Source organism: Engystomops pustulosus, chromosome 4 (genome assembly GCF_040894005.1).
Source record: "Engystomops pustulosus chromosome 4, aEngPut4.maternal, whole genome shotgun sequence".
Classification (NCBI taxonomy): Eukaryota; Metazoa; Chordata; class Amphibia; order Anura; family Leptodactylidae; genus Engystomops; species Engystomops pustulosus.
Window position 1 is genome coordinate 36970900 of NC_092414.1, and position 144179 is coordinate 37115078.

The 144179-nt window shown below is 41.1% G+C and overlaps 1 protein-coding gene across 2 annotated transcripts; it reads left to right on the top strand.

Moving 5' to 3' along the window:
• Positions 1–252: 252 nt before the first annotated feature.
• On the top strand, positions 253–72717 carry DIAPH1 (diaphanous related formin 1). Of its 2 annotated transcripts, XM_072145724.1 has the most exons (17): positions 253–637; positions 36714–36740; positions 39857–40006; positions 42847–42948; positions 43195–43325; positions 44178–44255; positions 45180–45243; positions 45864–46003; positions 46280–46385; positions 47609–47719; positions 48058–48176; positions 49862–49978; positions 55024–55139; positions 58761–58825; positions 64541–64720; positions 67611–68183; positions 72580–72717. In XM_072145724.1, exons 1-17 carry the CDS (start codon positions 521–523, stop codon positions 72700–72702), a joined length of 2319 nt encoding a protein of 772 aa, XP_072001825.1. In that variant the 5' UTR covers positions 253–520; the 3' UTR covers positions 72703–72717. The 2 variants fall into 2 exon arrangements, with proteins under 2 accessions (XP_072001825.1, XP_072001826.1); XM_072145725.1 differs by lacking the exon at positions 36714–36740.
• Positions 72718–144179: the final 71462 nt, after the last annotated feature.

The window sequence follows — 144179 nt, forward strand, 5'->3', positions numbered from 1 at the left end:
CAGCAGATGGCGCTGTCGGTGTTTATATAGATTACTATCACACCCACATAGACCTCGCCTCCAGGTAGTACATTCCAACACCCACCTGGACGAGGAAAACATAGCTGAATTTCTGTAACTTTCATAGATTGATTAATTTAATTCTGTGTATTAAACAGAAGCTTCCCCTTTTATGAAATAAAACTGTACAAATAAGCGGAATTTCTTTGACGCTCCCCCCCTGTCACGACTTGGTTTGTGCTGAACCCGGAAGTGCTGAGGGAAGAACTTATTTGAAAGTGGACTTTCTGCCCGTTCTTCCGCCCTCCAGTGTGAATGGGTCGCCTGTTGCGCGCGTGCTCATGAATATGCAGATGCTATGCTAATGAAGGCCGGTCAGCGTGTACTGGGAGGGCTCACAGGGCACAGCGCCGAGTGCACGACACAGCCGGGGCCCGGGGCTCACACGCGGGATTATCACCGGGCACAGCGTCTACACTGAGCTCCAGCACCTCCAGCCAGGCCTCCGGGGAGAGCGAGCATGGATCCTCCAGCCGGGGGAGGAGGGGGACCCCCTGCGCCCACCAAGAGCTCTAAGGAGAAGAAGAAGATGAAGAACCCGGAGGAAGCAGCAGGAGGAGAAAAGTCCAAGAAATTTGTAAGTTTCCTCTCCCAGAGCTGAGTGATTGCTTCTCCTTAGTGGGCGTGGCTTATGGGGGGGGCAGTACCAGGCCTGGGGGCAATAGTGTCCTGCTGTCAGATCCTGGGAAAGTTGGGTTATTGACACTATGATATGTGGTGCTGTCCTCTATATCATCCCAAGAGTCCTGAGCCATGAGCATCCTGTGCCCATCCATGCTCTGTGCCCATCACCAGACATAGTGACATTTTTTGATCTGATCTATTTCCTCCTTTTTGCCAAAAGTTTCACCTGCTGGCGTGAGAGCAGGCGCCCATCTCTGCCACTGGCATCTTGTGCAACGCTTCTAATGACTCGTTTGTGTAATGTCACCCTAGAAGGGGAGAACGTATGTCCCAGCGTCTGTATCTCTGTATGACTGTGTGCATAGTACTGGCGCATTCACTGCTGTCAGCCTGATCTAGGTGGAAGTGCCAGGACACCTTGCCCCGGGCTCTAGAGCTCTTACCCTCATATTGTCACATTCCTCCCCTGTGGAACGCTATGCAGGAGGTGTGTATGGCCGGCGGGCAGCTGGTCACAGAAATATGATTTCCTGTGTGTGTTATATGAATAGTCACGAGTAAGATTTCGCCATAGTAACCCCTTCACACTTCCCCTGTATGTAGAACTATATACCAGGTGTTCTCTGTACTTGATCTGCCCTCCACCTCTGCAGATGCGTCATCTGTTGTGTTCTTGTGTTTACATCCAGCCACTTCCATGGGCTAGTGGCTTCCCTTGAATCGTGTGTACACAGCACATGAATATAAGCTCTATGTACATAGTGTTACTGTCAGATCACATACAAGCATGCACTGCTTCATACCTACACAGTGATCTCACTGTCTGGGGCATGAATACATGGTATATATGACCATAGAGGTGTGGATTGTGGCGCTCTATATGTAGGAAGTGTGAAGGGTATATACATATACGCTATCCCCCGAATCTAGGTTTGGGTGCCATAATCTTATGACACAGCATCTGACCAGGTGTCTTCTCCTAATCTTTGGAATATTACCTGTACTTCATTAGTCTTGAGAGAAGGCTCTCAGATATTCTCGGATAGTTTCCCTTGTAGAACTACGATGCATATATTAAAAACTATAATATCATATCTATAGAATATGTCCTTAATATCACATGGGGACTGTAAATCGCTGTCAGTGATGGCACTGGGCTAATGGGGTATGACCGCCGCACAGCTCCCTTAACAGCCAGGTGACTGGTAAAAGGCATCAGGCCCTAGAAACTTGTGTAATGTGTGGTATTTATTTAGTAGTATGAGCTTGTCAGACTAGTTCTCCTCTACATAAAACCACAGACGGGCTGAAGGTTTTGATGTTGCGTAACCCATAATTTATTTCAAGGTGTACATGTGACCTCATGCATCTCACCCAAAACTTAAAGGGCTATTACTATTTTAGGATTGCATGGCTGAGAAGAGTATATATGGCTTTGCAGTTTCCTTGAAGGAACACTGTCCCCAGATTTTATTCCATTAGACTACTAGCCCCCTCAGGTAGTGGATGAAAAGTCATTTCTAGGATTTCCTCTTTTATTTGAAACCTTATAATAATAATTCTGCACATGCTGCACAAAGCATGTCATATTGGTCCCTGTCCCCACGGGGCTCACAATCTAAACAACCTAACAAATGTATCCACTGTTATGTTTACTGTAAATGTTTAGGGATGGTAGACAAAAGAACAACAAAAGAGCTACACTCCTGATCTAATAGGTTTGTCAATGTATAACCTACCTACAGAAGAAGTGATAAGTATCTGTGCCTCTTCTCCATTATACACCTATAGGTCTCTGCTGTCCTTGTCAGTCCTAAAGAGACAAGCTCTAAAGAGTGGACCTGCATCATGCGTATATGATGGTCACTCCACGGGGACAGGGGGCCCTCTGGTTATGTATGGATGAGTGATAAAGAGTTTCCGACCTCATCAAGTGGATGCAGTTAATTTTAATATTTTCCTCTGTAAGCAAGTAAGGGTATGTTCACATAAAAGCCGCATCAATCCTATATGTGTATGTGCAAATAGCACAGATGCTGCTTTTATGTGAACATACCCTTACTTGTTTAGTATGGCGACTGTTGGGAAATACAAGGGGGAATATTGAAGGATAAAGTGGCCGGGCGACGTCACCTTCCACAAATAATCCCTAAGATGGCAGGAAGAGATGCCCTGCGATGACTGGTCTGTGCACAGGGAACTGGTTCTTCTAGTTTCCCACACTCGCTATATTTAGACTATATATAGACTGTGCTATTGGGAAGTGCTGACTAGTATGTCTTGGGGGACTGTGTGTCTGTGGTATTACTATAACATTGCTATCTTATATAATATTATTAAAAATCAGTCCATTATTAGGTATTGTATTAGCATCTTTGCCTTCCGCCATTGTTATCTATCGGGGTGGCAAATGCATAGAAATTGTAGGGACAGATCCCAAAACTTTTATGGAATGGCCTATGTGGAATTAATAATAATAATTCCTTTATTTATATAGCGCACACAGATTTCACACCGCTACAAAGAGTTTACCAAATCAGTCCCTGTCCCTAATGGGTTTCACAATCTAATCAACTTACCAGTATGTTTTGGAGTGTAGGAGGAAACCAGAGGACCCGGAAGTAACCCACACAAACATGGAGAGAACATACAAACTCTTTGCGGATGTTGACCTGGATGGGACTTGAACCCAGGATCCCATTGCTGCAAGGCCGTAGTGCTAACCAATGAGCCGCTGTGCTGAATAAATGTCTAGGGTTGGAAAACCTCAATTACATTGCCAGTGCTCTGGTCATAAGACTTATTATAGAAATATAGAGAACAAAGTAATAAATCTGGTGTGAAATTTCCATGCTGTTCACCTACCTGTTTTTGAGGTTTGTCTATAGCTGTATGCTGAGATGTAAGAGTCCATGCTTCATGTATTTTTTAGGACGTTCCCTCTGTGGTTTGCTTTGTCGTGTCCATATATATGTATCATAGAGCCATAAGTGTGGCCAATGCTGGAGATCATTTCCCTTCCTTTTCCACGATAGCGAGGACCACATAGAGTAGAGCTGCTGGATGAGCGCTTTCTGTCCCTTGTATGTATTTCTAGATTTATGGCTTCTTTAATGTAAAACTCCAACCAGATTCATAGATTGATTCATTCTCTGTCCTGTCATTTAGTAAAACTTGTGTAGATTTATAATTTGACCTCCGAGGCGGCATACAGTGCCCTCATATAGCGCCAGGGCTTTGTGGCTTTTCACTGGAGGCTTCTGTCAGAAGAGACGGCTACAAGAAGCGGTTTAGTCCATTGTGAATAGTGTGACTAGACCTTTGGATCACACCACAGAAGGCTTCCTACACTTGTATCCGCTAAAATATCAGCAGCGCCACCGTCTCTTGTACTGTTCTGCTACATTGTATAAGTGATGCAGAATGTATCAGCCTGGAGTGGATGGTGTCTAGACAGAGGGAAGCCTGGTGTCCGCCAGAAAGTTTGGTCTTACTAAATAGTTCTGTTCATTTGAGGGGTTCTGGACCTAACCTAGAATCACTTACTTGAGCTCAGCATGTTTATTAAATGCTGTGATTCTAGGTTCGGTCCGGGATATTCCATAAGCACACTTTTGATGGACGTTTGACAAACTTGCTCTGTATTTAAGTATTCCAGGTCTTTATTTTTTTAGATAGGTCGTCAGTTTCAGAAACGCTTGGTGGACCTAAAAGGTACCCCCTACTATAAGTGCTGCTTCTGGTTCCAAGGACTTTGATTTCATGTACATTTCTCAAATGGCCTGTCTGGTCTCATTGAAATAAATGGATTTTAACTGCAAGCAGGGTATAATATAAGAATAATAATATAATATAAGATATAATATAAGAATCCAATGTGCAGCAAGCGACGACAGTCCACTCTAGAAGCGCATCTTCCCGAAGTCAAAACGTTACAGTGTAACAGCCTAACAGCCTGTGAATCTGCATCTTGGGGGGTGCTCTTGGAAGTGACACAGGAAACGTTCATTATCCTAATTTTAAAATTAGATTTTTAGAAGGAAGGAGGCCAGGGATAACAAACATAAGAAGATTACCGCCGTCACGGGGCGCCCCTTGGTTCATCATGCTTGATTTTGATGCCAGATTTCCTTTAAATGAAAGAAGCTACAATCCAAATTTCTCAATAATTTTTCTATTGTATTGGTGAACTCAGGATGCCAATACGATTAAAAACTGTGATACAGCAGGGATCAATAAGTTACTGCTTAAATTGTAATGTTGGCACTTTGCAACATACAAGTGCGTTAGGGCATAGGGTAAAGACAAACTAGCCTTCTGTATGTCTTATCCAAACTGCACATGAATGAGTGCAATCTCAGGCCGGGAGCATTGGACCCCATGTCTGTTTTGCAGGCCCTGTAAGGTCCACTTGTGTGCCAATGACCACAGAACACTGAAATAGGAACTCCTCCAAAATTTGTAATTTCCTATATGATGCTGAGGAAGCCGCGGTTGTGTATGTAAACCCAAAGAGCCATAGGGCCCACAAATTTGTATGTATGTAGGAGGAAGTGATGAAGCAATGTCTTAGGCTCATGGGTCCAATGGCTGTGACTTTTTCACAATACAGAAACCCCTGGGCTTCAGGGACCATGAGGAGGTTTCTTATAAATGTCTGACTGAATGAATGACTGTAGAGGCGGGCGCTCATTGAAACAGCTGGGCACCTTTGCTTGGCATCTCCTACTGAACTAATAATAATAGGAGTGAGGTCCGTCGGCTCAAGAGCTCACAGTCTATAAGGAAGGTTATAATTAGAGATGAGCGAGTATACTCGCCCAAGCTTGATGCTCGTTCGAGTATTAGAGTACTCGGAACGGCTCATTGCTCGGACGAGTATTTCCCCTGCTTGAGATCGAGCATTTAATTCAGAAAAGACAGTGAGGAACAGTATAGAATACAATTAAAACAGTGAACACAGGATCATTTAAGTGAAGAACACAGTGAAGAACACATTGCAGATGTTCCGAACATCTGCTCACTTAGCCGAAGACACGAGTGCCGACGCTCGTGGGCATGGAGGAGTGGAGCGGGCATCACTGAGCAGGGGCTGGAGCGGGTATGGAGGAGCGGAGCGGGCATCAGGGAGCAGGCATGGAGGAGCGGAGCGGGCATCAGGGAGCGGGCATGGAGGAGCGGAGCGGGCATCAGGGAGCGGGCATGGAGGAGCGGAGCGGGCATCAGGGAGCGGGCATGGAGGAGCGGAGCGGGCATCAGGGAGCGGGCATGGAGGAGCGGAGCGGGCATCAGGGAGCGGGCATGGAGGAGAGGAGCGGGCATGGAGGAGCGGGCATGGAGGAGCGGGCATCAGGGAGCGGGCATCAGGGAGCGGGCATGGAGGAGCGGAGCGGGCATGGAGGAGCGAGCATCAGGGAGCGGGCATGGAGGAGCAGAGCGGGGGCTGGAGCAGGCATGGAGGAGCATAGCGGGGGCTGGAGCAGGCATGGAGGATCGGAGCGGGGGCTGAAGTGGAGGGTGGAGGCTGGAGCAGAGCGGGCTGGAGCAGGACCAACAGCACAGAAAGAACACAGTGAAGAACACATTGCAGATGTTCCGTACATCTGCTAACTTATCGGAAGACATGCGCGCCGAACGGTGTCCTTCACAATAGTATGTGAAGAACAATATGTGTGAAGAACACATTGCAGATGTATGGAAACATCTGCAATGTGTTCTTCACACATATTGTTCTTCACATGCTTTTGTGAAGAACACCGTTCGGCGCGTGTATCTTCCGATAAGTTAGCAGATGTACGGAACATCTGCAATGTGTTCTTCACTGTGTTCTTTCAATTTGTTCTTTCAGTGAAAAATGCTCGAGTCTCCCATTGACTTCAATGGGGTTTGTTATTCGATACGAGCACTCGAGCATCGGGAAAAGATCGACCCGTGTAACGAGCACTCGAGCATTTTAGTGCTCGCTCATCTCTAGTTAAGCTTTTTTCACATAGTGTATGGGCATAGGGTTGGTTTTGGCTGAAGGCATCAGGTCCTTAGTTGTCATGTGTATGGGCAGAGGAGAGTCAGTTTATTGAGAGTAAATGTGGAAGACAATGGTAGAAATGAGGCCACTGCTTTATTCATCCTTTGAGGCATTGCTGACGGTGAATCTAATGTTTTGGATATGGGTGCAGGTACCCGAGGTGGGACCCTTATGACTAGATATAACATGTATGTGTAATATGGGAGTACCCCAATAAGTTGTGTTGGGTTTCCCTTCACCTTTCTGTGGTACATGGAATGGCGTCTTCCTGTGTACTGATTCTTCCATCTCCCCCTCAGGATTCTCTTATCTGATATCTAGTCACATAGTTGTGTTGTCGTGTGATGTATACATCTCTATTTCAGTGTCGCTTTCACCCAATAATTATTTGTGATGGGTGACGTATAGTTGCCGTGGTAACCTCACCGCACGTACCTGCATTAAGTAACTTGTCCCCTGTTCAATCCCACCGTCTGCTTTAACCTTGGTGCAAAAACATAAAGGCCGTAGTTCTGTACACGTTATATATACCTGGAGATGAGACGGAGATTGCTGGATACACAAGAAGGGCTTTAGCTTTGATGTGAAAATCGCCCCATGTTACTTAATGGGCTGGGATCCACATCCGTCCATATTGACCATTAGTGGCATGCAGCGCCCCATGTCCTGGGAAGCAGTGACCGTATAGGTCATATACTTCCAAGTCCTAAATGTAACAGCAAACTACTACTGAATCCTTTACTGTGCACAAATGCTGGGTAGTACCACAGTCACCCTCACCCTCCTATCTTATACAGCCTGTAGTGCCCCTTTAAGTGTGTTGGAGCTTCTATTGTTGACCGGTACCTGTTATTGAGTGTTACCAGGATCTATTGTATGGGACAGGTTGCCTTGTAATAAATCAGAACAAGACCTGTTGTGAAGCATCACTGAATAAAATGTTAGATCATTTAACCGGTTAAGGACCGGGCCCTTTCCTGTTTTTTCATGTGCATTTTTCACTCCCCACCTTCAAAAATCTAACTTTTTTATTTTTACACGTAAAGAGCTGTGTGACGGCTTGTTTTCTATGTAACAAATTGCACTTCATAGTGATGGTATTAAATATTCCATGCCATGTACTCGGAAGCGGGGAAAAAATTCCAAATGCAATGAAAATGGTGAAAAAACGCATTTGTGCCATTTTCTTGTGGGCTTGGATATTACGTCTTTCACTGAGCGCCCCAAATGACATGTCTACTTTATTCTTTGGGTCGGTACGATTAAGGGGATACCAAATTTGTATAGGTTTTATAATGTTTTCATACATTTACAAAAATTAAAACCTCCTGTACAAAAATAATTTTTTTGATTTTGCCAACTTCTGGCGCTAATAACTTTTTTATACTTTGGTGTACGGAGCTGTGGGTGGTGTCATTTTTTGCTAAATTTGGTAATATTTCCAATGATATCATTTTTAGGACTGTACGACCTTTTAATCACTTTTTATATATTTTTTTTATATTTTTCAAAATGGCAAAAAAGTGCCATTTTCGACTTTGGGGCGCTATTTTCCGTTAAGGGGTTAAACGCATTGAAAAACAGTTATCATATTTTGATCGGGCATTTTCGGACGCGTCGATACCTGATGTGTTTATGATTTTTACTGTTTATTTATATTTATGTCAGTTCTAGGGAAAGGGGGGGGGGATTTGAAATTTTAGTTTTTTCATTTTTATTTATACTATTTTTCCGACTCCCTAAGGTACTTTAACCCTAGGTTGTCTGATCGATCCTATCATATACTGCCATACTACAGTATGGCAGTATATGGGGATTTTCCTCCTCATTCATTACAATGTGCTATCAGCACATTGTAATGAAGGGGTTAAAACGAAATAGTCTCGGGTCTTCGAAAGACCCGAGGCTACCATGGAGACGGATCGGCACCCCCCCAATGACGTCACGGGGAGCGGCGATCCCAGGTAAGATGGCTAGCACCGATCGCGGGTGTTACCGGTAAGCCTTTGCTGCAATATGCAGCAAAGACTTACCGGCTATGGAGAGGGCTCAGCCCTTGAGCCCTCTCCATGCAGCGCGACCCGACCGCCGACGTGAACCGGTTAATCATGCCTGATGAAGGGATGCTAGTCATGGGCCTCAACTAAGATACAACCAGTAATGAGGCTTATATAGACAAGGGTTGTTTAATTGGAACTGGTCCAAAGTGAGTGGAGTTGGGGACAATTTCGTAAATGTGATCCATTGTAATGAGGGCATCACAATGGATTGCATTTCCAAAATTGTATCTCAGGCAAACTATGGCTTGTCTCAGCATCATACTGATTTAGCTGCTATGAGTTCCAGGTCTATAACTCGTCTACAGTCCTGTACCTGCAGCATCACGGGAGTACAGAACAGCAGAGTCCATTGTTCTGAAAATCACAGCTTCAAAGTGATCTGCAATGCTGTTGAGATGAGCCATAAATGGGTCTGGAAATTTACCCAGCACCTGGACCATATGTTTTTATCTGTATATGGAAACTGATAATTGGGTTCATACGTCTAAACAGAACCTTTTCTGAAATGGCTGCATGGATATATATCTTAAAGCCCCTTTTAGTTGAATACACCTTCAGAAATCTACTCCTAGGCTTCAGAGGAGACTTCCTACACTATACACTTGTTATCTATTCCCAGGATGGCTGGTCTGCTCCCAGTGATTCATATAAATGCAGGTTCTACACAATGTATTGTCAGTGTATTGCATATGTTTCGCAAATTGTAAAATATTGCCCTCTCCACACTGGACAAAAATCTGGTGCCAAGCTTTCAGTTACCTGATGTATGTGTTGTATGGCACCACACCTATCTGCCCACTTGTTCCCAGTGAGGATTAGTCATTGTCGTTTTACGTTCTTATTTATTTGTTCTCCAGCTAGGATCCAGTTGGTTTCCTTGTTCTCAGAGGGCACCCAAGCTTCTAATACCGCAACGCCACCCTTTTAATTAAACCCTTGCCGTGTCTGTTCATCATCCGTGTCGCCAATTCCCCAAATACGTGACTTAGTCCTCTGGGCCATAAAGGGTTACGTCGGCATTAATTGTATGGTTTCCTCTGATGCCGCGTGCCAGACTATTATCACAATTAAAAGATGTAAACGCACATTTAACTTGGAGCAGAAACACAAATTAAAGAGAACAAAAGACATTTATGTGTTTGTCTGTATTAAGTGCCTGCTAAATAATTTACAGCCGATGCACCCGGCGCTGCCAATAAACTACAAAAGAGCATTTCTAGACAGACCAGTAATTTCCTTCATGCCCAGCGTCATACTAAAAGTTAGAAATAAGACTTCTCTTGACCTCTGTCAATGTGCATATTGTTATTGTTTGGGATTTTGTATTTTAGGTCATCGCAACAACCATCAAGAAGCAGCTGCTGTCTGCTGTGATTTCTTCAAAGGTTGAAATCCATAAGATGAATCTGTAATGTAAATTTTCCACAACAAAAAGACAAACCTTTTAATCCAGAGACAGTGCACCACGGCTTGGGACCATACAAAGTGTTGCTGGTGGGATGGGGTTCATCATTACGCCGGATTCTTGAAACCCTTTTAGTCGTTATTTGTTCATGAGATTTCTTACAGTGGCTTAGACTGCTTAATAAATCCAGCAGATGAGGTGTTAATATCTTTTTTTCGGCAACTAATTCCTTTATGTCCTACTCCAGCAGTGGATTTGTGGGAAAAAATTTTGCGGCAGAAAGCCGATTTATGATCTGCTACAGTGAAATGACATGTCACTTATTGTTGGCCGATGATTGTGCAGACATCACATCTTTGCAATACCTCCATTTTTACAAAGACAGGGGATGGAGCTAGACCTTTTCATGGCCAAGGTTCAATCCTGCACCAAGAATCTGCTGCAATAATTAAAGTGAACTTATCACTGGGTTCATTTTTAGCTGGTGTCGGGGTTCAATAGCCTGTGCTATGTTAATTTTGAAAATGGTTTTGTTGGCATTCTGAATCATTTCAGTACTTTAGAAAACTTCATTTCACATAACTTGGTTCCCTGGCAGCAGCCAGAGGAGAGTTCTCGGGGGAGATGTGGCCTGCTTCCTCATCCATTCCTCCTCTCCTCCACACCATCCCGCTCCCTCCACTGCCTGCTCAATGCACATGACAAAAAGTGGGAAGGATTGGGGATGAGTGTGGAGGAGAGAAGACTGAGACGCAGGCTGCAGCCTCCCCATGCTGCTGGCATTGATTCTATAATGTGGAATAGTTTTATAAAGTATTGAAATGATTTAGAATGCTGACCAAGGCATTTTTAAAATTGGCATAACAAAGGCTATTGGAACCTGTCTCCAGATAAAAATGGCATTCCTGGTGACAGGTTTGCTTTAAGATTGAACTTGTGATAAACCCAATATCAAGTTGTTTGCTTCAGTCTGGACTGTGCTGCTTCCAACACTGACAGCCCCCCATTCCAGCAGATGGGTGGATGTAGCCTTTGTCAGAAACCCACCAGCCTGATAGTAATGATCTCTACTCATGGGTACTTCATTGATAATTAGCTCATCAGGTATTTTCACACTGAGATGAATTCAGTAGCACATTTGCACCAAGTCTGCAGAGAATACAGTGTAGATGTTGGCGTAGATTTTACCAAAGACAAACTTTTGTAAAATGTGTGAGGGCGTCCCCTTATCGTGTGCCTCATTTCTTTATCTCCCCCATTCATGTGACATCCCCTGGCAGGACGGATATGTGGCATGACCTGTTCTTTCTCCTGGAGTGGAATGCCTTTCCTAGGTGCCAAAGGTCACAGTGTTAGGACTGACTGCAGTGTTTATCTGAGGCTGGAATTCTCTAAGCCATAAATCATTTGATGGGATCTCCAGACTGTGGTGATGTGTGGGTAACAGGGCATCAGTGCTGACCCTGCGATCCCTCAACTGATGGGAACATTTTACTTACTATTTATCTCTGGTCTTTACATTTGTATAGAAATGTTTTGTAACATAATGGGGGAGACTCATTAAGCCTGGTGTTTATAACGCTAGTTTTTAAAATTCTACCCACCGGTGGTCCGGTACCCAAGTACACTTTGGCCTATTTGTAAATATCGGCGCAAACTTTAGACCAAAACTGGCAGAGTTTGTTGCTTTAGTCTCTGCTGGCTTTTCCACTGATCAGAAACAAGTGATGTTATTGGACTTGGTGGTGGATGTGACGCTGGAGCGGGTTATAGGACATTTCATACTTTGGTTTATTCCCTCCTTTTTTTTTTTTGCATTTGGCATTGTGAGTAAAAACCAGTTGTGGTTGACGGCCACAAATCTTTGTTATACCTCACCTATGTGTAGTCTCCACTCCTGGTTTTGTCTCAAAACAATTGATCCAAAAAAAGCTGATGAACTAATAGATAAGAACTGGTCCTGTCTTCATCACTTATTGTAAGCCAATATTAGGTGTTATTGAATATACAGGAAAACTGCAAATTTTTATCTTGCTATGTATTTACAGAGCTCCATTAATTCCATTTGTGCTGTACAATCCATAAGGGATTCACAATTACAAATACAAAAACCACATAGATCTGTGGGAGGCAGACCCTGCCTGTGAGGGCTCAAAAAAGCCATAATTTGTGTAGTATCCTGTTTTTTTTCCCTCCTTGGTAACTGATCGAGAAAACTGATGACGCTCTCCCTCTGTCCTGGACACTAGTGAGATTTCCAAAATTCCTGCACAACCCCTTTAACCAAAATCTTGGACACTTTTAGGTCTATGGTGGTGCTTGATGTTTCTGAGTACTGGTGGGGGGAGGGGGGGGTGTCTGGATGCTGGATATTTGCGTGCAGTACTAGATATTTGAGATATGGTATGATGTTGTAGAGCACAGATTGTTCTCCATAAAATCTGCAGCATTTATGTTGTCATGTTCAAAGATATAAATGAGAGATTCCTGTAATGTGGAAACCATGTGCAGAGTGAAACTCTACTCTGAAAACGTGTCTGAAGTGCTGATATTCTCCATTCTCTTCTAAAGCAATAGGTGGTGATGTTCCTCTGTTGTTCCTGAATTTGTAAAAAAAAATTATAACATGTTATAACCATTATCCTTGTCCTATTTATAGGAAATATACCCATATGGTTTATGGCCACAGCTAATTTGCCATGTAATGCCTATAATTTATCTGGCAGGTCACCTGCAGGAGCATCGGTTGTGTACACCTGTAACTATTCCGGGATGCCAGCCGTCTTTGTGCCAGCCTTGTAAATAGTCTTTTGTTCGGTTGATGGATGGCCCTGTGTGTTATATCTGCACAACGTTGCTAATCTTCCCATCTACAGCTAGCATAAAGGCAGGTCTTCCTAGGATAGATTGCTTTGTTTTGGCATAGTTGTCTTTGTTTGCATTCTTGTTTATCATCATACCCTGCAGTCAGTGCTATACAGGTTATGTGTGATGGTACAACCATCTTAATTTTGATGTAGTCATTATCAATGTGTTCGATGGTTATCCAGTGCAGGTGCCAGGGAAAAAACAACCGGAGTTGATCCTGGCAATACAAAACATGAGGCTTATAGTGTGTTGTCCTCTCATGGCGCTGTACGCTGGAGCACAGTCATGGAAGTCATTTCTGCTGAGTATGGCTATTCTTTTTGTTGGATTTGGGGACAGGATAAAGTTTGCTTTGTTTTAAAAAGACTTTGTAATTGTAAGTGTTCTCTGTCTCTAGTGTCTGCAGTATGCTTGTCTCATCTAATCTGATATGATGGCTTTAATTCACTGTGTTCAGTTTATTCATTCATAGATGTTAAACCACTGGGGTTATTATTTGGTTGGGGGAAATAGTCTCAATTCCAGGCTGTGTGCCAGAAACTAGGACTATTTCAAAACTTGTATGCCAGAAAAGTAGCATAAAAGCTTGGATAAATCCTCCATCATAATCTCTTCCAGAAGGAAATAGCTCTAATCTGCAGACAGCTGTGTAGAAGTATTTGTTCCTCATCAGTGCAGAATCAGGATCTGGTTTGATGTTCCCCACAAGGAGACATAATGCACTTTCTCTATTTATTGCCGGAGATGATCTATTAGTGTTAATTCCAACTGACTGGTTGTAAAAGCACAGTTCATCTTTACCATAGGGTGTCCATGAATTGGCCCTGCATGGGTGTGCTAGGGTGTTCTAGAGCACTGGTTCTCAACCTTTCTAATGCTGTGACCCCGCAATACAGTTCCTCATGTTGCGGTGAACCCAAACCATGTACAAGACTATTGTATTTGTGCCAAAAAATGCAATAAAATCGTGGCTCCGATGGCTTTAGGCGACCCCTGTGTTTCGGTCGTTCGACCCCCGCCGGGGTCGCGACCCACAGGTTGAGAACCACTGTTCTAGAGGAAGAGTTGCTTTCTGAAGCTAAACTTTGGTCATCGGTGAAGTTTCTTAATGAGGGGCTTTGTAAAGCAGAAGTCCCATTGATAAAGCCTACACCAATACATTTTCATCATTTAGCTCTAACCTCAAGGGATGTATATAACGAAGGATCCGTTAGTTCTCCTCATAGTGGGTGAAATGCAGCGTCGTCTTTCTTAAGATTTGGTGATAGTCCCATAGGACAGACCTTGGCAAGCATAAGGTGACATACCGTATATAAGAGATCAGTCACCACTGTATAAAGGTGGGTTTATTGACTACAACAATGACAATCCATCTACATACACACACCACAAATTACTACTGGAGGCCACTAAAATTTTTGCTGAACAACATTAAGACAATTTTGTAAAACATTAGGATATATACTGAATAAAGCTGAGACCCAAATTGTACTCTTTCAATGCCATAATACATTTTGTGTTTGGAGGCCAAGGGGCTCTGGATATTGCCCCAAAATCACTGTACCAAAAGTGAAATTTGGAGGTGTGAACATCATGGTGTGGTGATGTTTTTCAGCATGTGGCAATGGCAAATGTCATATACAGGCAGTCTCCGGGTTACATACAAGATAGGGTCTGTAGGTTTGTTGGTTGAGTTTGTATGTAAGTCGGAACTGTATATTTTATCATTGTAATCCCAGCCAGAACCTTTTTGGTCTCTGTGACAATTGGATTTTTAAAAATGTTGGGTTGTCATAAGAATGAATATTAACACTAAAGCTTCATTACAGACACATTTTATAACAACTGTTATAGCTGTTCATTGTAGCCTAGGACTAAAGTACAATAAATTAACAATATCCAGAGGTCCGTTTGTAACTATGGGTCGTATGTAAGTCGAGTGTTCTTAAGTAGGGGACTGCCTGTAATTGAAGTAAAGATGGATGGACAGCAAGGTACAAAGAAATTCCTGATACAAATCTGCCGCAGGGCGCTGTAATTAAAACCAGGGCAGGCATTTTAACAAGGAATAGAAAATATATGGAAGGAACTAAAGCTCAGAATTCATAGGAGCCCACAGAAGCCTCAAGACTGAAGAACATTTTTGATGAAGAATCGGCACAAAATCCCACCTGAGCAATGTATGCGACTAGTTTCTCCATACTCAGAACTTACCCGGAAGGTTGCTGACATGTTCTTTCATCTGCTGTAGGTTGGCTGTCAGTCCCTATACCATGTATCTTATTGCATAAGTGTTTTATTTTTTTCATTATAAAGTGAACATGTTTCAACATATCCTGTAAAACTTGCACTTTAAACGTCTCTTACAATGGAGTATTATCGTTCAGAGAAGGACATCTGAAGTGTTTCATGCCCATTGTAGATATTCATCAACAGAAAGCTTTTTTTTCTGTAATTTATTGGATGAGATTTGTATGAAATAGTGTAATAATTACTGCTTTCCACAACCAGACTGGTTCCTGAAATTTGATGGATTATGCCTCATGAGGGTAGATGCTGAGATACAACCAGAATTGTAGGCCATGTGGCAGATATTACAGATATTGTTGCTCCTCACTGATTGTGTTTACCTGAAATGGCGGGCCAGTCTCGGTGGGGCTACCCCATAAAGGGATAAAGGAGGGGGGGGGGGAAGTAGCCTATGTGGGGTTCCCTTATAATGGCAGGCCCACTAATAGTACCCATTACAGCATATGTTGTGTCCAAATATCATTGAACTGAAGACCACTTTTCTCCTCAGCTCCGTAAACCTGTAGCCTCAAGCATTTTTGTCCATATAAAGATTACAGCCAGTGTTCCGGATTGATCCTGGAGATCTGTTTATCATGCCTTTTGTGTGTGGGGTTAGTAGCAGCAGGATTGTGAAAAATGCACACAGGTCTTGTTGTGGTCCAGGCTGTAAGAGTATTGCTTCTGAGAACATGTACGTATATAGGCAAGGCAGCCTGAGGCTGGGTGTACACTCGGCGTATACGTAAGAAACGTTCCCGACGTATACGCTGAGTGTATACAAAAAAAACGAAGTGTGAACCCAGTGTCAGTGGGCAAAGTCTCTGTAAGGAGAACTCTCCCCACCTGATGTATAGCCTGAGGGATCCTGTTCAGCAGTGCGCTGAGGCCTAACAGCTCGGTACTAAGGAGCCTTATATGACAGAAGGTATACAGCCTCCGTGCTCAGCCATGTATGACGCTTATCTTCCTGTAGAGATGATGGTGTCTGTAGTAATAGTTCCCTCAGAACAGAGGATAGGATTCGCCTAATACCTAAAATAACCTAGGCTGTATTTCAGGTTTCTTTTCCTTACAGAGCGGGTTTGTGTTCACCTTGAAAGTCCAGTCTGGTAATGAAGTTATCCACTGTTTAAGGGTAAACAAAATTGTCACTTTTTAAAATTTTTTTGCTTCAGACAATTCACTTCAGATTTATTTTGTGAATCCATATAGGGAAGACAGATTCCAAAGGTTCAGGTACAGATTCCCAATGCAGACTTGAAACTACAGATGAATGAAAACCATAATTCAAAAGTTGTCTTAAAGGCACTTTACCTAATGTTTTTTGTAATATGTGTGGGGGGTAGGATATAATGCAATATACCAATATACATCTATTACATGTCTTGCACCACTTTCTTGATGTAAAGTGAAGCCTCCTGTTTACCTCATCAGCCAGACATTACTGTCCATAACATGGCTGCAGGTGGAGGATCATGTGATCTATCTGACGATTATTCATAGACAGCTAGAGATCACATGACCCTCCATCTACAGCCATTTTATAGACTGGTATGTCTGGCTGTGAGGTAAATGATAGGAGGTTTCACTTTACCAATATACATGCATGAAAAGCTCAGCACTGCTTTCTTGATGTGTAAATTACCTAATATTCTCTCCCCCACACTTATGTACACACATAACAAAAACATGAGGTAAAGTGGCCAATCCCTTTAACCTATAGAACAGGGGTCTCAAACTCTGACAGCGGACATACATCGTACGGGGGCCGTGAGCCCGTAAGTCCGTGTGAATGTAGACTAATAAGATTCATTAGAAACCTTCCGCTTGCTGTCACATGGCCAAAAAGGCAGAAAAGAGAAGCTTTGGGAAGCAGAATATTTGTTCACAAATATTAACCCCTTAATGACCGCAGTATCGGCTTTCTACGGCGGTCATTAAGGGTACTTCTTCTGATGCGACGCCTTTCTACAGCGGCGCGTCAGAAAAAGATTTCGGGGCACCAGGTCTCGCTGGTGCCGGTGTCGGGCTGTGATATCACAGCCCAGACCCGGCACTAACACCCGGGATCGGACCCCCCCAGTCTGCTTACCAGTCTGCTTACTCAGCCCTGGGTTCCGACGAGTGACCCGGGGCTGTCGGCTCCTCTCTGTGCCGGGTTCCGCCTCCTGGCAGGACCCGGCTGTAAGTAACTGAGCATGCGCGGCATGCTCAGTTACTTACACTATACACTGCAATACAAGTGTATTGCAGTGTAAAGGCTTGAATAAGCGATCGGATGATCGCTTATTCAAGCCAAGAAGTAGAAAATGTAAAAAAAGTTAAAAAAAATTAAATCTTTTTATAATAAAATTAAATAAATAAAATATGTCCCATAATTTCCCCAGTAACACATAAAATGCAAATAAAGTAAATAAAACACAAAAAAAGTACATATTTGGTATCACCGCATCCGTATTAATCTGTACAATAAATCTAAATCAATATTGAACCTGCTCGGTGAACTATGTAAAAAAAAAAACTCGAAAAACTTCCCATAATATACCATTTTCCATCAAACACCATCACAAAAAATGTTCTAAAAAGTGATCAAAAAAAGTTACGTTCCCTAATTTGATACGACTGAAAAGAACAACTGTTTTCGCAAAAAATAAGCCCTCAACCAGTTCTGACAGCAGAAAAATACAGAAGTTATGGCCCTGAAAAGTTGTCAATAGTAAAAACAATGCGATTTTCTCCAATATTGGTTTTGCTCAGGAAAATTGAGCAAAAATAAGAAAAACTATATAAATGAGGTATCACCGCAATCGTAGTGAACCAGAGAATAAAGATAAAATATTATTTTTACGTTACGGTGAGCGGGGGAAAAAAAATGCTAACAATCCAAAATAAAAATTGATGATTTTGTTTGTGCCCCCCTTGAAATAGTTAATTTGTTTTGGGAGTCTAAAGCTTATTCATGAGATTTTATTATCTATACATTGTATCTCATCCCGTACATAATAAGCCCTCATATGTTCGCATTACCAAAAAAAAAAAAATTTATAGGTCGTACAATGTGACAATACAAATCTGCTGTGAATGGCGCCTCCATTCATTCTATGCCCAGCCATGCGCCCGTACAGCAGTTTACCACCACATATGTGGTATCAGTGATGGCAGTTTTGGCCTAAATGAATGTATTTTCCAAAAAAATTCTATAGTTTCTAAATCGCAGGTCCATATTTTTTGACCCATGTGAAACACTTAAAGGGTTAATAGACTTAATAGAAGTTGTTTTACATATGTTGAGGGTTGAACTTTCTATAGTGGGGTAATTTTTGGGGTTTTACTATTATTTAGGCCTCTCAAAGTCACTTGAAAGCCGAGTTGTCCCTCAAAATGTGAGTTTTCGCAATTTTCATGAAAATAAGAAAAATCGCACCTAAAGTTTTGCGCCTCATAACATCCTAGAAAAATGACCGGAAGCATAAAATATCATCCCAACATAAAGCAGATATTCTGTAAATGTTAATTATCAAACTTTTTGGGTAGTTTTACTTCCTTTCTGGAAACCAGAACATTTCAAACTTGGAAAATGAAGAATTTTTACAAACTTTTGCCAAATTTTCACTTTTTTTCAGAACGAAACGCAAAACTTATCACTTAAATTTTATAACTAACATGAAGTACAATGTGTCACGAGAAAACATTCTCAAAATCACCCGGATATGTTAAAGCGTTCCGAAGTTATAACCAATTATGGTGAGACAGGGCAGATTTGAAAAATCTGGGGTTAAAGACTTGTTGGATTAGTGTGTAGGACCAATGGATCGGTAAACAAATAATATGATGCTCAGGGACGAGATGAAGTTTGGTTTCATGACATTGTTCACAAAATCCATATTCATGGCAATTCAAGTGCAGCGAGGCGGAGATTTCCCTTAAGACTTGCGTTTGTGATTGGGAATGAACACCATGTTTTCCATTGTTATACTCTATCCTTTGTAGTATACACTATATTATACAACAGCTGTAAATAGAAATGTCTGTATACACTGTAAATAGTGCTATATACCTAAGAACACCAGTGTATAAACATAGGGGTCGCTATAGTGTATACAGCTACTGTTGCAGGACTGACTGTATACACAGGCAATTCTATTGTATATACACCTACTGTACACTACAAAAGGGTATGATATAGTGTATGTATGTACTGCTGTTCCAGACAGCTCCACATTCCCCTCATTCGTCACCTCATCAGTGAATACATTGGTCATCCAGTAGCACATCATCAGGAGCCAAAGTCTGGTACTTGCATACTTGGCCACACTGTGTGCCCTCTTCAGTATTTAGTAGTAAAATGCTAGCATAGGAGGAAACTAAAGGTGTCACCAAAAATTACCCATTTATTTATTTTTATGTTAAAAATAATTTATAGGAAAAGTGATAAATTTGTTAAAATGTATTCCTGGGACTATATTTAAAGTGTATCTACCATTTGGAAACAACTTTATTTTTTTAGTATTTCCCAAGGTAGATTACTGATATGTGGCTTATGCCGGCACTTGTTTTTAATATAATTTATTAGAATGCTGCCTAGATATGCAATTTAGCTGGAGAAGCTGCTCGCGCCATGGAGCTAGGGCTACTCCACGTTCCAAGTAGCCTCTGCAGTGTCACCCACCAGCGCGTCCATGCTGCCTGTGAAAGTGCTACGTTCACAGGGGGCATGGAAATGCAGGGGGGCACAACTACAGAGGCTACTTGGGGCTTTGAGTAGCCTTAGCCCCCAGAGCTCACAAAGACTGTCCCATGCCATCATTTTCATATGTATATTATAAAGTTTATAACCTGAGTGAGCATTCTGATAAGTTATAAAAGATGTGCTGGGGTGAAGCAGACATCGGAAATCTACCATTCCCCTAGAACTACTAAAAAAAAGGATGGTACATTTCCTTTAAAAAAAAAAGTGGTATCACACAGTTTTCACATTGACCAGGGGGCTGAATAATGGACTGACACTGGGTAATTCTTTAGGGGATTTCTATACAGCAGTCATCTGCTTTACCTCACAGACAGGACTACAATACAAGATGCCACCTCTATAGAAAACACCATCTTTCATCCACTAGAGATAATAGATGGTGTAGACAAGATGTGACATCATCTGTCTTCTCAGAACATGTCTAGAAAACTTTTTTATAATCCTCAATAAGTCGGCTTTGAACTATTGGCGTCTATGGGCATGAGGCTGTGGTAAAGTATATTACTAAATGCTGTTACTGGAGCTCGGGCAAGATGGCCGCCCCCCATAATCATGAATGGAAAAAAAAATATGCAGTCTGGTTTTAATCAAAATGTCAAAATAAAAATTATGACAAAATGATAATTTTGGAAAACTTTATTAAGGCGGTACCTTGTAACATACGTCATGATGACATCCATATTGCTCATAGTCATGACCTTTGCGCAGTACAGAGGGACGCTTGTGTTCTGCAGAGGATGTATAGCAAGAATTTACAAAAAGCAAATTGCTCCAATTAAGATGTTTAATCTAAAAATAGAACAAAAACCACTTTCCTTTAACTTCTGCCGTCTCAGGGAGCCGCTTAACTAAAAACAGTCAGAAAAAAGTGATGTCCCGAAAAGGATGAGCGACCCGTCAAGTGCTCGTACTGCTCGCTTTCCACAGCTTCAGTTTCTCCTTATAATGAAAGGAGAAGGTTGAAATTGTTACTTGTGGGTTTTCTTGAGGTAAAATCCTAAAGGAAACTTGTTCCTGTCTCAGCAAATTATTGTAATCAAACAGCTGCTGGTTTTGAGTAAGTGGAATTGGCAGTAATATTACCACCCACAGAGAATATGGCCGCTCTCTTCTACTCTGTTATTAGCCTACTTTTCTTCAACTATTAAGGGCTATATGGATTTTTTTTTTCCTTGCAAGGATCTTCACAATGGGGTGTTTATAATAAATGCTTCCAAAGAAATAAAGTCCCGGGGTATTAGTCACTTTTCAGAGTTTAATCTCAGTTTAGAGCTTTTTCATTGACTATGTTTGGCCGTCTGGTCACTCGGATGTCCAATCTGGTCAATGAGAGGGGCTTTCCCACTAACACTTGTCCTCCACGGCATGGGGAATAAGTGACCGATCACTAAGGGGTCTGAGTTATTGGACATATCTTGCATGCCCACTGGATACTAGTCAGTGTTTGACTCTGCTATAATCTTATCAAAATAAATGAAGCCATACCGCCTCTTAAAGGGGTATTCTCATCTGAGCATTCACTTTCAGTTTCATTAATCTGCCATATATAAACATTTCTTCAATTAGATGTTATTAAAAAAAATGTTCCCGTGTGAAGATAATTTATCATAAATGTAGTCATATGATCCCTTAGAAACAAGACTGTGTCCTTGGTTACGGCCACGTCTGCTGGAGAAATTGCACAAAGAAACAAAAAGTTTCTGAATATTAAATGTCTAGGAGTTACTGCATATCCTACAGCCGCCCTGTGGTAATGATTGCTGAATCCAGGTGGTCAGACAGAGCTCATTAGCGCATGTCTGGCCACCGCTGCCAGAGTGTAACGTGGTCGTATCCAGGGAAGCCATCTTGTTTCTAAGGGACTACATGACCACATTTATGAGAAATTATCTTCACACAGGAACATTTTTTTTTTAATAACATCCAATTGAAGAAATGTTTACATATGGCAAATGAATTTAATTAAATGTGAATGCCCAGATGAGAATACCCCTTTAAATCCATGAAGGGGATATGTTACTTGAAAATTGCCTTTATTTTAAGCTGAGTTTTATGTTGAAGCAGAAACATTTTTTCATTCTAAATTTTAGAAAAGCGTACAGCAGATGATAATAGTATAACAGTGACACTGCTGTGCTGTGCCTATTTTATGCCTATCTTTCCCCTGTAGTGCGTAGTGTATATGAAAGTCTTTTTGGGTCTATCTACTTCAGACAGATAAGGAGACTAAGAAATAACTTTTGCAATACCTAGAAAATATTTCACTTGACACCCCCCCCCCCCCCTGAACCTTTTGTTGTGTTTTTTTAATTTATTTTTATTTTGCATTTGTTTTACTCTGGTCCTTCCACTATCCATCCATGGTTATGTTATATAGAATTGGTACCCATAAATCCCTTTCTTGGTTGTACTTGATGGACATGTGTCTTTTTTCAACCGTATAAACAATGATACTATGACTTGATACTATGCTCTATATATAATCTTTTTCTTCTGTTTAAACAACTATGCGAGGGATTGCTATCTGCAAGACAAATTTGTACTTTCTTGTGGCACAATTTTAATATTCTGTCCCATGTATTGGAAAGCTTGAAAAATATGCCAAAACAGGTGGAATTGACAAAAAATTGTGCCATATTCTGATGGCCTTTGAAAAGATCTTTCCCGGTGCAGTACTCTTTAATCAATGGGCCGGTATGAAGGAGATGCGAAATGTATACTAAAAAATTCCAAAACTTTCCATTAAAAATAGCCTTGCATCTGTCTATTCTGATACCTTAACCTTTTCATTGATACCATTTTGATAACTGTACAATGTTTTGATCTCTTTTTATTCAAATTTATTGGAGGAAAATGTGGGGATTTGGACATTTTGGCGTTCTTTCCCATTATGAAGTTCACTGCCGAAAATAATACATTTTTAAAATATTTTTGGCATACAGAGATATTCATAGTGTTTATGGTTTTATTATATGCATTCTACACAAAATGATGATTTGAATTTTTTACTTCAAATTCGTCCTCACCCTTCAAAGACTCTTCGCCTCTTAGCAGCACTAGTAAAGATGTCTTCTCTCTGGTGTAATGAATAGTAGGACATGTGGTCATATTTGGCATCTTTCGATATACCAACATATAGTGGCATGTAACTAATAAGTGAAGTGCCAGCTGTATTTCCGGTCTGTACTGTCATATGGTTAGTACAGATATCATATAGAGAGGGACGGGTGGCTGACTTTTACGCTTATCTCATTTTGTGGTATTTTCCTTCCTATTTATAACTTCTACATGTCTTTATGTGTTATAGAAAGATCATCCAGGTTTGGTTGTCACTTTAATATAAAGCATTTATTGCAGGTTTTTCCACCCTTGATGCCTTTTGATTGAGATCTTTTGAAAGTCAAGTCTCCATTACAAATCCTTAGGTAATCTGAGAATTGCATATTGATTATCACTGGTCCTTGGGTGAGGGGAAACTGCTGAGTGATGCATTAGTTGTGCTGCGTCTGACTCATTGAACCACTTGCAGAAACAGATAGGCACACAAAAAAGTTCAAAAAGTAAGCAAAGTTCCTGGCAAGGTGTGTGTGTGTGTCATTGAAGCTCCAATGCTTAAAGGGGGTTACTAAGATTTATGACCTGTCCTTGGAGAATGTGACATCACGAGTACCAGTCACATACACAGACTATTCCTGGCCGTTATACGACTTGTATTGTGTTTCCCACCAGGCTAGACTAGCTTCTATGACGTCTCCACTCAACCTTGACTTGTTTAAGCAGGCATCTAATGGTCCATTTTGACAGACAATCCAGGGTTGGATTGGAGCTCCAAAATTCTGGTAGCAATAAGTTTGTTACAGCCCCAATTGCCGTGTTGGCACTTTGAGAAAAACTAGTGTTTTTGGGGATCCTTTTGGACACTCAATCTCTAAAAGGTTCGCCATCACTGGTCTATAGCCTATAGCCATTGGGAAATTACATTGACTCATTCAAACACTGCTCACGAGGCTTTCAGATGTATGTATAGGTCTCTAGGTATTCTAGGTATGTGTAGGTCTCTAGGACATGTCAGTAAGTCTTTGGTTGCGGCTGTAAACACGGTATATTAATCTTTGTGTTTCATCTGGAAAATGTATAGGTGGCTGAAGGAAAAGTGCAGTAAATGCTATGAACGGGTATGAAATATTGTGGGAGTAAACACTGAGCTGAATACAATTTGTGGTCTTGTCCTCACTTTAATGTTATGAGTGGCCTATAATTGTGGTTTGTCTTGAGACCAGAATGAATTATTCCTAACTTTCCAGCAGATCTCCGGTGTGTCCAGTAGCCTGCTGCACTATACTTTTCCTTAAGGCTTTCATGCCTGTAAGACCTATGTGCATGGATTGCTTTACTAAGTAAGATGGATTAGGGTAAGTGGTTTGCGGTAGGGTTTGCTAGAAGTTAAGCTCATGGATGAATGATCAGTGCACCGTAAATCCCTGGAAAATATGTGCCATTGGCGACTTATATCTGGCGAGAGGTCTTGCCCTGGAGATATTGCATCTCCTCGAAAGGAATCCTCCAGTCCAGTGATAGATTTATCCTAGAGCTTTCCTTCATATTGGCGGAGGACTAACCTAGCCTTGGCTTTTTGCAATGACCAAATAATCTAGGATTGATTTGTCCTTTTTGGGGCCCCAAGCAAGGATTTGACACAATGGTGAAGCAGGAAGTCTATTTCACCATCTTCAGTGCTTCATGCGAAGATCTGGGTCAGGATACCACTTGTCCCCGGTTTCTCAAATGGGCTGTCTTTGTTATGTTTGGTCAGATCCAGTTGACTCTCCTGGTCTATGTGTGGGCCTTCCTCTTCATCTCCAAGCTGTTCCATAGGTAGCGTTATTGATAAATTGTTAAGAATACGACAGAGGTCAGGATGATCTGTTATCCTGGACAAGGACAAGCACCCATGGACGATCGGCTTTGAACAGTGCATCGCTACATCCACTGGTGACTGATAGAAAGTGAAGGAGAAAGGTTTGATACCTCCCTCGTGCACCTGCAACAATTTTTGGGACTTGTTCCGCGTATGAGGTGCTCCTGATAATCTTTTGTTTTATGTACGGCATAAGATGGTTGGGTTGTCTTTGTTCTATAAGGCAGGATTCCTGACCTGTGCATCCCCTTTAATTAGGTGAGTCTTTAAAAGAGAGTCCTTTTGAGCCTATATTATGTAAACTAAGAGCTGTCCTGATTGAATTATCCTCCCTGTGTAATAATGTAGCGGTATTATTGGCGGATGTGACACCACTGTGTGAGCTGAGATGAGACACGGGGCCTCCAGACCACAAGAAGGTCCCTTTTAGAGAAGCTGCTGCAATAGTTTCCTGCACCCATACAGGAAATGCACAGAAGGGCGCGCCAGGAAGATAAGGGTTACTGTGTGGGTTACTATGGTAACCGGTAAACAGCATTCCTGTGTGTCATAGTCGGCCACCTTGCAGAGGTGACTCATGGGTTAATGCACGCAGTCATTGCAGACTGTGGATCATGGACTCTACATTGTGTACAAACAACCTGTATGAGCCATAGACGTCAGACATGTCTACACGGATCCTGCTGCCCCTTGTGCGTTTAAGCTATCACAGGAAACACATTTTTGCTACCTTTTTTTTTTTTTTTTTTTTTAATTTTTATGATTAGTTTTTAGATTTCTACATTTTGTATGAGCATGGGATGAACAGGCAGTCTATGGGTTACCTACAGCATAGGTACTTAAGGTTTTGTTTTTAAGTTGAATTTGTATGGAAATCCGAACTGGTATATTTTAGAATTGTAGCCTAGGATCCAGAGAGCTTCACCACAGTGGGCAGAGAGGTCCTTCTGTATCTGTAACTAGGGGTCACCTGTATGCAGGCAAAAGAGCCAGACAAGTCTTCTTTGATATAGCTATGCTTTCCTGGGGCTCATTTGCATAATTTTAAGACCTGGTTCTCTTCAAAAGTTAAGCTATTACAAGTAAAAGGAATGGATCCTGTTTGTTGCTTGCTTTATAAGCACAGCATCCATGTAGTAAAATAGCCCTCCGCACCAGGAAAACTCCTCCGACTTTGCTCTGAAAGGGGATGTGGTTCTTATATGATTATGTGGCGTTCAGTGTTTTTCTGGCACTTCAAAGTGGTGGGGCCTAGACCAAAAGAACTACTTGCTTACCGCCTGCTGCGCGAAAAGTCTAGTGCTTTTGGGAGAAATGGTACGAGCGCCAAAGATATTATCAGCATAGCGGCACAAACTTGTAACTGCACATTATTGCCGGTAGCTAGTCAACAAAAGGACTGACTAGGAGAGTGCCACTTCTCATACTTCTCTTTCATTGTGTTTGAATTGTGATTGGAAATGTAATTCTAGTATATCGGAGCAGAGCTTATTCCGAACACAGATTAGTTTAGGCCTTAACACTTGTGTTCCGGGACTAGCAGCGCAAGTTTTGCATTGTTAACCTACAACATGCATTTCACACTTTCCTGAACACAAGTGTCTACTTATAAATGCATCTGCATTCGGAATAAGCTGCAATGGTGTTTTCAAGCACATTGTATGAACGTGGCCTTGGGGAATCTGTGTGGTCATGGTAGCGCCATATTACCGCAGCATTTGCCACCTTGTGGAATAATCTCAATTTCTTCTCTTGAGCGGAGCTTTGTGATGGGAAGTGGGATCTGTCGATGGACAAATGGTGTACACATGTGAAACTTGTCAATAATGTATGGCTGGTACGAGTATGTTACTTAATCCTCCATAATTACAGGCCATCCACCTGTCGCCTGTCAGATAATACAGGCATAGAGCAGGTGTGGTGGAGGTAGTGCCCGCTGAAGGGTTCTCTCCTTATCACTTATTACTTGGCCATTATTTTACTGGTAGGTGAGAATTCAGGTTTTAAAGAGAATTTGTATGCTCCCATTACCTACAACCCCGTTCAGAAATTGTCCCCCCCCCCCCCCCAGGATGATCACCAGGTCACAAAAGGATCATGTTACCCTGACCAGACAAACAAGCTATGCCTGGTAAGGTCGTGACTAGTCCGATATCTACCCCTTCAACACTGTGAGGTGGAACTCATGATGAGGTCTATGTGGCTTTATAGGGTAGTGCACTTCTGGGGTTGTTTTCTATTTGAGTCTATGGAAATTCCTTCATCCTGGTTATTGGCTCCATTCTTTATACATTTCTCCAGACTTTTAACTCTCTGAATCCCTGGCATGAAGTTTTTTTTCCCCCGATTACCGGTGCCTAGAACAGTGCGACACCGTTCTGGATCTACCCACATTCCTGTTCGCTCCAGCACCTTAGTACTGGTCAGACTGTCCAAGGTACATACATTCCTGAGGATGGAGGAATATCTCATCTCTCCAGAGCGACGCCCTGTCCTGATCTGTCTGGTGCTTTTCTTTTTGTCCAAAATCTGTCGTTTTCTGTAAATGACCCAATTAGTCAGGCAGAAAACGTAACGGGAATACAAAGAAGAAATTGTTGTTGCTCCTTTCTGTAACGTGGGCACAGCTGGGTGCTGGCTTACACTTCTCTCATCCAGCCTGAGCTCCGGCCTGAAATGCTCACACAATTTCAGTTAAAGTAAATGATCTAAAGCAAGATATCTTTCTATGGAAACTTTAAGGTTTTTGCTTTTATATCTACCTTTTGACATATTTCAGGCTTCAAACATACAGATATAAAATTGTAATTTTTTTGGTGAAGAATCAATAACAAGTGGGACACAATTGTGAAGTGAAATGAAATTGATTGAATATTTTAAACTTTAAAAAAAAAAAATAATAATAAAATAAACTGAAAAGTGGGACGTGGAATATTATTCGGCCACCTTAAGGTAATACTTTGTATCACCACCTTTTTCTGGCATTACAGCTGCATATCGCTTGTGGTATCAGGTCTCTATCAGTTTTGCACATAGAGACTAAAATTTTTGCCCATTCTTCCTTGGAAAACAGCTCGCGCTCAGTGAGGTTTTGTGAGCAGCAGTTTTCGGATTCGAGTCTGGACTGTGACCTTGACATTCTAACACCTGGATACTTTATTACGTGAACCTTCCATTGTAGATTTTGCTTTATGTTTAAGATCATTGTCTTGTTGGAAGATATATCTCTGTCCCAGTCTCTGGTCTTTTGCCGACTCTAACAGGTTTTCTTCCAAAATAGTCCTGTATTTGGCTCATCCATCTTCCCACAAACCATGATGCTGCCCCCACCATGTGTGACAATGGGGATGGGGTGTTCAGGGTGATGAGCTGAGTTGCTTTTACGCCAAACATATTGGGGGACATTTACTTAAAGTGTCGGTGTCTGCATTGGCTTTGTTACCGACCTGCTCTCGGAAAGAAGACACACATTTAATATTGTAGAGCTGTGCAGAGACGTTTCTGGCGCCGAGACCATTTTCTGTCCCCGAGACCATTTTCTGTCCCTGGGACCAAAATCTGTCCCGAGTACCAGAAATATGTCCAACAGTCCCTGCTAGACCAGTTTTCTTTTGGTCTACTTTCCGCCAGTTTACAGCGCCCAAAAATGGCTGTGACACATATTAATTCTGTCTGAGTTTCCACTCCGCCAAAGCCACGCTCCTTTTCGGAGAAGAGTCGGAGCAGGCGGAAAAAGGCATTTTTTCTGTCCCCGACAGCTAATAAATAGGTCTGAGAGCAGAACATGTGGTGAGAGCGCCACAAAACTGGCGGAAACACCATAGTAAATGTCCCCCATTGTTTGGTATTGTGGCCAAAAAGTTTGATTTTGATTTCATCTGACCAGAGCACCTTCTTCCACATGTTCAGTGGCTATCTTTAAACAAGACTTTTTATGGATAACTTTGAGAAATGGCTTTCTTCATGCCACTCTTCTATAAAGGGCAGATTTTCTAGTGATGTACTGTCACCATTTTCAGGGGAAAGAGCATGATGGGTAAGCAAATAATATGCCCCTGTAACATAGGCTGAGCCTACAACACACGGGTCAGCAGTGGCCGTGTACCCATACTTGACACTGTACAATAGTAGCAGGTGTATACTTCCTGTTAAAAAAAAAATATATTTTTGCTTTAGGGTGATGGCACAAGTGGCGTTTTGAACACGTCTTTGTCGCATTTTTTTAAAGCATTCTGTCAAAAAACGCATGCGTTTTTTGAAAACACATCCTTTTTCGACAAGTTTGACCAATTATCTTAATTCAAACTGGTCATAAACTCATGCGGTTTTTAACGGACTTCTTATAAACAGGCCAAAAATGCGTTCAAAACGCCACGTGTGCCCTCACCCTTAGTGTCTTATGTGACCTGATTAATCTGGAAAACTTCAATCTTTTAACATGAATTTGAGGCCTTCTTTGAAGCTATAGAGGTCAGATGGTGCCTATATGATGTATGTACACATTGTTGGTAAACACTTGTCCCCTGGCGTCCATGTTGAGCTCTTGGAGGGGATCACATTCACTTTGTTCCTCAGGACACTGGCTGCTTGTGTGTTTGTGCTTTCGTCTTGTCTTGGAGATGCTAATAAGTGGATGAGACGGACATTGCTTTTCTGTTTTCTTAGAAGTGGGACAAGGTTTTTATCAGCTGATTTGCTGGTTGCAGCCTGTGAAAGGCACATTGTTCTCCGGCTGGATGGTGGACCACGAGGACTGAATAAGAGCGTCACAGCCGGGAAATGTCCAGCTCAGGATCTGCTCTTCACTGTTGGCCCATGAAGTGTTGTATTCCTGTTCAGCGTGTGTTTAACTGAAAGCCAGGGCCAGTCTCCAGCTCCATCATGGCACAATGATCATTGCTCCTAGGCGACCATTGTAGCTATTATAAAGATTGTATATAACCATTTTAAGGGGTTGTCTAGGGGTAGAAATTCATGACTTTATAGGAATGTTGTGGTATGACAACTAAACTTCATGCATCTCTATATAGTTGCAATACTCACACAGACCATGATATTGAATGGCGCTGTTTTTGTAAGAAGATGTTTTTCAACCTCTGGACAACCCCGTTTAAGTAGATTTGGTTTGGAAAATTGAGTTTGTCAAGGAAGGGAGAAGTAATAAGCAGGGGGTAATAATACATATATTTAAGACCTTTGGACAACCTTTTTAATATGTTTAAAAAAAATATGACTTGATAATTTTTGGCATCATCTAAACTCTCTAAGCTCCAAAATTGATAAAATAATCACATATATATTATATTGTTGGTACCAGTTCTCCTGGTACCAACAATACAATATATTGAGATTTATTAAGACCGAGCAAACAAAGGTCGTTTATTATGCTGGGGAAAAAAATGTAGCAGAAACCATAGACTATGGGGCCATTTGTTTTTTTTGTTTTTTTTGTTTTTTTTCTTCATTGATGCTGAGAACCAGGTGAAATTCCTCCTTGTGCCTACTAATATTTTAGTGAAAAAACAACACAATACCCACATATTAATAGGTAGACATACAAAGAGAAAAATTCTAGTACAATAAGCGAGTGCCATTTCAACTCCGGTTGACCACCCCATGGATTACTACAAAAGAAACATAACCAATGAGGGGGATCAGTCCTCCCGGTCGGGAGAGGGTGTAGTGTCTACGTTACATTAACATTACAAACAAATAACGGATGCTATAGTGACGTTAAAAAACCCTTAATGGATGCGGAAAGAAACGTTTGTGAGCGTTGGACATTCCTGTGTGTGGAAGTCCTAAGACTTTTATTTTTTTCACAACGCAGTCTATTCTAACCCCAATGCCTCCCTCTGGTTTTTTCTAATGGCTTGGTTATTAGAGAAGCAGATGCAGTGTCGTAATGGCATTTCTGATTTCATCACAGTTGCGGCTGGGTATATAGCCATGTACAGTGCGTACTTTTATCTCTCCAACCTTGTATACACCTACACATCTTGCCAAAATCACAGTAAGGTTTTATAAGTGGAGACCCACCCAGCAAATCAGGCCAACAACTGTTTGCCTGTAACTATGGGTGGAGGACAGCTGGAAAGTTTACCGATTGTGTAAACCTGCAGCACGGGCTGTATAATAGTCATTTATACTGTGTAAACCTTGAGGAGACTGAGAATGGATGCATAGAACTCCTACTCCTCAAGAATTCAGATTTAGAATAAGACTTTAGAATAGTATTAATCTTTCATGCATTATTGAGGAAGACCAAGCTCACGTCCACTCTGTTACCATAAGGATATCCCATTGACCACAGGGTTGTTTTTGATCAACTTTTGTTTGTGAAAGTAACCCATCGTATATTAACCCCTTTAAGGCTGGTTGGGGAAGATTTATCAGGGTTTGAAAGCCAGTTTTCTGGGGTACAAGTCCTGAAATAATTGCAATGCCTAGCAGACTGCCAGGAATTGTGATTATTTTCCATGTTTTACCACCGCCATACCAAGTGGGCATGTAGAGGTGCAAAGGGGGGCACAGCAGCTGCAGGCCTTTCCTGTCATGTACCTGCATATTAGCTATAGCCTGAATGGTCGCTGATATAATTCTGCTGGATACATCCAGAGTTAAGAGCCCTCCTGATGTACCTGGCTGTGCCGTAGGGTTGCAGCTTTCATCATATCCCCCTTTATCTCTAATTCTACGTTCTTCTTGAGCTGCTAGGTGAATGTCTGTCTTCTTGGCTGTTATGATGTCTCACATAGTCTATACTAGATGGTTTTACTGTTTGTTCCATCTGAGAAACTTGGTCCTTGTGCTGGCAACCTTTCCTGGAAAGGCCTTGGGGAGCGAGCTCTGTATTGTGATGAGTTATGGCTCGGCTAGAGTCCACATGGCTGCTGAGTGCTATTGTATCAGTCTTGCTGATGGATCAGTACAGTGATAAATCTTCATGATCGATGATCAATTAATGATTGTGGGGGTTTGAAACCTTACACCCTTGATGCGCAGCGATCTAGTGAAGCCTCCGTTTGTGAAGCCTCCTGTGTGCAACTCTACTACATTCACATATTCACGTTCTATGTATGGACGTGTGCATGGTAGGTTATATAGAGAGAACCCATACTGCTCTAGTGTCAGTTCTTGGGTGCTTGAACCTTTAATGCTTGCTATCCTACAATGCTCAATGTCATGGTCAAGATTGCAAGATTACGTCCAGTAACTATGGGTAACCTTGATTGTGATTTAGTTCTTAAAGGATTTTAACATCTTCACAGTTTATTTGAACTGAATTTTTGTTGTTGCACATCTGAAGGTAAATCTGATGAAGCCGGTATGGTGGTAACATAAGCGAGTATCGGGTACATGATATTACGCTGCAGGATGTTGTCCTTCCAATAAATATCGTCTTCAGAGCAACTTGGCTTTTCTTTAAAGGAATTTTTTGGGAACTATTGACCTGTGGTTTCCGGGTTTCGGTGATATTACATGTTTTACATGAGTAATCGGCTCGTGCACTTCCTGTTTTACACCCTTTTCCTCATCAAGTTCATGTAGATGATGTCTCCAAGCAGCGGGGTTCCTATATCGAGTCGCCGGAAGATAATAAGCAGTGTTTGAAGTTCGTGTGTGTGTGTTTTTTTTTTTTTTTTTTTTTTTTTTTTTTTTTTTAAAGAAAGTTTGTTCCTTATTTACCCGCCGTCCTGATGATTATTTGTTTCATCGCCTGCATTGTCCATTTACTCAAACTTTCAGTATTTCCTGACCAGAAGCAAGAAACAGTGATTTGGAGTTTCTTGAAGATGAAAAGATGATGGAATCTGAATCAATTACCTGGACAATGAGGAACAAGTTATGTTTCCCTGCAGCGCCACCCCTGGAGGAAAGAAGCAATGCAAATCTAATAAAATAAGTGTGTGATGGATCCTCTTATGACAGAACAGAGAGGAGTCCCATGTGTAAACTCACTGAGAGGGAACGTTCATAGTGGAAGGCAGAGATATATTATTACAATGATTTATTTAAGATGACTACAGGTCATGTGATTGGAAGAATTTTTTTTTCTCTGTTTCCATTCTATTTTTTTTACCTAAGTGGAGATGGAGAAATCAGTGTGTGTTCTCTTAATAGAAGTGGTAATTCCTGAGCGCTCCGAGCCGTGCTCTCTCATGTGTATGGACTTAAATAGCTGACCCAGTGACCCTGCTTAACAGGCTGCATAAACACGTCTGGTTATCCAACCTCCCGTGTGCAAGATCCCACACTCAGACCCCTCTGTCTTCTATGTACTCGTTGTCATGTACTTGCATAGTGCTGATATGTAAGTGATGGGAATTATGGAGAGGAAAGTCGGGGCTGGTTTGCTTTGTCCTCAGAGATGATCTCCCTGCTCACTAGTGTTGTGTTCTCATGCAGGAAGAAAAGTAAATTCACTGAAAGTTTAATGAAGTTTCCTAGTTTTTAAGAATGGCTTGTCCATGCTACAAATAGATGTCAAAGTAGTAGGGCGTCTGCCGCCCCAAAGTGCCTGCCATGACATCACATCCATTTCTTGGGCATAGCTGCAATACCAAGCACAGCCACATTATAACAAATGGAGCTGTGCATCATAGGAAGTGAAGACACCACAACGTTTATCTTCACTAAGAGTCCAGACAACCGTGTTACTCCAGTATGTGACTTATCAGCTCTAGAGATCAGGCCAGACAAGTTCTGCCTCTTTATCCTGGCCGTACATAGTATAAAAGTTCCACTTGGGCATAGTGCACACTGTGTCAAACCAATATGGCAGATATCTCCTGGTGTGTAGATAACTTTTTAGATCTCCCTCTGATGAATAGGAGGGCTGTTAAGGGAATGTCTTTGTCACCTCCGTCTGTCGTGTAAGTATAACATGCATATAGTATATGCCACGTGCTGTACATTTCCATCTTATGGGTTACAGATGTCCGCCCAGTTTTCCATTTTCCCCATCACTGCTTATTATACAGATGTCACCCATGTGCCGTCAGGCATTATCACTGACTCATGACTTGAATGGGGTGTAACTTTTCTACATATTATTTGGAAGTTCAGTCTGCCTTGTGTCCACCTCCCCCCTCCCCTAATGTGGATTCAATCCCCATGATAAAATGGACATGTGAATGTATATATACAAAACTGTGGGCTCGTGTGCAGTCGGGCGTCTTAATTGGCCAAAATATATAATGGCAGTCCGGTCTTCTATTGGCAAATGTAAAGGTCTGTAATGATATGATTTGTAAAGCATTGCAGAATTTGATGTCCCTATATAAATAAAGATTATTATTTTTTATTTCTGTGATGGATTTGGTCGTTTCTTCCATATGAATGGTTTTGTCTGATGCGTGGTAGCTTCTATATTTGCGAACATGTTGTTTACTGGGCTCATTCACATGCCCGCGTTTTACAAAACTCCTATGTTAGAGTCGAATGCCCTAGACTTCAGGTCCTATTTTTTCAGTTTATGATCAGACAGTAAAACTTGACTCCCATTTTGTGTTCACACAAACTTGTCGTCTTCTTCTTCTTGAACCTATTCACCTTTATTTCTGGAAAACGTCACCGGGAAAGCCAGGTGAGACTTGTTGTAGTCTTTGAACACATGAAGATTGCCGCAGACCAATGTAGTACAGAAGCTGCAGGTTTAGACAAGGCCCTTCCTATAATATTACAGGATGACTGCTCTTCCCTATTCTATGTATACAGTGTAACTCTCCATAGACCCCTCCTCTGGGCGTATAGAGACTTGGGTTCATTTCATGTAGGTATAACATGATAATGGATTAGATAGCTGTAACTCAGTAGCACTTACTACACGGTCTGATAAATTTTAGGGGCACCATTGGTGTAGAATCCAAAGTCTCAAAATAAATAAAATATGTGTACATGTCTGTTTTTTATTTATGTGTAGTATATCATGATCCACTTTACAACATTTAAAGTCTCAGAACTCGGAAAACTGTAATTTTCTTTCAGAATTCCAAAATATTTAGCAGCGCAGTCATGTGCATCTACTTGTCCTGTGTTATGGGGTCACCTTGTTCATAATACTTCACATATTTCTGTTCTGTAAAGTTACTTGTTGTAGTATCTTTATGGGTGGAGTGCACCCTCTTGTGGAAGACTTGGTGTACTACAGCTAGATAGTAAATGTGTCACATACACTAATATAATAACAATAATTCTTTATTTATATAGCGCACACAGAGTTTTACCAAATCAGTCCCTGTTCTCAATGGGGGCTCGCAATCTAATCAACCTACCAATAAGTTCATATAATTCTGTGTAGGACACTAGGGGTCGGGGAGAGAGGGAGTTCTCTGAAAACAAATTAAAAAAAAAAATTGGTAACCTTTAATTACTGCCCCTCTTAATTAAGGGCTACCAAGTATGTGTACAGCATTTGGCTATCTTCAGTAGTCCTATAGAGATAAATGGAGCAGTGAGCATACACGGCCACCACTGTATCCATACTGCGACGTAGGACATAAGTTATTGATGAATAGGTGATGTGTAGAAGACTCGCCACTACCCCCGGATTAGTATTGATGACACATGTAGTGTACCACAGTCTTGTACAATCCTAGTACAGAGACGCCTGTGTCCTGGACTTGGCTGTATTAGCACGATCCTGTTAGCCATGGCTCTCCAGTTATCATCCCATGCTGCTTTGCTGTATTCGGTTACCCGTGGCTCCCTATTTACCCACCCAACTTCAATAGCTGGATCCTGTTAGCCATGCCTCCCTAGTTATCATCCAGTCTCATTCCTGACTGCAGAGATGAAAGAGCGGCTGTGCATTGGTCATGACATTATTAGTCTCATCCTTTTCATAAAGTTTTGAGCAGATTTTAATTTTAAAATTCCCTGTGTTATTGTTCCATTAAAGCTCCATTTAAAGTTTCTGCTGGATGCCCCTGGTAACAGACTTTATCTATAAAACGTCATCTGACTGCACAGAAAACTGATGTAACCTCTAGTAAGCCCCACCTGCTTTGCAGGGGTTAAAAAGCATAAACCCACATCATATTTTTATTTTTGATAATGTCCGGATGGTCCTTTTTATGTTAATTCCACCGAAAGGCTCTGGGGGGGGGGGAGGGGCGTTACTGCCCGTCCATGCTCTGGCTGCGCACCCCCTCTTCTAACCCACCCGCTGCCTCCGACCCTCCCCTCCTGATGATGGCAGGAGGGGTCGGGGAGAGGAGGGAACAGGGGGTTAGAATCTCTTTGGGTGACGTTCAACCAAAGCACGGAGGGGGTCTGGTAGGGCCCACCTCTCTCCTGGAGCCTTTCAACATAATTTACATAATGTTAAAAGTATTTTTCATAAAGAGTATAGGAGATGGATGTTCTTGGGGGTAAGAACTTTTTCAGAAGCTTTGCCCATGTATCTCTCATCTTGTCTTCCATCACACACTACTCTCTTCTAGAAGCTTTGTATGTGACTAGAGAAGAAATCATAAACCTAAACATAAAGCCAAGTATAAGTTTTCCATCATTTCATGTAATTTTCACTGTGTAATGGTGCATTTTTGTGTCCATCGCTGTGTAAAAACCTTGTCCGTTATCACATGGTAAATGTTGGTGACTTGTCCATAAATCTTTAATGTTTGGTGAAATCTTTGGGTCATTTCTTCTGTCGGACTGATTTTTGTCTTTTGTCTCCTGTTTCTCCCTCCACCCTCATGTATCAGACATTTAAACGTCTCATGGTAGATGAGGTAAGTGTTCGTGCCATGCCACCTGCTGCTTGCCAGGCTCTGTACCACTTCATGGAGATCCAATGGCTGAACCGTATTTTATATAGTTTTATAAACCAGACTCATAATTGTTAGAAAAAAAAATATCTGAAAATATATCAGATAACTAAAAGTTCCATCAATTATTATTACAATTATTACAATACTTGGAGCTATTTTACAAAATCTGACTTGCTATGAGATGTACGGTTCAGCCATCAGCTCTGTGTCGTGTGGTTGCGCTCTAACCAGATTGTGTTGCTGTGCTTGTGTGCAAAAATATTAACCCAACACATATAGAAACTAACAAAATAAAATCCTGTTTTATATATATAATTTACATGTAACTTCCTCATTGCCAGTAACTTAAAAAGTTTGTATGTCTTTCCTACCTTTCAGGTTTTAAAGGGGCTTTCCATATTTATTCTCAGAATAGGCCAAGCAGATGTCTGTTTTGCTGGATAGTGGCTCTTCCAAGGTACTGCAAGTTGTGCTCTCATTGAATGGGTGAGCCCAGCCTGTAGTACCTCAGATTGGCCTCTACACAGTGGATGGTGATATCTGCATTCTTTCTGTTCACTGAATAGTATATGAATTTGAAATGGGAACTTGCCCGTTTTAGTACAGCACAGTTGACCAGGTTTTGCATAGTGTCCTATCTGCAGCCAGCACTTTGTAGAGCAAGAGGAGATGAGTAGTATATAGTGTCATATCTGCAGACAGCATGTTACAGAGCAGGCAGAGCTGACTGGATTGCACATAATGTCCTATCTGCAGGCAGAATGTTATAGAGGAGGAGAAGCTGAGCAGATTGTACATGGTGTCCTATTTCCAGGCAGCAAGTTATAGAGCAGAGATTAGCAGATTGTTTTGTGGGGGGAAAAAATACAACCTTCATCAGATTGAAATATCTGTTCTTTCTATGCTTAGGCATCCAGTGGGTGGAGTAATTTGGTTATTTGACAGCCATCTCTCTATGTATGCTCATTCATGAGTTTTGTCAGCTAGACTCCAAATCCCAGGACCCCCATATTCCAAACCATTAGGAAACCCTTTACTTATCGTATGGATTGAAATCTGTTTCTTCTGTTACTTGAAGTCCTGGACTCACAAGTGTAGAAAATGAGATTTTTAATCCATACATTACTATGAGTCACTTCCACCCTTTCTGCTCTATAACATGCTGCCTGCACATAGGACACTAGTGTACATGGAATCTGCTTAGCTCATCCTGCTCTATAAGAGGCAGCGTGCGGAATAAATGGCATGTTAAGGTCTGAGTTTCTGTATGTTATTTTTTTCATCACGGGTATAAAAACCATCCTGTCACAACTCTTAGAATGTTAGTGTGGACACTGCCTATCTGGTTTCCTTTTTTAGAAATTAATTAGTTTACAGACGGTCCCCTACTTAAGGACACCCGACTTACAGACACACCCCTCTGACCTCTGGTGAAGCTTTCTGGATGGTTTACTATAGTCTCAGACTGCAATAATCAGCTGTAAGGTGTCTGTAATGAAGCTTTATTGATAATCCTTGGTCCCATTACAACGAAAAATGTTTACACTCCAATTGTCACTGGGGCCAAATTTTTTTTTTTTGTCTGGAGCTATAATTATAAAATATACAGTTTCGACTTGCATACAAATTCAACTTAAGAACAAACCTCTGGACCCTATCTTGTATGTAATCCGTGGACTGCCTGTATTAGATTCTCCTCTTACCAGGATGTCATGGTTCTCACTCAGCTGGAAACACTTGCAGTTTCAATATTTGCTTTTGTTTGATATTTTCTTTATTGAAAAAAATATTATTGAAATATTGAACTTAACCCTGCACTAATTCCTGTACATCTCTCTTTGCATGCTGGATACAGTGTTAATATATTAACCGATACTTACATAGAAAACTTTGTGATTGCAAATGGAATATTATAAATGCAATAGGATTACCTTGTGTTGTTGTGTTTTTTTTTTTCTCTTTAACGGTTTCTGTAGGATGCTCTTGAGCTTCTTGCAGATGTAGCATATTACCTGTGGATTATCTGGGAGGTACCGAAAATCTGCAGTGTCATACTGTAGCGGTGTAGTATATGGGACTTGTGTAAAATCCCATACATTCATTGTGTAAAAGAAATAACACAGGCCTCATGTGACACATATACTACATGGGTAATCATATTGGCCTCAATAGGTAGGTGTAGTTTTATCTTCTCTATACACATCAGGGATCCTGTGTGTGTAGTACATTAGGGATCTGAGGAACGCTTGTGCCATGCACTGTTTCTTGGGTTGTGCGCTGGCCATGATTTGTTACTTTAAAGGGGTTGTATTTCCAATATAAATTTATAAAAACAACAAAAAAAATTAATCAGATTGAAGTCCTATAATAACCTCAGATTGGTGCCGCTTCTGTTTTGAAACTGCACAGCTTCCTGCTATTCTCGGTTTCCTGTTCCTTCTTGACACACAGGAAGTGACCTCACAGCCAATCAGTGGTCACAGCAATGATTACCAATCTAGTGTTGACCTAGTAATGTTTCGTGTGTGTCCAGAAGAAACAAGATACCAGAAGGGCAAAGGGCAGCAGCATAACTTAAATCTTTAAAAAAGTTTTCTTTCAGCAACCTTAGGTTGTATTTAAATGTATTGCAATGACCCTACAGTGATTTAAACATTTAAGAAGTTCACTTTAAAATCCATTTTTAGATCACGGCTTCAAATGTCTGAAGACGGCACACCCAGCCTGGCCCTGCCAACTGGCAGAGGTACATCCTGCTTCCTTTAGTTACCATTACCCCAGAGCCTTGAGTCATTTCCACCATGTGCATCTTCTCTCATTGCATTTGGAAAATGACCGCACATCCAGTGACCAGTTATGGAAATTTCAACATGTGTATGGAAAATCGGATTCCATGCAGTGACACAATACAATCCTGGTGTGGGATCTGTTCCCTGGTCCGTTCTGAGTGTATAATTTGTTATATTAAAAATAGGGTCCAGTTTGAAAACTATGGAGAGTAGAAACCTTTCTATAATTATTTGACTTTTGAATTTATGGTAAAAGGGTTTTCTAATATGGATCTGTTTGTTACACAGCTGGAAAGATTTACAAGTATAAGGATGAAAAAAGAAAAGGACAAGCCGTACATGTCCCATAGGAACTCTGCAAACTACACTGACAATCCTCTGCAGACCCTACAGGAGCTCAATGATGAGACTGTGCTGGAGTTATTTGAGCAGATGCTGGTAAGTTACATGTATGAAGGACCAATCGGGCATCTGGGAGGAAGAAGAATTTATTGTTTAAAATTAAAAAATGGAAAAAAGCAGAACTTAAATTGATTTTCAGCTTTAGTCCTGATGACCAACGAGTTTTTTCATTGCAATGACTTCATATGTTATTAGTTTCACAAAATGCAGATTTTTATGCAAGGGTAACCAAAAACAGGCACAGAATGGGGCTCATTTACTAAGGGTCCGCGGAGCGCATCTTGGTCGGGTTTCCTGACGATTTGCGTTTTGTGCCGCATTTAACGGGATTTTGGCGCACCTGATTGAATGTTGGCACCTCGGCGCCGGCTTGCACACGACATAAATTGGGCATGGGCCGTCCGACAACCCGGCTGTTGGGGATCGCGACAGGACCATTTTTATTTTGATTTTTATTTTTTTTTAAGTCAAACTTAGAAAAGTAAGTGGCTCCCTTCCCCACCCCCGGTTATGGCATTGATAAATCTCTAGATTTATCGGAACTTACCATAGAAAACCATGCACAGCGTAGTGGTGCAATCGTCTGGTGTATTCAGGAGGGGAGGGGGGGGGGGAGCGGTCCAAGGTGCTCCCCTCTCCTCAGCGTCTCCCTTAGACCGTCACCCTCACACCATATGCCGGCGGTTACTGCCAAGCTCGACGCTGCAGTCACCACCTCTTTGGACTGCCCCCCTTCCTCATGAACACGCCGGACCGCTGTAAGCTAGGTCCAAGGAACGCACAGCTACATAGTGCATAGTGCTATAACTAGGGGAGGGCTAGGGAGCTGCTTGCTTTCATATTAGCAGCTAAAGTGCTTTAATGAACCGACAGGTCCTCTTTAAAGTGCAAAATCCATAATGATTTTTACCTTGTTGTCATATGTGATTCCCCCTTTCAAAACAAAGGGAATGATGGCTATATTGTTTTGCCGGCCCTTTTCTTTCCAGAGTTATGGCATTTTTCTTTACTGAAGCTAATTTTTGCCAGCAGCAATAAAGTGGGCAGAGACTAGCCTTTTCTTGCCTTTACTCTAAAGTTCAGTCAGTTGTTACGTTCCCTCACTTCCCATGATTCATTGAGTTTTCTCATGATGTAACTCCAAGGAGAATTAACTTATAAGTAGCCTGGCAGCTTTCATCACATGGAGGAATAATGAGCATGGAAAAAGGAGTTAAAACCAGCAGTGAAATAGTTACATGAACTTTTTAGTGCTGTGAAGATTGGTGCTCGGAGAGGCAGGGAAGAAAAGTATAGAGTCTATGATAAAGCTTGAGGTGTTAGCAGACAAAGGGAATTCTAGAGAATAAGACTGGGATGGAGGGATATCCACAAATCTGCACAGTCACATGACCTCCCTCCAGAGTCAGCATTGAGCAGCAGTCTTTTTAGTTTCTTGTGTAAATACTTTACTGTCTCCCAGAGCTAATTAGGACAAGGCTGCAAGGACAGGCTAAACTGAGGATGGAAAACAAATGGCTAGGTATATATGTAATGAAAGTAAAAGGCAAAGTTGTCTTACACCTATTGATATGTGAAAAAATATATTGAACTTGCATTTTAATAAGAATCTAGCGTTTCTGCTGTAGGAAACCTGTGTGCTCTGTACACATCAGCACCATGTGTCCATTTCAAAGCAGGAAAAATTTGTCCATGTTAATAAATATAATTGTACTTTATTACACAGAAGAGCTATCACACAGAATAATAGGTACCATGGGTAGCTTGCTTGCGGGTACATTGACATGGTTGCGCCATTTAGAAGTCATTATGAAATGTTTAAAGTGTAACCGTCATTCTTAGCAAAAAAAAAACTAAAATGCATAATTCTGCTCCAGGTGTCCCTGGGAATTATTCCTTAAAGTATTTTGCCCCTCGGTCCTCATTTAGTACCTTTTGTGGCTCATAGCAACCATGGTTTCCAGCTCTCAAAAAAACTGCTGGCCAATGACACCAGAGCTATCCATCTTATAGATAGGAAATACACAGATAGATATCTAAGTTACACTCTAGCACAGCACATGAGGGCAGAGCTTGGAGAGCGTCTCCTGCCACTTCCTGTGGAGTGTGGGTTATGGGGGAAGGAGGAGGGGGGGCTGCAGTTTTTGTCAGTGTGGATTATTTGCTTATACACAAGTGTAGGTTAAGCTAAGGAGAGATAAGAGTTTAGGTGTTTGGTTACTACATTAGTGAGGGCTTCTCCCTGCACATGACTGAGTGCTGGGGCAGGGAGATATGAGGTAATCAGCTGATTGGAGGGAAGGGGATGGGGGCGTGTCTCTCCCTCTGTAGACTCAGCTTCTTTATGAAGACGAGATGAGCTTAGCAACAGACATATGTGAGATTGCTGACATCTAGTAGAAGTCTGCAGAATACAAGAGAAAGGAACAAGATTCGGGTAACTAATCCAATTGCAAAAGTGCTTAAAATTACCTTTTTGAAATGACTGTTACACTTTAAGGCTCTGAAGTCATTGCAGGGTATGAGGAGGAGTCTACTGCCCTCTTCTCCATCTTTACTTTAAAGGGCACTATCACCAGAATGAAGTATTTCATGCAAATGAGCCGTGGTGCTCCAGGCTCCATTGGGGGTTATGGAGCCTTGAGCCCCTCAGGCTCATTTGCATACAGTATTTCATCCTGGTGGTAGATGTCCTGTAAGGCATATATGTCATATGGACATGAGGTGCTTGACTTGGAAACCTTGATGGCCATTTCACTTGTTGACTTGTTAGACCCTCCTCCCCTCCCGGAACTTGTCTTCCAGTCTTGTGGAGATACTAATGTGTAGTTGCCTGCTATCGATACTAATATTCGTCTTTCTTTGTGTGTTTTTAGAATGACATGAACCTCAATGAAGAAAAACAGCAGCCCTTGCGGGAGAAAGACATCATGATAAAGAGAGAGATGGTCTCTCAGTATCTGCACACATCAAAAGCTGTGAGTTTTCACCTTACTCCTTCCCCCACACCCTCACACCCTCACACCATTACAGCCTGGATGTGTTTGTACGCTATTCTCCACACTAATTACATTCTAAATAACAAATCCCTGTCTGCCTAAAACCACCACTAGGGGGAGCTTCGCACAAATGGATTTATACAACAAATGGGAGAGAACTCCCTTATTATTATATATTATAATCCATTGTTCCATTTGTAATATATGTGTGCTTTCTATCCACAGGGGATGAACAAGAAGGAGAGTACAAGATCGGCACAAATGTATATCCAGGATCTGAGATCCGGTTTGGGAGAATCTAACCTCCTCGCTTGTTTAGAGTCTCTAAGGGTTTCCCTCAATAACAATCCAGTCAGGTGAGTAGAGGTACAACAAAACGCACGACCATGGTTCTGCAGGGATGTGTAGTGCTCCTCGGTTAACCCCTTTCCCACGCGTGCCATAATAGAACGGTACACTTCGGGTGTGGTTACATGGAGAGGGCTCACGGGCTGAGGAAGAAAATACCCATAGACTGCCATACTGTAGTTTGGCAGTATATAATAGGATTGATCAGACAAACTAGGGTTAAAGTACCCTAGGGAGTCTGAAAAATGGTAAAAATTAAAAAAAGTTAAAAAAAATTGTAATAAAATAAAAATTCAAATCACCCCCCTTTCCCTAGAAGTCATATAAATAAACAGTAAAAATCATAAACACATTGGCTAATCTATCAATATATAATAACGGAAGATGGCGCCCAAAGTTGAAAATGGCACTTTTTTGCCATTTTGAAAAATATAAAAAATTTTATAAAAAGTGATCAAACAGTCGTAAAGTTCTAAAAAGGGTAGCATTAAAAACGTCATCAAAAGTTGCAAATAATGACGCCATACTCGGCTCCGTACAACAAAGTATGAAAAAGTAGCGCCAGAATATGGCTAAATAAAAATAAACCTTTTTGTACAGATTTTAATTTTTGTGAATGTATGAAAACATTATAATACACAGCTCTTTATGTGTTAAAATAAAAAAGTTGTAGATTATTGAAGATGGGGTGTGAAAATGGAAATGAAAAAACAAAAAAGGGCTAAGTTGTTAAGGGGTTGAGAGTTAATAATTTGGATAAATGTCACCACTGATCTGATTATTTTGCATTTTCAATAATTTTGTGAATTTTTTAAAAAAAATTTGCCATTTTTTTTCCCCCCGTTTTTTCCTTAACCTAGTTGGGTGCAGAATTTTGGTGCCGAAGGTCTTACCTGCCTCCTTGATATTCTTCGAAGACTACAAGAAGAGCAGTCTGTGTAAGTATGGTCAAAGTTGATCTTGCTTTGTGTATATTTTGCGTTGAGGTCATGCACTGGTTTTGTGTGAGATTGTCCCTGTGATTTGGTACTGCAGCACTTAAATGCCTGAAGTTGCATAATATTGAGCCCCATTAAACACCCCTAGAGAAGTGTTTGGGAGAATAGCTCTGCAATATGGCTGCGCAGACTTGAGGCAGTGTTCACACTCAGCATTTGAATTACATTTTGAAACACAATTCAAACCCTGGGGGAGGTGCTTGACCCAATCCTAGATGTTGTGGGTCATAAGCACTTCAGTGGACATGCAAGTCCCAAGCCACTCCCGCCGCCTTTGAATTGCATTTTTAAACCAAATTTAAACCCTGAATGTGAACACAACAAACGCAGAATGCATCAAATTCAAGCTTTGATAAGCCAGAGATACTTACTTATAGATCCAGGCACTATAATGGTAATGTTCTTATATTTATTATCCATGGCCTCCTTCCATGGCAAGTGAGCCACAAAGGCTACAGGAGGTGTTACCAGAACCCCTCTGTGCTGTAGCTTTACCAGCTGTTAGACTATGCAGGAGCACTCCCCCTCCTCAGTACTTCCTCTGCACAATGTAAAAGCTTATGACTCTTCAGGATGGAGGGGCTCTGGCAACATCCCCCACAGTTCTTCAGGTTTGTTGGCATCAATTAAAAAGCTGATTTTTAGAAGGAAGGAGGCCATGGATAACAAGTATAAGAAGACTACCACAGTCACAGTGCCTGGATCTATGAGTGTCCTGGGTTTAACCGTGCTTGATGGTAGATTTCCTTTAAACTGTTAATCCGGTGCACGTTTTTTTAATATTTTATTGTGTACAGTACACATCTCTTCTAATGCAATCTCTAACTTTGCAAAACACATTTCTTCCTTCTTTCTTTGGATTAGTCCCCGTGATTCCAAGAGTGAACATGAAATCATCAGATGTTTGAAGGCTTTTATGAACAACAACGTAAGTTGGTGCAGATGTATTTATTATATACAGTTGTTACCATGAGAAGGGGATTTGTAGTGTCACCACCCCACATACATACAAGCGTACACACCCCCTGTGGTGAAGCTCTCTGGATGCTTTACTATAGTTCCAGAATGCAAAACGGGACTGACGGGACTCCTAGAAGTCACAATGAGAGTCCTGATTGCTCCGCCCACACACTGTGATTAACAGCGTTCTTTGTATATTGTCAATCACTGTGTGTGAGGACATTGCTCTGAGGACGACTTTCATTATTTATTGTAATTTTTACTTATAAATCCTGCTGGAAATGATATAAACCTCTAAAATAAGGCAACATAAATCACAAACCGGCAACCGTGGGTTTACTATCATACTTTGGTTTATCCCGGTTTACCTCTTTAGTGAAATCTGGTAGAATAATCCCTTGTGTGTAATCATTTGATAATATAGCACATACTCATCTATGGACAAGTGTGTCTTTAGGTCACTATCTGAACCAGTACTGTAAAGAAAAGAAAAACTTTCCTTTTAAGTTTTGTCTTTTCACATTGTGTTTTGCAATTCTCGTTTTGCTCTCTTTTTGACATTTTGTTTTCTTTTATCTCTTATTTTAGTTTGGTATAAAGACCATGTTGGAGACGGAGGATGGAGTTTTACTATTAGCAAAAGCGGTGGATCCCAGTGTTCCTGCCATGATGATTGATGCATTGAAGTTGCTCTCTGCTCTGTGTATTCTTCCCCAGCCTGAGGACATGTACGTTAGTTTATTTGCTATTAATTGTATATATTTGCAGTCATCTCTGCTGTATTCAAAAGATTCCATTACAGAAGTCTTATTGGTAACCAAATCCGGTCTTTGCATTTACCTTGTATATGTACCCATGGACCATATATTTTGTAGGATCCCTTTGGGTTATAAAGCATTGTCTTTTTTAATTTTTTTTATTGATGCTAAACTCTTCATGTTAGGAGAAATGACGGTGAGAATAGAGCAGTGATTGCATAGTGACTTTTCTGATTTCTGTTTTAGGCATGAACGTGTCCTTGGAGCTCTCACTGACAGAGCGGAAATCTATGAAGTGGAAAGATTTAAACCTCTTCTAGAAGGGTTGAAAAATGGCTCAGTTGCACTTAAGGTACTTGGGTTACACTTTCCGAAATAGTGGACTACACGGTGGAACGACTGACCCTATTATCTTATGTCAATGGGGTCTGGCTTTGTCTGTGCAGCATAAGTCTTCCGCCTATAAGTTATTAATAACCTGTCCGTGGGGTAGGTCATGAATATCAGATAGCTGAGAGATGACGCTTAGATCCCCACAAATCATTCTCTGTGTGTCAAAAACAGTTGCAGTCCAGCTGCAGTCTCTCCGTAGCCTATACAGTGGTATATAGATGGAATGTGGTTTTATTGGAAACGGGTCTTTCTGTGATTTCATGTTATTTCTATTGGACCCATTCATAGAGCCTCAAGTTATAATGATAGTAATATAGAGCATTTACTATTATTATGTTTTTTTTTTTGTTTTTTTGTTTTTTTTTATTGCGACCACCGCCTCCACATGGCTTTATGCATAAAGACAAAAGCGGGCCAATTGGACTACATTAAAGGGGTTGATAAAGATTGCATGTTATCTCCTAGGATAGGAGATACCAAGCTGACCATTGCGGGCCTGAATGCTGAGATGCCCACCAATTAAGAGAATGGACCCCTCAACAGTGTGGAGAATGATGCTCCCAATTTTACTTATGCACATGCTCCCTGCTGCCCCTCTCAATTGCTATGCAAAGCACCCTGGTTTATCCACCACTGTTATAGATGGTGAAAGAGAGTGCTGTAGATATTGAGCACTGTTTCCAATACTATCATACTATGCTCGACCTGCTCCCCATTTATTTTTGAGAACGAGACTCCTGTTCTCCAGGTCGCTTGTTATCAGTGGTGGTGCCAGTGGATCGGACCCTCACGATCAGCTTGTTATCTCTTATCCTATAGGACATGGTTTAACCCCTTGAAAAACCACCGCGCAGTATATCTGACTCTGGTTAGACCATTATCAGTATTACTGTCTTGGTAGATAGAATTATACACCTGGCAGGCATGCTTTAACACAAAATGAGATTATAATCCCTCTATTCTCACACATATCAAAGGCAGTGGCGAGATAAAAATGTCAAGAAAATTACTTGCTTTACCCACATGGAAAGGTAAAAGATGCGGTTCTTAGGGCAGATTTACAAGGAATATTTAACATTCATGTGACCATGACTACTAATGAAGGTGGCCATGTGCACATAATGTGGGACTAGAATTGAAATAAAGAGTAAAAATATTCTTAGTTCTGATTTCATTTTCCAGGTGAGCTGTATGCTCTTGATCAATGCCTTGATCAGTCAAGGAGAAGAGCTGGATTTCCGAATTCACATACGCAGTGAATTGATGCGCTTAGGACTGAATCAACTACTAAAGGTAAGAGGTTGGAGGTTACCTTCACATTGTCTGCTTAACAGGATGACCTGTTTAAGGACAGCATATTGTAGCTAAAGTTCTGTACGCTCATATGCAACACGGTACATTTGGCTGTAAATGCAGGAGCATGAAAACACCGCACTCGCAACACACAAACTATGTATTAGTTCACTACTCCTTGTAGCCAAACAGCCCAAAGTTTTATGTGATCGTCTGGCTACTAATAATATGGACCTGTAGCTGTAATATGCTGCTCTTACATAGGTTAACCTGTTTAGTGGACAGATCTGCTTTAGTATTCTCCATTTTCATCATTTGCCGGTCACTTTTGTTTTAAGGATTTACAAACCATGGAGAATGAAGAACTGAAGGTGCAGCTGAATGTTTTCATGGATCACTGTGAATATGATGCTGAGGACTTGCGCGGGCGTCTGGATGACATCCGAGTTGAAATGGAATATCCTTTAACTAAAGTCTGGTGGGTGGAGAGAGAATTTCAGTATTGCAGCAGCTTGTTGTAAGATGAACACGCAGAATTCTCATGATCCATATACAAGTTGTTTTTATCCTTTTGTCTTCACACTCTGTCACAATCTACTCGATTTAAATTAAAGCTAACTAAATTTAAAATGTGCTGAAAAACCCAAACTCTGCTTAAATTCAAGTAAAAAAAAAGTCAATACTCTCCTTTCCGATGCCCCCCGCAGCAGGTCCATCTGCCGTCAGCCTCTACTTAATTTTTTTATGTGTTGGGCATACTGGGGCGTCCGTATATACTGGGGGCAGGGTTACATGTGTGAAAAGCGTGTAAATAATTATTTTAAGACTAAATGTTTATTTTCACAAAATTTTAAAGGGTAAGTACAAAAACACATATCACAGATTTCTATGCACATATTTCATGGATGCATTATTGATTAGCATCCAGGAATACCACAGTTCAGGGTGTTCAGAGTGTAAATTTTTCATAGTAGAGAACCAAAAAGGACATAAGAGCAAAACAGGGCTGCTATCTGGTCGTAGTAGCCTGTTTTACAAAAAAAGTTTTTATAGATCTTTGCCGATGTATGATACTATCTAGAGGGGTTCATCTCAAGTCCTTTCAGTCGCTGACTATTAGGTCATTGCTATCTGCCTTGTGGCGACCTCAATCAACTTGGCCCTCTGAGGTTTCCACTATTCTGTGGGTATAGCGTCATTGCTATCTGCTTAGACTTAGCCTTGCTTGGCCATTCTGGGTTACATGTCTGTTCACACACACTGGTCTCAAGACAAAAGGGCTGCCATCAAGTAGTAGTAGTGGCTCATGACACATACTGAGCCCATATTAGTCAAACTATGAAGGCCTAATGAGCCTTTCCTTACTACATTTGTCATAAGAATCATTTTTGAGCTGATGGATTATCAATAATTCTTATGGGTTGTACTATTTTCTGCAATATGGTAATTTCACCACTAGGTGGCGCTATCAGATTGTAGTTTTAAGCCTCTCTATTGCAATGGTTTATAGAAATTACTGGATCACACCAGCATTTCATTATGTGTAGTGCAGCATCGGGAGGAGTCTTAATATATCTGGAAACAATAGGCACAGAGTCAACATAAAGAGGTTGTGTGAAGTATAAAGATGTAATGGGAGACTTAAAGAATTATTAAAAAACCCATTAGAAAGTCAATAAATTTCCTGTAACATTACTGTGTATAAAAATGTTGAGGACTGAATAAGCATCCAACCAGCAATGTCTGGGATTAGGATGTTGTAGCCTTATTCCCTTGTTCCAAAGCAAATCAGTGTAAAAAAAAAAAAAAAAATTTGGTGAATTGTAAAATCTCCAGCTTTAGGTTCATTAAATTACAAAGGGCCTGGATCCACATGTTACCTAGAAATCCAAACATTAACTGCAGGCTTCTTATCTACAAATTATATGCAATATAAATTATATTATATTGAATGAAACATAATAGCTATGTAGTACGGTAACATGTAATGGTAAACTTGTTTCCTCCTTATTGAATAGCCGAGGATGCTGGCTGGAGGTCAAATGCCAGTGTGGTACTGCTCCGCTACAAGCATTGTGTGCACAGACCTACTAGTTAGTTTTGCCATGTTATGTGTGTATGAATCCTTGACTCTCCTCTTACTGATGTCCAAGAAGTTTTCCAGGTTCTGCACAACACCGTGAAAGACTCTTCAGCAGAACAACTCTTCCTCTCAATCATGCAGCATCTCCTTCTAATCCGAAATGACTATGACGCCAGGTATGGGGCACACATGGGTAGATGGAAAACCTATAATGAGCATTGTATGGGATATAATACTCATGGCCTTACAGTTCTACTTTGCCAAAATAAAGGCTAGGAAAACCGTTAACTGCAAAGAGTGGCTTAGGCTACTTGCATTACAACAGGACCATGACGCCGATGACTGTGTATAGATGTATATGTAAATATATATATATCACACTTTATTCCTGCCCGAGTCTGCGGCTCATCACAGAGTCATCGGCGGGTGTGGCTCTGACAGTCAGCTCATGTATCTGGCCATGTAAACAACTGATGTGTATGAGCCTATATCAATACATGAGTGTCTTAGTCATTGAAACAACATGTCCCTAAGCACATCCTTGAGTCTAAGGATCATCTTCTGCGATGGTAAAATAACCATAACTTTGTTGGTTGTAGCAGGACTGTGAAAAAGGAATTTATATTCCAGGATCGCAACTGGACTTGGTGGCAATGTCATCATACTGTTCCCACAGCCCCACCCCTTTGCTCTTAGAGAAAGCTGTGAGCTCTGCTATCCTGTTCAATACTACAACAGTCACTCTGCTTAAAGTTGTTTTCCCACCAAAGAAAATTCTCACATTTCAATCCCCTAGTGATGTTAACACAAGAAAGATCATTTTAACCCCTTACTTTACTATGTTATTGTTGTTTTAGCTTCCATAATTCCCTCGGCAAAATCCCAGGGTGTGGGTGGGGACTCTTAGCAGACACGTTCTGACCCATCTAGTTCTGTGGGGTGACAATGTGGGTACATTATCAGGGTACGGGTGTAAATACTTTCATCTGTCTTCTGACATTGCACTAACTCACATAGAGAGAGAGAGAGAGAGAGAGGACAGATCAGAGATGCATAATATACATATCAGACAGAGGCTGACAGACTTTTACATTGTTACGCTGTGAGCCATGCTACATCTCACAGACATGTGCCTGCCTCCCTTTTCCCCCAGATCACTTATCTCCTTGTAGTTTACAGACTCTCTCTCTACTGATGATGTCCTGGCAGGAAGTGATCAGTTAGTGTCTCTGAGCTCCGTGCAGGGGGTGTGGCTACAGACAAACTGGGGGAAGAGAGAAATCTCTGCTCAAGGCTATCACATGCAAATCCAAGATGGTGGCCCGACCCAAAGTCGGAAGTTACAGGGTTGTGTCTGGGGGCAACTGAAATTATGTGCACCAGGACTGATAGAGACAGGTTGGAATTATATCTGTGAAATGTTGTATTTTTGTTAATAACAGTGAATTAGAGAATTTTATTTTGTTATCCTGAGTACATGTAAGAAACTGTTCTTTGTGGGAATACCCCTTTAATGTAGAGAACTCGAAGAACTACAGTGTGAGGACACTGCCCCAAAGCATTCCAGCTACAATGCAGTCCAGCTACAATGCTGCAATCTAAGTAATATACATTTTCTTCCTTAAGAAATCCAGGATTGCTTTAACTGTTTTTTCCATTTTTTCTTAGTTTTGGACCACATTTTACTTATTTTAAAGGATAAATAAATTTTTTTTAATTTTGTGAATGGTAGTTGTGCTGTGATATCTCTGTTCTGCCAGCAGATGGCGCTGTTACTCCACCCGATGTGCCCAGTGCTCATGTTCTCATCCTTCTCTTAACATTCCTCTACCTGCTTCATGAGCTGGATATTCTCTGTGTAAATAGAATAGCAATCAAAGCCCCATTACTTTTTAGGTAATATGTTAGGAAGCTGAGGATTGTTAAACGGTTAATGGCCCAATGTTAATTGTCTTAATCCTATTATAAGGAAGCAGTCATGGATGCTGGTTGCTTGGTTATCCTTCTCCTATCATAGCTGCTTGTTTCCTCGCTGACATCCTCATAGTGCAAGAAGATTATCCCCGCAGCTTTGTAACAAAAGGTGCTGCGGTATATCTCGTCCAATCCCTCCCCATTGTGTAAGAGAGCTATGTGTACCGCTATAATACCACTTCAGCCACACCAGCTTCATCTTATTCTAATACCGCCATATAGCAAGGCGCACACTAGATGGGTACATTTCTATTAGACTGGTCTAAAGAACTGCTGTAGAGTTATACAATAGTCTGATTTCTATAGATGACAATAGTATTCAATATATAATTTGTGTTACTTAAACCCCCCATAGCCCCTTGTGAATGGGAAATGGGCTAAGTGTAGCCGGCCAATTGTTTGATACATAAAAGCTTCGTCCTTTCAGATTTTCAGAGAATGGAACAAGAAACGTGCAGGTTATGTGTGTTACAGATATAGTACAACCACTACACCAAAAATACTATACCAATACTTCATCTTCAATTGGTTATGACTCAGGTTAATGCCTAGACTGGTTTGTGTTAACCCTAAGTAACAGGAAAAGCTATATATTCACTCCCAGCTGCCATCATTGACCTGTACTTTGTTCAGTCACATCTTATAGTTTTTTTTTTTTTTTTTTTTTTAAAGGTGCCCATAATACATGTAATGAAATTTAAATGAATCCACCCAAAATAAAATTCATAAAAAAAACTGTGATTAAAAAGCATTGCCCTTAATGGGTTTTTTTTCTATGGCTGCACTGAAAACATTACTTAAATGCAACTCAGCTGAGTTGAGTCCAGTGGAGTCCTGCATATTAAATTTTACTGGCATTGCCCGCCTCATTGTTCCTGATTGACAGGTCTTATTGCTAGGACATGCTGCCGTATGGAACTAGTATTTAGGGACCATTTGCCAATATTTCACTACAGACAGACTACAACTACGGCTCTATTTATTTACTATTAGGGGTACAAAATACTGTCAAATGTTTTGTACAGTGCCTTGCTGGAACATTGAAAGAGTTACAACTGTTACATCAATGCGCACTTCAGGTCATGTGAAGGGGTCCATGAACATGAACAGGTGCCTGCCTGGTCTGGTGCACTGGAGAGGAGGAAAAGCGATCACTAATTGCCCCTCCCCTCTCCATAGAGGATAGTGGCCGTTAAGTATAGTGAGCACCTGCTGTGGGCACCATAGACAACTATGGGGGACCTATATGCGGCTGTGTGCATGGGCCCTTACCCTGTAACATTAACATCTACCTCATATATGTATCTGATCGCATGAAATCACAGCATGTCTCCATGGGAAGAATAGAAGTCAGATGCATAGATGAGATAGATGTTATTGTTACAGGTAAAAGAACCTTGGATGACATGACATGATGACATGAAGTGCTGAATGGTGAGGAGGCAAATGACATAGAAAGCAATAGATGGGAGGGCATGGCCAAGTAGGACAAGATAACAATGTTTTGGCTAAAACTACATTTAGTTAATGAGGCTTTATGAGAATCACTTTAACAAAATACTTTTAGCTGGCCAATGATACGCCGTCTACATATTTAAAGAAGTAATTCGTTTATTGGTTTAAATTTATTTTTTTTTTTTATTCTATTGTATGTTTTTTTTTTTTTTTTTTTTTTGGGTAAACCTGTAAAATGCATCTGATTTCTGATTGGAGGTCTTTATTTTAAAACAAATCTACCATCAAAATCAATCATGAAAAACCAGAAACACTTACTTTTGAGATTCAGCACACAGTGGGAGTGGAAGTGTCAGGGCCGGCTCCAGGTTTTAGTGGGCCCCTTTATGGGCCCCCCCTTCAGTAGTCACACTGCCCCCCTCCCCCGCGTGGACACCTCCTCCCACCTCCTGTATACACACTGCTACCCTCTCCCTCTGTATACACACTGCTACCCTCTCCCTCTGTATACACACTGCTACCCTCTCCCTCTGTATACACACTGCTACCCTCTCCCTCTGTATACACACTGCCCCCCATGTCTCCCCCGTCACCTCACTGATGCAGCTTTCTCTGTGTGGTCACTGCTCTCCCCGGCAGGGCATGTGACCATGACGTCATCGCAGGTCCTTCAGCCTCCGATGCAGCAGCTCCTGCCGGGGAAAGCAGTGAGTGACTGCAAATGTTCTCATAGCGATCTGTGTCCGGAAGACACAGATCGCTATGAGAGACGCCCGACACTGCCACAATTGATATGGGGGCCCGAGTGGGCCCCTCCAGTACCCCGGGGCCCCGGCACTTGCCCTGGTTAGCCGGGTGCTGGCGCCGGGCCTGGGAAGTGTTCTTGGAAGTGGGTTGATATTCATAATTTTAAAAGTTGATTTTAAAAGGAAGGAGGCCATGGAAAAAGCAGCAGCACTCCGTTGTAATCCAGTGAATCAGCTGTCCTCTTTATTAGACAAAAACAGAGTGTCAAAATGTTGCATGCATTTTTTTATTTTTAAGTGACCCTGGTTTATCATCCTTGATTTTGATGATAAATTTCCTTAAATCTTGCTCATTTACCATTTCTCTAGTGCCCACTTGCTGCCCTGTAAGCCAATGTGTACTCTTCCTCACAAGAGGGCATGGAGGAGGGGGAGGGTTACCCTATGGGTGGTAGATGAATACTGTGTAGAATACGGTTATATTTCAGGTGTGTCCCGTTACTTTGGAAAAGTGTCTAAAAAGAATGAAGCTAAAACTCCTCAACATTACCAAGTTTAATAACATTTACTGACTAAATGTCCGCTCCCTGTGTCCTCCACTTAGAATGGTCAGATGTTCTAGTCTAATGTGTACGATACAGCAGTGACCGTAATTCTGTGTATAACCTAATACATGTAGGAATTTGTTGGCTGCTATGGAGAAGCGGCATGTTAAAGGGTTATTAAAACTGATTTTTATCTAGCAAATATTCTCTTCAAACAACACGATCACCACTGATCAAACTTTCAAAATACAAAACTTCAAAGAGGTCCGGTCAGTGAACTTCCCCCGAGAAACCTTCCGCCACGCTGAGACGCCTCTGGTCACATCTTTCAAAGACCGTCACAACTCACTTTTTTCTCCTACTGCAATTTTTTTTTTTCTTTTTAATCTGTGTTGAACTAAAATTTCTCTGTGATGACAATTTCACACATTTCTGCAGATCAACACAATTTCTAATATACAAAGTTTACAGAGTTTTTTATTTTATCCTCTCCCTCTGCAGACCACAGTACTACAAGCTGATTGATGAAGTAGTGTCCCAGATAATCCTGCGCAAAAGCGGAGCTGACCCCGACTTCAAATGCAAGCGCTTAAGTGTTGACATTGAAAGCCTAATAGGTATGTGGGGGTATTGTGTGTGTAAACTGATGTACATGTGGTATAGAAGCTGATTAGAGGCCACGTTTTATATGCTGATCAATACAGATTAAAAAATATGAATATGGCAAGAGTTGTGGGTGGTCCACAAAGTACAATAACCCCATTCACTAGAGAAACTTTATAAACCGCAAAGACTGTTCATTTGCACGGACGTTTAAAGACAATTAAAAGGTAATGGGTCCTGTGTGACCAACCTACTTGGGCTTAATCTGTAGTACAATTTGTCTCTCCACAATATCTTCAATAGAGTTTACTGTCTAAGGGAATATCAAACAATCAATTGTATTCTCCTCGAATTTCCCTTGAATGCATCTTGGTAAATTTTTATACTTTTTTTTTTTTTTTTTTTTTTTTCTACCTGCAAATGTTTGTTATTTTTACAGTTTTTCTGTAATAAAAAAAGTAAAGTAACTTTACTTAAGGTAAAATCTGTCAAAATCTGGTCTTTAGCTTTTAGAATACAGACAGCATTCTATAATATGAAGTAGAAATCTTCAAGTGGATCAAGAGATAAGGAGCTATTAAAAAGAAAAGAGGATGGAACATATTATTATTCAGAGTATGAATTAAAATGAGAATTTAATAAAGCATCTTTAATAAAAATAATACATTGTCTGAATTGCTCTCAGGTATTCTATGCTCTGAAAAGAACAAAATGTAAGCACAGTGTGATCTTCATACCATCCACCTACAGTGAACAATGCTTGCTCTTCCAGGGTACACAGCCAAGTAATCAAGTGTCCTGACCCAACATTGCCTTCGGGAAGAGAGCAAATGAAAGAAAAAAAAAAAACCTACTTAAAGGGAAATCGTCACCAGATTCCCTAATAAAAAATGCATAGTTCCTATCCCAGAAAATGGTATGTAAACCTATCTGGCACCCTGCCTGTAGGAGCATGGTGTCCCAAGGGCATGTGCTATTCATGCAAGACAGTGTTTTTCTCAGCACATGTCTGCAGGCAAGTCCCTACTCCATGGGGCTGGTGAGTCCTCCTCTGCCTTTCACTGACATGAGGTGAGAGACACACTGCCTTGTATAATAGTACATGCCCTTGGGACACCCTGCTCCTTCAGACAGGGTGCCAGGTAGGCTTACAAACTTCATTTTCTGGGGATAGGTACTATGAATTTTTAGAGCTATGGGAACTTGTTATTGGGCTTATTAGTGAAAATCTGGTCAATGGTTCCCTTTAAGGGTTAAATCTATGTCCAGTGTTGCAACTGCAGTTGACGAAAAACTGTCCAACTTTAGGTCTTGGGTAACCAGATCAAGTCACACATTTTGCGGATATAATATTGGCACAGACTATACAGCTCTCTGTTATACAACACTACCAAAACCTGTACTGCAAACATTCATATCTTACCCCTCAGAATGCTGCCTTGAAATTAATTAACAAAAATCTACCATAAAAATCAAGCAAATATAAACCAGGCACACTTACTTATATTCAGGCACTGTGATTGTGCTAATTTTCTTCTATTTGTTATTATTTGTTCTATTTGTTATTCCTTTTAAAATTAACTTTTAAAATTATGTTAATTAGCCAGAAGTTCTCTGGGTGGCGTTACCAGAGCCCCTCCATGCTAAAGCATCACAGGTTGTTACACTGTGAAGGAACATTTCCCCCAGGCTGAAACTTTCTCTGCTGCTGTGAGATTAAATCAGGCAAGGGGAGGGTGATGCATTTTAATGGCCTGTGAAGCTGCAGCATGGCAGAGCTCTGGTAATGTCCCCTAAAGCCCTTTGGTTTCAGACTGTTATACTGTGCAAAATGCTCCTTCACAGTATAGCAACCTATGAAGCTACAATAAAGAGGGACTTAGGTGGTATGGGGGACGTTACCAATCTCTTTAGCTCTTCTCATAATTTTAAAGTTAATTTTTGAAGAAAGGTGACCATGGATAACAAATATAAGAAGATTACCACAGTAATGGTGCCTGGATCTATGATTAACTACCCCTGGTTTATCATGCATGATTTTGATTTCCTTTAAAGTGATATTCCCTTCTGTAATATTTTATAGCTCATCCATCTATCAGAATTCTATGGGCAGGCTTGAATTTTGTATAGAATACAGAGAGAAATATAAAGTTGCTTTTGGGTTAAAACCATTCATCTGTTCTAAGGGGCCAGGGAGCAGTGTCTTTGAAAGACAATGGAAGACAGTGTAGACTCTGGGTTGCATGGTCTGCCTCTCCCCAGAAATAAAGTGTTGTTTCATGTGATTGGGGGCCAGATTAGAGTAATGACATCATTCCCTTTCTCACAGTTGCTGCCACATGTTTGGCAACTGAGTATTACCTGCTATGACTAAAGGGGGCTGGATGTCTTGACAGTGTAAAGGCACTACTTCCTGGTAACTTGGATCGTATGAATTATTTTGATCTCAGAGCAAGTATAAATAAAGGAACAAGTTGGTTAATAACATCGCTCAGCAGTGAATACTCTTAAGTTTTTAGATGTCCTGGATAATCTTTTTAATTCTGACCTATCCATGTGCACCTACCTTTCCATTCAGTGCAGCCGGGGCGTTAAAGAAAATCTGTCACCACGTTTTTTAGCTAGTGACAGGTTCCTTTTAGAGCCCTACTCACTATCTAACCCCCTTCTTTTAGCTCTAAAAATTGTTTCCCTTAGATCCCTATAAATTCAGAGTTATAAACTTGCCTGGTATCTAGGGATCTTTCGAGCCAATCGAGGGACATGACCTAAAGTCATATGACCAGGATGACCTCATCACGGGTACTTTGGCCTTTTAACATTAGCAAACTGTACCTCATGCACATGTCTGACCACATTAAAAAAAACAGAAGCGCAACAGCCTGCATGGACTTCTATGCCTCTCCGTGCAGGCTGCTGTGAGCTCATGTGATATGCTGTGATTTCATGAGATATGTGCTTGGTGTACAGTTTGCTAATGTTAGAAGGCTAAAGGACCTCAGATAATGTCACCCTGGGGTCACATGGGGAGTAGCTGCTGGATTCAATGCAAGAAGGCCATGCCCACCTCGACTACCGTAACTAAAGTCATTCTTGGATACCAGGTAAAATTATAAAGTTAAATATATATGAAAACATTTTAGTTAAAAGAAGGGTGTCAGTTACTATGGCTCTATGGGAACCTGCCACGAACTGTATTTGTGAATAATGTGACGGGTTCCCTTTAAGGAAGGTGACTTATAGGTGACTGGAAGAGTATTGGTTTGACCAACTGTACAAAATTTCGCCACACTAAAAAGGGTGTCTTTGTGGAGATCTTTCCTATTTTCATGGTGGAGGTCCGTCACTGTTCATGATAATCAGTATCCCGTTCCCCCGATTTATTAGAGTTGAGCATAATTCCTGCTGCTTCAGTAAATTTATGCAGCGGTCAGAGATTGCACTGCGATCCGTACTGCATTCACTATAAAAAAAAAAAAAAAATTCCATATGCTTATTCTTGGCTCATATAAAAATAAATTCCGTTTATCATGTTATCTTTACAGTATAAAAATATCTCCACAGCAAATACATCAAAACTGTAATGATTATGTGTAAAGCTTCTGTAGAATCAAAATGTCTTCACTTCCTTTCAGATCACTTGATTGACAAGAAGAAGGTGGAAACAAGTGAATCCAAGGCTCGGGATTTGGTGAAAAAGGTAACGAGCAACAAATAATATGGGTTGATGTTTTGAGGCTACATTAGCCCAGGGAATTGTAATAATGGAAACCATAATGTAATATGTATGACACAAAGTTCTGATCTGCTTTGATCTCTGTTTGTAGCCAAGAGATGAATATCTGCACAGGTCCTGTGATGATCAGAGATGTTCTGTGTGAGAATGCTGAGCATTGCACTGGACCTGTAATGTGCCAGGCTTTTGTAATGGTCACAAAACCTGGAAAGTTTCATGCTTAGAGATCATGGAGAGTGCAAAACTGTTAATTTTAACTTTTTTTAAATTTATAAAATGTAGTATCTTACAGATTATAGAATGTGCCTTATATATGAGGCTACCCCAGATTTATACTGTACATAGAAAAAGAATAAATCAATTTGACACAAATGAAAAGTTCTCTGGTGTGACACACCCATCTCTGAAACGCACAGCTCTGCTGCTTAGAAAAGTATGTGCACACACAGAGCTGCGGCATAGAAATGTATGCGCACGCACAGCTCTGCTGCTTAGAAAAGTATGTGCACACACAGAGCTGCGGCATAGAAATGTCTGCGCGCGCACAGCTCTGCGGCGTAGAAATGTCTGCGCGCGCACAGCTCTGCGGCGTAGAAATGTCTGCGGGCGCACAGCTCTGCGGCGTAGAAATGTCTGCGCGCGCACAGCTCTGCGGCGTAGAAATGTCTGCGCGCGCACACATTTGATTACAAGAGGCAGACCACTTTTAGCACAAATTTCTCTTGTCTCATGTGTTAATACTTTCTGAACTTCTCTACACTTTGTCAAACTACTATGCTAATTTTAGGCACAGGCTTATGGGTTTGGAATAGCTTCTCCAGTTTGTGGGAACAAAGGCGACACTGCACCCCATTAGCCTCTGCAGTCCTTTTTACCTGCACATCCTTGTCGCTCTTTTGTCAGACTGCCAGTTCTTTTAAAGCTCTGTGCACGTGAATATCGTTTCCCCCTCCAAAAGAACCACTAGGACAGTGATGGCGAACCTTTCAGAGACAGTGCCCAAACTCCAAACCAAAGTCCATGTAATCATCGCAAAGTGCCAACACGAGTATTTAACCTTAAAATCACATTATACCACTCTATAAGGGCCATATAATACTGCTACATGATGACCAGAACAACCAGATAAATACCACCATACTGATAATAAACAGACCACTAAAGAAAGTCCAACATTAGCAATTATATCACAAAGCAGGAGAAAATACAGTGAGGAACACTACCCCCCATACAGTGAGGGACGCTACTCCCCCATACAGTGAGGGACGCTACTCCCCCATACAGTGAGGGACGCTACCCCCCCCATACAGTGAGGGACGCTACCCCCCCATACAGTGAGGGACGCTACCCCCCCATACAGTGAGGGACGCTACCCCCCCATACAGTGAGGGACGCTACCCCCCCATACAGTGAGGGACGCTACCCCCCCATACAGTGAGGGACGCTACCCCCCCATACAGTGAGGGACGCTACCCCCCCATACAGTGAGGGACGCTACCCCCCCATACAGTGAGGGACGCTACCCCCCCATACAGTGAGGGACGCTACCCCCCCCATACAGTGAGGGACGCTACCCCCCCATACAGTGAGGGACGCTACCCCCCCATACAGTGAGGGACCCTACCCCCCCATACAGTGAGGGACGCTACCCCCCCATACAGTGAGGGACCCTACCCCCCCATACAGTGAGGGACGCTACCCCCCCCCCCATAGAGTGAGGGACGCTAAACCCCACCCCCCCTATCAGTGAGGGACGCTAAAACCCCCCCCCCCCCCCATACAGTAAGGGACGCTACCCCCCATACAGGGGCAGTATGAAGGATTGTTGAATTCGGCAGGGGGTGTGTAGGGTAAAGTATGTGTTGTGTGGTGGAGGGTGGGTGCACTGAACAACAAATCTGCATGGAATCGTGCAGGTGAATTTATCTGCATGGATTTTACGGGCAGGTGTGGTGATTTATCAAATCACCACATATGACATGTCTGTGGCCAAACACATATATATACTGCCCTTGGTCTGGAGATCTGGGCACTTTGCCCTGCTGTCACGCGTGCCATAGGTTCGCCACCACTGCACTAGGATGTGCAGGCAGGAGGGAGCGCAGAGGCTGCTGGGGCGTGAAGTGGCCTTTGCTCCAGCAACCCGCAGAGGCTATGCCCCAATAGCCTCTGCCGAAAATTAGCATATTGGTTAAAGTGTACAGTAGATGAGATTAGAAAGCATTGTTGGATTAGAGAAAGATTAGTTTAGAATGTTACCGGGAACCTACCCTCAGATCTACCTTAAAGGGGTTGTCCACTTTAAGGAAATAATTGATATTGTTCAGGTAATGAAAAGTTATACAATTTTCCAATATACTTTGTGCATCAATTCCTCATTTTTCCAGATCTCTGCTTGCTTTACTGCTATTGAAAGCTTCTATATTTACTTCCAGTGGATAGAAATCTGTCCATGGTCATGTGATGTCACACAGGTGCATGAGCTGTTATTATCACAGAGGGTAATCGGAGATCTAGAGAACCACAAGGAATTGATACAGAAAGTATATCGGAAAATTGTACATTTCCTTACACAAGCTATATGACTTATTTGCTGAACATGGACGACCCCCTTAATAGTTAGATTCCTGACAGTATAAATCCTTTTAATAGCTCCCCCTAGTGGTGTGAGTGATAATACTTTTGGACAGAACAGAACAATAATCTTGTATAGGATGTTTTCACCCATCACCTTTTATTTCCTGTTAATATTTCCTTATTTTTTTTGGAAATGCTCTTATTTATTTATTTAGTCTTCGGCACTTGGCACGGATCACAAGCGCCCAGTGTTTATTAGTCTGCAGCTCAGCATTTTTGACCCTTATCAGCAGAGCGAGGCCCGCATGTTTACTTTTTCAATTTAAAAAAATAATTTAGCTGTCAGCGTGAGAAGAGATAGTGCTGTGGCCGAGCTGTCGGGTGGCCTCACCCTGGAAATTTCATTCCAAAGCACGATGGGGCTGATAGAGTGACCTCCAGGCCCCGGGCTGATAGGGGATAATTGAAGTTGTGACTGGGATGTAATTAGAGGGGCCGCTGGATGTCAGAAAACCTCTCTGCTGTTTCTCCAAGACTCAGACTGCCCTGCAAATTATTCCTTTCTGTTTGCGAGCAGCTTAGTGGACGCTGCAAATTGGTTTTCTACCAAATGTGGTTTCCTGCATTAAGTACAGTTTGGGAAGCGCACATTACAATCATTACGTGACTGGCATGGGAAGCAGTTGAAGAAGGGCACAGCCATGTGGACTTAATTTGTCTGTTCATGAATTTTCTCAGATAATAAAATGGTCTCCGGATATAATTTATATCATCACCGCTTCAGAAATTGCCTACAGAAATGAGATTTTTTTTTTCCCCAGCAATAATCTTTACCATCAGCTTCATAGCTGATAGTGTGTAGGGATGGGTTTAGGGCCCCCTGGCAGAGACAGCAGTCAGTTGCACCTGTGGGGGTCCGTAGCATCAGGATTTTAAGTGGAAACTGGTGTGTCCTGTAAGAGAATCTGCACACATATCGGAATGGCTGCGGAATTTACTCCATAATTCTGAAGCCTTTCCGCAAATATCAGGTTTATGCTCCATTTTATGTTGTGTTCTTCAAGACTGACAATTAATAGCCTATGTTTAAGATGAGTTATTTATTAAAAGTAGTCAAAGGCCTGACAACCTGGCCCTGCACATATTAGGGTGATGTCACACATGGTGTTTTTAGGCCGGTTTTGGGCCGTTTTTAGTTAGTGCGTTTTCAGATCCTAAAAAACGCATGTGTTAAAAACCACATCCGTTTTTTTTTTTTTTTTTGAAAAAGCATGCGTTTTTGTCCGGTTTTTCGAATTTGCGCAATTAAAAACTGCCCAAAATGGCCTAAAAACGCCATGTGTGACATCACCCTAAGATGGCTCTGTTCACAGTTTCAATGTTTGGTGTCTCCCTGATCATTCTGACCAAAAAAGTAAAAGGGAATGTGTCATTTGGGCCACAAAGTGCTCTGTTCGTTTCACTGCAAATGAAATATGGAGTTTGGAATATTTTCCAGCTTCCCAGTACATTGAATGGAAAAATAAATGGTGTCATTATAAATTACACTTTGTCCCATAGATAAGCCCTCTGTTACTGTAAAAATAAAAAGTTATGGCTTTTGGAAGGTGAGGAGTAAAAAACTGTTCAAGTCTGTAGGCTTGTTCTTAAAGGGGTATTATGATCTGGACATTCACATTTAATTTAATCCCTTCCTGCTATGCTCCATACTATTACGACACCACATTGGGAAGCGGGTATGGAGAGTGCTCAAGGGCAGAGCCTGTGCTCAAATGCCTCTGGTAAAGCTGCCATAGGAATTGAAATCCTGGAGGTGCATATGCGCCATGGTTTTGGATTCAATCATAGGCACATTGTCAACTGGGGAACGGAACAAAAAAATTAAACACAAAGAAAATAAAGGGCCACGTTAACAACATGCAATTGAAGGGGTTAATTTATCTGGCATATATATATATATATATATATATATATATATATATATATATATATATATATATATATATATATATTTATATATTTATTCAATTATATACATATACACATTTCTTCAGTTGCGTGTTGTTAAAAAGATTGTATTGTAAAAATAAATGTAGCCATGTTGTTTCTTAGAAACAAGATAGCTACAACATAGCCTTGGATATGACCACCCCCACAGTCTGGCAGCGATGGTCACACATGTGCTATTGAGTTCTGTGTCATCACCTGGATACAGTGTTCTCTTCCACAGGACGGCTGTTAGACCTGCAGTAACTCCCACACATTTCATATACAAAAACTTTTTGTTTATGCAATCACTCCAGTAGCGCTGGTCGTATCCAAAGACAAGAATCTTGTTCTAAGATTGTATTTAAAATGTTTTAAGTAACTTGTAATTGAGGTGTGTGTGTATATATATCTATATAGCGGATTAATTAAATTGAATGTCAATTCCCCGATGAGATGCTGAATTTGTATGCAAATCAGAACAGGTGTATTTTGTAACTGCAACAAAATAATAATTTATTCCCTGTGAAATTTGAAATTTAGTAATTTCTTTTTACCAAGGATTAATTATCGAACTTTGTTGTAGACACCAAACAGTTGATATTTACGGCCTTGAACTAAATTGTGGTAAATTACTTGAATCTGGGTCATCCAGAAGTCCATTTGTAGCTAGGAATCGTCTGTAAGTTGGGTGTTTTTAAGTCAGCAATTGTTTGTAATGCAAAAAACGGAAGGGGTGGGCATTAAAGTGTTTATGCGGGATTATTTTTTTGGTTTCACTATGGGCCTCAGGGAGTATAAAAACAACATAAAGCATATACTCACCCCACTCTGATAGTGTTGTGCTGCTGCTCACAAATGACTTGTGCTTGTATATGGAGGCTCAGTGGTGATGTTACGCAGACACGATAGCCAGGTGACTATACTGTGTTGGATGGTTTCATATCCCCTGGGGCCCATAGTAAAAGAAAAATAAAATACATTCATCGTGAATAAACTAATGTGTGTGAGAGGTTGGAATCTTCTGTTGCATAAATTTGTAATGTAATATAATTTTTTTTTTTTTTTTTATGTCGATGCTCTTTTCTAATCCTAAATGTCTGAACTTGTGTATAGCTGGATGCGGAAATCACTGCAAGGCATGAACTCCAGGCAGAAATCAAAGGCAAAGAAAGCGAATTCGAGCAGAAATTATCCGATCTCCAAAAAGAGAAGGAAACGCTGGATTCTGAGAAGCAACAGATCACCACTGATAAACAAAAACTGGAAACCGAAGTGTCTCAGCTCTCCGAATCTGTAAGTCGGATACATTTTCAATACTATTTTTTCTTCTGTTCTACCCCTTCAATGGTAAGACACTGCTTATGTCAACTACCCATTGTTGTGTTTGGTTGGAGTGGAAGGCCCTCACTTTTGTTTATGAAGCAAGGAGGCTAATTGCTCTTCTTTATGTATATAACTCCATTAAAGGGAACCTTTACCCCATGGAACTACCGTATTTTCAGGACTATAAGGGGCAAAAAAATCCTTTGATTTTCTCAGAAATCAAAGGTGCGCCTTATAGTCCAGTGCGCTTTATATATACATGAACCATACTTACAGACAACATCTGCCTTGAACTGTGCTCAGGTCTGCCACTTGCTGGTCATTCATCCTTATAATCAGGTGCGACCTTATAATCCGGTGCGCCTTATATATGAACCTAGACATTTTTGCAGGTATTTATTGATGGTGCGCCTTATAATCCTGTGCGCCTTATAGTCTGAAAAATTCAGTACTAGCCCCCATTGGTAGGGTATGAAATGTCCTTTTAAGAATTCCCCCTTTTATGTGACCTCTCGCCAAATATATACACAGGCAGTCCCCGGGTTACATACAAGATAGGGTCTGTAGGTTTGTTCTTAAGTTGAGTTTGTATGTAAGTCGGAACTGTATATTTTATCATTGTAATCCCGTCCAGAACTTTTTTGGTCTCTGTGACAATTGGATTTTAAAAATGTTGGATTGTCATAAGAATCAGGATTAACACTAAAGCTTCATTACAGACACATTTGATAACTGTTACAGCTGATCAATGTAGCCTAAGGATAAAGTACAGTAAATTACTAATATCCAGAGGTCCGTTTGTAACTAGGGGTCGTATGTAAGTCGAGTGTTCTTAAGTAGGGGACCGCCTGTGTGTGTGTGTGTGTGTGTGAATCCAGTTTAGAGGCTGCAAGGGGGACGTCAAAGAGGAGCATCTCTTCCGTCAGATCACATCAGGCGTGTCTTTATCTGCAACTAACATTTCCAACATGTCTTTGAAAGGGAATCTGTCTCCATTCTTTTACCCCACTCTATGAAATGTCTTTCCTATAATTCTTTGTTTAACGTGATATCTTACCTGTTAACCTATAAAATAATCTATCCCAAAGTCATACAAATATGACTCTTCTAACCCTATTTTTATATGAGCTCTGTCAAGTATAGTTGTTACAGGGAGAGGGTCTGTTCAGAAGCCCGTTTCTTGGTTTGTGTATCACCTAGAAAAATGCTTTTTGTGTGATATTAAAAATGGGAATCTCCTCTTTTTTTTTAAATCACATCATGGTTGGAAATGTAAGTTATAGAGAGAGTTCCAGTTCCCACCTATTTTTTTTTTAATGGTCTCAATTCCAGTTCTGTAGCTCACAGATCACATCACTTAATGTTTTGAGAGTGGATTCTTATCCTAAATATAACACACATTTTCTAAGTATTATAGAGGCAAATAAACTTGACTCATCTCAAATCAAAATAAGGTGAGAAGAGTCATATCTGCCTGACATTGGAGGAGATTTTTTTTTTTTTTTTAAATAGGTAAATGGGGGCTATTTCCATTAAGAGGAAATTCTAGAAAGGACATTTCATACCCTAGTAAAACCTGGTGACCGCTTCCCTTTAACTCTCTGAATCTCATAGAACCACAGGCTTGATGTGATCTGAAAAAAGATGTTCTCTTCAATTTGACATCATAAGAATAAAGCACTATAGGACCAAGCATCTGTAGTCATCCTTCAGCATCCAAATTTGAGCATCTCAAGCAAAATGTCATCTCACTTTCACATGATTTCGGTGGAGATTTTTATTGTTTACATGTAAAAGGGTGATATTTCACACAAGGAAATCTAGAAAAGACATTTCATACTTTGCATGATGGAGCTAGCAGTAAACTAAAGTCTGGTGGAGCAGACGGCCGCGCATGACAGTTGCCAAGTGTGGCGCTCGGTGATCTCCGTTCGCTCCATAGAGATTAGTGTAGCTGAACGGTCATGCACGGGCTCCTGTGGATAGGGCTTTACTTGCGTTCGTGGAAAAACCCCTTTTAGTGGTGCTTGCTAGCTAGAGGTAGGTTTTCCTCTTGTCAGCTACGTTATTTCTACATCGTAAAATCTGCTATACAGTGCTAAGCAGAATCAAAGTTGAGTATGAAATTTGTAGGTATTATCACAGTTTCAAAATGGCTGCTTCTGCTGTGTAGGGAAAAAAAAATTATATATTTTTTTTTACTTTATTTGGATAGCCTAACAAAATTGCCCCACGCTTGTTTGAAGTCATTGAGTACAATGTACCTTTAACATATTTGGCGCAGATATGGGCTCTGATCGCGAGTCCCACTGGCAGATTGAGGCTTAACAAAAGCGCATACATTTACTGAGTTGCGCATTGTCAAGTCTCATGGATTTTCCTTCTTTATCCGTGAAGCTTTTATTACTCTCTTTGTTCTGTCAGCGACTAAGAAAAAGGAACGTGAAAATGGAAATCCAACAAAGCTTTCACCTCGGTCTGCTTCTTAAGCCATAAAATGAATAATACAGTAGTTAGACGAGAAATATAATTACTAAAAAAATCATGGTTTCAGCCTAAGACATTGAGTGCTTTTTTTTAAAGGCACAAATCACAGCAAAATATTATTTTTACACCTGCAAGGAAAAATATATTCTGTTCCCTTCATTGAGATGTGGTAATAATCATTATTTAAGTTGCAGAGAAAATCTAAAACTTTAATGGACTACGTTTTATGAAGGACTGAAAAAAAAGTTTCTTTAGTATGAAAGTGCTGTGAGTGGGAAAATGTAAAATACTGTGTATCTGTATTTCCTATGAGTGGGCTTTAATCATGGTTTATCTGCTAATGTACCCATTTATAAGAATTGTACCTTTGCAGGTTACTAAACTGACAAAGGAACTTGAAGATACGAAAAAAGAAATGGCCACTATGTCGGTGTCTACTGTTGTCATACCAGTTCCTCCTCCACTTCCAGGATCAGGATCTGGACCCCCGCCGCCGCCTCCTCCTCCACCACCTCCTCCTCTACCAGGAGGGTTTGGACCACCACCACCTCCTGCTCCTCCCCTCCATCCTTCCATGGGAGGACCACCTCCTCCTCCCGCCCCTCCCCCACACTTTGGTGGACCCCCACCTCCACCACCACTTCCTGGGGCATTTGGCGGCGTTCCACCCCCACCTCCACCACTGCCAGGATCTGGTATTCCTGTACCACCACCACTTCCAGGAGCTCCTCCTCCACCTCCTCTTCCGGGTGGTCCTGGGATACCACCACCTCCACCTTTTCCTGGTGGTCCTGGCATTCCACCGCCACCACCTTTTGGTGGTCCTCCTCCACCACCAGGACTCGGAGGGTGGGGTGCACCTGCACCACCCGCTCTCCCATTTGGATTAGCACCGAAGAAGGATTACAAACCGGGTGTACAGCTGAAACGACCAAACTGGTCAAAGGTAGGTCCAGCTAAACATTTTTTTCTTATGGGAGGAAGTATTTTAGGGAGCATATCCGGTCATATTTTATAGGTTTAAATAAATTACAAATTATGAAAAAAAAATAAGAATTTAAAGGTTTGTGTGCTTTTAAATGCATTTTCCAGCGGGAGAAAATTTACTTGATGGAGTTGTCCACTTACAGCAAATAAATGATATTGTTTATGTAATTTAAAAGTCTACAATATCTGCTTTCTGACATTTGACAGGAAGTTTCATTGTTTACTTCCTGTGGATAAACATAGGTCTGCGGTTATGTGTAGTCACACAGGTGCACAGCTCGTTATCACACAGCTCTGATTACTCTCTGATGTCACACAGGTGCACCACTTGTTAGTATTAGAGCTGTGTGTTATATTGAGCTGTGCACCTGTGTGACATCACATGACCTTGGATCGGTGTTTATCCACAGGAAGTAAACCATGACAGCAGCCTAGAGATCTATGGAAACCATGAGGAATTAGTATAGAAAAAATATCAATTATTTGTTGAAAGGGGAAAACCCCTTTAAAGACGAGACCCTTGTATCTCTCCTGACTTGCCTGTTTTAGTAACCACATTTATTCCCCATGAAATAGCAAGCTCTTGTATACAAGTCTGTTGTTTATTCCTGACATGTGGCCCCTCCCCTCTGTCTGATCTCCTGCTGTTTTGAATACCAATATGACAATTATTGTGAATGATGCCCACTCAGTAAATCACTGGCAGAGCCATGTCACTGCTCCGGCTTGACTAAGTGGGAATCTCCAAGCATTTCTTTTGGGTCAGAAAACAGCAGGAATCGGGGACCCTGGCAGAATTTGGACTGCGGTGGTAGAGAATTTAGATAACAGATTTCCCCCCTTTATTTATGTTGGGGGGGCCTTGTTTTTCTGGTTTCAAGTGCAACAAACTTCACAGTGCAGTGTGTACACGAGGAGCTTATTATATGTACAGGCAGTCCCCGGGTTACATACAAGATAGGGTCTGGAGGTTTGTTCTTAAGTTGAATTTGTATGTAAGTCGAAACTGTATACTTTATAATTGTAGATCCAGACAAAAAAGTTTTTGGGCCCCAGTGACATTTGGAGTTTAAACATTTTTTGCTCCAATGGGACCAAGGATTATCAATAAAGCTTCATTACAGACACCTTACAGCTGATTATTGCAGTCTGGGAATATAGTAAAGCATTCAGAAAGCTTCCCCAGAAGTCAGAGGGGTCTGTCTGTAACTATGGGTTGTCTGTAAGTCGGGTGTCCTTAAGTAGGGGACCGCCTGTATTGTAATATGTGTTTTTATAGGATCTTTTACTTTCCCATATGGAACTCCTTTCATTTATCTTTTTTTAAAGGAGTATCTTCATTACCATGGAGAAAAACTCCTATCAAGTCATTGTCTGGAGCTAATGAATCGGTCTCAATATTCTTTGTATGAAGCTATAATAATATCACACTTCTGAGTATCTGTAATTTCCAAGGACAGAGATGGAACAAGTCTACGAGTCTTCAGCTTTGTTTTACATAAGATAGAACGCACGTTCACGTAGAATTTTATGAATACTACGCAGAGACAAATGTAATGCACACTCAGCATTGTGTATAGGCCAAGGCTGAGGAATGAACCGTTTATTCCTCATCTATTCACAGCATTTACATACAGATCAGCAACATATACAGTGGCTGCATATTACAATTAACAATGATTTTAGATACAGGCAGTCCCCGGGATACAAGATACAGACTGTAGGTTTGTTCTTAAGTTGAGTTTGTATGTAAGTCGTAACTGTATACTTTATCATTGTAACCCCAGCCAAATTTTTTTTTGGTCTCTGGGACAATTGGATTTTAAAAATATTGGATTGTCATAAGAACCAGGATTCACAATAAAGCTTCATTGTAGACACCTGTGATAACTGTTATAGCTGTTTATTGTGGCCTAAGACTAAAGTACAGTAAATTGCCAACATCCAGAGGTCCGTTTGTAACTAGGGGTCGTATGTAAGTCAGGTGTTCTTAAGTAGAGGACCGCCTGTATTCCCCTTTTTACTGAGGCAGTTCAGTAGCGTTCCTCGTACAAGCCTAACATGTAAGTATGTGTTTGCTAGCTACACCATATGGGGTATGCAAAATGGTGGTCAGCTAATATTTTCAGAAAAAGATTTTTTTTCTTTTATGTGTCAAAATCAATCTTGACTTTGTTTTCTGCAGTCAGATATTTAGTTTTGTGTCTCTGTTGGACTGGAGTTCATTCTACCCACTAGAGCAAATTATTCTGGGGGCTCGCCCTCAATCAACCACTAGAAAATATACTATAAATTTTGTATTTTTTTTCCTGGCACCCATTATAGTTTTGGAGCCAGGTCCCATCAGAGGATCCTCTAGTATTGTGATGGGCCAGTCCTACCTTCACCACCTTAATATTCTTTCTTTAGGGTTTTTGGAATCCTGTAAAACCCCCTGGGGAGCAGGTGGTAATAAAAGATTTCAAAGTACCTACCATGCTCAGGTTTCAGTGACGTATTGGTGTTTCTAGACTTTGCATATATTATCTGTGGCAACTGGGTCCATATTGGCCTCCTTGTAGCACTGGATGTCACAGGAGATCACTTGTGTCCTAAAAGCTAAGTCGCTGCATTGCTGTGGTCAGCAAAAACAGGAATACCACCGGACCACTGGAGAACCCCCTTAAAGGGAACCAGTCATGCAAAATAACCCCCTAATCTAAATATATTTTCCTAAACTGCCATTAGAGAGCATTGCCTCTATCCCTTCATTGTCCCTCTACATGCCTGTAAACCTAAGCAATGAGGTCCTAAAGCTGTATGCAAATGACCTGTGAGATGTCCAATGAGAGTCATTAGCATATTCAAGCCGTCCAGCTTATTCATGAGTGGGAGGCACAGCCACACCCCCAGTGCTTGACTGACAGCCTGTATAATGATGTGCTCCCTGGTTCTGGCACCCCCTGCAGCCTGTGTGTGTGTATAGGAGAGATACAACAGCTCCAGGCAGCCATGTTATAGCAGAACATGTCAGGTACTTGTGTAGCTGATGTCTGTGTCTATCACATGTGTATTAGGAGGGTTAGCATGTCAGCAGTTGCAGCACTCACACTAGCAATGCTTTACTATACATTACACACAGACTTGAGCAGGGGGAGGAGAGGGGAGGGGTAACAGGGGTGACATCACTGCCTCTGACCATGTGACTAGCCTCATTTACATAATAAAGAATATATGATTTTATGATTAATGTATGAATTGACTAGATAAAGGCTGGGATGGGATCCTTGTGAGCTGCTCCAACAGCAGGTAGTAGTGACAGGACAAGTGACACAGACCTGATGACAGGTGTCCTTTAATAACAGACAGTGTAGTTCTGCTTTTAAAACAAATTGCTATACACTATTTTATCTTCCCATTTTTTGGATGTGCATTATATAATCCTGACACTATGAGGAATGTTATTCACCTTATACTGTCTCCTATAAAACCGTATAGTGTTCTTGCTGTTTGGACCAAGCATGTGCATTCTACCTAATGGACCCAATGTGGATGCCATGTTGCCAGCTTCTAGTATGACAGCATATTGGTGTGAATAGTGTAATATATCCTTCCGTCCTACACATGGAGTAAGCGGTGACTGGGTGTCTGGACGGTGCTGTACTTTGTAGTCTACTTCTGAGGATGTAGCACATCAGATGCGCTTTGTCTTGCCTCTTCTCACCCCGCCTGCAGCTCCTGATTAATGGACTCTCTCTCTCCAGTTTAATTTCACTTAATTTCATTTTTTTTTCTTATTTATTTCATGTTTTGTGGCCTCTGCCTTTGGAGGAGGCATTTTGAAGGCAGCGCCATGGTAACGCACAATTTAATAATCACATTTCATTTGGAATATGCGAGCGGCAGATAATTACCTCGCTATAAAAAAAAGAATGTGATTCTTTTGTCATTTAAATTGCAATTCCTCTCTGTTCTTTTTTTTTTTTATTATTATGATATTTTGGGGGATACAGATAATTAATGTGCATATCTAAGAGATCATTACCCTGCAGTCGGCCTACGGGAAATCGTCTGGATCTCAACGTGAGCCAAAAATATCGTCTTATATCCGCTTGCAGTTTGCGTTGATGGTTAAAACTTGCTCCTCGCAGGTTCCCTCAGAGTAACAAGGCTACAGCTCTTTAGAACTGACACCGAGACGCATTCTCACACCCTCTAATCCATAATGTGCTCCATCCTGCTTTCATCCATAGAGTTCTTCTTCACCAGTCATTCACATTGCAAAGTTCTGAAAGAAAAACTGTTTTGTAGTCTGCACTTGTTACATCAAAGTCGCTCATCATTGCTTTTTTTTTTTTCCATTTTGCTCTTTTTAGATTACTCCCAGAGAGCTCTCAGAGAAATCTTTCTGGACCCAGGCAAAAGAAGACAGATTTGAGAAAGATGAGCTGTTTGCAAAAATAGCCCTCACCTTCTCTGCGCAGACCAAGAGTGAGTGATCCCAGACGCTTTCTTATTCTTGTAAGGCATGCATCAAGCTGACATTACTCTGATTAGAGGGTGTCTCATTGTCAATTTGACATAAATGTAGCTTGAATATGGTACCTGCTCACTGGAATTCAATTCAATGCTATATCGCAACATATTAAAGTGGTAAACAACGTTTACAAAACTTTTTTAGGCTAATCTTAAGACCCTAATAAGGTCACTCTTATCATACTTATCCTGATAAAGTTTGGCAGTAGCTCCGGGGTCACGTGACCATCCAACAGCAGGACCCGGGACTTCCTGTGATGTCCCTAGTTCCGCTTCCTTCCAAGGGGATGGAGTCATTACTATATGCACACCGCTCAGTGATACCACTCCCTTATGAATGGCGGGAGGCGATATCCTTGGCATGAACCTCAGACCACTGGTATGGGATTGGTAATCATAAATTGGGTGTTCTTGCATTAATGACCGCATGGCCCCTTTATTTGGTGGAAAGCAGCAGGACACAGGTCTCACAGGAAATGCCAAGTCCTGCTTACATTGGTTCACTTGACACATGGCTCTTGGCGGGAAAAATACAACATGGGTGACCCTATTAGGGTCTTATACCTATCCTGGTAAAGTTTTAAGTGGTCAACCCTTAACTAAATGACGGAATGGTTGAAATTCACAACACAACCACTGGTTGTACACAAATAAAACTTGGATGTCACTTAGTATCACCGTAGCATAGTTGTCTTGAAATGTTGATCATGTAACATTTTATTAAATAATCCACATAATGAAACAACAAGGGAAAATAAGAGTTAGGAGAATATAGCCTTATAATCTCACAGGTTAAGGTCACGTGGAACCATCGACAAATAATCATATAACACACCGGTTCAAGGAATTTCGGGGTTACAGTACCAATAAATCACGAAAAGTCCCACAGCAGTACAGGAAACGTCTCCATGTAATTAATCATGTGGCGCACAGACATCTGCACATAACCACCAAGTAGAATGTATGGTCTGCATTGGGAAAACTAGCCCTTCCCTATACATGTTTACACAAAATCCTGTCCATATTGTGACTTGCGGAAACTATTGACAAGGATGAATCTGTCCTCGGATATAGATTTTCATTATTAATTGTACTGCTGATAGTTAGGCAGCCTCCTATGTCTTTAGGGAAGTACAGATGCAAGATTGTCTTCACAGTAGAACATTTCCATAGTAAAAAGGCTTTTCCTCGCTCCAATAGGATGTTCCTGTAACTTGTCAGGTGTAAATAATTTTCCAACCACTAGAGGCTGCAAAACGCCCGCAGAAACCACCTATACATTCTTCCACAGCAAACAGTGTGATTATAGTGTATGGAGTCATCTATAATAATATAACATTGAATAAATACACTGTAAAAAGAAATTTTCATATGAGACATCCCATTCAATGTTGTTCAACACGCTGCAGATGATTTCATGTTTAGATAAGAAAACAGAAAATTACAGTTTGCATCACAGTAAATGGTAAATACAAGTTGAAAGAGTTTTGCATAGTACAAGTTGTGGGTATATGGTAGAGCGTCGCAAGTGTTTGATGCTGTCAGACTCTTAAGTACGGAGTGTTAAAAAAAACCATTGAACATGCCACCGTACACAGGAATTGCTGAAATCGGCAAGATCATTTTACCTATCCCTGATGTATGGTGGCTATTGCCCTTAATGTCCATATAGTGACCTGTTAGGAAACCTTTTTTTTTAGTCGGTAGTAAGAAATTTTTTAAAAACTTGGTAACATACATTCACCTTCTGACTTTTAAAACAAAATATATAAGATTTTACAATTTGGGATTGGATTTTCTCTTATTTGTTAATGGAAATATGCCATCAAAATCAAGCATGGATATAACAGGGACACTTACTCATAGATCCAGGCACTGTGACTGTAGTAATCTAATTATATTTATCCATGGCCCCTTTCCTTTCAAAATCAACTTTTACAATTATGTTAATGAACTAAAAGGACAGAGCCTCTACATGCTGAAGCTTCACAAACTGTTGCACCATCTCCCCCTCCTTAGGCCTGATGTAATCTCACTGTATTACAGATTAACAGCCTGTGTTTACACCCCTCCCACCACCTCCAGAGCCCTTCTGGCTAATTTGCATAATTTTAGAAGGAAGGAGGACATCAATAACAAATATAAGAAGAATACCACAGTCACAGTGCGTGGATCTATGAGGAAGTGTCCTTGGTTTATTCATGCTTCATTTTGTTGATAGATTTCTTTTAAAAGCATTAGAAAACCTCATAGTGAAAGAGCCTTAAAGTTTGGGTACATTCACATTGACTACAACCGGGTGAGCACATGTAAGTGCAATGGAAAGGAGGGGGGATGACACCACCCCTCTATAGTAAATGCTGTTGCATGACCGACGATGGAGCAAGCTATATCTTTTTGCTCTTTTGCACCTATGGGATGAATATATGTACACACACGGTCCGTGTGAATGGGGCCTGAGTCAGCAGCATCTCATTCCTTAGCATAATGTAAACTATTCTCACTATTCCATGTAATCTAAGTGGGGAAAAAAATGTGTTACTTTATAGTCTCCAAGGCAACAGACTACAAAGATGTGACAGAATGTAAAGCTACACAATGCAAATCTTGACAGGACTGAAGGCTGCTACAGCGTTCACAAAATTCTTATGGTCTCTGCTCACATTAAAGACGTGGTTTATAATAAAAAAAAAGCAAGTAATTTTGTGATGTTCCTAACATATCTACATACCGGCAAGCAGAGAAACCTTGCATATGTTAGTAAGGGGGACTTTAAATTAACAGTGTGCATTTATATTTCTCTTTAAAGGGAACCTATAAACTAAAAAAAAAAACACAAAACAATACCCTTTAGTGTGCTTTATAAGTATTCAAGTGATGGTTTTTGTATTCTAATGCTATACCTTATATACTAATGTTCTGTAGCCACCACCGTTGCAGTAATAAAGAGTTATATTCCTCCCCTTTGGTTCTTAAGGTGGTCATGGAGGCGGGAGAATTCAACCATGTAGTTTAAGCTCCCCCCCGGCCTCCTCACTAATAAACCTGTATCTGGCTCCTGTACAGTGCGTCTGTGAGACCGGAGAGCTCTCTTTATCTGCACAGGTGCCCCACGCATGCACCCCTTCACCGTACTTAGCGGGAATGATCCTTTGCTAGAACCGTGCACTTCCCGCTAGCTAAGAGTTGCACTATGAGTGCTGAAGAGAAGCACCGCGCACACAGTCTCAGCTGAAGTTGGAAATCATTGGGGCACAATTACTAAGGGTTTCCCGACTTTTTCGTTTTTGCGCCGCATTTAACTTTTTTTGGTGCACGCAATCAGATGTTGGCGCAATTACGCAACTTTCATGCAACACAAATCGGGGGCCGTGGCCATCGCACAAACCGATTTGATTCGGACTAAACTCACAATTTAACATTCAAAATTGTGTCGCAAGCCATGCACTTACATGCACCGGGAAGAAGATGGTGAACTCCGGCGGACCTGATCGGGGAAGCGACACTGCAGGAAATTGGACGCACGATCTTAGTGAATCGCGCCAGCTCTGAATCCTCACTGGACAACACACCTCGGGGATCGCGACAGGATGGGTAGATAAATGTGCCCCATTGTGAATGGGTGGGTAAATGGCGTGAGCAGCAGTGGGGAAGCAAAGGGAGCTTGACTACATGGATAAGTTCCTAAACTTTATCAGAAGGGGAAGAGAGGGTCTTCATTGCGAAAATAAAAAAAGGAATGGTGGCTGCAATAGAAGATATGACAGCATCATTGGAATACTTATAAATTTAGCTAAAAGGTACTGTTTGCAGTTTGTAGGGTTACTCCTGCGTGACATCTTACTGGATAAACTAAAGTCTGTAGTAGTATAGTTTAGGGAAATAGTTGTGGTCCCCCGGTCTACTGATTGATGGGGTCTCTGCTGATCTTCACTCCGATAGAATAGGAGAACACTGTCTTGTATGAGCAAATCCCAGAATTCGTCACTATTTTTGGTCACATTTCAGTGAGCACACAACATGTACACCACAATGTAACCATTCTGCAACACAGATTACAGAGCAAGTTATTTGGAGCCACGATCCGCAGAACTCCCACCGGCCTCCATTGGAGATGGGAGTGGTGAGAAGCGCTCACCGATCCCATCTCCAAAGGGCTGCAGGCTTAACTCATATGTAACGTGCCTTATTCTGTATTAAGCATTGCGTGCACAGAACTTTAAGCTTAGCCAGCACATGCATGGATCCAGTACTGCAGTCATCATTTCTATTTGGATGGAATTATTTTCTCCATCAAAAAAATCTCCAGTGGAAATTCCTGATTGTGTCCACAAACAAGCAGCAGAATTGTGGAGGAAGTTTATGAATAGAAAATGAGTTGTTTAAGAGACAAGTCACGTATTTGTGTCTGAATACATATATCCGGAACATTTACCTGCCTTTTAATAATCTTCCCCAGTGACCGCACTGAAGGACAGGGATAGGTTATGTGTCCATTTAGTATTTTCTCCTTTATACACCATAGATCCTCTCTCGCTTGCCCCAAGCCACTGATTAATGGAGTCTCTCATCTTTAATTTCTTTTCAGAAGATTTTTTTTTTATTAATTTAATGTTTTCTGCCCTCTACATTGTTGGAAGCGATTTCTTTTCTGTAATTATGGCATGCGCCAGCCGGTGCCCTCTAAATACCTCCTATGTCGTCTGCATACCAAAAACCTTGTGATTGATGGTTATTGAATGTGGCCAAAGTTACATGTCAAGGACATCTGCCCACAGAGGAAGCGTCTAGCTGATTCTGAAAATGTATGTTAAGCGATCTCACTCTCTACGTAAAAAAAAAAGGTTTTCCACAACAATTTCCTTGATAAAAGCTTGTTTTTCAACAATGCATAGGATGCAATTTGATTTTTTTTCTGTCTTGCTGCTTTATTACCATATTGTTGCTGTATGATTATAGCAATGGGATGTAGACTGCTCATGAATTCTAACATTTTATTTTATTATTTTTTCTCCCTTTCTGCCATCAACGGGATATCTTCTGTTTCCTGTGGTGATTACAGCTTCCAAAGGTAAGCACTCCCATCTCCTTGTACTTCCCAATGCAAAGAAAGTTATGTTTCAAGTTCGGCACCTTAATAACACATCTACTCATATCAGTCCATGTCAAAATAGTAGCTTAAAGCTAGATTCACATCTCGTTTTTCTTCTCTGTTGTAAGGATACGTTAGGAGGATTCGCAGCGTATCCTTACACCGCAGGGCTACAACTTATCCCACTGTATACTCATACAATGGTATTCATCCTCTAATTTGGGCCCTCCCCCCAAAAGTAGGAGGAGGACTAACATCGCACCAGGTAGTGGTTGGCTGTCCCAGATACCTGCTAAATGAAGTAACTGTCCTTATTTGGAATGTGACATCACCAGGGAAACGCCCAGAGAGTACACTCAGCAGAGGCCAGGGATGGATGCCACTTATAGCCTCTAATGACCTTGCTGAATGTATACTACTCTCACGATCAGGTAGTGGGATGATATAGTGCAGCTTGCTGCATATTCTTTCTATCCAGTGTTTCCTGCAGGATGCGACATTAATAGACGTAACAGACAAAAAGATATGTCTATGTAGTTGGGAGCTGTCCTGCTGTATATGCTGAACATGTCCAATAGATGCAGCAGTATGTATGTATGGCCCCAAGCTTGCGTCCATACATCTTTCCCATATAGATGGCAATAGCTGAATGGGACGGTCCAGTGAGAACAGTACCGTTCCGTAGCCAGAGAATTTTCTATTTTCGGCCGTATTTACGTAGGTGCGGCATCATTTTCAATAGAGCGAGGAGAGGTTCACTCCTCCACTCCAGTGTGGCTCACGTATGCTCGCCTTGCTATTGCCAGCCGAGCAAACATTCATGTAAATGCAACTTAAGTGTTAAATCCCCCAACAATGTTCATGCAACTGAATTGCACCAGATAGTTGCATATGGCTGGATTTGCCACCGCTTTTACTGATGGAAACGAAGATTGTTATTTGTAATGTTCGATTTGTGCAGCCTCGCACAAGAACGTATAATTCTGGTTTCAGTGCAATAGATAGAGAGAAACTTACTTAGTCTATAATCTGATCTCTTTCTGAACTGAACCATCCATCTTTTCTGCTAAAACAAATTATGTGGAGGATGTAGAATGAACAAACATATTTGGACAAGTGGCAGGTAGGGAGCCTGATAAGTGGAAACAGAGAAACTTTCTTCTTATGAGGTTATGGTTACATTGTACAGACTGCAAAATGAAGATCTTATTCCAAGTGCAGTCCACCTTTGGAATAAAAGTGTCCTTGGATATAAATGTTATTTTTGTTATTTTTCTATACAGCATTAGGTTGGTTTATGATTGGGTGTGTGTTGTGATGTGGTTGACTGTTTTCATGCTGTATATGATGTAGTCTGGTATTATAATTATTTCATGAAAATTTGTGATTTCTCCCCAAAGCCCAGTCAACACATCTGTTTGGGCAATATAGCTTCTATAGCATGAAAATAGCTCCATTGAGGGGCTGAAACATTGCACCTTCCATAACACCTAGCTATTTCAGGAGTGCTGCCTCATCTCTCTTATTTTCCTTGACTATAGTCTGTTCACCATGAGTCCGGTCAGCGGAGGCTTGCACCCACCCCGGGACCCCAGTCCCCCTCTTCACAGTGCTGTTCTATCTTCACAAGTTTTGCTTCTATAGCAGATGCTGTATGAACAAATATCTCATCCAGGATAAAACCATGTGAAAAAATACGGGCAGGACTTCCATTTAAAGTGGTTGTCCGCTTTAAGAAAATAATTGATATTGTTAGTGTAATGAGAAGTTATAACTTTTTTCCAATTTTTCTATCTTTATTCATTGCTTAAAGTTCTTTAGATCTCTGCTTGCTGTCATTCAACAGGAACCTTCAGGATAAAGACCAAGGTCCCTGGAGATGTGATGTCACACATTTTCAGTGCTCATTATACTTCAAAGCTCTAATTACTTTCTGTGATACTAAGGTGCTGGCGTTTACACACAGGAAGTAAACAATGAAGCTTCCTATAGAATGAAATCAAGCATAGATCTGGAAATCCATGGGGAATGGATAGAGAAAGAAATATTTTAATCTATTATGGTATAACTTTCCATTTTAAAAACAACATTCGTTATTTGCAAAATAACATTGCGGATTCTTAAAGAGAACCTGTCACCAGATTTTGCACCCCTGACTGTAATTAGCTGCCAGTGCTTACTTACGGCCATTTTTCTCATATGCAAATTAGCTTTTCTGACTCCTCTTTGGCAGCCTGAGAGAGGAATAGAGTCAGAGATAACAGTGAACCACGCCCTATTATTCTGACTGACAATTCTGTGTCTCTTCACATCACTGCTCTGCCTCCTTGTACTTGGGGCCCGTCTGCTAATATTCAACTACAGACTTATAAAGCTCTATGTACAGATGGGAAATATAGTGTCAATCTTTTAACACGGTGCCTTGTGTTACATTCCTGACATATAACCAGTGACGACATCGCAGGTCCTCAGCCTTCTAAGAATAGCAAACTGTACACTATGTATGTGATTACATGAAATCACAGCAGCCTTCACGGTGAATGAGGTGGAGTAGAAGTCCATAGAGGCTGCTGTGACTTCATGTGGTCAGATACATGCATGGGGAACGGTTTGCTATTATTAAGAGTCTAAAGGACCTAAGATGTCACTCTGGTCACATGACATGAACTGTGACCCGTAAGGAGGTATAAGGCATGAGGAGGATTAGATGGGAGACTCCCCCCCCCCCTCTGATTCAAGGTAATATAAGATAAAAAAGTGATTTCTGTGGATGTTAGCGAAACAATTTTTAGCTCAAAGAAGGGGGTCCGTCAGTTACAAGAGCTCTATAGGAACCTGTCACTGGCTGTATATGTGCAAATGTGGTGACAGGTTCCCTTTAAGCACTTTATCAAATGATGCAAATGATTTTAGGAACCTGAGTCTTGTAATGTAACAGCTTTAACTTAAATGAACTACCTCATAGTGCTTGTGGAAGTCTTGCTCAGTGCCAGCACAGTTTCAGCTATTTTTTCTACTTCTACAGATGCAGGTAGTAGTGAGAAGCTTCAACAAAATCCCCTCCTGAGGCACTCACTCACAATGACGTAATTTTTTTATTTTGTGTTTATAAAATACATATATAGCAGCAGGTATTTGTACTAATCCAAATTATTGTTAAAATCCGCTCTAACTAGAGATGATTGGTCCTGAACTTCCTCCGTTCGGCAGCTCTGCTTATCCTGGACATCCTGCAGAGCCATGCCTCTTCACTCTTACTATTTTGGTAGACATAGAAGATGTCCACCTGGCCAGTCACAGCCATGCCTAGTTGCTAGAGGTGTAAAGATTCCCGATTTGGCTCCTCTGCAGCCCATCAGGCATGAGTAAGGTGGAGCTACTGAATGGAGGGCGCTGAAGTTTGGGTTCACTCATGTCTACTTTTTATATACATTAAGTGTCCTCTGGAAACTTGGCACGCCGAAGGGCTGACCGGTCATGGTATACCTATAGAAGCCTTGTATATGTCTCAAAACATGGGTATAATCTACTGAGGGCTGGGGGAGGATTTATTTGCTAATTCTATTGCTGCCATTTCCCCACCCACTGTTTACAAATGGTTTCACATGAGACATCGCCTCCTTGTTGTATTTGGCTCCTATTCTAGTATCAAACTTATTCTAGTGTCATTACAGTAACTTGTACACAGCAGTGACTCTCCTGTAAGAAAAGCGCTGGCATTGCGTCTGAGAGTCTGGCGCTCCTCCGCTGACCTCACTGGACAGATTAGCTAATTAAGGGGACAATGAGCACAAATGAAATGATTCCTGCCATCAATAAGGTTTAGAGCGCACAGCCAGAAGCCTCTCCTCTACCATCTTGTATCATGTCACATTAATGACACCATTAATGTCATTTAAGTAGGTGCCACCTAGTGTTATTTCCCTCCCGCTTCACTCCTAATCAGAGCTCATCTTCAGCCATTCTCCGGCCTGCGAAATGCTGTTACCGCTTGGCTATTCATCTACTCTTACAGCTATCTCTTAACATTTTCTTTCTTTCTTCTTTCAATCCCGATGGTCCTATTCACATTACATTCACTCCAGCGGAGAATGGAATTTACAAACCTGTTTGCACTTGGTTTGTGGTGCCAAAAAGTGTCATCGATTGGTGCCAGATACATTTATGTGAAGATTTACCAAAGCTTTTTTTTTTCTCTTCTAAATATGAAAGAAATAGGAAAGAGTGATGGTTTAGCAGACACTAGTTGTTTCTACGTCCTTTATTGTAATAAAATTACTTTGTCTTAGACTTCTTGCTGCTCTTGGCCCATGTGATGTCCCCTTACATGGATGATAGAAGAGGAGACCAACTGAGCCTCAAACTTGGACAGGAATAGGACCTTTTGTGGGTCATTCATGTGGTCATGCAATTCCATCTTTTTATGGGCCCGTAGAATTACATGGGGCAAAAATAGCACCTACTACCAATCATAAGTTTTGACCCCTCCAATCTACTGGCCGAGGTCAGCAGAGCCATGTAAAAAAATGGAGATGTGAGCGATACATGGTTGAGGGATACATGTTTCACAGCCTCCAGGGTGTTCCCTTTATTACCAATAGCCTCAAGCTCGCTGCACTATTGGCGCATCTAAGCAGGACATATATAAGATAAATGAAGGCTACACCACAGATATTACAGGGGCCCTTTTGCTCAGAATGGCGCTTTGTGTCAGGTCAGTGTTACTGACAGAAGTTTAGTACACCTTCATCTGACTAGCAGCCATCGCTGTTCAGCCAGGACAGGGATTTTGTGCGTTATTGATCTGGTGTTATGTCTTTTTTGGCCAGCACTATATGGTAGTCAGTATGCAGCTGTTCTCCTCTATTCTCTTTGAAGTGTTACACCGCAGATCGCTCGGAGCACCTTTCAGCGCAGACATCAAGGCTCGGCTTTGTCTTGTGGATTAATTGGAGATGGGGCTGTCAAATAGAGCTAGAATGTGAGCAGACATGATACACGCACCTCTATGTACCTGGCTTACTGTATTACAATATAACAAACTTTGTCTTGGCTTAACTAAATAAGGCTGTAAACTGTGCACCAAATGCTTCTTTTGGACATATACAGATTGTATTGCAATTTAGCCCCATTTGCCTGTAGTAAGCTTAAAGGAATCCTGGAAAACTCTGTTGAGGCTACAGCAGGTGCAAACAAAAGTAAAAGAAAGATTCAGGGGGGTGCCACACATGGAGTTTTTGGTCAGTTTTTAAACATCCATTTTCTGCCCGTTTACTATGCGTTTGGCTGCTTACAACCTGTTTATCAATTAAGGTAACTGGGGAAAACGGACTAAAAACGGACCAAAAATGCCATGTGTAGCATCACACATCAAGAGGGCAAGTAAAGTCACTGTCTCAGGTTTTCCAGGTGCATTACCTGCCTCAGGTAGCTATTGCACAGCACGTTCTTGGTGTGTTTCAAAGTGCATGTATGTTTGCATGTTTACCATGCGTTTGGCTGGTTTGAATCCTGTTTTAACCTTTTTTACAGCTGCTTACACTTCCACACATGAAAAAAAATGAGCCAAACACATTCGTTATCAATGCGTTTAAAAAAAGAAAATGTGTGAACACATTGTAAAATGCAAGTGTGTTTTTGCTTGTTACCGTGCCTTTGCCTGGTTTGAAAGCATTTTTCTTTAGTGCTGCAAGTGTAAGCAGCTGTGAAAATGTTACCCAAGCTGCTTCCACTTCCAGCAATGAAGAAGAAACACTTTCACCCCAGCCAAATTCATGGTAACATGTAAAATGCATCTCATACACCAGGACACTTGTGTTTTATATAAAACTACAATTCTGGGGTACCATTTTTCTCACAGAAATTTTTTAAAGGAAAATCCACCCTAAATTTACTGAAGCTAAAGCTCGGAGGTGCTCTGGTAATGCCCCTTATAGCAACTATCCCCTTAGTACTTCTCATTCTCATTAGTATAATTTTAAAAGTTAATTTTAGAACGAAGGAGGCCAGGCATAACAAATATAAGAAGATTACCACGGTCACTGTGCCTGGATCCATGAGAATAGCCAGTTCTCCACCACAGATCATGACTTTTATGTTGAGGATGACAAGTACTGGAGATGTCACTTACATTCTTTAGAAGGTGCTCAAACTTAGGATGTTTGGTACTTTCATTTACATTACATTCTGGATGTTGAAATAGAATCTGATCATAAAATTGCCCTTTATTCTACCACATGTTTGCACGCAGTGTTACGTACTAGTTGGTTTCCCAGCTGTCCTTAGAGAGGAGTCGTAGCCAGAATAGTTGCGAAACTTGGCTTGCTTTAGCGATCAGTAATAACCTGGCATGTCTCCTCTCATAATGTGTTATGTAACTACCCTATTATGTATGCAGGTGCTTGTTTCATAAATTCTAGCTTTTTGCAACCTATATTTAAGAAGAAACGCATTGTACTGCTACAGCCCTCCCAGCGGCTTACGGAATTGGCATTAATCCCCGGATGCCGTCATTTAGACTGCTCTTCAGTAGCTCTTCATTAATCGCTTTAACACTGTATGTATTAATTGCACATTAACCTATTTAATACATTGTAATTGGTTTCTCTGTTCATTCTGTCCTTCATTTCAATCTTGGTTTAATCATATAGTCTCCAGGGATTTATACAGCAGCAGTCTATGTACAATAGAGGAAGGAGTCCCATGAGCTGGGATAAGAAAGAGAGTATAATAAACCACACATCACAAGCATTTTACACTGTAATATGATGGATGTGAATTATCTAATTAAAGGGAACCTGTCATCAGGGACCTAATTTTTACTAAAGACAGGTTTTCAGTTTACTAAAGCCCATTACAGCTGCATTACAAATATACCGTTTTGCTTTCTATAAGCATTTGCATAACAATATAATTGTGTGTTATAACTTCTATAACATCCTGACAGAATCCTCTGTGTAGTCCTAAGGATTGGGCTTTGGTTTAGATGCACTTCAAAAACATGTGACATGTCTGTGCTACTCACTCTTGAGCTCTTGGCCCCCACCTTTGTGCTCCCGTACAACTCCTCCCTCCTGCTCCTTCACAACCACAACCAAAGCCCAACCCCTAGGACTACACAGAGGACTGTCAGGATGGCAGGTAAGAAATAACACACAATTATATTGTTATGCAAATGCTTAGAGAAAGGACAAGGTCCTATTTGCACTGCAGCTGTAATGGGCTTCTGTAACCTGTCTTTATTGAATATGAGGTCCCTGGTGAAAGGTTTGCTTTAAAGAGTGTGTAAAATCTAACAAAGGTGCCACATGGCTAATTTAAAAAAAAAAAAGTTTTTAAGGGTCAAATTCAGACGACAGTTTAAAAACTAGTTCTTGTAGCAGGTTCTCCCTACAACATGGTGATACAACATATGTGGTATAATAGCTGGAAAATGGGCGAAAATTCATAATTTCTGACATATGAGATGTTAAGTAGGGGTAAGTGGACCCAATAAAGTTCAGGTTCTTACTGCACTAAGATGCAGCCTGTGTCTTTGCTGGCAACATTTAAAGAGTTGAAACCTGCAATTGCACCTGCTAAACCTGAACTTTCTTTGAAGTCCAGAGGACCAAACCTGCTATTTCTGGCACAGACCCAAACATTGAGAGTTTTGGTTTGCTCATCAATAGTGTTAAGGTTTGCAGTAAGTTTGCTACTTTTTATGTGTAAAAGTCACAGAATTTTGGTCAACTAGCTTATGCTGAGGTCACATGTCCCGCTAGCACTGCACCCGGTAAACTTTATGCCAAAATTCTGATGCAGATACGAAGATGAATGTTCCCCACTGAATCGACACATCCACTTCTAGTGATGTTGCATCTTTTATTCCTTGAAACCAATGATTTATCCTAGTACAGTACACGCATCAGGCTGAGCCGGTCAGTTCAAATAGCATCATATTTGAGGCTATTGTCGGCTTGTATAATTACATAGATAATTGACGGAGGCGTGGCTAGACAACTGTAGGGCAATGTGATTGGACGTCAGAGTTGCGCTATATTGCAGTCTACGTTATTTCTGTACACTGGCATCAAGATTATGTGGATGTAGGATAGGAGAAAGTTCTTAATGAGGAAAAGGATTTCTCTTCCTTCCATCAGCCGCTCTAGTTAAGGGAACAGATTAATTACCATATGGAAAAATGGCAGGGTGCAGAGCAGCGATAACGGGCTCCGCGGCTCACCCGCCACTTCCTGACCTTTACAAAGGTCTTCGCAAAATGTCTTTCTTTGTTTCTCATTGAGCTGCATCTAAATGAGCCGGGTTTTGCTGTCTGGCTGCCATTCCTCTTTGGACATCCACCAGCTCGGCCAGAAGAGACGGTCCATTAGCCGGATGGGAGTGAAACCAGCTCTCGCCTTCCCGTCAGCGACATCCCGAGACTCTGAAAACTCGACAACAATTGCCGCCTTTCTAATAAATGAACATTTTATCCTCTTTCTGTTTTATTTAGGCGTTCATATAACCCCCTGATGAGTGAAACTAATAAGGGGAGCTTCAGAACACTCCAATCTCTTCCCTCCTCCGCTCCCCCCTTTGTGGAATTAGCATATTTATGGACATTATAATTTTCCCTCTTTAGCTGATCTGATAGCAATGGGCTGCACTTTAATTTGTTTCAATAAAAAGCCTGACAGGCTCGGAGCCGTTTCAGGCAGTTTGAAGGCAGTGATTCACACATTTGCATAACATGAATGTGCTGTTAATGGTCCTGCATTGGAGGAATTATTTCTCTTTCTCTCTCTCCCTCTTTTTCTGCCTCCTTTTCATTAGTGTTTTATTCAGACCTGTCTTGCAGTGAAAGGTGTGTGCCGTCCTCCTTTCTGTAATTATCTCTTGATGATGTTGTGCGGAAACGCCAGCTGGAACCGGCTCCCCTTAATTCCCGTCAAAGTAGAAAAATGAGATCCTTGCCTGTGAATGCGGAATTAACCTATGGAGGGCCAATAATAAGGGCTGTAGACATGATTAGCGTTGTTCTGCCCAATTTGCCTCATACTTTGTGTCCCTGTTATTAGTCCGTCCTAGAGGTGACTGATTAATCCTCGCCAATACACGAGTATTATACACAAGTGGAGTTACACGCCACGTAATGATAGAGGGAACAGGAAAAATACATTTTCAATCACAGTCATGTTTATAAATATGTGGGCATGGAGGGAAGCAAGTTTGGAAAATTGATTTGTTTCTGGAGAGTTTTGGGCCAGGGTCATACAAAAAGCGCTCGCCATGCTATATTTTTTTTTCACTTGATTCTGCAGAAAAAGCCACTTCCAGCACAAAGAACTACCTAAAAGGGGCTTATTTTTGCAATCACACATCTATCGTTGACTTTTGCAAGATGTAAGGTCAAGGCAAATATTGTGGACGAGAGTGGCTGAAAATTTCATCCTGTTTGATTATCCTGTACAGTTTAGTGTGTTAAGTATACACCAACGGTAGTGATAGAATAATGAACTGATGGTAAATGGAAGTTCCTCTGTATACCATCCATTCCCATTCCGGAATTTAGTAGCCGACCTCAGAGGGTGGTGTGAACTGGGCCTTAGGGATGTATGCCCCTGTGCAGGGGTGTAGATGGTAGAGATGGGGTCACCCTTCTCGCTTAAAAATATATGGATTACTAGCTAGCGTCAACTAAATATGTGCATAGCCTCCAATAGGGAGTGAGGATTAGGACAATCTTTTTTGAAACTTCCCTAACAGCTTGAGAGATGACCCTTCTATCCCTTGTGCCTGCCATCATTGGAGAGTTGGGACACCCCTAACATCTCAAAATCCAAGGGTCCTAAATGAGATGAAGCATGTCATTTAGCGCTTTATTCCTGGTGACATTTTTAAGCTAGCCATTAATTGTCATGCGGATTAAACCCACCGATCTCAACATAATAGAATGACATTTGGGTAATAATCATACGTGGACCTTCTTAATCAGCCTCATACACTTTGTTGGTGAACAGATGTAAAAGCGTTTGTGCAACTTTAGGATGACAAATGATTTTGGTTAAAGGGATTTTAGGTTACTAAAAGACGCATGTGTCCCTTTAAAGAAACCTTAAATCTTTAGTTCTAAGTGATCAGAGGATTCTTCTAAAATGAAACATTTCAGTGCAGAGGTAATTGTAGCATATTGTGTCACTGGAATACAAAGTGTTTGCATTGTAAACCAAATTAGACTGTCTAATATAAAGGCAGAGGCTTCTAGGCCCCAGGAGTGTTTAACCTTGTGAATCTAATTTTCTGAGGACAAGAGAACGAGCTCAATAAGCTTCCATATAAATTTCATTCCCCTGTGCTCCAGGCATTGATGTGACTGAGCAGTTGTTAAATTGCAGGTGGATTGTCGAGTCCAAACTATTTTTAGTTATGAATGGCAGGACATTACAGGGGAAAGTTGTGTGATGTGTGAGAATGAAGCCGCTCCATTATGTGTAATTCTTAAACGGATAATTCTCGACATTCTGTAATATCATTCTCCAGAAGACGAGACGGGGAAATGTCCTTTATTACCATTTGTAACTTTGACACTCCGGCTGCATCATGTGAAAATGGCCAGCAAAATGCATTTCATAGGGCACAGTAGACAGCCGCAAATGGGGCAATGTTATTGCTGAGATTGGAAAAGCTGTCTTTTATTGACAGAAAGTGATCTCTGAGGTTTTACCTGAAGTTGCAAGGGCAATAGAGGCCTGGTTTCTTCCTACTTTTGGCTACATTCACACACTCTTTGAATTTTGTTTGGGCCCGGTTGCAGAAGGGTAGTTGCCAATCGGAAGTGTTTCAGCGTTCCTGCAATCGGGCAAAGCCACTCTCTTTAGCCTCTGCATTGCGTTTCAAAATGTACTCGTTCTTTTATGTTGCTGTCACTATACCTGTAAGGGGTCTTTTTATGGGAATGTATTGTAATTTTTAATAGCATTATTTTGGGTTTCACATATCGAACTTAACTTATTTATGTTGCAGCAATTTTTTTACAGAAAAGAATAAAAGTAACAAACTTAATAAAAAAAAAAAAAAAAAAAAACATCTGGAAAAGAAAACTTGCAGCATCTTTTTCCAGGTGTTTAATTCAATTTAGATTTGTGATGGCTTGTATTTTTGTAGACCTTTTGTTCTTATTTGTTGCAATTTTTTGTGTTTATAGATGTAGGGTTGCACCTACAACAGAATTTTGAGTGCGATAGGATACTTTTTCAGATATCTATCTACAGCCAAAGCGGCTGCTATGTGGCCCTCAAGGTCCAGGGGCCCATGGCACATTTTGTTATGTGCTGCAGCTCTACTTCATTACAGAGACCCCCTGCCTCGGTATGTTGCTGCTCCAGGGATTAGCAGGTCCACCTGCTCAAGCACCTCGTCCAGCCCACCTCATCCGCTAACAGTCTGGTCACATGATCCGATGGCATGACATCAGCTTTGATGTGTGGAGCATGGCAGAGACTAAGGGCACCAACACAGAGCGAGAGAGGATACATCTTCTGATTAGTTATGGTGTATCTGTGTGTTTATGTATGTACTGTATGTGTGTATATGATGTATGGTGTGTGTATATACTGTGTGTATGATGCCTATATATTGAATGGATGTGTATGTTCTGTATGTATTTGTATATGTGTAGCATGTATATACTGAAAGGATGTCTATACACTCTATGTATGTGTGTATATATGTTGTGTATATGCTGTATGTCTAAGTATGTTATGTATATATACTATATCTGTTTATAATGTATATTTACTATACAGAATGTGTGTATATGAGTAGTATCGGAGCCTGCACTGATATGATAGGGACCAGGAAACATGAGCGCTTCTTAATGGTGCTGAGTGGGTTAAACTCCTGCAGTGTTAATCAGAGCATCGGCATCCTGCACTGATATAACGGCCGAGGCCGGACACGTGGCCACAGCTTCTTCATGTGCTGAGTGGGTTAAAGAGGTCTGGGGGGCTGAAGAGATCAGGGGGAGAGGCATGAATGCAGGGAAACGTAGACTTGCTGTTACCTCTAGCGCAGTGATGGTGAGCCTTTTGGAGACAGAGTACCCAAGCTACAAGCAATACCCATTTATATGTCGCGAAGTGCCAACATGACAATTTAAGCAGTAACTTATTGCTGTTTGCTGTAGCACAGGTTTTGATCGTATTGGCCTCCTGAATTTACCAATACAATAGAAAGATTATGGAGAAATTTGGATTGTAGCTTCCCTCCGGGGTCCCCTGAAGAGGTAGAAACAGGGGACCCAGAGCAGGAGCTCCAATGACAATCAATCTCTATCCACAAATTCTCACTCCTTCTGTAGTCCTGGCAGCCAAGGGTGTCGCTTTAAAATAGCGCACTTTCTGGGCTGTATTCAATCACAGGAGAAAGTCTTATCTGGCAAACTCTGTGTTGGGGTGAAGGCCTGGGTGCCCACAGAAAGGGCTCTGAGTGCCACCTCTGGTACTAGTTCCATAGGTTCGCCACCACTGTTCTAGCGCCACAGCACAGAATCTCCCTGCTCTTGTCTCCACTTCCTGCCCGCGCTCACACAGGATGTACTGCCTTCTCTCTGATTGGTGGAGCAGTGATCATGTGCTCAGCATCGGACTACAAAAAATTCTGATATTGAACCGTTTTTTGCCTCTTGTACTGGGCTGATAATGCAATGGCTGTGTAACCTGACTTGTTATAGGTGGCAGATTCAAAGCGGTCACACCTCTCAGGACTCCCCTTGCTCCCACTTATGAATGTGTACATACATGTCACATTTGGGAACTTGAGCAGATGGTTGAGTACGGTTCAGAGATATTTACGTCAGTCCCATAGAAATGGATGGATTGGTATACTTTGCAATTGCTAGTAAATGATATAGAAACCTTGAAGCAAGTCTTCAGTTCCCCCTGCACTGCATCTACAGGTGAAATGAAGCATTACACAGTGTGTCAAACTCTATTTCTCGGGAGGGTAGGGGGCGTGACTGCCATTTTATTACTGTATAAATATATCAACTTGAGTTGTTTTAGTAGTTACATTTATACAGAATTATCATTACAATCAGTCTTTTGAGGGCAACAAATCTGAACTCTTCCAGCAGTCACAGTGCCCTCAGCAGTCATATTGCTCCCAGTAGCTGCACTGCCCCAAAGTTGCCACTGCCCCCAGCAATCACTTTACCCCAGTGGAATCATTTCCACCACCCCCAGAAAACATGGTGCCCCAGTAGCAAAGGTGCCTCCCCAGCATTAAGTTCCTACTTTAGTCAAGCTGCCCCCACCAGCACCCACAATACCTACCCTGTCTTACTGTGAGAAAAAAAACATTTACTCACCTTGCCTCACTTCCACAAAGCAGCCCCAGCTGTCATCTTCTCCCTTCAGCTTTTGTTCGCTGCTTTGAAGCCGCCACACATGATGTGATGACATCTCATGTGCCGTTTTCAGTGCCGGTGTATTCAGCAGATGAAAGCTGAAGGAATAAGATGGAAGCTTCGTGGGAGCGAGGCAAGGTGAGTATCAGATTCTGCGCAGAATAGGGGTAGTAACATTAGAGCCGGGCTGGATAACACAAGGCTGCGGGCCGGATTTGGCTTGCAATAGACTATCCATGTAAGGGGAAACATAAAGCAACAATTTTATAGTTTCATATTCTTGAATGTTCACAGTTCCGTATTAAACCAGTCGCTAAGAAATAATAGCAATTTTGTGTTAATGCAGTACGTCCTGCGCGAAACTATGCAGATGAGCATATGGTGGAATAAAGATACTTATAATTTTTTTCATCCCTCATTGCCGATAGTAGGAGGCAGAAAATAATATCATGGTTCTTGTGAAGGCCTAAGGTGTAATGGGATATTTTCAGTGTGTCTGTGGTTGACTGGATTAATGTTCTGCCCTAGCAGGACCGTGTAACTGCAGATTTCCAAGCCGCCCGCCGCTGCCACTCTGTTTACATGTGGGAGTGAAAGGACGGCATCTGCATTTGTCATGCTGGTGGGGAATAGTTGAACAGCTTGAGAAGGTTCTCGTTTCTGTCGTGAAGCGGTGTAACCGTCCTGGAGGAGCTGGAGCAAAAAATTGATTTTTGGTCAGGTGTGTTATTTTGGTTGCTTCCCGCGCACAGAAGATGAGAATTGGAAGGCGCAGAATTGTCAGCCAGTCGAGAATAATGACAAATTTATCGGCAACTCGACATTTATTTATTTTTGCCTCATGAACTCTGAAACTGCATTTACCTTATGCCGTGTCCAGGAGATTTTCTCATTTCTTCTTACATCTGAGATGTAAGATACGGGGGAGGCAATGTTATGGGGCAGATGTCATAGATGTTATTTATATGGAATGCATGGAAAGTCATTGCATTGCTATTTAGTTTCTCAAATAGTTCACATAAACCTCATTTCTTTGATTGGCTTTCTTCTCGTCTCTCCTGAACCTCGTGATTTCTTCACAAACATTAGCACAACAGACCCCTATTGACTTGCTTTTAGGTTTGACAAGATTGCTAAAAATGCATAGATGTTCTGCCTTATGTGCATACCAGGTCCCTCCCTGTCATTTATACTGAGCCCCTAGCATGCCCTGGAGCGATCCTGCTATATATGTGTGATGCCATGTGCTCACGATAAGTCCCGCTTACCAAATACTAGAGTCCTTTGTTATTGGAGAAAAGTCACGATTGTGACCTTTTTGCTTTGTGTCTCCATATTTCTTTACCCCATTCATAATTTAAAGGAAATCTACCTAAAGAACTAGATCCAGTGGCACATTCCCCAGGGCACCATGTTGTATTTTATATTAACTGTATGGCCTCTGTTGTGCCCAAAATAGAACTTTTATAATATGTTTTGGACTAGTGTCACGTGAATGAGGCCAAGCAAAAGTGGAATGGTGATTTATTCTTTTTTTTTTTTTTTTTTTTTTTGTACAGATTACAAAGTTGTTTTCTATCTCACACATGATCTTTAAAAATAATTGCAATGGTTTAAAAACATAACCCAAAATGCTGAAATACAGTTTTCTAAAGGACTACTTATAGAATTCTTCTTCCTTCCCTTACTCCTATCTTTATGTAAACCTCGTGTTAGGAGCTGGGCCCCCAGTCACAGTCCTCTTTATGAATGTCACTATACTTGTCCCTGCGCTGTGTTACTATGGCCGGTCAGTGCGAACAGATGCAGTGGAAATCTCCTATATAAGCGCATAAGTTTGTTTTATTTTTATATTCCCAGGGAAGCTGATAACATGACCAATCAGTAGAATTTACAGGCAGCATAATATAGAGTAGAAGGAACTGAGCAGATTACTAGTCTCGTATTTGAATAGCAGCTAACTCTATGTACAGTCATAGATGAAGGGCTGACGTTCACTGATGGGACCACCCCATGACTATATGACTACTTTGAAGAAATCTACCATCAAAATCAAGCCTGATGAACCAGAAACACTTACTCATAGATCCAGGCACCGTGACAGTGGTAATTGTCTTAAATTTGTTATCCATGGTCTATTTCCTTCTAAAATCAACTTTTAAAATTATGCTAATGACTCTGAAGGGCTCCTGGGGTTGTTAGCAGAGCCATGCTGTGTTTTCTCTGGCTGTTACACTGCCTCATCCTCCCCTTCTGCTCCCTCCCTCCCTGTGCTCTGCACACTGTAACAGCCTGTGAATCTGCAGCAAAGAGTAACACCGCCAGGAGTACTTCATGGTCATTAGCATAATTGTAAAAGTTGATTTTAGAAAGGAGGCGGCCATGGATAACAAATGTCATGGTGCCTGGATCTATTAGTAAGTGTACCTGGTTTATCCTTGCTTGGTTTTTGATGGTAGATTTCCTTTAAATCGTTCAGAACCACAAAACCATTAAAAATGGACCACTGACAAATCCTAACGAATTACCTTGCATATAATTTTAGGCTTTCAAGCTCTTTAAATTGGTTCCTTTTGTGTATTGATGAGGCTAGACTTGATAGTGTAATTTCTAATATTAGTTCCTAACACATGGATATTAAAACAGAGTATTGTGTATTGAGAATGTGGAATCACTGGGTTATATGGAAAGTTGTGAGAGCTGCGGGTTAATCCCTATTCCTTTGTATCCGGCCTTTGCTTGTATAAAGCTGAACGCATTGCAGCTTTCTTGCAGGCTGGTAAAACAACTTGTTCCACTTCACACGAGATCCAGGCGCAGCGTTTTATTGTTTGAAGACAAGTAAACGTGGCGCGTAATAACTCTGGAAGGAGAGACTGATGTGATTATCCTGACATTTGTGCCGCACACTTTATCTAGCGCTCAGCCTGGTCCCTGCCGGTGCTGCTCTTATTCAAGGTGCTGCGTTATTTGTGCTGGGTGCAGATGCTGAATTAGTATGCGGCTCTGATTAGATGCTGTTACAAGGGAATAATTACGTTGAAAGTACGTCAAGTAATGTGCTGAGGGAGAAGGGGAACGAGACGTTAATTTCTCCGTGATAGTGTGTGTGACCTCAAGGCGCTTCCACTAATCCAGTAATATCCAGCTCTTCCAATCCTGCCATGTTCAGGATTTTCCCTGTGCTCTAGGGGCTATCCGATGCCCAAATTGAGGGCAGGCAGCTGCATAAATGTCTAATCTTCTAAATACTTTAGCTCGGCAGACTGAAGAAAACAATCTGTTTTTCTAGGACAAGTAGATATAAGTCGTGGGTTTTTTTCCCGCCAGTAATTTCTCAGCGGAGTCTGCACTGGGCCAATTTCATCAGTGTCGCGGTAACCTAAAGCACAGCCGTCTTACCTCAGAAGAGTCTTAATGGAGATGTGCATTTACAAGGGCTCGGGTTATAGTTGTGGTTTTATGGCGGTACAGTCATTAAAAAGCAGTTTGTCCTGGATTCCCAAAAGTTGTTACATGCAGAATGTTCTAAACAGATTAGGAGGTCATACAGTGGCATATGGAGCCCCCAACATCCCTATCACATTAATACTTGTGATGCTTCTAATGTTAACAGTTCCCGAACCTTACGAAAGCACATGTTTTATAGCATCACCTGTTTGTTATACTCTATATAGAAGTATCAGAGATGTCAAGAGACCATAACCAGACTATGAATAGGAATATTCCTTGAGATCAGAGCACCCAGGCCTTTTATAATGGCAGGCCTGTCAGCTCTGAAGTGTTCTTCATGCTATTGTGTATAAAGGATGTCACATTGGAATAATGATTCTACCACATTTTCACTTGGCCCTATATTGGTTTTCTTTAGAGGTTCCATCTTTGTGTTTAAAGATGTAGCAAGTGACGAAGCAGCACTCCAAGATGAAGAAAAGTAGACTTTTATTCCACCATCAAACAGCAACGTTTCACCTTTTCCATAAAGGCATTAGCAAGCATCACATGTGACTAGTCAGCTGACTTATATAGTAGTGAGATGAACAGGGACATGTGCGTGTTTATTTCGGGCTGAACTGCTAAATAGCTGGGTGACAAGCCTCCATTAACAAATTAGTGAATCCTGCAGTAGATAAAATACTCCATTAACATACTGCTTCGAAAGGATGATGATAATCTTATAATGATTGTGGGCATCCTGGTAACATTATGCTGGTGATGAGAGATTTTATTTATTTACTACTATTTAGAGACTCTTGCAGAACTTTCTATTACTTCTTCTATAATAGAGACGTCTGCGTTAAATGTTTCCTTGGAAACTTTGATGACAATTTTAGGCATTTGTGTTATGATTTTAATGCCAAGACGGTGAAGTGGTAACAAAAGACTTAGAGATTCTGCAATTTACATGGATCACTTTTAAACTGCGTGTGGTTAATATGAATGTGAAACCTCTATGACTCCCATTATCAGCAGTAATACTCGCCATTTATCTTCTCCGTCTCTTGGCCTGTTAAACACATTTTATCAATGTTTCCTGTTCAAATGGTTATTAATTTGCAGCTAAGCGAACAGCGGTATATATCTAGTGAGGTGAGGTTTCAGATAAGGGCAGTCATGGTCCACTCTCATACAAAGCTCTGATCTGAAAATCCGTGGACGCAGGTGAAGTAATAGTTAAATGGAATGATTTTTACCATATCTCCCAAGTTCTGGGACAGGGAATGAGAGGGGGAGAAAAGATGCAGTGCTTGGCACATCACTAATTTTTTTTTATACCCTAAGCCAGTGGTGGCGAACTTATGGCACGGGTGCCGGAGGTGGCACTCCAGACCCTTTCTGTGGGCACCCAGGCCTTCACCCCAACACAGAGCTCCTGCTCTGGGAACCCTGATTCTTCCTCTTCAGGGGACCCTGGAGGGAAGCTACAATCCACATTTCTCAATCTTTCTATTATATTGCTGAACTCATGATGCCAATACGATTGAAAACTGTGATACAACAGGGATCAATAAGTTACTTAATGTTCCTCTTAAAGGGGTTGGCCAGTCTACCTCATGTTTTTTTTTTTTTGTTTTTTTTCATTTATGGGGGGCAGGATATTAGGAAGTTTACCACAATCCATCTATTACATGTTCTGCGCCATTTTCTTGATATGTAAAGTGAAGCCTCCTATCTTTTACCTCACCAGCCAGATATTCCTGTCCATAAAATGGTTGCAGATAAAGGATCATGTGATCTGAACAATCGCCCTGCCAGGTATCCAAAAGAAATAGCAGGAGAGCAGCACTCCGTGTTGAGTAGTGTTTATTCAAGCACCAGTGGCAAAGACATGCAACGTTTCGGCTAGCTCAATGTAGCCATTTTCAAGCTTTTTCTTTCTTCTGTGCCCTGCCAGGTATGGTAGTATTCATGGATATAAGAACAAGGTCCTGGCAGGTAGAGGTCTCATGACCCTCCATTTGAGGCCGTTTTAAGGACAGGAATCTCTGATTTATTAACTAAAAGAAAATGGTCTTCACTTTACATATTGAGAATAATGCTATAGATGACTAATATCCTGCCCCCCACACTTGCGCTACAAAAACATCAGGTAAACTGGCCAACCCTTTTAAGGACGCACTTTGCTACAAAACGCAAACACTTAGACACAACCTTTAAAATCTACATAAAGCGCCTGATGTAAAGGCTTGAATTGTAGCTTGTAGCAGGAGTCTCGTGCCCCTTCCGTCCTAGAACGTGCATCATATTAATCTAGTGATTAATACTTCAGCAGTGCGGATATGACATTATTGTTTCAGTGTCAATAATAAACAAAAGGCTATAAATTTTGATAATGCCCAGGATACAGATAACATAAAAGGAGAACACCGGCCAATATACATTGTTTGTTTCATCTGCCTTTTGAGTTATCTGGAAATAAAAGCCTGGACCTGCTTCTAGTATGAAGTGATGCAATGAAAGTAGTGACCAGGGTGTCAGGGGACCACAACTAGACTATGAATAGGAATATTCCGGGAGATCAGAGCGCCCAGGCCTTTTGTAATGCCAGGCCTGTCAGCTCTGAAGTGTCTTCTTCATGCTGTTGTGTTTGACATCTATGTGTATACAGTATGTCACATAAAATAACTTCTTCCATGTTTTCATTTGGCTCAATATTGCTTGCCACTTTGCCAATCCATACAGGAGTGGTATCTGCTCCATATTTTTCAGCGCAACGAGACATGGCGACCTCACCGCCACTGTATTTAATAGATAATGAGGGCAGTGAGCTAGCCATAAATTGTGCAGTTACCCGACAAACCCACATACATCTGTGCGCATGAGGCCTTACTGTCATTATAGACACTGGTCAGGACAGTGACTGATAATCTCAATATTCTAGAGACAGACACACCTACCGGTTTCGGGCTTAGTTTGCTGGACATGCTGCATATTCTAAAATATTTTTCGAATAAGTAAGCCAATTCCAGTTGGCAAGTGCACTTTGTGCAGAGCCGACTGTACAGAGAGCAGATCAGCTATGGCATCCCCTGCAAATTGCTTTACAATTGCTACATAAACATGCATGCTCGGCCACTAGCCGAGAGCTCTGGTGGCTGTTTATGTCCTATAAATATTAACGTATTAAGTGCACTAAAATCTAATCTGTTAATCTATACTGTACGTTAGCATCTTCTACTTGCATTCCAGAGGTTGGACGTTCCCATACACATTGGTTAAAGGAGTGGTTTCTTCTTTTTAATCCACATTGCTCAATGTATAATCCATTGATGCACTCCAGTTTATGATTGATTGTAATGAAAGAACTAGTGAAAGTGATCTTCACAGAACATGATGGGTCAGCTTATTGTTGGCCTTGGTGGCCAGAATGAAAATTGGAAGTTTTCAGACCTCCTTTTAGAGGGAACTTGTGTCACGAAAGGCCTTCATGATCAGAGAAGACAAGCACTGAGCGGTATTTCTTAAGGTTTTATTCCAGTATATCAACAAGTTACATAACAGCTATGTCCTCAGGTAGAGCGCCGCAGCTTGCTCTCCTCACAAAGGTTCATCAACAACTGCCTCTCAAAAACAGTTTCAAAACACAGCTCCACACCCAAATCCACCCCCACTACCTCTGCTATCTGGTTATCACCTAGTAGGGGGTGGTGGGAATTTATTACCCTAGTACAGCAACCCCCACTACAGCTGTGGGGTCACTGAGACCTCTGGAGCAGGGTAGAACATTCCAGTACTACAAACCTCCATAGGTCCATGTTACATACATGATTATATACGAATACACATGTAACACAATATAAACCCCATATAGTGACACATATCAAGAATATGTCACAGCACATCAAGTATACGTCACAGCCTACCATGACAACTTGTCACTTTTTTGACTAGCTAAGAAAACACTGGACTGTAAAGTCGTTTCATTGCTTCTAGTCCAGTTAATCTGTGTTGCAGTTGTGGGATAAAAGCAGCTTTTTTTCCTTTTGTCATCTTCCATTTAACCAGTCAAGGAGGCGGGAGAGCGTTCAGATCCAGTCAAGCTCCCCTGCCTCCTCATGGCTGCTGTGGCTCGGACTCGAGCCCCTCCGCACTGCCCCCAGCTTTACATCCCTACGCTACAGTTTGAAACTTGAGTGCATGCCCTGCCCTTCTACTAGTTAGTCTCTGACATACGTGTCCACAGCCAACTCTACATGTACACGCGTATGTCATCGCTTGGCCGGCTAACTCTAGATCACACCAGTGCTGTGCACATTGCTGGCGCAAACATGGTGCCTCTGTAGAGCTGACATTGGACACGTTTTCCGTTGCCAAACTAAGAGGCGGACTGCACATGTGCAGAAGTTTTGAACTTGAGTGTAGTGATTTAAAAAACTAGGAGCAATACGGAAAGGCATAGGTCTGAGCCAGATCAGCCGTGAGGAGACAGGGGAGCTTGACTGCATCCGAAAGCTCTCTTGTCCCCTTTACTGGATAAATGACAGGAGACAAGAGGAATAAGTTGTTTTTATCCCACACAGGATTAGAAGCAATGAGACGACTTTGCAGTGTTCTGTAAGATACTGTTGAGGGTTTTTTTCTTTTGTTTTAGTTAGTTGGAGGTGACCGGTTCTCTTTAAATCTAGTAAATTCAACAAAAATATTGGAAAAAAAGCCTTAATTTTTTAATTCAATAATGTTGCTGCAGTAATTGAATCTTTTTATGCCTTTATTAAATCTTTCTATTCTTGTGCTTTTACTCCTATCGCCTCTTTGTCATTTTTGAAATGTCTTGTGTCATCTCCTTACAATTACCCTCACAATTCATTTCTTCTGTTCAGCGTCTATTCACCACATATGGATAGAATTCTTCTTCTTTGTTTTATTTTTTTGTATTTTTATCTGCAGCATAGCACAGTTGCTTCTTTTAACTCTTTTTAGTGTCGCCCCCTACTTCAGAGCTCTACCCCCCATAATTTCCCTGGAGTGTTAGTGTCCTCTTTTCCTCCCTCCATCGTTAATTTAAATTAGAAATGAAATGTCATCTGTCCCTTTCCCTAATTTTTCTTTCCTTTTCATGCTCCTGATCCAACTTCCTCCAGTTTTTTTTTCCCTTTCAATTAGTCCATCAAACCGGTGGTGACAGTTCAATTATTTAAATGCCGAGCGCCTATTTTTATATAACGCTTAAGAACAAGAGAAGACTGAAAAGTCAGAGTGAGCGCGCAAATCCTAAGGGGGGGAGACGGAGGCAAGATAGTGTCTGACACTTAACAGGAGTTTCCTCTGCGACTTCTACAGAGGTATATTCCATAATCATCATATGCCGCTTCTCTGAATATGGATGATGCCAGGATCTTCATTACCAGCCACGTTCCAGCCACATCACTGACAAGAGCCTGAACATCTCCTTTTACCGCAAGGGAATTTTTTAAATTTATATTTTATTTTTCACTAACTTTATCCTTATTCTCTTTTATCTGTCTGCTCTGTTTGCTTGTCAGAAGAAACGTCATATTGGTTTGTTTTTACATAAATACATGCGGTGTACCTGATCAGAATGAGGATGAAAAAGCACATTGTTATAAAACCTGTCTGACAGAAGGAAAGATGAGAGGAGTAAGGTTTGGTGCAGGTAACAGTAGTCCCTGCCAAACGTACCTTTAGGTAAGGGATCAATTACCATAATCATAAACTGGTGTTGCTATTATTTTTTGGCAATAATCCCTTGATTTCCTCATTCATTGACATCACTACAATCTTTCATTTTCTGTTCAGCCGCCATATTGGTACACTATCACCATCGCTATTGTGCTGAGGACAGCATGCCTGGGCTGGCTGATACTGCAGGGTGAGGAATTGAGTCTTGTCTTGTGTACTATGTGCTGGAGCCAAGGCTGGCCACTGCCCTAGGTTACCACTCATACCATATAGACGCGGTCCCCTACTTAAGAACACCCGACTAACAGACAACTCCTAGTTACAAAAGGCCCCCTGGGTGTTGGTAATTTACTGTACTTTAGCCTTAGGCTACAATGATCAGCAGTAAGAGTTATCAAATGAATCTGCAATTAATATTTATTATTAATCCTGGTTCTTATGACAACAAAACATTTTTAAAAATCCAGTTATCAGAGACCAAAAATATTCTGGCTGGGATTACACTTATAAAATATACAGTTCCAACTTGCATACAAATTCAACTAAACAACGAACCTACAGAAGCTATCTTGTACGTAAACTGGAGTCTGCCTGTACTGCAATACAACCCTATTGAAGTTTACGGTCATGTAACTGTTGATCTTTGTTATGGATCCTGCAGAACGACAGACCTGGGAAATTGCCACCTGTCATGGCAACAGATCGACAACCCCTGATGATGCAATAGACAAACCAAGCTGAGATGGCTGCGGGTGCATAGAGAGGGCTCACGGGCTGGGTCCCTCTCCATGGCTGGGAAAGTCTTTGCTGCATATTGCAAAGCTGCTTTCGGCTTAAAAAAAATTGCTACGCATAGGCATCGCCATCTTGGTGAGGATCGTTGCTCCCCGTGACGTAATTGGGTGGGGGGGGTGGCAGCGATCGGTCGTCATGACAGACTCGTTTTGACCCTTTCATTACAATGTGCAATTAGTACATTGTAATGAATGAGGAGTAGTATACTGTAGTATGGCAGTATATGGTAGGATTGATTAGACAACCTAGGGTTAAAATACCTGCAAAATAGTAAAAATAAAAAGTTTAAAAATAATTTAAAAAAACCTAAAAATTCAAATCACCCCATCCCCTTTCCCTAGAACTGATAGAAATAAAAATAATCAGTAAAAATCATCAACAAGTTAGATATCACCGTGTCCGAAAATTCGTTTAACCCCCTAATGAAAAATAGTGTCCAAATTCGAAAATGGCACTTTTTTTTGCCTTTTTGAAAAAATTAAAAAATTCGATAAAAAGTTATCAAAAAGTCAAAACAAGCCATCACACAGCTCTGTACATGTAAAAATAACATTAGATTTTTGAATGGGTGGAGTGAAAAATGATAGGGTTATTGGTGGGTGATTGCTGCAAACACCTGGTTTTTATGAAGAGGGCTTAACCTGTGAGCCCTCTTTTTCATACATTAACTACACTATAGGGGACATGTATCCATTCCTATCTTTTTTTTCTTTTTTGTGCAACTTTTTGTAGTTTGTTACGATGTTTGATTCTGCACCTAAAATGTCTCAACGTTAGCTGCCTCAAGGATTTAATGCAGTGTGCCATATTTATCCGTATAGCCCAGATGTTTGTTCAACTTGTGAAACTTTTGGCCTCTGAAATTGTCCCATTCTTGCACCTAATAAGTCCCAAAACAGAGCATGCTAGACCCAGTTTTGGGAGCTATTATTTGGTACTAAAAAGTCGCACACCACAAAAAAGTTGTAAATGTGAGACAAAACAGGCAACTTATCACCTGTGTAACAAAGGGAAAAAACTTAGAGTAACTGTAAAGGTTTTTTTTCCCATAAATCAGTAGCTCTTAGGATGTAAAACAACTTTGCCTATTATCTTTGTCACCTATATCCAGCTTTGATATAGCCCTCAGATTACCTCAGAGCTGCAATGGCTTCTTCCTCTGCCTGTGCCCTGGAGTCTGTAGATTTGTTTATAGTTTATCAGTTGGTTTCATGGGAGGAGAAGAGCTGCTGCTCCCACAGGGGAGGAGGTCTTGTGTATATAGCAGAGCTGTATGTGTCTAAGACTGTGGATATAGATGTCTTCTGCACAGAATAGTAAGATACAAGGTCTACCATGTTCCCTATCAGTCCCTCCATAGACTGCATGTATCTGGTTTACTTATGACTTCTACCACTTATTACATGTTCCCTGCTCCTCCGTGTGATGGAAGCTGCCAGGCTCGTCACCATATACATACTATATGTGCAGTGTTCAGTGGATTTACTTGTGGTAAACTAAATGGAATTAATGCTAAAATACGTTGAGAGAGAACACAAGACATAATGGGATCTGTGGGCAAGCTAACAGGCCTCAGCTTGAGGGCATATACTGACAGATATTAGTCTCCGCCAACTTCACCTCTGTTGAGAGTTTTTTGTCAAATACTTTAAGAACAGAAAATACTTAACTTTTGAAAGAAAGTGTTTAGCAGCACAAAGGAAACATTTTCAAAAGGGGAATAATTTGGTAAAAACACTACAACTTTACAGTACAGCTTTAAGATGCACTGCAATGATGGCAAGTAGGCCAACTTCAGAAGACTTGAAAAAATGGCAGCTGAAAAACTATGATACTTGTGCCCCTATGACTTGCTATTCCACAAAGTTTCATTAAGGTGTTCTCAATTCTCACTTTGGACAGAAGGCTAAATAAGACGCTTTCATTCCTCTCCTTTGCATCACAGACAGTATTACAATAGACGATAACGCCTCTATAGATGGCACAGTTTTTGTACTCTATTAACTTCACAAAGCATCGTTGTATAACTCTTCATAGTCCTCAATGATTTGGCTCCAGACTGTCTATGGTACGAAGCTGTAAAGCATATCACTAAATACTGTTACTAGCGTTCAGGGTAGACCTCTACATAATCATGGACATAAATTATTGGAAAAGAAAACTACAATCAGAAAGTTAAAAAATAAATTGGGGTATAAATATTTTTATGTAATTTTTATGGCTTAAATTAATGTAAGACTCCAGTCAAAGAGGATTCATTGAATTATACCTTCTGTAGGACCATGTCTCTAGGTTTTAGCAAGGTTCTAGGAATAAAATAAAAATGAGTCATCCTGCGCCCTTCAAGACCTGCTTTATATATTATTTTATAAATTGGCTTTGACTGGAATGCTCCATTAAAAAAAACATCTTCCACTATGCGGTAGTAAAACTAAACATACTCGCCTAGCACCGTCTTCTCCAGGAACCCAGCGTGGGTCTTCATTAAATGGAACCTGTTACCAGGGACCTCATTTTCACTAAAGACAGGTTGCAGAAGCTTAACACTCCTGCAGTGCAAAAATGCCTCTCTGCCTTCTCTAAGCATTTGCATTACAATATAATTGTGTGTTATAACTTACCTTGCATCCTGACAAAATCCTGGGGTAGTCACAGGGATTGGGCTTTGGTTTGGATGCATTTCAAAAAACATGTGACTTGTCTGAGCTGCAGGCTGCCTCCATCTTTGTGCTCCTGTACAGCTCTGTCCTTCCCCCACTGATGTCAGGCTGACCAGGCTGTGACCTCTGAGAAGGAGCAGGAGGTGGAGCTGTACAGGAGCACAAAGGTGGGGGCTAAGCTCTGAGGAGTGAGTAACACAGACAAGGCACATGTTGTTTTTTTTAAATGCATCGAAACCCAAGCCAAGCCCCTGTGGCTACCCCAGGATTTTGTCAGGATGCAAGGTAAGTGATGACACACAATTATTTTGTAATGCAAATGCTTAGAGAAGGCAGAGAGGCATTTTTGCACTGCAGGAGTGTTAAGCTTCTGCAACCTGTCTTTAGTGAAAATGAGGTCCCTGGTAACAGGTTCCATTTAATGAAGACCCACGCTGGGTTCCTGGAGAAGACGGTGCTAGAGAAGGCAAATGCTTAGAGAAGGCAGAGAGGCAGATTTGTACTGCAGGTGTAATAAGCTTCTGCAACCTATCTTTAGTGAAAATGAGGTCCCTGGTGACAGGTTCCCTTTAAGCTTGATAGCCAAGATTGCTGTAAAAAGAAGAGCTAGAAAAAGCTGCCCGGCACTCTGGGCTGTTAATTATTCATGCCTCCTGTGCGATAGATACCCCCATCTACTATACTGGAAAGGGAGGTGGTGTCATGTGAGAGGCGTGAATAATTAGCAGCCAAGGCAGCTTTTTCCAACTTTTTTTTTTTTAAACGCGACCCCAGCGTGTCGAGCTTAATTAAGACCAGTGCCGAGATACTGGAGAAGACAGTGATAGGTAAGTATGTTTAACTTTACTACCACAAATTGGTAGATTGCCTTTTAATTATAAGCAAAAAAATAATTGGCAACACATCCCATTTACACTGCTCTCCGGGTGTCTCTGAATAAGTATTAGATTATGTTTTGGTACCCTACAAATAACTCCAGTCCTTCGACTGCTAAAGCCCTTGTTGTAAACCACTAGAAATTCTGCAACAATTGACGTGTATTAAAAGTTTTTAGTTGCCGGGCGGAAATGGAATTGGTATCTTTTAAAGACCCCTCTGATCTGGTGGCTATTCAGACAATCTGAAACCTTAACGATGAACAATTGATGCACAATTATAGTGCAATATACACTACACTCCGCTATTGTTACCAGTTGAAACTCAAGCTTAATGGAGTGAATTGCAAAATTGCTGAGAACCGAGGCATTTTAATGTATCTCCTCTAAACTCTCAACAGCGCACAGTTTAAGACTTGCCATTTTCAAAAAAGAAATACTTTTCTTCTCTCGTGAAGACATTTTCTCTATAAGCTCGGGCTGCATAGAAGCACTTAAGAGATTATAAAATATAAATTACTTTTAGCTCTTTAGAACTGATTGATTCCATTAATACAAAAAGACACAATAGACAATGCATTATATAATACCGTGCATATTTATAAAACCTTGCACAGCTACAAGTCTACCTGGAAGTTGGGAGGTAAATATATATAACCATACACCCTTCCCCCTCCCTGCTTGGCGTGTCCTGAGAGGCCTCCAACCTCTGAACATCTCAGTAGACATGGAACTTCATCTCGGCACATGCTCATTACTCCAGGGAATGCAGAGACCCAAAACAGCAACTCGACTGGAAAGGAAAGAAATTGCAAAATAAATAAAAAGGAAACCAGAAAAACCGCTGGGATTGTAACCCCCTCCATATTCTATGAGGGAGGATGATCTGCAAAGTTTGTTTTTTACAATACATTTTGTTATAGATTTTAGAATGCAGATGAATTATCTCAAAAAACAAAGTACAAAGAATAATTTTACATTTTGGGTAAAATTTAGTTTTATTCAATTTTAAATGTAAGGTTTTGACCATACAAAGTTGTTGTCCGTGTTGGGTATTGTTCCTAGAGATCTGTATATATATGTGTATGTATGTATGTATGTATGTATGTATGTATGTATGTATATATATGTATGTGTATGTATTTATGTATGTGTATATATATGTATATGTATGTGTATGTATGTATATGTATGTGTATATGTATATGTGTGTGTATATGTATATATGTGTGTGTGTGTGTGTTGGTAGCAGATCTGTGAAAAAAATGTACTTGCGTTCCATGATTGTAGCTGAACTTGAAGCACTGACATGTCCTAATCAACCAGAAGCCTGTTACAGCTCTTACTTGAAGAGGGGATGAGCTTGTTTGTGGAAATTAATTGGTGTCCTTGTTTCTAGGCTAATGCCTTTCACTTTCCGCCTTCCTTCAAACACTGATAGAAAGGATGTGAACAATGGGAGGATTTTGTTAGGCTTTTCCCTGTAGAGGATCTGACCCTAAAACTCATTTTAGATTAATAAAGAGGACCTGTCACCCTAAAAAACCACTCTCCCAGTGCTACCCCAGATGTAGCAGTGTTAAACGGCTAGCTTTATCGGAACATTCTTATACAGCTAGCAAACCCTGCAGCGCCATATCCTCTGAACGCGGAACGTCTTGGACTGCCCCCCCCAACACCCACCCATATGAATGGTCAGGCGTTCCGTGGGTATGGCGCTGCAATGTTCTGATAAAGCTAGCAGTTTAACACTGTTACATCTGCTACAGCAGCTCCTAGAGTGTTTTTTTTTTTTTTTTAAGGGTGACAGGTCCTCATGTCTTAACACTGTTGTACTGTGAGATCTTTGCACTGAGGCGGCCCACTGCCCCTTCACTTCTGTAACTGCTGTAGTAATTCTCTTTCTTAGGGGGGGTGGGGGCTAAAGAAAAGCTCAATACAGAGATCTCACAGCTGATCCGTGTGGTTAAATGCCCACATTGAGGCAATTCTGTAATATAAGTACACAATGGTTACATAAATCTCCAGGGACCATACCTAACAGTCTTCAGCATTATCTGGTCAAAACTGCTGGTAGACCCCTTTAACGAAGCTGACTGGTTCTCTTTGTGATGATTCAGCTAGATAAAGTATGTGAAGTAGTTCTCCTAAAGGAGGAAGAAAACTTTATACTTTTATAAGTACGGATATAAAAATGTAAGTTCAATAGCTGCTCATGAGCATTTCCATACAGAAGCAGATGGGACGTGAACGGACATGTAGGTCAGTACTGTAGGATCGCTCACAATGTTCTTGGTGCCGGAGGCTTTGGTTTCTTTGACTCTGTTTGATGCCCCATATCTGAATTTCCATCTCGTTGGACGCTGTGGCCTAAACACATTCACTTTCAGATGACATCATTCCAAATGTCACAGCACCCTCCATCCACAGTCACTACACTCATTGACTTCTTGCCCCGAAGGTATCTGCCTGCTTGGCCTTTTCTGCTGATGCCCCCTCCCCTACCGTGGCTTAATGACGATCTGGTTCAGGTGGACTTAACCCATTCATATCTGTGATATCGAAAAATCCTGTCCCTATTCCAGACAAAATAAAAACAGATTGTAAATTTTCTTAAAAGTCTATTTAATATTAGAAATGTTGTAACATGGAGTGTGGATGGGTGACTCCAGCTGCTTCCCGCTGCTGGAGAATAATACAGAATGCATTATTGTGGAGCATAAAAATACATTATGTCACCGTAGAATTGCTAATGTTTGCCTCTCGCTACATCTCTTTCCCCGGCATGGTTATTGGCCACTGTATCTTTTGTACAAAGTCGCATAGCAATGAAGCAAAGATGAGAGCAGACAATGGATGACCAGACCAGCTCGGGAAATATACTTAGTGTCATTGTTTCTAGGCTAATCCCTTTCACTTTCCGCCTGCCTTCAGACACTGATAGAGAGGACGCAAACAATGGGAGGATTTTGTCAGGCTTTTCCCTGTAGAGAATTCTTCAGATAATCCGGCCTTGAAACTCATTTCAGATTAATTGCCTTGTTATGACTTTTTAAAGTGACAGAACTTGGACTATGAATCGGCAGTGCGTTGTTGTTTTTTTATATGCTTCCTATTATATATTATTATATGCTATTCGTGGCTTTACAGTGCAACTAGTAGTTTAGACGAAAAATCTGATAAGATCTACAGTACAGTAAAAGGTGCAGGATATAGAGAATAAGATGATCAACTCAATTTATATATAAAATTATGCATATTATATATGCACTTACAATTACTTTTGAGTCATTGGGAAATGGGCAATATGTTTTCCAGGTAGGATTAGGAAAGCTTGGCCTCTTGTCTACCTTAACAATAAGCATGCTGGAAGCCTAATGACATGAAGTAAGATGATAGTTAAACCAGTATAACTACCTCATAAGGAACAGGTTCCCAGATGTAGACAGTGTTTCTTTGTTTTTGGATCTCATCAGCACAAGTTTGGCTCTTCTGTTGCATTGTGTCACTAGAGTTCCTGAGTGATGCATGATGACAATGGGACTGCCTTCAAGCTTTTTTGAGTTTCCTTTACCTACCCTGAAAATCATATTTGCATATTTCCTCCACAGAGCATGCATAGCCTATAAGTCCACTAAAATTTTCAGCGGTGGCCTTTTAACGGTAGACTCTCTGGGAGAATAGTTTCTTCCTTACTCTTAGGACTCCTCATGGACTCCTCAGCCCAAAATTTTAATCCATCAATGTCAATTCATAATGAATCTTTTCCAACAAAACTATATATTAATCAACTAATCTGTATCAACAATCTTTTTTTTGCAGGGGGAGGGGTGCTCTAACTATTATGACTTGCTTTGGACAGTTCATGTTGCACATGTTGCTTCTTAGACCTGTAGGATCCATCAGTCAGACAAATGAATGTGTTGACAAGTGTGGCTGAATCCTTAAATATGGGATTAAGGTGAAAAATCAAAGTGCTTTCATGTATTTATATAATCTTCATCCACATGTGACAGTGACCTCATATTTGTCCAAGGAGTTAAAATGAATGCATCTGTACCTAGAAATATTCCTTTCTCAGAAGGAATCCATGCTAGCTATTTAGATCTTTCACCAAGAATCCATCATGAATGACTTCTTATTGGCTGTGGACCCATCCTGTAGTTGTCTTATGGTTACCCTGGCTGATAACAAGGGGTCATCTGTCCATTGTAGATATCTTTTTGTATCTGTTGTAGCGTCTCTGAGAAGTACTACATGCCAGTATGTAAGTGTTGACATTCTCATGGAGCACAACCGGCTCGTCGATCCGTAGGAAGCTATAAAGGACTCTTAATAAATGGACAAACAAGGCTATTTTAATTTACTGAAGCTGAAACAATAGTTTCCTGATGAGATGAAATATTCCTGGATGAGTCCTAGGAGAGCCATGTACGCACAGCTTCCGTTTATGGCTTCATGAGCGCGTCTAACCAGGTGTGCTTAAATTTCTGCCTCGGGGAAGAATAAGTGGCCGTCCATATCCGTGGTGTTTCACTAGACCTGTCGTACTCAGAGTTTTGCCAACATTGCAGATGGGGAGTCGTAATTGAAAACACATGTAGTGTAAATCACCTGTGTGAAAAACCTGTCGAAAAATTCATGTGCGCTGGGATCGCATCCGCCCCATGTGCGTGGCTTGTTTCCAGCTCTACCTTTCTCAAATTATTTTCTTTTGTTGCTTTTTGCTTATTTTTCTTCATGCTTCATTATGCCGAGCTGTACTGACCCCCATTGGGGTTTAAAGCTGGCTTTCAGATCTTGTGCAGGTTCTGCCTTACAGGCCCCAGCTGTAATAGAATGGCTCCTTTCGTCTGCTCAGCATGGCTGATTTATGTAATCTAAACTGACAGGCTCGCTTTGTTGGGAGAAGTCTGGAGAAATGTGACAGGTTTAACAGTTCCCGGCTCTGACACCTCGCTCCCTTGGAATGGCAGAGGTTCTGCAGGTATTTTCCAGGATTAACGCTGTGGATAATTGTGCTCCGGACTCTGGAGAATACTGTGTGTAAACAGAGAAGAAACTTTAATCTACTGTACTCCGCTCACTATTGTCCTCCTGTTAGATCCTGGAACACAGATTGCAGTAGTCTCTGGTTCCCATCCTTCACTAGTTCTCATCATGAACTATGTTTGTTTTTTGTTTTTTCTTTTTATATCAGACATGTTCTTTGAGGACAAAACTGAACTATTGCAGCTTAGTCTCATTCACTTGAATAACTAGATTCCACCTTAGGCATGTGTTACCTGTACTGGAGAAGAGGTTTGAATTGTTTTTTATTTTTTTGTCATAAGAGGAAAATCTACCACACCAACGCTGCTGTGTAGAGGTTAAACACGTCACCCACTGCCTTCTGTAGCCCTGCCTGACGTAATCTGGAGGCGGCGGGCTGGTTAGAAGGCTGGCAGGAGGTGTGTAGCTTTAGCCAGGAGGGGCTCCGCTAATTACCCCCTGGAGCACTTTTAGGCAAATTTTATTACAAATTACAGCCGACTATTTTATAATAGTATGCTATAGTGCAGCCATATAACCTCTCGTTAAATCCTTAAGTAAAATCTTTGCACTTCCATATACACATTGTATTCACCTTGTGCCTTAGCCAATGCCGTCCCTACCTTTTTGTTACATCTCCGGAGGAAGTCTCTCCTTGTCTGATAGAGACGCTGTGGGAAAACATAGCCGTTTGTCGTTGGTATTTGATAAACTTCTCAGTTTATTAACACTAAATGAAGAGAAGAGCTGTGGACGGCGGCATAACAGGGGTCATGCACGTCTCGAATGCGTGTGACAGCATGATAGATATCGGGCACGGTGGCAGCTTCTATATGAAGTTCAGAAGTCGCTGGGAAGAAGTGAAATCTATTATTTGAATCTTCACAGCGTGATGCTTCTGAGAGATTGTTGGAACAGCGGTTGGCCAGGTAGCATGGCAGCAGGTAGCAGTTTTGGACATGAAGGCTTCATCCGATCTTATTATATGCTTCAGTAGCTGTTAATACACTGCCCATACCCCCACATCCTTCTGTACGCTCACAGAATTGGTTTAAGTTTGACTTTTTATCATCTTTATGCAGACCTCTTTGCTAATCCAGTAACAATCCAATCCCTGAAATAAAACCCCTGGAATAATTTGGAGGATTTCTTATGACTTGTAGCGTCTTTGTTTCTCCTAGTCTCTTAAGGGTTCTTGTAAAACTTCTATTCTTTAGGCCTTTTAGGTATTTTTTTTTTCTTTAGGATTCATTTACAGCTTTGGCTGTGAAGTTAATATACATGTATCTGAGTACATTCACTTTTTTAAATTGGTCTCCAGCAAGGCTTTCTAAAGACCGCTGTAATCTACAGGGGACAAAATACTAATCATGTATTTTTATGTATCATTGTATATAAGGCTGGAAAAAGGAGCAAGTCCATCAAGTCCAACCTTTAAGAATTAAATGTGTTTCCCCATAACCTTTGATCATTTTTACTCTCCAGAAAGTCATCCAGGCCTCTCCTGAACATGTACATAGAGTCCACCATAACAGCCTCCTGTGGCAGAGAGTTCCATAGTCTCACTGCTCTTACAGTAAAGAACCTTTGTCTATGGTGATGGTAGAATCGCCTCTCCCCTAGGCGTAGAGGATGCCCCCTTGTCCTAGGTATAAAAAGTTCTTTTGAGAAATCCTTGTACTGCCCATTCTGCAGCATGCTCAGTTACTTACATTTTACACTGAAATACAAGTGTATTGCAGTGTAAGGGCTTTAACAAACGATCGGCTAATACCTGGTTCAACCCCAATAGTGGAAAAGTTAAATTATTTTTACAGTTTTTTTTAAATTTTTTATTAATAATAAAATAAAAGTCCCCCTAATCACCTTACCCCATATAAAATACAAATTCATAATAATTATAATTCCTTTATATAGCGCACACAGATACCGCAGCGCTGCACAGAGCATGCCAAATTGGTCCCTGTCCCCAATGGGGCTCTGTCTGATCAAACTACCAGTATGTTTTGGAGCGTGGGAGGAAACCGGAGGACCCGGAGGAAACCCACGCAAACACGGGGAGAACATACAAACTCTATGCAGATGTTTGACTCTAGGACACACAAATGTATATAAAACACAAAAAATGAACATATTCGGTATCACCGCGTCCGTATCTATCTGTACAATAAGTCTAAATCCAATATGGAACCCATTCAGTGAACGGTGTAAAAAGAAAAAAACACAAAAAACTTGCGTGATATACCGTTTTTAGCAAATATCTTCACAAAAAACTAGATTAATTAGGTATCACTGTAATTATAGTGAACCAGATAAAATATTATTTTTATGTTATGCTGAGCGGGCGGAAAACTAGTGCTAAAAATCCCAATTAAAAATTGATCATTTTGTTTGTGTCCCCCTTGGAATAGTTTAACAAAATTTCGTGAATAAGCTATAGAACCCCCCCAAATTAATTATCTATACATTTTATCTCACCTGCAAAAAAAAAACCCTCATATGTTTGCATTACCAAAAAAAGTTTTGTAGCCGCTGTAGCGCTGCTTTCAATCTATGTCCGTCCGTCTGCTCATACAGCAGTTTACCACCACACATGGGGCATTGGTACACTCACGAAAAAATTTGCCATCAAACTTTGCAGAACATTGAATCATTTTATCCATTATGAAAGTGTCATTTTTGACCTAAATGTATTTTCCCCAAAATATCGAAAAGTTTCTAGAAGTTGTTTTACATAGAGGTGTGTAGTTTCTATATTGGGGTAATTTATGGGCTTTTACTATTATTTAGGCATTTCAAAGTCACTTGAACGCTGAGTTGCCCTTAAAATGTGAATTTTGCCGATTTTTATGAAAAAGTTCTTAGCCTCATAAAATCCTAGAAAAATGAAAGGACGCATAAAATATAATTCCAACATAAAGCAGACATTCCGGAAATGTTAGTTATCAAGCTGTTTTGGTATTTCAACTATCTGCCTGGAAAGCAGAACATTTTCAAACTTTGAAAATTAAGAATTTTTCTGAACTTTTGCCAAATTTTTTTACACAAAACGTATCACTTAAAAAATTTTAACATGTACAATGTGTCACTAGAAAACAGTCTCAAAATCACCTGGATATGTTAAAGCCTTCAGAAGTTATAACCAAATATCGTGACATGTCAGACCTAAAAATCGAGTCTGGCCACTGATGAGGGGTTAAGGTCCTCCCTTAGCTTCAGGAAAAATGTGCCCCCCTGAAGTTTAGACGGTTAGTAGAAAGGCAACAAACAATCTTGGTAAAATGTAAGAGAAGTGTAATAGAGGAGGAGATATTTTATCAGAAATGGACTTGACTGATCACACCTGTTATTGGGCTGTGTACTCTCTGTTGTTTCAATGGCTAGCACACAGCCTTATGTATTTTTAATGGGCTCACACACAACCATAGTTTCCACAGCTGTGTGTAGGAACTGACTGCCTTAGACACAAATTGTAGAGTAGGTCCTATTCCTGTCTGTGGTCTGTTTGTCGAGGAATCTTTTATCCTTTTCATCTGTGTGATTGGTCTAAATAAACCGTGTATACTTGTGAATAAACAGAGTTTTTCAGCACAAAAAATGTGCTGACAAACCTCACCTCGGCTTATACACAAGTAAAAAAAAAAAAAAAAAAAACTTGCATACTCTCCCTCCGGCTCCCTGATGTTCAAAGGTGAGTATGTAAGTTTTTTTTTTTTTTTTTTTCCTTTTTTATGTGCTTGGCAAATTGCGGGCCGGCATGCTGCATACCAAAGGGGGATGGCTGTATACTACTGTGGGTTGGATATACACTACAGGGGGCTGGCAGGCTGTATACTGGGAGGCTGTGACCAATGCATTTCTCATCCTCGGCTTATACTCAAGTCAATATGTTTTCCCAGTTTTTGGTGGTAAAATTAGGCCTCTCGGCTTATATTCGAGTATATATGGTACGTTTTGTATCACATTATTATAATTCCAAACTACTAATTGTTAAGACTTTGCTTAGCCCCAATGTCAGTGGCAAATATTAAAAGGATGGTTGCCACCCTTCTGGGATCTTCACTAATGTCTACAATGGGAAACCCTAGTCTTCATCTTCTCTTCCTCAGGCCTGTGTACCATAAGGAATTATGTAGATACCATAGTGTTCCAGTGTGCATGCTTTTTCATCTAAACCTTTAGTAGATACAATCTCTATCTAGTAATCTTATTTTTCTAGGCATTGGCAAGGATACTTGACTTTTCCCTCTGCTGTATATTGCCAATACACTGTAAAGCTTCCTTTAATAATGTCAGTGGCAGCTCATCTCGTGGGCCATAGGATAGAAGATCCCTACTCTTAAGCTGCAAGGTATATACTTAATCCCCTGCACACCTCTTGCTAAAGCTTTCTTATTTGTTTCAGCTTCTGTTTACATTTCCTCCAATGTCCTTGGAAACTAACATCTTCTCTATTCTCCGGCCTACAATACGTAGAAAGGACATTCATTAAATTTACCAATTTCCATGTACTGTGGATGAAACCTACTTAAAAAAAATGTATTTTATTTCTTTCCATTTTCTTGCAAATGTCAAACTTCAAGTGAGTGTGTTGGCGGAAAAAGCTCTCCAGCAACCTTAATACGTTCTCCCAGCTGACAGCTGCTTGAAGGAGCTTCTGCATCTCCAGACAGGAACTTGAAAGGTCACCACAAGTGATTCAGTAGGGTTTTCCCTCCCTGGTCATCCTGCATTATATTTCCAGTAAGGATATACTGCTGAAACTTGTGCGAGATCACAGAGGTGTCATTAACTTCTGCAGAATTTATACAAATGTCCTCCCTGGCCACGGCAGCATTACTGTATGTTTATAGGGCAGTGCTTTTTATGGAGCAGCAAGGATTAGGTTAGTGCTAGGTGTCCCCTCTAGTCCCCAAATAATCATTTGTTCATGCAGGCCTTACATTCTCTCTTTTTATTGTGCTTCTTGTAAAATAAGTTTTGGTGCTTTTCTGCAGTATTTCTAGTAGGAGGTAAAAGGTAACAAACATTAAAGCAGCCATGTTTTTGGACCTCCAGTTAACCCCTTTGATTTGTCTTGTTGGATGGATATCAATGGCTTAGTGGGCATAGTCATTCATCAGCTAATTTTATAAAGAAAAAACATGTAGTTAATAAAACTATACTAATATCACATTTTAGTCTCACATGTCATGAAAAGAAAAGTAAAAATTGTTATGATATGTAAAGCTTTTCCAAATATAGCACATAACAGAACTGCAAAAAATTGACCTGGACATTCGGGAACCAATGACGCTCAGTCACGATAAGGTTAATTACATAGAGAATAGTTTGGACAGCATATAGCAGTGATGGCGAACCTTTTAGAGACCGAGTGCCCAAACTACAACCAAAATCCACTTATTTAAAATGAAGTGCCAACATGGCATTTCAAGCAGTAACTTATTGCTAACTGTTCAACAACATTCAATTGTATTGGCTCTCCTAATGCCACCAATAGAGTTGAAAGAAAGTGGGCAAATTTAGACTATCATTGTAGCTTCTCTCCAGGAAGAATGGTGGGTCCAGCAGGAGGACCTCCAAAGACAATGCAGTTCTGTCCAATGACCACCTCACTTTTTCGGCAGTTCAAGCTGCCAATGAAATGTCGCTTAAAAATAGCTCTGAGGGCAGTATCTTTTAAGTTGCTTGGGACTGCAGGAACATTTGGTGGATTTGGTCCTGTTTGGTGAAGGTGGGATAATGGCCTGAGTGCCCACAGAAGGGGGCCATAGGTTCGCCACCACTGGCAGAGAGGATGGTTGGGGCAGTATCATTAGCTTCCAAAAACCAAGGCCTACAATGATGGACTGTTCAGCGACTGAGTGGGAGTGTGGAGAGAGATGAATATTAGAGGTTTATAATACTTATAGCACCTCAGCCTGAATAAATCCTTTAAGACCAAAAACATGGAAAACTTTGTCAATGTGTTCATAAATGTTTGAAAGTAAGATACAACATAAAGTTGATGTAGAATGGTCTTGCAGGGGATTCCTACCAGACATGTCATGATGGGTAAGTTTTGAGGGGGCCGAGTCCTCTTTTCCCTCCAGCCCGATTTCCACCTCTCCTTCCATTTACCCCCTTGCATCCCGATCTGTGTGGCGCCGCATTGTGATGTGCATTAATATTGTAACGCTCAGCCAGCAAATGCAGGGACCCTACTGTTCTCTGCTTCTACAAACAGCATTTGAAATTCTAAGTATAAATCCCCCACGACTTTTCATTTTTCCTTCCTCTCATATTGGTTTTTGTAAGTCTGTACCGACAGCTGAAGTATGCCAGCGTTTCCGCCTTGAGAAATGTCACATTAAAAGTCATGACCATGGCGGGCACACTAAGAATTCAGCAAGGCGATATTTAATGGTAACACAAAGCCCAGCAGGCAATGGGACCCGCTTCAGAACTTCGTTTGTCAATGAAAGCAGTAAAGCCTGTCTATTAGGATTGTACAGGAAAGTAGAAAGAAAGCAGCCGCTCTGCCGGCCATCTGCCTGTGCCTGGCACTCTATTCTTATGTTTTATCTCTCTTCTAGTTTAGCACTGACGCTTTTCAATGCCCATCCACCCTGGCACGAAATCCTTTTAAAGGAGCCCCCTCCTTTGGTGAGCACTGACTAGAAATTGGAACTTTTTTTAATGGAATTTCATCTTGGCACACGTATAACAAATGGAAGGAAGAACTGTGAAGGACAAGGGAAATGTTCCTTATGTGTGCAGTCCTCTCAGGTTGTTTATTGGGGTCACCTCAACCCCTGAATTATATCCGCACCTATTTTTATGCCATAGCTCATCTTTTATTCTGCACATGAAAGCCCCTGCAAAGCTGCGGCAGCTCCCAGTCCAAGGGCAGAGTTAGTGCCTTCTCCGCGCGGGAGCTTTGTCTTCTCAGATAAGGCCTCTAATGTGTGTTTCTGAGTTATTATTGTTATATTTCACGGTGAGCTGCCTGAGCCTTCGCGAGGACTTGTCTGCAGAAAGCCATCCGTTTGTCTATTGCTTTGTCCTTGGTTTTGCAGGGGTCACCATCTAATTGATGCTCCTATGAGCTCAGCTGCTCGGAGCAAAGTTTTGGAGATGTTTTATGCTGAAGCGGGCATCCTGATGTTGTGATCGGCGTTCACGTGGTTAATTTAGAAAAGTTCATTATTCAATTTTCAGCGTAACAAAGTCTTGTGGGCATCTGACGAGAGACGGCAAAATTAAATTAAATGGGATCTACAGACTTAACTAAGTAGGTGTCATGGGGGGTGGGGGCGCACCTGCAACTCCTTCACGTTGAGCCTACGATGATCCTGAATATCATTATCTTTTCTTTACTGGAGACTTTTAGAAGCAATTAAAATCTGCACGGTATTACATGCTTGAATTATTGATTTTACATGTTTGTTTTTTTCTCCTCTCTGTTTTCTAAATGGAGCTAATAATTGCCATATGGGACTTGGCAGTGGAGAGGAATTGCTGCCCGTGGTGCCAGCTGCTGATTTACAATGAGGCTGGGAGAAGTGTTCACCTAAAATGTCAGAGGAGACCTACACAGTCCACTTGTTGTGAGACCTGTAGCCGTTCATAAAGGATGCCAGTCCTTAAGTGTCCTCTTCTCAGGAGTCTTTTATGATAATCCTTTCAACAACCCTTCTACCATCTGCCTTGCATCACAATCACATTTTCTCTCTCCTCTCAACTGGAGTGTAGCAACTGGACCCCCAGGGTTCTATCATGTATCTACATACATGTCTTTGGTGTGACAATCCTGTTGTCCTTTACAGGTTATCCTTTATACTGGAGTATTGATGACCTTTTGAGGGTGTAGGGGAACCAAGACACATCTTGGCCCCGCCTTTGCTCCCATATATTTAAAGAATCTATCATATGGATGCAGTGCTTTTAACTATAGCACAATTACACGCTGGCGCATGCCCACCAAAAAAGGATCTATTATTCATTTTGCAGCTAATAACTTAGGCTGGTGCCACACACACCGCTTTGTCTGCGTTTGAAAACTCGAACAAAGCTGCACCCTCCAGGGCGGGCCGTGGCCCGATCGCATCAGCGTTTCTATGGAAACGCCTGCGATCGGGAACGAGCCGCCGGTGTTTTGCGTTAATTTAATGCAAAACACCGGCTGCTTGTTCTCGATCGCAGGCGTTTCCATAGAAACACTGATGCAATCGGGCCGCGGCCCGCCCCGATGGGTGCGGCTTTGTCTGCGTTTGCGGTTTCAAACGCAGACAAAGCGGTGCGTGTGGCACCAGCCTAAGTTGCAGAGAAAAAGGACTTTTAAAAATGTGCAACTAACCCTTAGAAGCTCTTGTATATGTCACAGATACCCCTTCTGGCTCCATTTGCTGCTAATTATTTGTCAAGTAGAGGGTGGAGGCCGCCATGCGCACCGAATGAAGATGTGATAAAATTCTGATACTCTGTATCATACAACTGAGCCCTTGAGGCTCATTTGCATATTTTACAGGTTATTTTTCTTTAAAATGACGCTTTTAGCTGCAAAATGAAGACTGGATCCTTTTTCAGTGGGCACACACCAGCATGTAAGTGTGCTTGGGTTAAAAACACAGAATTGATCTGGTAGACCTCCTTTTAAAGAGCTTTGAACATAGTATAAAAAAATTTAGCTGCTTTTTTCCCCAGAACAGCGACACACCTATAGGATATTGGATATAAATCAGCCATGGTCTGTCTCACGTTTTCTTTTAACACAGAGCTTCGTACTGTAGTAGTGGCTGGGCCTGGTACTACAGATTTGTCCTGTTTGTCAGCTTAAAGTGGAACGTAAACCATTCAAAGAAACAGTTGGTCCCCCACCAATCCACTATTGATTACCTACCTTAAAGGGTCCAGGATTACAAAAATATGGCAGATATCTTTTAAAAAAAAAAACAGCTTCACACCTGCCCATTAGCTGTGTCTGGTTTTGCAACTTTCAATGAATAGAGCTCAACTTCATTACTCGGAATAACCCATGGATATCCTGGTGCTCTCTTTTTAGAAAGAAAGTGGCCATGTTTTTGTAAGACTAGACATCCCCTTGAAGGATTACTGATTGTCCCTGGGCAGTGAGTGATACATTTTGTGATTCTGGTCTATCGGAGGTAACTGCCAGCTGAAAGGCTAGTATAAAATATGTGTCTCGAGTACATCATCCTTTCATGGTGCTGACCTTTTCAGATGTCCCTCCTCTCGGGGATATGCTGTAGATATATCATAGTTACGTTTATTGTCTCTGAAGAATTCCACATTACAGATCTGTAATCTCTTTTTACAGAGATGTCCCTGTGCTCAGCAGGCTTTGTAGGCTTCTTCTACCAGCGGCCCCATATATCTGTAGCCATCAACATCATCATGTGTGTTAATGGAAGGGATTGCCCACAGCGCAGTTACAGCCCATTATAATATATGAATGTATGAGCCCTAATAAAAATAGTTTGTATGCACCATGAAAGCAGAGGAGGAACAGAATAATATTTTAGGTCCTTTTCTGTACTCATTTGCATCGCACTCCCGCGATTTGCTTTATTTTATGCGTCTCTTAAATAATAGCATGTAAGTGGGTGAGCATAGGCTGTCATTAATGGCCACAGCAGAAGTCGGAATCTGAAATTCTTTTTATCCCAAATGATCTTTTCAGAGATTGGAGACTTAATTAAAAGTTCTTCCTTTTTCCGAGGCTGAGATTTTCCGGCTAACAAGATGCCGGCTGCCGCCTCTGTATTCTTGGCGCAGTGTAATAGCAGCTCAGTGGTGAAAATAAAGTGTACACAGATATTCTTGGTCATTAAACATTCACTAATTGATGTTCTTTTATATCCCCAGGACTCAAATCCAGACTTAAGTCTCCTCTCTATGGGAAATTTTCCCCCTAAAGTTTCAGTAATAAGACTTTTCAAAAAGGTTAATTAAACTGACACAAGCGTGTGGGGAAATAGCAAATCTTAGGCAATTTTCTTTTTCCTTCTTATTGCAGTAGATTTCTCCACTTCATGTTGTGACCACGTTTTCTTAACTTTAAACAGAGCTTTAATCACACTAAAAACACGGTTACGTCTCATTGTATTGCTGGAGATTTTCAGAAATAGAGGTCATGAAGTGTGGGCACTAGCAATTATAATGTATCCTCTACAAAAAATGGTATAGCCTTCCTATATAGATTGCAGAATATCCCATCCTGTTATTTGGATGCCTTTTTAAAGGATATCTACTATCAAAATTAAGCATGGATAAACCAGGGGACACTAACTCGTAGATCCAGGCAAAGATCCATAGACAAAGGTTCTTTACTGTAAGAGCAGTGAGACTATGGAACTCTCTGCCGCAGGAGGTTGTTATGGCGGACTCTATGTACATGTTCAGGAGAGGCCTGGATGCCTTTCTGGAGAGGAAAAATATCACGGGTTATGGGGATAAAACATTTATTTAATTCTTAAAGGATGGACTTGCGTCTCCTTCCAGCCTTATATACTATGATACTATGAATGTAACAGGGGTAATATTCTCATATTTGTTATACATGGTCTCCTACCTTAATTTTGTAATTATGCTAATGAGCCTGATGGGCTACACTAGCCCCTCTTTGAACTGTACAAGTGAGGGAACAAGGGGTGGGAGAGACAGTGTAACAGCCTGTAAAGCCAGATGACAGAGGGGCTAAATCTATGAGTAAGTGTGATGGATTTATCTTGCTTGATTTTAATGGTAGATTTCTTTTAAGTTCAGTTGCCCTCGGCGTGTTGGGTCCTAGAAAATTGGTACCATTGGACTAAACTCAGACTGAACTGATCAGTTCTGCCCTGTGATATGAGATTCAGCCCAGTCAGGCCTTCTCCATTTATGTTAGTACAAAGGACTGACTTGTAAATGACCAGTCTCCTATCCTCATATGTCTTGTATTCACTATGGAATAATTCTTTTGGAGCATCTTTTTTCATAATCCTCTTAGAAATTGAGAACAAGACATTATTTCCCCCGTTAAATGGGTGGACCTGATAATATTAGTAATGATTGGATAGTGTCACAATTCATGTGGAAATAACCCTACAACCAGTTGTTCAGAGGTTTCTGAAAGGAATAAAGGCAGAAGAGGATAACAGAGATATGACAATTCTAGATGCTTCACAATTATGTAAGAATGTCTGGTCCTCTTTAATAGAGACGTTTACCATCTAAAATTCTGTCAGAAGGAAGCCCGTGCAGGGAGTCCATACACACTGTAAATGGTTCCCACCTGCCCAGTATAGCAAATCAGATGCCACAATCCTCTAAATTTCAGCGATTTCTGAACAGATATCACTGGCTGATCGCTAAGTGTTAATTCTGTACAACTCCTATAATAAATCCACTCTGTCACATTGTCATTTCCATGTTAAGTTGTCCCCGCCACGGCCGTCGCTGAAGTTTTTTGGAAGAACTACTTATTTAATAAAATAGTTTACCTTCCCGGGGATTGAGCCTCCCTCCGCTCTTATCTGTAAGCTGAATAAATCCTTTTGTGTCATCCTGTCCTTTTCCTTGCTCTGTCTGTCTCCTCTGAGCAGATTACAGGGAGCATTGCTGCCTTTCTTTCACCTTGTAGATCTATATCTCAAATTACATTTTTTTTTCCATCTTTCCCCTCAGCTCTCACTTTTATCACTCATTTCCCGAGCAGCGCAGCACATAACTTATACACGCTGCGTTTTGTTGTGAGTCAGCGCAGATCCCTTTCAGAAATATACTGCTGATCTCCGATAAGAAACTGACCGCTCCGAGCTTTATTTTCTTTCATTTACTGCAGTTTTTAACAGGAAATGTGTGTTCATCATGCAGCTCCACCATTCATTAATTCTGACACCTCAGATTTAAGTTCCTATCCCTCTGCAGTGGTCCTGGACAAGGCAGAAGGCTCCCTGGTTAATTAGACATTGGATTTCGCTATACTAAATGCGCTAGGCTGGGTTCACACAATGTAAATCCACACGTTACTATAGTCTGAATACACTTTTTAAGGTAAAAAGACGGCGCTTATGTAGTCAGAGTATATGGTACCCCCCATGTCCGTAGCTGTGTAACAATCACAATCTTCCAATGACTAATATAAAGTGACTAATAATATGAGCTTATAAAATGTACTGAAAAGTAGTGAATGTTTACCAGTTTGAATGTTGCCAGGGTTTTCATGACTTCTGCCTCTATCATTAAGGAGGGTGCACAAGGAGGTGGCACTTCTAAGGCTACTGTGGCGTGGTGCAGTCTTATCTCCTGATGCCCGGCCAGGCTACTCCATGCCCCAATAGCCTTTGTAGGTAATTTCCACATTACTAAAATAAAGTTTTAACAAGTTGGGCTACGGTCACTATGGGGTTAAATTACAGATTAGGGCAGAGGCAGGCAGGAGCAATCTACCATCAGATCTACTTCTTATGGTAGATTCTTCATGGTAGGTTTCCTTTTTAAAGGGGTTTTCCTGCGTGTCAATTTAGGCCCTATCCACAGGACCCCTTGTCGCTTTTGGATAGTAATGGAGCAGATGGCCTCGCATGACCGTTCTGCTCCATACACCTCATTGGAGCTGAAGGAAATTGCTGAGCGCTGCGCTCTGCAATTTCCATCCACTCCATAGAGATGAACAGAGCCGAGCGGTCATGTGAGGCAGTTTGTTCCCTTACTCTCCCGGAGCGACAAGGTGTCCGATGGGGTCCCAGGTTTTCCTGATCTTTGGGGGGATTCATCACTGAGACCTTTACTGATCAGCAAGTTGGGTCCAATCCTATGCCCTATCCATAACTTTAATTCATGGGAAAACCCCTTTAATACTGTACTCCTGATACAGTGAAGATTGACATCCATTAACTCCAATCTGATTGTAGCCATATTTTTGATAGATTTCATGGAAGCTCACTAGGTGGCAGAGTTTGATCAATTTTAAAATCTTCCTCTGAATATTTATCATTCTGTTGTTTTAGGTTTGTAAAGTACAGCAAAAAAATAATCCTTATATAATAGTATTATAGATTATCGCATAAATGCTAGCAGGATGCAAGACTGAGAGGCGATTAACTTTTCAGAAATATCCGCTCAACGCCATATACCGCAGCCGAGAAGCGGTAACATTACACGCTCCTTGTAAGACACTGTCAAGTTATACAATTCATCCCTGAGATGCATCATTTGGAAGTAAACAGCTACAGAGTATTTCTGGCTTCCTAAGGCAACGTAATGATCCTTTTGCATTGTAATACTTGACTAGACATGAATAATAATCTCATAGATACACTGTATAGACACATAGGGGGAGACTCCTCATAAGTCTCTTAGAGTAGAACTTTTCTAGTTGCCTATGGCAACCAATCAGAGCTCAGCTTTCACTTTCCCACAAGCGTTTATAAAATTAAAGGGAACCTACCACCACAAATCTACCTATAAAGGTAGATCGGGTGGTAGGTGGATCAATGGGACGTGAGGATAGCCCTTTTAAGGGCTAGTCCTCACGTCCCCACACTTTTTTGTTAACTTTTATTAAACTTGTATGCAAATTTACTTATGCGGCTACTGGGCTATCCTCACGTCCCATTGATCCACCTACCACCCGATCTACCTTTATAGGTAGATTTGTGGTGGTAGGTTCCCTTTAAAGCTAAGCGCTGATTGGTTTCCATGGGCAACTAGAACCGTTTTACCTCAGAAACTTGATGATAAATCTCCCCCATAGAGGGAATACATGGACAGCCATGGGGTCAGACAGACCCTTTATTGTGCATATGCTGTGAATAGTAGTTTGGCCTGTTATCCCTCTATGCCAGTGATGGCGAACCTTTTAGAGACTGAGTGCCGAAACTACAACAAAGACCCGCTTATTTATCGCAAAGTGCCAACACAGAAATTTAATTTGTGATTTATACTCCCTTCTCTGTCACAGTTTTCATTGATACCAGCCCCTGAGGCACCAATATAGCAGAAAATAGTCCCAGGTAGAGCTTTCACTTTAAAATAGCTCTGTGCACAGCAAGTCCTGGTGCCATAGGTTAGCCATCACTGCTCTATGCTGTCGACTGGGGATAACTTGGATTAAATGAATACTCTGGTAACTTTAACATGTGACATTGAGGTTACTTTTTAAACTTTGCCTGTTGGATTAAAGAGTAACAAAAACTCTGAAACTCAATTCTTTGTATTGAAATGAATATAGCAGAGGATAATAGTATACTTTATAATATACTTCATTATGTAAAACGGCTATTCTGTCTTTTTTCAGCTTTTTTCTCCTGTAATGAGCAGTGTATGTGAAAGCCTTCTGAAGTCCAAGACAGGATACATCTCTGAGGAGATTAGGCTATCCATGGACTTTCTGTAAGGCGTTAAAGGAAGTCTGCCATGAAATTAAGCATGATAAAGCAGGGACACTTACTCATAGATCCTGGCAGTGTTACTGTGGCAATATTCTTATATTTGTTATCCAAGGCCTCCTTCCTTCCTTTTAAAATCAACTTTTAAAATGATGCTGATAAGCCAGAAGGGCTCCCAGGGGTGTTATCAGAGCCTCTCCTTGCTGCAGATTCACAGGCTTTTACACTGCTCCCTTAGCACTTCCCAATCCTTTTGCCTGATGCAAACTTGGGGGGAAGAGTACTCCTGCACAATGTAACAACGTGTGAATCGCCAGCATGGAGGGGCTCTGGTAATGCCCTTCAGACTCTCTAGCACAATTATAAAAGTTGATTTTGAGAAGGAAGGGGGCCATGGATAAAATATATATAAGATTACCACAGTCACAGTGCCTAAGAAGAATAATTCCTTTATTTATATAGTGCACACAGATTATGCAGCGCTGCACAGAGTTTGCCAATTCGGTCATTTCAATCCCTGTCCCTAATGGGGCTCACACTCTAATGGGAGGAAACTGGAGGAAACCCACACAAACACGGAGAGAACATACAAACTCTCTGCAGATGTTTACCCTGGGAATTGAACCCAGGTCCCCAGCGCTGTAAGGTAGTAATGCTAACCACTAAGCCACCGTGCTGGATCTATCAGTAAGTGTCCCTGGTTACCATGATTTATTTTGATGTGTCATTAGACACTTCATCAGACTCCTTTATCACTCTGCTGAAGGAGAGAAAGCTGAAATCGGAACTGCTAAAATAGAAAAGAAAGACAGGAGGAAAATGATGCATCATTATTACTTATTATATAACATTTAATAAACTATACAGTTGGTGTATTGGTGGTATTTTTTGGACTATTAGGCGCACCGGAGTATAAGGCACACCATCAATAAATGCCTGCTAAAATGTCTAGGTTCATATATAAGGCGCACCGCATTATAAGGCTCCCGATTATAAGAGTGAATGACCAGCAGGTGGCAGACCTGTGCACAGTTAATGGCAGCTGTTGTCTGTAAGTACGGTTCATATATAAGGCACACCTTTGATTTCTGAGAAAATCAAATGATTTTTTTGTGCGCCTATAGTCCGAAAAATGTGGTATGTGTTTTCCAGCTTTCAAAGCGGTTTTCTTCATTGCTGAAGTTTAAGCAGCCGTGAAGATGATCTCACAGCTGATTATACATCCAGCAATGAAGAAAAAAGCTTTCAAAGCTGGAACACACATAGTAACACAATAATACATGTGTCAGGATGCCACGTGTCAGTGCACCCTCAGAGTTTATTCTAGGGGGGTGGTGCTGTAATTATTTGCAGATACTGACTGGAGAAGTCATACGTTCCCTTTACAGGAGGTGAAATACCATAGCTAGTCCATGGTGTTGTCTATAGTCAGAATATAACTCCCTCAAGGTAGGGTTACATGGCGACTTGTAGTGCTGAAAATGGTTCAAAATTGTTCTATTGGATGATGGAGGGGTGTATCGCAGACCCCAGACTCTTTACCAGAATGCACTCTGCATATTAAGTAACTCATGGATTTGGGAGAATTAGCATTCCAGAACGTGGCTGAAAATGAGCGCTTGGCAATGCCATCTTTGGTACCCACGCCTTCATCTTGGGCTGGTATCCCGCACGGCTTACTAGTGCCGATGGTTGCCATAGTGAACTCGGTAGGCTTTAAAGACAGGTTACATCCATTTTTCAAATGTTTCCTTAAAATGAGAACACATCAAGGGACTGCATTAAATGACATTTGAAATTATATGACTAACACGCTCGTACTTTTCCACCCTTTGTAGTTGTGAGAATGGCACCGGTGATTTATGATGCCATTTTTGACATTGGAAGGATCAGAAAGGTTTTGAGTTTAATGAGATTTTTTTTTTCAGCAATTCCCCTGGGTTTTTCTCTTTTTCTATAGCAGAAAAGAAGAAGAAATGTGCCGTCCTCTTCAGAGCTGCGGCGTGCAGTCGTTGGTGGAGATGAAGGAACATGGCAGGTCTATGATGTTGAGGAGATAGATATGTTCTGACACGAGATTGAGCTTCTTCGCACGGGGCTTTCATGGAGTGTCTGGCGCTCTTCAGTAGCGCCTCTGACTGTGTAGCGACGTCTTAGCCGGCTCCCCCAGCCTCGCCAGGTAATCGCTCAGTATGCCAGTAGCGTCAGCTTTGTTCAGTCACATTAATTTCTTCAGCAAATTTGGAAGTTCACCGAGCGTGATCTCTTCTTCGCATCTGATTGTTCCTCTCTGATTAAAATGTTTCTTTCACCCCTGCAGGCTGATAGAAAGCCTCCCAGTTAGCGGGGTGAAGGCAGGCGCTGCTTACTTAGATTGCGATCGGTGCTCGTTACAATCTCTGCTTACAATCAGTTTTAATTAATTGGGCTCTCGTTTAGCTGCGGGCCGGGCACTTTCCTCTGATTAGACACGGGGAAGAAGAGCAGACAGCTGGAGGGATGAAGGGTGCGCCAAGTCATTACCTCGCTTTGCTTTTTTGTGGACTTTTTAAACTAGATTTCTGTATTTAGTGTGAAAGTAGCGTGTATTCTGCTTTCTTTAGCCTCAGGGCTTTTTCACATTGGCCTTGTTTTTCACATCAATGGTACAGTGATTTTCACTGGTGCCTTACAGAGCCACTGGGGCACATTTATTTACGTGATCGTGCATCCAATTTCCTGCATCTGTCACTTCCCCCGCTGAGGTCCGCCGGAGTTCACCTTATTCTTCCTGGTGCATGTGCTGATCTTGCGACACAATTTTGTTTTTAAAATTCCGCAGTTTGCCCGAATCAGTCTGGTTGTCCGACGTTCAGGCCCCCCGATTTTTGTCGCAGGCAAGTCGGTGCCAATGCGCCACAATCCGATTGCGTGCGCCACAAAACCCGGGGCAATTCAGGGCAAATCGGTAAATGTGCCCCATTGTCTTCAATGGGTGTTTTCACATTTGGAAGAAAAACATGCATGTTTTTTTTTTTTTTACTGATTATATTATGTTTTCTAATCGGTGTGATACCTTGTGTTTTTTTTTGGATGAAAAGACAACTGAGACAACACAAAACGGAAATGCAACGCGTACACCATTGTGACTCGGCCCTAAAAAAACGGCAGGTCCAAAAGTTATCCTGCACTGACCTCTGGGTTCATGTCTGACTTTTTGTCCCTAGTTGTATACTGGCTGATGGAGGAATGCTTTTTGCCCCTTTCTGCTTATTATATAACACATCCAGCAGGAAACGCTGTATGATAAAAATGCAGCAGACAACACGATAGCGTCCTGCTTACTGCTGGAGAGCGCAATATATGCTCAGAGGAGGCCATAATAGTCTATGGAGGATGGCGCAACGTCTTCTGAATTGGCCAAAGTTGTCAGAGAATGGTATTTTTATCCAAGAGGAAATAATACACATAATATGTCTTAATATCTGGCAGGACCTCATACGTGAATGTTTGTGGCAGCTGCAAGTATTTTCTATATTTTCCCTCTCTGGTCTAGTGAGGCCTATAAATTTTTGCAGTGTACTCCAGGGGTTGTTTGGAAGGTGAAAAACATGACTGCTTTCTTCCAAAACCAAGCTCGCCTCACCATGTTGTGTGCCAGTATTGAAACTCTGTTGTATATTAACCAATGGATCTTAACTGCAGTGCCAAGCACTACCCATGGTCTGGAGAGGAGCTGGTTTTTGTAAAGAAAGCGTCCACCTCCGGACAACCCCTTTAAGGCTGGTCATACATTTCAGACCTCTTTTGACCGAACACTCATGTGGCCCCCACTATACACTTTCACCACTGGCTTACCTCCCATAGAGCAAACACAATGGACGGTGTAATCCAAAATTCCCAAATATCCGCTGTTCAGGGAAAGCTGAGGGATCCCATACACATTAGATCATCCAGTCTAAAATTAACAGGGATATTCAATATCCATCTAGGAAATCTAGTTTGCTGTCACTTATATCCGCTAATGGGTGACAGGAAACCTCTGAGCTAATGAGTAGTTTTGATTTAGGCTTTATTTTTGCATAATTTTTTTATTACCGCTAACAAAGCGCTCTAGTTGTTTCCACTATTTAATGTGGGTGACCAACAGATTATAACCCTTGGTGGAGTAAAAGCCTTATATATTGTTAGGCCGCACAGGTCTGGAAGACATAACATTTACTTTGAAGTTTGTAGATGTACAGGGCATTTGCTGCAAAAATACATTTTATTATCCGCTCCATACGATATTCCCACAAGTAGACAAGACCATATTTATTTTTCCTCTCATAATTTTGTTATAATGTAATGGAAATAACTATAATATTTGCAGAATGAGTTAACTTTCTCATTCATTATACTTTGTGTCCACTAGGGGGCAGGATTGCTCTCTTTTATTGTGGTTCTTATTGCATATTTACTGCTATTAATAAAGTCAAACCACATGATTAATGGCTGATAAGATACAGAGACAGCAGGAGGTGGTTTGGGTATAATTTGCTTTAAATAATCTGGGTATAGTGTATAGAAATCAAAAGATTCAAGTTTTACAATTATTTTGTACACTGTATTGAAAACAAATAATGTACATTTAAGACAGAACATAAAGTATGTTTTTCTAAACTGAAAAAAAAGTTACCGTAAATATTTTTTTTTTATTCCTAAAACTAAATTAAAATGAATTATTTTCCATGGTTTGGTTTGCAGCTGCATTCTTATTTTTCACCACCAGATGGTGCATGGAGACCATATGATGAACATTTCTGTGTTTTTTTTTTTTTTTTTCCATTATTTTGGGTGGGTGCTGTTGAATAACAGATCTAAAACAAGTAGTGGGGAAGAAGAGCAGACAGCTGGAGGGATGAAGGGTGCGCCAAGTCATTACCTTGCTTTGCTTTTTTGTGGACTTTTTAAACTAGATTTCAGTATTTAGTGTGAAAGTAGTGTTTATGCAGCTTTCTTTATTCTCAGGGCTCTTCCACATTGGTCTTGTTTTTCACATCCATGGCTCAGTGATTTTCACGGGTGCCTTACGGAGCCATTGTCTTCAATGGGTGTTATCACATTTGGCACTTTTTTTTTTTCCAAGGCTTCGTTGTCCATGGAAAAAATTTTGAAACCTCTCCGTTGTTTTTCATGGATGCGGAAGGCAATAGAGGGTCCGCAAAAAAATTTCATGAGTTTTTTAAAAAAAATTTAAATTAATGATTAGATTATTAGGTTTTCTAATCAATGTGAAACCCTGTGGTTTTTTTTGGATGGAAAGACGAAAATGAGACCACACACAACGGAAATGCAACACGTACGCCATTGTGACTGGGTCCTAAAATAACGGCAGGTCCAAAAGTTATCCTGCACTGTCCTCTGGGTTCATATCTGACTTTTTACAAATTTGGAGTATATGCTGAACATGTCCCTAGTTTTATACCGGCTGATGGAGGAATGCTTTTTGCCTCCTTCTGCTCTTTATATAACACATCCAGCAGGAAACGCTTCATGACAAAATCGCAGCAGACGGCACTATATCACCCTGCTCACTGCTGGAGAGCGCAATACATGCTCAGAGGAGGCCATAATAGTCTATGGAGCATGGTGCAACGTCTTCTGAATTGGCCAAAGTTGTCGGGGATTTTTAGCTGAGAATCTAAGAGGAAATAATACACAATAATATGTCTTAATATCTGGCAGGACCTCATAGGTAAATGTTTGTGGCAGCTGCAAGTATTAATTTTTCGGTATTTTCACTCTCTGGCCTCGTCAGCCCTATAAATTTTTGCAGTGTACTCCAGGGGCTGTCTGGAGGATGAAAAACATTGCTGCTTTCTTCCAAAACCGCACTCACCTCACCATGTTGTGTGCCAGTATGTAAACTCTGTTGTATATTAACCAATGGAGCTTAACTGCAGTGCCAAGCACTACCCATGGTCCAGAGAGGAGCTGGTTTTTGTAAAGAAAGTGTCCACCTCCAGACAACCCCTTTAAGGCTGGTCATACATTTCAGACCTCTTTTGACTAAACACTATACACTTTCACCACTGGCTTATCTCCCATAGACAGAAAAAATCTATTGTACGTTTTTTATCGCTCACCCGATGCTTCCAACCAGCGCTGCACGTCACGGATTCCGCACGGACCACTGCGTGCATGAAGACTTGAAGGAAGAAGAAATAATCCAGCGTGCTGCATCCAGATGGTAAAAACCTTTTTTACTTTATTATGGACCCGTAGTCCGAATCAGAGAAAAATTAGTGATGAAAATACGACTACCGTCGTAGTCACAGCACAACAGAACTGCATATAGTATGGGTTAGCCTACTCCGGCCAACGCGTTTCTAGTGTCATCCGACACTCTTAGTCATGTGCTGTGACTACGACGGTAGTCGTATTTTCATCACTAATTTTTCTCTGATTCGGACTAAGGGTCCATAATAAAGTAAAAAAGGTTTTTACCATCTGGATGCAGCACGCTGGATTATCTCCCACAGAGCAAACACAATGGACGCTGTAATCCAAAATTCCCAAATATCCGCTGTTCAGGGAAAGCTGAGGGATCCGATACACATTAGATCATCCAGTCTAAAATTAACAGGGATATTCAATATCCATCTAGGAAATCTAGTTTGCTGTCACTTATATCCACTAATGGGTGACAGGAAACCTCTGAGCTAATGAGTAGTTTTGATTTAGGCTTTATTTTTGCATAATTTTTTTTATTACCGCTAACAAAGCCGCTCTAGTTGTTTCCACTATTTAATGTGGGTGACCAACAGATTATAACCCTTGGTGGAGTAAAAGCCTTATATATTGTTAGGCCGCACAGGTCTGGAAGACATAACATTTACTTTGAAGTTTGTAGATGTACAGGGCATTTGCTGCAAATATACATTTTATTATCCGCTCCATACGATATTCCCACAAGTAGACAAGACCAAATTTATTTTTCCTCTCATAATTTTGTTATACTGTAATGGAAATAACTATAATATTTGCAGAATGAGTTGACTTTCTCATTCATTATACTTTGTGTCCACCAGGGGGCAGGGTCGCTCTCTTTTATTGTGGTTCTTATTGCTTATTTACTGCTATTAATAAAGTCAAACCACATGATTAGTGGCTGATAAGATACAGAGACAGCAGGAGGTGGTTTGGGTATAATTTGCTTTAAATAATCTGGGTATAGTGTATAGAAATCAAAAGATTCAAGTTTTACAATTATTTTGTACACTGTATTGAAAACAAATAATGTAAATTTTCAAGTATGTTTTTCTAGACTGAAAAAAAAGTGAAATTTATTTATTTTTATTCCTAAAACTAAATTAAAATGAATTATTTTCCATGGTTTGGTCTGCAGCTGCATTCTTATTTTTCACCACCAGATGGTGCATGGAGACCATATGATGAACATTTCTGTTTTTTTCTTTTTTTTTTCTTTCATTATTTTGGGTGGGTGCTGTTGAATAACAGATCTAAAACAAGTAAGGTAATGAATTAAGATATTTTTATTGCTCTTTTGCAGGAAATTTTGGAGTTCTTTTACCAGAACTGTAAAAAAAAATTATAATTTCGTTTTATTTATATAGCGCACACAGATTACACAGAGCTTGCCAAATAATTCAAGTTTACAGAATATGCTTCATTCACATGAATGTATGGGGGACGTATATACGGCCAACGTATATATGGTGTATATACGTTCCCTATGGAAGCGGTACGGTGCAGCACACAGTACCGTTCTGTAGCCGGGGGAAAAATAGTACATGCCCTATCTTTCACCGGAATATAGTGCCATGCGCCATATATTACTATGGAGAGGGGCGGGGGTGAGCGGCGTTCATCTCCTCCTCTCCCTGGCGCCAGGGAGAACTTAAATAGCCATTGTGTGAATGCAGCGCTAAAAAAGTAGAACTGCTGGAACTAAAGAACAGACAGTCCCCAGGTTACCTACAAGATAGGTTCTGTAGGTTTGTTCTTAAGTTGAATTTATATGTAAGTCGGAACTGTATATTTTATAATTGTAACTCCAAATTTTTTTTGGTCTCTGTGACAATTGGATTTTAAAAATGTTGGATTGTCATAAAAACTAGAATTAACAATCTAGCTGAATTGCAGACACCTTTAATAACTGTTATAGCTGGTCATTTACTGTCCTTTAGTCCCAGGCTAATTTAAACAAGTACCAGAAGTCCGTTTGTAACTAGGGGTCATCTGTAAGTCGGGTGTTCTTAAGTAGGGGACCGCCTGTACATGAAATATTTTCTTGACCATTATTTAGTGATTGGGATTCATGTTGTATAACACTGGATGTGTGGAATCGGTAGAGCCTAGGAGAAAACTTAATTACTGCATGTGTATGTATAAGTTGTATGAGATTCCTGTAGTGCACTGTACTGCACTGTAGTGCACATCGTGTGTGTATATAATATATGTATGTGTGTGTGTATGTGTATGTATATATATATATATATATATATATATATGTATTTATTAGTTTATAGTTATATAGGGAGATATAGAATATATATATATTTATTAGTTTATAGTTATATAGGGAGATATAGAATATATATATATATATATTTATTAGTTTATAGTTATATAGGGAGATATAGAATATATATAATATATATATATATATATTTATTAGTTTATAGTTATATAGGGAGATATAGAATATATATATATAATATATATATATATTTATTAGTTTATAGTTATATAGGGATATATATATATATATATATATATATGTATATGTATATGTGTGTGTGTGTGTGTGCATATATTGTATGTGTGTAGTATATTCAGACCTGTGGGGCTCATTATCACAAAAAAAAAGATATTAAAACAGATCAGCATTGAAGTCAAGTTAACAGAGAATAGATACTGCTCTCATTAAAAGACAGATTTGAGGATAGTGATTCATTAGAACACTAAAGTCCTCGTGAAATAAAAACATATTTATTTTTACTTTGTAGTCTTTTTATACTATAAAAATAATTGAAATGTTTTTTATATATAAATTATACTGTAATATACAGTTTCTCCACCAGATGGCACTGTAACACCACAAATGATATAAAATGATCTCATAATTGATTTTCTCAGGGTATAACCCTCTGTTGATCATGTTTTATTAGGATGACTTTCTAATCATGTCTTATACACTGGCCACATACAGTATGCACAGTCTTTGTCTTTGTTCTCTGTAATAGAGTTAACCCATTAAATGTTTGACAGACTCCTAATGTCACACACTGGCTGCTAAGTAACAACTTTTGTTCTCGTCATCTAGTTGTAGTTTACAGCGATTATCTGATATTAATCAAACTCCTGCAGTTTACCAGAACTTAAAAAGCCGGCGAGGAAAGCATCAATAAGTCCCCCGCTGCTCGTGCTGTTTGATTAGAAACCGACATGGTGGCAAGACGCAGGGGGTGAGCAGACTGACGCTGATCAACACGGCTCAGCGTGGGTCTGAGCATCGCTCCCAGGCCGGCTGTGAGACAGTAATTGAGGGATAATGAAACCAGGGCCTCCTGCGCGCACACAGTGCAGCGGGTATCAAAGACATGCCCTTGTTTGTGCCTGTCACGCTGCCTCTGAGAACAGGGTGAAAAGGTGACACCAAACAGGATTATTTAATCTGCTGTATTAAAAAACTGAGCTGTGATCACCCACTGGGCCTGCTAACGTACGAAAGACCTGAGACCTAGGGGTATAGAAGCCAGGGAGCAAGTAAACGATATAGCTGCTGCTCCACAAGACGCAGGGGGTGAGCACTGACACGGATCAAACCAGGATTGTGTAAGGGTTAATGATGGACGGTAGCAGAGGTGCACAAGGAGGTCTTGAAGACCAAATCATTAAACATACAGTTCTGGGAAAGTGAAATGACACGACATGGCTGGGACGCATCACTTTACACCTTTGCTGCCAGGCACGGAATAGAAAGGTTATCTGAAATCACGTCCTATGGGAATAAAACTTTTTGTTAGTAGTTCCTGTTGATCCAAGGAGTTATTCTGCCATTTTCGGGGTCGGGATAATGTAGTAGATTGGACTTGATGGACTGATGTCTTTTTCTAACATTATGTACAAAGATACCATAAAGTCGTAAAAGATCAGAGGTAAAGAGGCGTTCGACGTGTTGGATACCTTGTACCGCAGCTGAGGATGCACCTCAAACCTCGATGAAAGTGGAAATAGGATAGGTTTATCACTTAGTGGTTCATGGTTTTTAGATTAATGAAATGTATAGAAGAACATTTTCCTGCAGTGATAGTGACATTATGTTGTAATAATATCTGGGGCCTTACAAAGAATATTAGTTCAGCTCACCTCTTCCAGACACTTCACTCCCGCGCACGGAGCTGCAACAACCCCATGGACCTAGGGCACACGAATCCAGACGAGAAAAAATAGCACCAGCTAGGTAGGTGGACCCAGATATTATTACAACATAATGTCACCATCACTGCAGGAAAATGTTCTTCTATACATTTCATTAATCTAAAAACCATGAACCACTAAGTGATAAACCTATCCTATTTCCACTTTCATCGAGGTTTGAGGTGCATCCTCAGCTGCGGTACAAGGTATCCAACACGTCGAACGCCTCTTTACCTCTGATCTTTTAAGACTTTATGGTATCTTAGTACATATCTTAGTATTTTACCACCTCAGTATTTCAGGCATTACCTATGTATGTAGATGTAAACAGATCTCCCCGTAAACAGCAGAAATAACAGTGCATTATAGAATAGCTGGCGCTGTGGGGACGGAATCTGTGACATGTCATTTACTACTATGGATCATGGCGCAGCTACCAGACCTGTGCCGTGCAGGATATGAACTCTTATCACACACCAAGACTGCCCAAACATAATTGGGCAGGAATCTGTATTAGGCCCATTACAAACAATCATGTTTGGTCCGTGGAAATAGACCATGCAGGTCAGATCCTGTGGACTGTACATATTGCAGCGGATGGGATTCCTTTCATCATAGAGAAATAAGATGCAAGGACTCCCTCCCTGCTGACCAAACAGTATCACTCCCACTACCAGTTGTAAAATTGTCAGAGCTGCTCTTGGGCCAGCAGACAGGAACTTTGCGCACCATATTTAACTCCCATCCACTGCACCATGCTCAGTCCATCTAACCAGAAGAAGGGGCTGTTTTCACGGACCAAGCATGGTCTTGTGCAGGAGGCCTTACTTGCATGGGGGCATGGAAACCAGGGTTTTGTGCATGAGCCCATAGAAATGAATTTTACGTGTGCTATCCATTAAATCATCAGAGGGTGCATGGGCAAAAACTTCATGCATGTGCACAAGAGTTTAGAGCTTTAGCTGCACCATATGAATACACCCTAATAATATTTTCCTTAGGCTGTGTTCACACGTGGCATTTATATTGCATTGTATAATACAACAGCTGAGAAGAAGGGATTTGCCTGATTATATTATTGTTAACATTTTGCATTCTCCTCTCTTCAGCTGTTGTATTGCATTTCAAAACACAATGTAAATGCCGCATGCGACTCTGGATGCTGTCACACGTTGCGTGTACTATGCCCTTTAAAAATGCCATTTTATATCCATTGAGAGTAGATCCACTTCTCATCTGCCGTCCGGAATGCAGAACATGGAACTGTATTAACTGTTACAGCGCCATTGCTACAAGTACTTGCATTCTCTGCAAGGTGTGCGGCTTGTGGGCCTGGCCCGACATAAGGGCCTGTATCCACGGGCTGTACATATTTGTATGGATGGGCCCAAAGACTGCATTCACAAGTCACACGTTCCTGCAGTGGAAGTAACAATAAATAGATCATTTAACTGAGCTAAAAATTAGGACGTTTTTATAGGGATGCAGCAAAAATTGCCATTCAAAAATGCAAAAATAGCAGAGTGTTATGTATATACATATACACTATTTCAGAATATTTATAATGGACAAGTGACACATTTGTTATGATTTTGTGACCTTTATATACAGCGTGCACATGGATACTGTACTGTGTGTGACCGGATAAAATACAGATACATTTGTTATCATACTGATCCCCAATACAAGTCTGTGTTATTTAAGCTGAGTAAGAGGATATCAATGTTATGTATGTCATTGATTTGTGATATTAGACAATGTTACATTAATATCTGAAACTTGTACTGATTTGTTATTGCTGCATTTAATACCAGCAGTTCCCATTTTTCACCACCAGGTGGAGCAAGGACTTGTTTGTCTCCCGTGCCCCACCCTGAGTGAGTCAGGATGATGAAATCTTCCTGTTTTTTTTCCCTTCCCTTCCTGATGAGGCAAGCTTTATTGTTCACAAGCCAAGAGAACAAAATAACATGTGGTTTGAGAAGAAACAGTTTCTCTTGCTTTTTGTTTTTGCGAGATATCTGTGCGGATATTGTACAGGACCACACACTCAATACACATTTTATACCAATTCCAAAATCTTATAGGAAGTACAAATATTACTAGTTATATAGCAGTTACATGACCGTCTTTTTAACCCTTTTTAATGATTGCTACAAAATTTTAGAAATCCCATCTAGTGAATGTTTGGGGAATCTGATAAATCCATAAGCTACAGCCACACACATTGTACACATTGGGGGTTCTCCACCACAGATTTGCAGGATTGTGGATGTGACTATAAAATATATACGGTCTGTCTAACTTTTTCCAAGACCAAAGAGCCGTAGCTTATAGCCTTGTAGTGGTATGTGATCTCTGAGGTCACTGCGGGAACACTGTCCCATAATGAAAACCCTACCATAGTACAGGACTGTGATCCCACAGGGCGGCAGTGACTAGAAGAATCAGAGATGACTCCGGTGCCCACACAGGCTTGTTTCCAGAATATATTTTGTTTGTCACAAACTGAACATGACGGTCTTGAAATGTACTAAAATGTAAAATCTTGTCGAATCTGCATGAAACAATAGGATTGAGGACCCTGCTCACAGCGTATAATACATCATTGTGCTGCAGAGTTAACTTGTTGTAGTGCATAATGCGAAATCTATGGCAAATGTGCCACAAATGTACAACAGAAATGGACAATTATTGCTAAGTTCACATGTATTAGGCCCCTTCTATCATGTCATTCAGGCCTTTATTAAGACAGCAACCCATGTTGTCTTTGCTGTTGGAAATTATGTGAGTGTTCTGGAAGGATGTCTGCCATAAACCCTACCAAACGTGGAAGGTTCTGGGAGGACTACTTTACACTATCTGGATTTAGTTTCCGCTCTGCTTTTTCATAACAGAAGGACATAAAGAAAAACTGTTACAGATGTAACCTGGGCCGAACTGTGGTGTTTCTGACTGCACATTTATTACAAATAGTCACAGATTTTCTATGTTTATGCATCCTAAACATCTCTATACAATGTTTTTTTATCCCTTTTTGTGGGTGGCTAAAGTTTGAATGAGCTGCACCCTCTGAATGGCTGGTATAAGGGCCACAGTTGGATAGGGACTTGTATATGTAAATGGGAACACTGCAAATAACATAGCATCAACAGACGATAACGGCACTACCAATCGCCACTACCAATAAACAGGTGAAAATATATTACATCCAGAGGAAGCTTCAAAGCAGGTGTTGTAACAGTCAAGGTTTCAGTGGTGCTCATGACCAGAGATGGTGCAATATGTAACTAGGAGAAATGGAGACGTAGAGAAATGGACGGCACTCACCAGTATCCTGTTAAAATCCATATATTATTATGGTAACCAGTAACCAGTACTCGTGTATAGGACATACAAGGGAGGGAGTGGGGGCGTGATGCAACTCACGCTTCTTCCGGCCTCTGTACTGCAAATAACATAGCATAGCAGTGAAATGCTATTGGCTCTGGCTGGAAGGTTTTTTATAACCAATAAATCTTCTTGTAAAAGCAGACCAATCTGTGATTGGACTAAGCCATCCCTTCTGGACACCGAATTTGTCCAGAAGTAACTAAAAGCACTGTACTTGTAAACCCCAGTATCGCATCTCCCGTCTTGTTTTCATACCATTGATCTACCCCTGTCTCCTGATTGAATCGTGAATGCAGAAATTATATACACTGCTTAAAAAAAAAATAAAGGGCACTCCGATCTGAATGAATGAAATATTCTTCTTTTATCTGTCAAGAACACATGGTGCCAGTGGCAAATTTCACAATCCTGGTCACAGACACAGCAAACCTTCTGGCCACAGCTCACATTGATGTGCTATCCTGGATGAGCTGCACTACATGAGACACTTGTGTGGCATCACCAACATTCAAAATTGACCAAAACAACAGCCAGAAAGCATTGGTAGTGAGAAGTGGTCTGTGGTCCCCAGCCACAGAACCACTCCTTTTATTGAGTGTGTCTTGCCAATAATTTCCACCTGTTGTCTATTCCATCTGCACAACAGCATGTGAAATTGAATGTCAATGAGTGTTGTTTCCTAAGGCCGGCGCCACACAGGGCGCTTTGTCTGCGCTTGCAAACGCAGACAAAGTCGCGCCCACCGGGGCGGGCCTCGGCCCGATCGCATCGGCGTTTCTATGGAAACGCCGGCGCCTCGTTCCCGATCGCAGCGTTTCCATAGAAACGCCGATGCGATCGGGCCGAGGCCCGCCCCGGTGGGCGCGACTTTGTTTGCGTTTGCAAGCGCAGACAAAGCGCCCTGTGTGGCGCCGGCTTAAGTGTTGTGTTGAATTGTGTTTTTTAAGTGTTCCCTTTTTTTGGAGCAGTGTACGTCCCTCCTTCCTATTAGACTTTCCATTCCACAAACCAGTTATTGTTTTAGAATTTGACTGTCAGTATAGAAAACCAAACATACTTTCCCATTACTGACCCAAAATTTTAAGGGTTCCTTTGCAGTATGTATATAGCAATCAATTAGGAATCTACAGAACTGTATGTTCCTGCAAAACTGTAATTATGAACTGTGTCCATTATGCACCCAGCTCTGTTTTCTGTATAAGTTCTGGTACGAGCAGCTCTTGGTGTGTTTGAGTTTGCAACTAGTGGTTCTGGTGCTTGTGGACCACAGACAGGGAGTCTTTGCATCAATATGTGTTTTAACATATAACCTGAAGCGTGTGAAGGTATAGTAAGGCCCCATACAATTCATAGGTTGTATTGAGCGTAAACTGCGCTCACAGGATGGTGGATATACATACACTGGCTCAGATGGGAACTTTTATCATATGCCAGCCGCACGCTCTTGCACCCCCACCTGTTGCCTGGTGGTTCACTATTTCAGGTTCTTGAATGCCACAAACTGACTTTCAAGACCTGATACATGTTCTCCTGAGAGACTATATTACATTTGTAGGAAATCATGTGGATTCACTCGAGCCTTTCATTGTTACTCTATTGTGGATTCTAAATTGGTCTTGGGGTGCAGTCACACATAACGATTTAACTCTGTTTAGAAGCGAATTAAAGCGCACGGGGACGTGCCACGGTATTTCTGTGGAAATGCGTGAGATTGGTAATTTTCTTATATTGTTTAATGATAATAATCTTTATATAGCGGCATCAAATTCTGTAGCGTTTAAATGCAAGACGTTGTGTGCTGGTTACCGATCACGTGCGATTGGCCATGGCACGCTTCTGTGTAGTTTGATTCCGGGGAGGCGCTTGCCTAATTGCACATGTTTTTCCATAAGGGTGATGTCACACGTGGCGGTTTTTAGGCCATTTTTAGTTTTGTAAAAAAACGCATGCGTTTTTAAAGCTCCACGTGTTTTGCATGTAAACGTTCCTGATCTCATGCGCTTTAGTGGTAACACGTGCGCATGTTTCTCTACGGAGAGGGGCGGGGTGAGTTTCTCCTCTCCCGGGCGCTGTTGTGTGCCCGCTGTGCGATGGTACGGCGGGCACACCGTCGTGTGAATGTATCCTAAAACATATCTGAGATTGGAGGAAGCTCCTCCACATTGCTCTTGATTTGCTTTTCTAAACACAGCTCCATATCTGCACACAATGTGCACTGTATCATTATACTTTCATTGGAAAATGACTGTAATCTTCAGTGAAATATCTGCGTGCAGTTTTCTGCAGAAAAGCCACTGCATTTTCCCTTGTCACTGGCCCATTAAAGATAAAATCAGATCCTGTTCACCCCCTTTAATCCCAGTCCAGAGGTGCAGCGGGTGTGAGTTAAACATTTTTGCAGCTCTGTAAAACTTGCTTGTTTGCCTTGGCTTTGTGTGAGATATATTTTTAGAAAACTAAATTCCTGTTATCCTGTGGGATCCACAATTTCAGAAGTGAGGGGAGTTATATATAAAATACCAGGATAATGTTGTTTTTTTCACAGTCTAAAGAAATCATTCCTCGCTTTGTCTTTCCAAAATTGACAAGAATTCTATGCCTGATTTACCATCCTGAACCATAGAGATGTACAGTGACTTTATATGCACAATCTTTGAATTATAGAATAAGGTTTTCTATTTTTTTCTATGTATTTTTTCACTATTTTATACAAATAAATTAATAATTTTGACTTTGGGCTGCATTTTTACTTTTCCGCCACCAGGGGTGTGCAGTTGAGCTACATTTGGCACAGATGTCTGCAGTGATGTCAGTTGACCAGGATTGGCTGGCTCGTGGTCACCTAGGAGACTGTCCAGCCCCCTCTCCACCGTGTAGCTGCGGCCCCCCTCTTTATGTTCCCCACCCTGTGTCGTCCTCCTCCTCCTCCACACTGACAAAAGCAGGAAGGCGCCATGTTTATTATAGAAACAATGATGTGCTGAGCTGTGGAGATTTCCCATCTGTCAGCCTCCCGCTTTCTTCATATCACCACAGATCGAGTTACATGAATACTGTGCAGCAGGCATTGCCTCGTGTATATAGTAAACATCAAGCACGCGAAATATACACTATACATGTATATAATAAACTTATGCCACATATACCACAGTGCGGTACTGAGACTTCTCATGACTCTCATCACTCCCGATCCTCCCTAAGATCCTGTTTCTTAGTATACGTTCACACTCGAGTTTATCCAAGAGGATTGTGACTCTTTATTTTAGTCACAAAGTGGAAAAGTTTTATTCCTATAGATTATAATGGGAAACCAACCCACCTGTTAAACAATAAGCCTAGATTTTTCTTCACATAGTTTTAAAAAGTACCATGAGGGGAAAAAATTCAACTGAAAATTTAAAAAACCCTCCAAAAACCATACTGACTAAAGAATTATCACCAATTTACAAACCTATTCCAAAAATCTTGAGTAAAAACTAGTGGAAAAGTTTTCAAAGTTACTTTGCGGACTTTATAGAACTATGAGGCTCGTGATAGGGGTAGTTTTATATATATACTGCTGTGTGTTGCTGAGCAGGTGCGGCCTATGTTCTGTATTGTACCTGTAGCAGGTAATGCAGATATTCATACTTTTGTTAAAACTTCTTAAAACTTTTTTCTTCAGTATTGTGTACATAAAGTATGTAGTATATAGGTAATTTTATACTTTTTATGGAGTTGCAGCTATTTTGAACCTTTTTCATTGATGTTTCTTGCTTTGTAGCAGTTTCTTGTTGAGTCATGGAGGGAGGGTCAGAGCGGCAGCTGTACTTCTGTCTTACACAGACAATAGGGCCTTTATACACGGCATCATAAAGGGAGCATTAACAGCAATAAAACGTAGCTTCGTGGCGTGGAATACAGCCAGCAATGGGATTCCCTCCAGGGAAGTTTCTCTAAATTGTCATACACTCCCTCCATTAATAAGAACATTGTTCCTGTTTGTTAAAAATAGTCCTCTTTATGCATAAAGCTGAACCCTGGGGGCTACTGTTGGGGGACCTTTTAGCTTCAGCCCATTCATGTCATATCTTAATTAACCTGTAAATAGAATTATCCTGGAGAAAAGACTTGCGTGCAGTTCCCTCATTCGGACAGCAGGGGTGTGCACTTGAGCCGCGCTGCAGAGTTTTGAGCTATTTCTCGAGCCATTTTATGTGTTCTCTCCATTTTGTGTGAATGACGCAGACAGTAAAACGGATTTCACAGCAATGCTGCCCGGAGAGGGGGGAATGTGTCAGCACGTCCTGTAATCTCTGCAGAGGACGGGCCATGACTAATCTCGGAGCACAGGCTCATGACTAAAGTATTGTGAACGGGAAACATGGCATGAAAGGAATAATGTCATCTGCAGGCCCAAAGCACCACTATATTCTATATACTTTATGTACTGGTCATTGATGGATACATGAAATATTCATGAGGAGGTCTTTGGGTTTAGCTGACCCATGGCCTAATGTCTTAGTATACGCGAGCCCTGGCCATTCGTGCGGAGGGGGCGAGCGCTCTGCCCCCTGTAATCTGCTGCAGATGTTACACACAAGAGGAGTGTGGCAGCTGCCTGCGGTGTGCCAGCCACTTGTGTGAGCAGGATGGCCGCCAGCTGTTCCTTCTCTACACCCTCTCGATCATCTGCCTTTGATGTGGGTGAAAGCTCTGCTTCTTATTATATTTCGACACATTTTGCAAAGAATTTAGTTGTTCTATGCAGCTTTTATATGGTTTGTGGCTACTGTGCTAAATCTAAAGCCCTAGTGACTAGAATAGTACAGATTATGTGCAATAAATAGAACGAAATTATTTTCATACACAGGAGGAGACGTTGTGTATGAAATAAATTGTGTGACAAAAGTTTTCAGCAAGTACTGATGTAGGAGATCAGTCACTAAATCTACATACTTTGCAGTCACCAGTGTCCATTTTTGTAGGGGAATAGACCATCATTTATTTTGGATAATCTTTCCTGTGTTGTGTGGAGGCCTCATCCTGTGATGTGTCACCTTATTACACTTCCTGGATGTTTCCTACTCCCTCCATGTAAGGTTATAGCACACACAGGTTTTCCTCTCTATGTAGTAAATGGAAGTGACCCTTCCTGCTTCCGGCCTAGTCCTAAGATAGCTGTGAATGGCAGCTGCTGTGCATTGTCCTCCTATCCCCTGGAGTATGAGCACATGGCTTCCTGGCAGGATGACGATCATGTGCCAGTGTACAAACAACTCATAACATACAGTATATAGGGTCAAGTGCAAACTACAGGAAGCCAACACCGTCCAGATGTGGGCCACACAATGTACATAGTATACTTGTATGTACTCATGGGGCAGAATATTACTGAGCCCTACTTTGCACTTTGGACAAATCTACAGCAATAAAGCATTTGTTTTGCACCTGCTATAATAATACTGCTCCCCCTTTACTTTTAGCACTATATACAGGTTTTTGTTAATGGTATATTCATAAAGTAAGATCAGAGGTCCATATAGGGTATTCTAGTTCGATACATGCCTCGTCATAATGTTTATCTTCTGTGAGTTACTATAATCTGTTCTCAACGTTGCATAAGATGCCAGATGTACATTGCCCATAGTAGAAATATTTTACATTAGACATGGGGGGAAATTTTTAGGTCTGGTACAGGATTTTTCTTTCCTTTACGCCACTTCTAAGCCATGAGTCAATGAAGGGGGCATGGCGGGCAGCACATGGTGTTCCTGCCCCACTCCTGCACTCACTATTTTCCTGTTTAATGTTTGCAGGTTTTTGCGGCAATCTACCCTATCTGTCTTTAACTGCCTGTATCTCCAATTCTATAGGGTGCTGAACCACCAGATTTTATCTGAAAAAATGAGATTTGCCTAATTTCAGGCACAATATCGGAAATTCTTCTCCACATGACTTGGGTATTGTGGGCAAGATTTCACATAAGGGAATTCTAGAAAGAGCATTTTATACCCTACATGAGGGGACAAGTATATTAGGGTGTTTTCATATGAACGTATTCCTGGCCGTAGCCGCGGCACAGTACCGTGAGCAGTTGTTGTGCCAACCATAACAAGGCCAGGCGCCATAGCCGCCTATGGGGGGGGGTGTATGTATCCGGCCTGGCCAGATATAAGTCCCTCATATGTTAGTGTGAATACACACTCTTAAAGGGGTAAAATCTGATTATTCTCCTCTTTGTAATGTACTTGATTGTAAAAGTGTAATAGGTGTTTTTTTTACCATGTCCCTATTGTAAGTATAAT

Bases quoted from the DNA above. Each gene is read 5' to 3' on its own strand.
- DIAPH1 (XM_072145724.1), top strand. From the start codon at position 521: ATGGATCCTCCAGCCGGGGGAGGAGGGGGACCCCCTGCGCCCACCAAG. The intron at 43,326-44,177 runs GTGAGTAGAGGT...TCCTTAACCTAG, and splicing joins CTCAATAACAATCCAGTCAG to TTGGGTGCAGAATTTTGGTG. The intron at 46,386-47,608 runs GTACTTGGGTTA...TTCATTTTCCAG, and splicing joins ATGGCTCAGTTGCACTTAAG to GTGAGCTGTATGCTCTTGAT.